The sequence below is a fragment of the Panthera tigris genome, chromosome E2, assembly GCF_018350195.1.
Source record: "Panthera tigris isolate Pti1 chromosome E2, P.tigris_Pti1_mat1.1, whole genome shotgun sequence".
Lineage (NCBI taxonomy): Eukaryota > Metazoa > Chordata > Mammalia > Carnivora > Felidae > Panthera > Panthera tigris.
The window spans coordinates 17455966-17593568 of record NC_056674.1 but is presented as its reverse complement, the minus strand read 5'-3'; the positions used below and the strand labels follow the sequence as shown (position 1 = coordinate 17593568).

Genomic DNA, 137603 nt, shown 5'->3' with positions numbered 1-137603 from the left:
TCCCGGGCTGCTATTGGAAGAACTGCGCACATGGAAGACCTCTCAGGATTGGCTGGGGCTACCCAAGAACACTGGAGATCCCTCTTCCTGGCGTGGAAAAGAGACGGCGGCGATTGGCGGACCCTGCTTGGGGGAGAGCATGGATTGGCTAGGTCGTGAGCAGGGGGAGGGGCTGATATCCCAGAAGCGGCGGCGGCGGCTGCGGAGCCGGTGTGAGGCGACTAACCTGGCTGCGGACCCCGGCAGGAAGCGGCGAGATGGAGGTGACGGGCTTGTCGGCGCCCACAGTGACCGTTTTCATCAGCAGCTCTCTCAACAGCTTCCGTTCTGAGAAGCGGTACAGTCGCAGCCTCACCATAGCTGAGTTCAAGGTGTGGCCGTGGGGGCGGGGCCCGGGGGCGGGGCAAGGAAGAAATGGAGGGGCTTTCCGAACGCGGGGAGGGGCCAGAGATAAACAGAGGTTGGACAGACTGGGGACGGGACCCGGCTGGGTGGGCCCAGAGGGAGTCTGAGTATTCAGAAATTGGGGACGATGCCAGGAAAATCAGAGGTTGCATAGGGCATGACCAAAGATAACCAGGTGTGTCCTAAATTGTGTCTTAGAGGAGCAAGGATGGGGTAATGGTTATTGTCACAACGGGTGGAGCCTCGGGGCTCCTGACTGGTTCAGTTGGTAGAGCCCGCGACTCTTGATCTCGGGTTCGTGAGTTCGAGCCCCGTGTTAGGCTTAGCGTTTACTTAAAAAAAAAAAAATTTAATTTGCAAGTACGTACCTTAAAAAGGGGGGGGGGGTGGAGCCCCAGGGCAGAGGGTGGGATCGCTGACAGCCTTTCACCGACTGCTCTCTGCGCAGTGTAAACTAGAGCTGGTGGTGGGCAGTCCTGCTTCTTGCATGGAACTGGAGCTGTATGGAGCTGATGACAAGTTCTACAGCAAGCTGGATCAGGAGGATGCACTGCTGGGCTCCTACCCCGTAGACGACGGCTGCCGCATCCACGTGAGGCCTCCCCGCCATTTATTTATTTGTTGAACAAATACTTGCTGTACGTTGCCCTGTGTGATAACCAAGATAGGCCCTACTTTCATTGAGCCCCCAGTCCTGCATGGAGAGAGACAGAGCCATCACGGGACAGTGACAGCCAGAGTGGTGTGGGCAAAGCCCAGGGGACTGGGGATGCCCAGCGAGGTGCCTGACTCCTGGAAGTATGAAAAGGGGCTTCTTGAAGGAAGGGACGCCTGAGCTGAGACCTGAAGGATGAGGAAAGGTGACTTAGGGTAAGGGGTGGGAGGGGTATGCCAGGTGGGGGGAACAGTGTACAAAGGTATAGAGTGTGAGGTGGGTCAGGGTGAGTGATGAGACTGGACATGTTGGGAGAAGTTGAGGACCTCTGCATTCATCAACTCACATCATCCTCTCTCCTCCCCTTATTCCTCAGACATCCCAGCATCCCAGGTGGGTTCCACCTCTGGGCCTTTGCAAGTGGTTCTTTTTTTTATGGCTTCACATGGCTCACTCCTCCCTTCCAGTCTTTACTTAAATGTCACCCTCCAAGTGTGAGGCCTTCATTGACCTCAGTATAAAATTTAAATCTCTTCTCTTTTCCATTTTATTTGATTTTTGTCTTTAGCTCCTAGCACCCTGTGACATACTGTGCATTTCCTCCAGCACCTGGAATAATGCCTAGTACTGAGAAGATGCCCAGTGAATCATTGTTGAATACTGAGCTGAGTCCATAAAATAAGACTTGGAAGATGGTGTAATTAACCCCATTTTGCAGAAGACAAAACAGCTTCAGGATGGAATTTACTTTCCTAAGGATGAACTGTAGTTAGAATTTTCACCTCAGTCTGCATGACTCTGCAAGTCAGTGTGCTCAGAGAACTGGTCCATAACTCTGTGTTATGCCAGGGGTATAGCTGTGAGCCAAGTCTGAAGAGGCCTCTGTTTTAGTTCTGTACAGTGTGTGAGGTAGATGTTAGCTAAATATTCATAGGAACAAATATGAAATGTCAGAGACATGAAGGCCATATAGGAAGAGATCACAGAGCTGGGAGAGCCGGTACTGGGAGGACTTCCTGGAGAGGGTGATGCCTGAGCAGAGTCCTGAAGAATAGGAAGAATTAACTGAAAAAGGGAAAAGAGCACTCCAGCAAAAGAGCACACCATGTGCAAACACTGAGGTGGAAGGGAGCACAGTTAGGTACAGGCACTGAGGAGTGGCCTCTCCTTTGGCAGGAGGAAGTGAGAGCCAGGGGAGGGCTTTGAGCCAGGAGGGTCCTGGTCTGACCCAGGTGCTCACAGGCTCCCTTTGACTGTGTGTGGGAAGACAGGAAGAGTAGGGAGACCAGGGAGGAGGCTGCTTCCACAGCCCAGGTGGTGTGGTAGGTACTGGATCATAGTGGGAACTGGTCAGGGTAGTGCTGGGCCCACAGGACTGAGACTTTGGGCTGACGCAGGCAGCCTCAGCCTCCAGATGCTAGTGGGTCAGGCATAGGATGGCATAGGGCTATCCTCAAACAGGAGGTTTTCACACATGGGTTCAGGTGTAGACAGGCCTCTAACTTCTGAGGTCATTTAAGAAAGGTTTCCCAGGGGCGCCTGGGTGGCTCAGCTGGTTGAGCATCCGACTTCGGCTCAGGTCATGATCTTGCAGTTTGTGAGTTCGGGCCCCGCGTTGGGCTCTGTGCTGACAGCTCGGAGCCTGCAGCCTGCAGCCTGCTTAGAATTCTGTGTCTCCCTCTCTGTGCCCCTCCCCTGCTCATACTCTGCCTCTCTCTGTCTCTCAAAAATAAGTAAATGTTTAAAAAAAATTTTTTTTTAAAAGAAAGGTTTCCCACAAGTGGAGCCTCTAGAGAATTTATTTTACACTATTTTCCTCTTTATGAATATTACCTGTATTTGAAATGCCTGGCTGGCTCAGTCGGTAGAGCATATGATTCTTGATTTCAGGGTTGTAAGTTCAAGCCCCACATTGGGCATAAAGTTTACTTAGAAAAAAATTATATGTTTAACATATATGTGTTGTTTAAAATAATAGTAACCTCAAACTTACAAAATCCTTAATACACAAAGTAGAAATTCATAGTGATCCTGACCAGAGATAAGGGCCATTTCTATTTTGCTATGTTAGGCCAATGGCTCAGGCCAAACTACCTTAGAGTCTTTGCTGACCCCTCTGTTTACCTCACACCCACATCCCATCCAACAGCAAATCCTGTGGACTCCACCTACAAAATCTGTCTAGAGTCTACACTCGTCTCCCCCACAACCCCTGCCCTGACCCAGCCTCCATCCTCCCTCTCCTGGACACCACAGCAGCCTGTCCCTGGCCCCGCTCAGTCTGCTACCCACCTGCAGCCAGAGGGAGCCTGTGATGCCCTGAATCAGGTCAGGCCCTCCTGGCCCAGAGCCTCCCCTGGGTAAAATGCCCCATGGCTTTTTCTCATTACTCAAAGCCAGATGCCCCTGGCTTTTACTTATTCTGGGTAAAAGCCAAAGTCTGTAGTGATCTGTTGTGTCTCCACTGTTCCCTGTCTGTCTCCGCTTCAGCCGTGATGGCTTCCATGAAGCCATCCTTCCTGAAAAGGGTTAAGGACATTTCTGCACCCGAGACTTGGTGCCATATGTTCCTTCTTAGCCTTTAGGCCTTGGCTCAGACATCCCCTCCTTTCAGAAGCCTTCTCTGACCACCCTCTCATGCTCCTTAAACCTCTTTGTGGTATTTATCTACATAGGACCTTGTCGTCATCTGGTGTAATGCATGCACGTGTTTGTTTATGGTTGGTGTCCCAGCAGAATGAGCACTCCTTGAGGGCAAGTGTTTATCTGTTTTTGCACTGTGTCCCTAGCACCCAGCACAGAGCCCAGCTGGGTGCTGTGGAAGAGCTTAGCAAGCAATGAGTGCATGAATATTGGGGGTGGTACAGGAAGAGATGCTTCAGAGTCTGGAGGTTGGGGCCAGCTTAGGAGGGTCCCAGAAGCCCAGAGAGGACAGATGTGCTGCCTAAAAGTCTTGTGAGGAAGACCTGAGCTCTGCCCTTCAGTTCCAGTGACTTAGAGATCATCACTGATGGTGGTGGCACCATGTGGGGATTGTCTGGGGGAAGATCCAGCCTCTAAGGAGGGGTGGGGGTGAATAACGGGAGATGGCCAGTGTGGACACTTGTTCTCATCCCTTCTGCTAGGCTCAGGAGAGGGGAGACGGTCTGGGTAAAGGTGAGGGTAAAGGAGTAAAGGAATGTGGTTTTTCCAAGACAGAGAGACTTAAATCTAGGGAATACTCCAATGTACAGCCCCCTGCCCCCAGCATCCCAAGCCTCCCAGTCCAGACCTTATCCCCACTGACCTCCCTCCCCTCACTATAGGTCATTGACCACAGTGGTGCCCGCCTTGGGGAGTATGAGGATGTGTCCAAGGTGGAGAAATACCAGATCTCACAAGAAGCCTATGACCAGAGGCAAGGTACAGGCACATAACGATGGATGAGGGCATACGGGGGTCAGAGGGAGTGTGTGCGGGTGGGCAGAGGTTGGGGGGCAGACAGGGACACTGGGAGATGTTCGGTGGTGTGATCAGTGCAGGCACACAGACCTGGGCGAGTAGAGGGCATGGATAAGGTTGGTGTGTGGACAGATGGGGTTTGGGGAACAGCTGTAGGGACACAAGTGTGGGGTATGAATAGGTGCTGGGAGATGTGAGGGAATGTAGGCAGGCAGACACCCTGAGAGGGAAGTCTGGGAGGGAGGGTTAATGTGGGGGGAGGTAGTGAGTTATCACATGGGGGCATGAGCTGAACAGATCAGAATGTGTAGACACTGGTAAGAATGGTAAGACAAGGAGAGGCTGGGCGGAGGGAATGTAATACTGAAGGGACATGGGAAGAAGGGGTGATACCATGACTGGAAGCAGGCATCTTCCTTTTAGGTTCTGGATTATGGGGAGGCCCCAGGGGTTCTGGGGAGAAGCCAGGGCTATAGTGGGAGATTTGGGGGTCTTGGGCAGTAGCCCTCCAACACTCAGAGCAGAAGAGTTTCTCTCTGAATGTTGGTTCTGTGTGGGTGGAAGGTTATCTCATCAGGCCAGGGGCCACACCAGGAAAACCATGTCTAACCCTGTCCCCCACCCCACTCTCAGACTCCGTCCGCTCCTTCCTGAAGCGCAGCAAGCTAGGCCGGTACAATGAAGAGGAGCGGGCACAGCAAGAGGCGGAGGCCACCCAGCGCCTGAACGAGGAGAAGACCCAGGCCAGTGCCATCTCTGTGGGCAGCCGCTGTGAAGTGCGGGCGCCTGGGCAGCCCCCTCGCCGGGGCACCGTCATGTATGTAGGTACGTGGCCCACTGAGGCCTTCTGCCCTGGCCTGGGATGGACAGTGCTGGGGACCCAGCCCTTGAGGAGATCCCAGTACAGTGGGGGAGACTGACCCAGCAATGACAGTGACAGCCCAGAGTGTTCATGGCAGGGAAGTGGGAAGCAGAGGCAGAACAATGTGGGTTGTGATGGCGGAGGCAGAGGCCAGAGGGATTAGTTCTGAGGTGAAAGCACGGGGCACAGTGTCAGGGCTGAGATGGGGAAGGCACGGGCCAAAGTGATGAGGGCAGGGATGTGGGAAGCTTGGGGGGGCTGTGTGAGCTGAGAGGCAGTACCAGAACCTTCCTCGAGAGTGATCCAGCAGGCTTCCTAGGGGAAGGATTGTCTGAAGGAAAGGGTGAAAGGGGGAAGAGTGTTCCAGCCAGAGGGCATGGTGAGTGCAAAGGGCATTAGCAAGAATAGGCTGGGCCTGTCTGAGGCAGCATGGCTAGTGGGGAGGAAATGAGGTGAGACGTAATAAGTGAGGTCTGGACATGGGCAAGGCCGGACCGTGCAGGGCCTTGAAGACAGTGGAGAGCAGTGTGGGGTTTTTTTTTTTAGAACAGCTTTATTGAGATATAATTCATATACCGTAAAACTTATCCCCTTAAAGTACACAATTCATTGGTTTTAAGTGTGTTCACAGAATTGTTCAGCCATCATCCCAGAAAGAAACTCCATAACCATTATTAGCCACTCCCCATTTCTGAAACTCCGATGCCCCCCCCCCCCCGCCCAGTCCTAGGCAGATCTTGTCTCTATAGATCTGCCTATTTCAGACGTTTCATATAAATGGAATCATATAATATGTGTAATCCATATAAATAGAATCATGTAAACCATGTAATCCATGGTCTTTTGTGACTGGCTTGTTTCACTTAGCATAATGTTCTCAAAATTCATCTGTGTTGTAGCGTGTATCAATGCTTCACTTCTTTTTATAGTCAAATACTACCACATTGATTGGCTATACCACATCTTACATACTTGTTCTTCAGTGGATGGATGTTTGGGTCCTTTCCACTTTTTGTCTATTATGAAAAATACTGCTGTGGACATTCTTGTATAAGTTTTTGTGTGGACACATATTTTCATGTTTCTACACAAAGGAGTGGAATTGTTGGTCCCATGGTAACTCTGTTTAACCTTTTGAGGAACTACCACATTGTTTTCCACAGCAGCTACACCATGTGTATTCCCACCAGCAGTGTGTGAGGGCTCCAGTTTCTCAAATCCTCACCAACACTTATTGTTTGTCTTTTTAATTATAACCATTTTAGTGGCTATGACATGGGACAGCATTATGGGCTTGATTTGCATTTCTTTGATGGCTAATGATATTAACCATATTTCTTTTATTTTGAGAACTGTCCAGATCCTTTGCCCATTTTTTAATTGGGTTGTTTGTTTTTAGTTTTTTTTAATAATATTTATTTAGGGGCGCCTGGGTGGCGCAGTCGGTTAAGCATCCGACTTCAGCCAGGTCACGATCTCGCGGTCCGTGAGTTCGAGCCCCGCGTCAGGCTCTGGGCTGGTGGCTCGGAGCCTGGAGCCTGTTTCCGATTCTGTGTCTCCCTCTCTCTCTGCCCCTCCCCCGTTCATGCTCTGTCTCTCTCTGTCCCAAAAATAAATAAAAAACGTTGAAAAAAAAATTAAAAAAAAAAAAATAATAATATTTATTTATTTTTGAGAGAGAGAGGGAGAGAGAGACAGAATGTGAGTGAGGGAGGAACAGAGAGACAGGGAGACAGAATCCAAAGCAGGTTCCAGGCTCTGAGCTGTCAGCACAGAGCCTGACGCGGGACTCAAACTCATGAACCCTGAGTTCATGACCTGAGCCAAAATCAGACGCTTAACCTACTGAGCCACCCAGGCGCCCCAAGGATTGTTTAGTTTTTGTTGTTAAGTTGGTGTATTAGTTTTCTGGGGCTGCCATAACAAAGTAACCACACACCAGGTGGCTTAAACAACAAAAATTTATGTCTCTCATTTCTGGACGCTGAAGTCCCAATATCAAGGCATTGGCAGGTTGGTTTCTTCCAAGGCCTCTCTGCTTGGCTTGCAGATGGCTGCCTTCTTGCCGTGGCTTCACATAGTCTTCCCTCTGGGTGCAGGCACATCCCTGGTGTCTCTTTGTGTGTCCAAATGTTTCCTCCTCTTACAAAGACACCAATCAGATCAGATTCACTTAATCTTAATTAACTTAATCACCTTTTTAAAGGCCCAGTCTCCAAATACAGTCACATTCTGAGGTACTGAAGGTTAGGGTGCCAACAGTGAATTTTGGCACAGTTCAGCCCATAAGTTCTAAGAGTTCTTTACGTATTCTACATACAATTCCCTTATCAAATACATGATTTGAAAATATTTTCTCGCATTCTGGGAATCTGTTGCCTTTTTACTTTTCTTGATAGTGTCCTTTGAAACATAACATTTTTTAATTTTTTTGAAGCCCAATTTATTTTTTCTTTTGTCGCTTATGCTTTTGGTATTGTATCTAAGAAACCAGTGCCTAATGTAAGGTCACAAAGGTTTATTCCTGTATTTTCTTCTAGGAGTTTTATAGTGTTATGTTTTACATATAGGTCTTAGGCCCATTTTGAGTTAATTGTATGTAATGTGAGATAGGAGTCCAACTTCCTTCTCTTGCGTGTGGATATCTAGTTGTCCCAGAACTACTTGTTGAAAAGCCTATTCTTTCCTCGTTGAATAGTCTTGGCACCCTTGTCAAAAATCATTTGTGGGGCGCCAGAGTGGCTCAGCCAGTTAAGTGTCTGACTTTTGATTTCGGCTCAGGTCACGATCTCATGATTTGTGAGTTTGATCCCCACATCTGGCTCTGTGCTGACAGTCCAGAGCCTCCTTGGGATTCTCTAACTCCCCTCTCTCTCTGTCCCTACCCCTCTTGTTCTCTAAGTTAAATAAATAACTTAAAAAAAAAAAAAAACTTAAAAAAAATAGTTTGTTCATAAGCAGTGTGGATTTTATGCTGAGTGGGATGGGCAGCCTTTGAGGAATTTAGGGCAAGGTAGCAGTGCTGTTTCCTTTAGATTTTTAGAAAGACTCCTCTGACTGGGGGTATTGAGTAAATAGGGGATCCGGGCTAGGAACAGCAAGACCAGTGAAGGGGGCTACTGTATTAGTTTGGGCAGGAGATGGAGATGGTCCTGGGTGGTAGCAAGGAGTGGTTTTTGCCAGGACAGGTTTTATACTCAGTGGGTAGGCATGAATCTGGAGTGATTCAGAGGTTTTGTTGGAATTTCCTCCCTGGGCAGGACTCACAGATTTCAAGCGTGGCTACTGGATTGGCGTCCGCTATGATGAGCCACTAGGGAAAAACGATGGCAGGTAATGAGTGGTCTTGTTCAGCCATCTGTGTGTGTGTCTGTGCCCATGTCTGTACATGCGTATGTGTGCTTCTGTGTCTAAGTGCATATGGTGAGCCTGTCCATCTTAGCATCTGGGGTGGGAGCCGTGTTGGGGCCCCTCTGACAACTGCCTCACTCCTCATGCCCTGCAGCGTGAATGGGAAACGCTACTTCGAATGCCAGGCCAAGTACGGTGCCTTCGTCAAGCCTTCGGTTGTGACAGTGGGGGACTTTCCCGAGGAAGACTACGGGTTGGATGAGATGTGACACCCAAGGAAAGGCATCCCCCTGCTCCAACTAACTCGACTTCTTATTGCCCTTCCCTGTGTGTGCCCATGGCCCTATTTCCTGAGCCCATTTTTATTTTATTCACCTTGTCATTGACTTTTGAGACTCCTGCATTAAATTTGCTGGAAACCGGGAAGTGTTGGAGGACTTAATGATAATAGGAGGGATTGGAGGTGGCTGTCTAGGTGAGGGTGAAATAGGAGGTGGGTAAAGTAGAGGTTGGGCAGGATGAAGCTTTATCCCTTAGCTAGTAGCTGGGGGCCCATGAGACTATTTTTCGTCCTAATAAGTTACTATAATGTTTTGTTGCTATAACAAAGGGGCCCAAAATATAATAGTAGCTTAAACAAGGTAGTTTTGGTTTTTTTTTTTAAAATAGGCTCCACACCCATTGAGGTGCTTTAACTCATGACCCTGAGATTAAGACCTGAGCTGAGATCAAGAGTTGGACACTTAACCAACTGAGCCACCCAGGTACTTCTTATTCAAGGTAGTTTATTTCTCCTGTAAAGTCTCATGTAATCAACCAGCACTGGTATGGTGATCCTTCTGTGTCAGAGGCCAGTCTCCATCTATGTATCTTGTTGCTGTCCCATCTCCTTCTCATGATTCCCACATCATCTGCTACAGGTACCAGGGAGAGGGGAAGGGGAAGGATACCTCTTGCCTTTAAGGACTACGTGTGACTCAGGGTGCCTGGGTGGCTCAGTCGGTTAAGCACCCAATTCTTCATTTCAGCTCAGGTCATGATCTTGTCATTGGTGGGATCGAGCCCCACATTAGGCTTTGTGCTGGTAGTGTAGAGCCTGTTTGGGATTCTCTCTCCCTTTGTCTCTGCCACTCTGCCTGCTTGTGCACATGCACTTGCTCACTCTCTAAATACACATTAAAAAAAAAAAAAAAAAAGGAATATGTGCAACTCAAAACTTGTTTCTATTTCCAGGGCACTTGGGTGGTTCGATTGGTTAAGCATCTGACTCTGATTTCAGCTCAGGTCCTGATCTCACAGTTGTGAGATTGAGCCCCACATCAGGTTCCACACTGAGTGTGGAGTCTGCTTGAGAGTCTCTTTCAAAATAAATAAATAAATAAATCCAAAAAACTAAAAACAAAACAAATAACTTGTTTCTATTTCATTGGCCAGAATTTTGTCTCATGGCCACTTGTAGTTGCAAAGGTGACTGGGAAATGTAGTTTTTATTCTGGGCAGCGTGTTCCTAGCCAAGTATCAGAAGTTCCTATATTACAGAAGATGGGGAGAAGGGATGTTGGGGTCAATAAGTAGTTCTACCACAGTTTCTGTGGGTGGGAGATCCTAATTATTCACTTAATAATACTTTTATTGTACATGCAGAAGCCCCTTGTTAGCTCCTTGAAGTAATTCCTGGTGGGGTGCCTATCTGGGGGATTCTACTTAATTGTTGCAATTACTTAATTATAACTTCTAGAGAAAGAGTTGGCAGCAGCAGGCACAACCACAGTGAGAAGAATGAGGTTGAACTGTTTAATAAGAGTTGAGGGGATCCTCAGGGAAAACTGCTGACATCCACAAACAGCTTGTTATATACATACTTTGATGCCCACCATAATGGACACAGACACTTACATACACAGAACACACACACCTGGACTCACAAACACTGGAGACATACTCAAAACACAGAGACTCACACTCAAACATGAGCGGTTATAGTGCACACAGATTCTCTCACACATGGGGAAGCCACACAGGAAACATTGAGACTCACATCAGACACCCACCAGTTATAGATCTGCACCTATACATACACACACATCACTGAAATTGTCAATGTACAAAAAAAAGAACCAAAAAAACATTAGTTTAGAAAAAGATCCCAAGGCTTAGGCCCCTGTGGTGTCAGGGAATTGTCAGAGTGAGGAGCCTTAGAGGCGGTGTCCCCCAACTTCCCAACCAGTACCTACCAGCTTGAGTTCAGCCAGAGTCCGTGAACCTTGGTTTCATAAGACCTCAGTTCATTGCAAATGAAAGACAGTATATATCCAATATTCTATATTTTTTGAGCCTCCACTGTATGTCAGGCCTGATATGGAGAACATATTCATTAATTGGACACAGTCCTTGCTTGGGAGTTAAAGACAGACAAATAGATAATTACAAAGCATTGTCTCTTTTTTTAAACTGTGATACTTAACAATGAATAAGGTTGAAAAAAATAATAATGAATAAGGTTGCTGGCAGTGGGGGAAGGAGAACAAAATCACTAAATCCCCCAGGTGGTCCTGGTATGAGAGAAAGAATGGGGTAGGGACATTTGAATAGAAATCACCTGAACAAAAAGGGATTGGGCTTTGTAGGCCTGATATAACCCCTTTGGTGATTCATGCCCATCAGGAACCTGATCACTGTGCTCAACACAAACTTAGGCTGAATGCAACCTTTGTCCTGGAGCTGAGCTACATCAGTAACTGAACATGCTTAATGGCCTGCGGGAGTTGATTCATGTACCAGTTACAAATTTGGATTATTCAGTAGGTTAAGAGAGGTGGTATAACCTTACTGAGGAAGAGCACAGGCTCTGAAGCCAGGAAGCCTGGATTCAAACCCCAGCTCTTTCACGCAGCCACTGGGTGACTGAACAGGTATTCCTCTGTGGGTTTGAGCTTCATTCCTATAAAGTGGGTCTGAATACATTACTTCCCCGAAACGATTGGTTGTGAGCATTAAATGAGCTAATATATATTAAGCGCTTAAATCAACTCCAGCCATATAGGTAAATGCTTAGTATTAGCTGTAGATATAATAACTACATGCATCCAACATTAGTAATGCTGACTTTATTTAATCCTCAAAGCGGGACCTGCCACTAATTTCTTCACCTTAATTTCTTACCTCACCCCATCTTTCCACGTCTGGCGTCATCCTCTCTGGAAGGGATTCCCAGAGGTTCCCAGACCCACACTAGCTTCCCAAGTCCCTGCAACCTCAGGCGTCCCTAGCTTCGGCACCATCCCAGACACGGGCAATAACCACTCAGCCGCCACGTGGGGGCAGCAGTGCACCGCTCAGCGAACTTCATTTCCCAGAAAACCATGCGACAACCTTAGCCTCATTTTGCCCCTGTCTGGAAGCGCAAGTCTTGCTCCCTCCCAGCTGCGCGAGGAATTGAGGGGCGAAGGGATTTGGGCTTTTCCATGGAGGACGGTGTTGGCGCAGGCGTGGAGGGCTGCAGAGCCCGTCTGAGTTTAATCGCAGAATGGGAACCGATGTCCCGGTGGGGGCGCCAGAGCTGACTTTCTGGCTTCTTGGAAGAACCGAGAACAGGTCACTTTGTGGCTGGGAGTTGGCTGGGCCATCTTCCCTCCTTCCTGCTTTCCTGCATCTCGACCGGTTGGTCATTCACTCTCCAGGCTTGTGGTCGGCAATCAAGCCAGGTGAAGGCGCTCATATCTTAAATGAAACAATATCCCCTTTACCTTCTTTTCTCTCTCCCAAACAGTTAAATCTTTTTCCCCAACATATTAAGGGATTTTAAATTAGAATAGTTAAGGATTTCTCAAGTACCCATCACCCAGCTGTATGTTTGTCAAACATATGGCCGAGTTTTATTTACTCGGCTTTCTCTTCTCCTCTCCCATTATTTTAAAGCAAATCTCACGCAATATATCATCTCATTTGGAAGTGTTTCTGTATGTATCTCTCTAAAAGATAGTTTCCATTACACCAAAATTATCTAATATAATTATTTAATATTGTGTAATATAAATAATTATTTAATATCTAATATAGGTCAGTATTCAGAAGTCCCTGGTTGTTTCATAAATCTTTTTTTTTTTTTAATGTTTATTTATTTTTGAGAGAGAGAGAGAGAGAGAGAGAGAGAGAGAGACAGGGCATGAGTGGGGGAGGGGCAGAGAGAGGGAGCCACAGAATCCAAAGCAGGCTCCAGGCTCTGAGCTGTCAGTACAGAGACCATCCTGGGGCTAGAACCCATGAAAGGTAAGATTGTGACCTGAGCCAAAGTCCCATGCTTAACCGGCTGAGCCACCTGGTTGCCCCATTCATAAATGTCTTTTTACTGTTGGTTTGTTCAAATCAGAATCCAGACAAGGTTCACACACAGCATTTGATTGACATCTAAGTCTCTTGTTCTATAACATTTCCTCCTCCCTCTCAATCTTCTTGTGGGATTTCTTACAGTCTGATTTGGCTGGTTGTACCTCTTGGTATCCTTCAATATGTTCTTCTATTCCCGTGTGTTCTATAAACTGCTTGGTTCGAAAACTGGGTTAGATGCAGGTTCAATTTTCCAGGTAAATACACTTTCTGGATGTTTCTGGATGTCTGGATGGTGTTTGAGTTCTTCCATCAGGAGGTACCTACGTGCCTCTTGAGTTTGCAACTCCTGTTGTGTTGGTCCTAAAATATGTTTACAGGGGTGTCTGGGTGGCTCAGATGGTTAAGCGTCCTACTCTTGATTGCAGCTCAGGTCACAACCTCATGGTTTGTGAGTTTTGGCCCGGCCTCTGGCTCTGCGCTGACATCACAGAGCCTTCTTGGGATTCGCTCTCTCCCTCTCTGTCTGCCTCTCCCCTGTTCACACTCTCTCTCTCTCAAAATAACTAAAGTTTTTTTAAAAAGTTTTTAAAAATCTTAAAGTAAAATATGTTCATAAGTTCTTTGGCACTTCTCTTTTTTTTAATTTTTTTTTAACATTTTTATTTTTTTGTGAGAGACAGAGAGCAGGAGTGGGGTAGGGGCAAAGAGAGAGAGACACACAGAATCCAAAGCAGGTCCAGGCTCTGAGCTGTCAGCACAGGGCCCCACACGGGGCTCAAACTCACAAACAGATCATGACCTGAGCTGAAGTCGGATGCTCAAACGACTGAGCCACCCAGGCGCCCCTTGACACTTCTCTTTTTTTTTTTTTTTTAATTTTTTTTTTCAACATTTATTTATTTTTGGGACAGAGAGAGACAGAGCATGAACGGGGGAGGGGCAGAGAGAGAGGGAGACATAGAATCGGAAACAGGCTCCAGGCTCCGAGCCATCAGCCCAGAGCCCGACGCGGGGCTCGAACTCACGGACCGCGAGATCGTGACCTGGCTGAAGTCGGACGCCCAACCGACTGCGCCACCAGGCGCCCCGACACTTCTCTTTTTAAGAGCCCTCCCCTTGAGTGTGGATTGGACTTAGTGCCCCACTTCTAAGGAAGAGAGCATGGCAGAAGTAATGGTGTATGACTTTCATGTTTTTTTGGTTTTTGTTTCTTGTTTTTTGAGAGCTAGAGAACAAGCAGGGGAGGGGCAAAGAGAGAGGGAGACAGAGAATCCCAAAAAGGTCCCACGCCTGTCAGCGCAGAGCCTGACACCGGGCTTAAACCCAGCAACCAGGAGATCACAACCTGAGCCAAAATCAAGAGTCAGACGCCTAACCTACTGAGCCACCCAGGCATCCCAGTGCATGACTTCTAAGACCAGGTCATAAAAGCCATTGTATCAGGATCACTTGCTTGGGGAGAAGCCAGCTGCCCATAATTGTGATGACACTCATGCAGCCCTATAGGGAAGTCCATGTGGCAAGGAACCGAGGTCTGTGAAGGGTCTGCGAGGAATTGAGGCCCCGTCTTGGAAGCTGATCCTCCACACTAGTCAAGCCAAGAGGTAACTGCAGTCCTGACCAACAACCCAACTGCATCCCATGAGAGATCCCGAGCCAGAATCACCCAGTTATGCCACTCCTGAATTCGTGACCCAAAGAAAATGAGATCATAGGTTGTTTTAAGCTGTTAAATTTTCAGGGTGCCTGGATGACTCAGTTGGAAGAGCCTGCAGCTCTGGATCTCAGGGTTGTGAGTTCAAGCCCCATATTGGGTGAAGAGATTACATATATACATAAGCTTTAAGCCTTTAAATTTTGGTTTTAATTTGTTAGCAGCAATAGGTACTTAATGCACCTGTGTTCTAATTACCTATTGTTGGATTAAGTATTACCTAAACCTCAGCAACTTAAAACAGACATTATGTTTTTCCTACATTTTTGCAGATGACGAATTTAGGAAGGGGGTGCCTTGGTGGCTCAGGAGGTTAAGCATCTTGCTATCGATTTCAGCTCAGGTCATGATCTCGTGACTGGTAGGATTGACCCCCACATCAGGCCCTGCACTGATAGTGCAGAGCCTGCTTGGGATTCTCTCTCTCACTCTCTCTCTCTCTCTCTCTCTCTCTCTCTCTCTGCCCTTCCCCCATGCACACACGTGCATGCATGCCTGCATGCTCTCTCTCTCAAAATACATAACATCTAAAAATAAAGAATTGGGGCGCCTGGGTGGCTCAGTCGGTTAAACGGCTGACTTCAGCTCAGGTCATGATCTCGCGGTCCGTGAGTTTGAGCCCCGCGTCGGGCTCTGTGCTGACTGCTCAGAGCCTGGAGCCTGTTTCAGATTCTGTGTCTCCCTCTGTCTCTGACCCTCCCCCGTTCATGCTCTGTCTCTCTCTGTCTCAAAAATAAAATTAAAAAAACGTTAAAAAAAATTTTTTTTAAATAAAGAATTTATGAGGCACCTGGGTGGCTCAGTCGGTTAGGCATCCAACTTCGGCTTAGGTCATGATCTCACAGTTTGTGGGTTCAAGCCCCGCTTCAGGCTCTGTGCTGACAGCTCGTAGCCTGGAGCCTGTTTCAGATTCTGTGTCTCCTTCTCTCTCTGCCCCTCCCCCACTTGTGCTCTCTCTCTCACTCTCAAAAATAAATAAACATTAAAAATTAAAAAAAAAAGAATTTAGGAGGGGCTTGACTTAAGATCTCTCATGTGTTTGAGTCAGAAGTTGGCTGGGATTGAAGTCATCTCAAGGCTTGACTAGGCTGGATGTCCAAAGTGACTCAGCAACTTGACCGACAGTGACACTGGCTGTTGGCAGGGAGCTCAGCAGGAACTAAAAACAGAGCACCTCTATACCAAAGCACCTCTACATGGCCTTCCAGCACTGCAGTCTCAGGGTAGCTGGATTTTTACATGGTAGCTGGCTTTCTTCAGAGTGTTCTAAGAGAACCAGGCAAAGCTGCATGGTCTTTTCTGACCTTAGAAGTCACATAGTGTCACTCTGCTGCTATCTCTTGATCTAAGTGAACACAAACCCACCCAGATTCAAGAGGAAGCCACACAGTTTCCAATTCTTGATGCAAGGAATGTGAAGGCTTTGGCGGTCAAGTTTTTAAAACAGTTTCACCTTGCTATACAGAACTTTTTTTTTTTTGGTAATGTCTATACCCAACATGGGGCTGGAACTCACAACCCTGAGATCAAGAGTCACATCCTCTTCTGACTGAGTCAGCCAGGTTCCCCTATAGAAAACATTCTTTAAGGCACTAACTTGGGTCCTTTTCTCTCCTCATTCTACACATTCTTCTCTGATCTATTCTTGTGACTTTGATTGCCATCTACATGCAATTCCCAGGTCTATCTCCAGCCTAGATACTTTCCTGATGTACATAGTGGTTGCCAACAGGACAGCTCCCTGCTCCTGCATTAGATGTTGCTTAGATACCTTAAAGACCAGGCTGTGCCAGTGTAAGTTCCTGAGCCACAGAATCATGAAAAATAACAAAAAAATTATTGTTGCTTTTTTTTTTAATGTCTATTTATTTTTGAGAGAGAGAGAGAGCATGAGCAGGGGAAAGGGAGAGAGAGAGGGAGACACAGAATCTGAAGCAGGCTACAGGCTCTGAGCTGTCAGCACAGAGTCCGATGTGGGGCTTGAACTCACGAACTATGAGGTCATGACCTGAGCTGAATTCAGATGCTCAACTGACTGAACCATCCAGGTGCCCCTAAAATTATTGTTGCTTTAAGCTACTAATTTTGGGTAATTTGTTATGCAGCAAAGGCTAACTGATACACGATTAAGGAAATGTTTCCTGTCTACCTGTGGGTTTTGCAAAAGGGACTATATGTTTTTCACAACATAAACAATCACAATGCCAGCACAGGGCCTGGCATATTGTATTCATTCACCCATCCATCTACTCATTCAATCATGTATTCATTTATTCATTCATTCAACACATATTTATTGAGATCCTGCCATGTTGCAGGAACCTTACTAGGTACTGTTGCTACGGCAGTACCAAAACAGACAAAGTCCCTGTCCTCATGGAGTTCACATAACTTAAAGCATTTATTTGGGGGAAAATAGCAGTTTGGAATCCCATTTTACATGCTATGACAAAATAGATTCCAATTGGATTTGAGCAATATGTGTGTGGGGTAATTGCATGAAAATGTAAAGGTTTTTAACAGCAAATACTTAATGACCTCCGTATGGAGAAAGATGTTCTGAACTTCAACATAGTGGGGGAACAGACCATCAAGGAAAAGACTGATGAATTTGGCTATACAAAGAGCTGAATATTTTATATGTCCAAAAAAGGCATAGGCAAAATTAAAGTAAATATGCATTAGAGAAGTATATTTGCAACAGAAGTGATAGGCAATTGATTAACACCCTTAATGAATGGAGATATTAACAAAGTAATGTGAAATTAACATGAAAAGCCAATAAATGAAAATGGGCATAGAATATGAAAAGACAATTTGTAAAAGAAATATCAATGGCCAAAAAAATCATGAAAGCCATGTTCACCCAAAAATGTTACTTAAAAATACTGGGACACCTCTTTTTTTTAAAGATTTTATTTTTTTAAGTAATCTGTATACCCAATGTGGGGCTCAAACTTAAAACCCCAAGATCAAGAGTCACATGCTCCACTGACTGAGCTAGCCAGGTGCCCTGAAGGACACCTTCTTTTGTCTGACAAATCAGCAAAGATGCTTAAACTATGGTTCCGCAAGGCTGAAGACAATTCAGGGCAATAAGAAATTCCATCCACCAAGGTTGGGATGTGAGTGGCAACAACCTTTCTGGAGAATGACAGAGATGAATCCAAAGCCTGAAAATATGGACATCTATTGATCCATCACTGACATTCCTAGGAATTTAGCCCCTGAAAATAATGACGGAAGTGGGTAAATATTTTACTGAAAGGATTTTCATGGCACCATATATATATATATATATATATATATATATATATTATTATAAAAAAGAAAGAGGGGCGCATGGATGGCTTAGTCAGTTGAGCATCTGACTTTGGTTTGGGTCATGATCTCACAGTTTGGTTCATGAGTTCAAGCCTCACATTGGGCTCTCTGCTGCCAGCACAGAGCCTGCTCTGGATCCTCTGTCTCCCTCTCTCTCTGCCCCTCCCCAGCTCACACGTTTTTGTTTTTTGTTTTCTCTCTCTCAAAAATAAGTAAATATAAAAGAAGGAAGGAAGGAAGGAAAGAAAGGAAGAAAGAAAGAAAGACAGACAGAAAGAAAGAAAGAAAGAAAGAAAGAAAGAAAGAAAGAAAGAAATTCTGTTCAAGCAGAATTTAACAACGTTATAGGAAGTGTTACAAATGCTCAAATATTAAAGGGTTCCTTGATAAAAGAAATGTGGATTTTGCTGGCTTAAACAAAGATGAGCTGCTTTATTATAAGAATTTTCATTAATATGATAGATTCCATGATAATATACAAGAGGAAATATCCTAGGCATTATTTTCTGAATTTATTTGGTCATGGAGCCTGTAACAGTTAGCTACTGCTGTGTAACAAACCACACCCAAATTTCGTGGCTCAAAACAATAACCATTTATTATTCTCACAAGTCTATGCTGAGTGGTTCTGCTGATCTGGGTCTGGCATAGTTGATCTTGGCTGAGCCTTCTTGTCGACCTGTTTTCATGGAGGAGCTAGAATCCAGACAGTGAAAGAGAGGGAAAACATAGGCTTCTTGAGGCCTAGGCTGGGAAGTATTACACTGTTCTTTCACCTCACTCTGTTGGTCAATGACAAGGCCAGTGTAGCTTCAAGGCGTTGGGAAATAGACTTCAGCCCTTGACATGAGAAGCTACAGAGTCAATTTGTACAAGGTAAGGGGGGAGGGGGGGCGGTGAGGAATGGAAAATAAGGCAGTTTTTGCAGTCTACCACAGAGCCCTTTCTTCATGCACTACATTAATTAAATTCAATAAAGCTAGCTGCTGTTAACTGAAGAACCTCCAAAACTCAGTGGCTTAATAAATTAATTTTTTTAATTCACACCATAGTCCAATGCAAGTCAGTGGGGTCACTCTGCTCCACAGAGTCTTTTAGAGACCCAGCCTCTTTCCATCTTTTGTCTTGGCCCCCCTCTAGGTTCTCAGAGTCCTTCCTGTTGAGCCAGTGGGTATTTTTGTTTGTTGTTGTTTTTTTTAATGTTCGCTTATTTTTGAGAGAAAGAGACAGAATGCCAGTGGGTTAGGAGCAGAGAGAGGGAGACACAGAAGCAGAAGCCAGCTCCAGGCTCCGAGCTGTCAGCACAGAGCCTGAAGCAGGGCTCGAACTCACGAGCTGCGAGATCATGACCTGAGCCGAAGTTGGGTGCTCAACCGACTGAGCCACCCAGGCGCCCCTGTTTGTTTGGTTTTTAAGTAGGCTCCACACCCAACATAGGGCTTGAACTCATGACCCTGAGATCAAGGGGCACCTGGGTGGCTCAGTTTGTTGGGTGTCTGACTTCAGCTCAGGTCACAATCTCACAGCTTGTGAGTTTCAGCCCTACATCAGGCTCTGTGCCAACAGCTCAGAGCCTGCATCCTGCTTGGGATTCTTTGGCTCCCTTTCTCTCTGCCCCTCCCCCGCTCACGTTTTGTCTCTCTCCTTCAAAAATAGATAAACATTAAAAAAAATTAAAAAGAAAAAAAGAAGAGTCACATGGTCTAGGTCTCAGCCAGCCGGGAACCACCCCCCACCCCCAATGTGGGAGGTTTTTAAGGTCAGGCCTGGAGATTGAACACCACACATGCCATTGGCTAGAAGTCAGTTATAGGTCCATATAAAATTGCAAGGGACAATAGAAAATATAGTTCAGCTGTGTGTGAAAAAACAAAGGGAAGCAGTTTTGGTGAGCAATTAGCTAACCTCTGCCACACGTTTTGGGACATGCTATATCTGAAAATAAAGATGGGTTATGTTTGTTTCCTTGTTCATTGCCTGTCTCCCTCTATTAGGATATGACCATTACATCCCCATCACTTATCCAGGGGTATGGGCATGGATATAGTAAGCACTCAATGAACATATGTAGAATAAATGAATGAAAAAAATTCTAGTAATTTTCAGATGATGCAATATTTTGGACACACTAAAAATGATATTTTTAGGAACATGGGAATTGCTCAGGGTATAATGGGCACTGTGGATTAGATAGAATTTAATATAAGCCCTCTAACAGAACTCAGTAGGGCAGCAGAGGCTTAAATGAAATTAAGTGTTCTTTCTTTCCCATGGTAGCCTGATGTAAGTAGTCCTGGGCTGATAACAAAACTTAGTATCAGATACCCAGACAGCTTCAATCGATGGCCCTGCCATCCCTAGGGGAGTGCCCTGGCCTGCATGGTCCAAGATGGCTCCCACCACATCCACATTCCAGGCAGTGAGAAAGAGAAAGAGGAAATGAAAACTCACTCTGATGCTTCTTCAGAGCACAACCAAGAAATGAAATCCTAGTTTTAGTGTTTAATTTATTCTGCCTTACGGAGTATGACAGTCATCTCCTTGGTTACTTTTCAGGGCAAAAGCTGTTAGAGCTGATGTCTAACAACGAGGTCGGGTCACGGGTGAGCAATCGAAGGGAACATAGCTGCAAGCTCCAGGTTAATACAAGTTGTTTGCAAGTTGATGAGCAGGATGCAAATTGCATATGCAAATTTTTTACATTATTAGAAATATATAAAAATAATTCCAGGACAAAAAATCAAATGAGAAATATAACTAAATAGAAGTTGTCTTTGAGGGGCATCTGGGTGGCTCAGTCGTTAAGCATCTGACTTCAGCTCAGGTCATGATCTCACAGTTCTTGAGCTTGAGTCCTACATCGGGTTGAGCTTCAGCCCCCCTTTGGGTGAGCCTGCTTCTCTCTCTCTCTCTCTCTCTCCCCCCCTTTCTCCCTCTGCCCCTCCTGGGATTCTCTCTCTCTCTCTCTCTCTCTGCCCCTTGCTCACTTGCAGCCTCCCCTCTCTTAAATAAATAAATAAATAAATAAATAAATAAAACAAAAAAATGTTGTCTTTGAAAAGTGGGTGAATTTTTCCTTTTAATTTTTCTCTTGCTGTATTTTATACATTTTCTACAATGGGCAGGCATGACCAGGTATTTTAAATATTTTTAATTATGAAATATAGCACACCTACAGACAGAGAAAAAATAAGGATGCACAGTGTACAGGATCATTTTAACGTGAACACCCAAGTATCAGAGTGATCAGGCTGGATAGGGGTGGAATGCCGGAGAAAGTACCTGCTTTAGCTGGAGCAGGAGGTAGGAGGGAATTACCAAGGAAAGCTTTAGGGAGGGGAGCCATCTGAACCATGAGGAAGCCTCAAAGATGAGGAAGGTTTGTTGTGCAACCATGAAAGCACCTACTCTATTGACTGGTTTTCATTCTAATGAGGAAGTCTGAATTATATAAATAATCCCCCAAAGGATGATGATGATGATGATGAATAGCTAAGAATTATTGACCATGTGTCCCATGCCTAGCTTTGAGCTGGGTGATGCTGGGGACATAGTGGTCCCTAAGATAGCCCTGCCCTCCATCATAAGGCCTTCAATCCAGTCCAGGAAACAAACATTGATCACTACTGATTTTAATTTGTTATGATGTCTGGGGGAAGAAGTTTGGGGAATCTTAGGAGCATATAACAGGCTAGGGGAGGTCAAGAAAGACTTCTTTGATGAAGTGCAATCACCAAAACAACTCCAAAGCAAAAAGGGTAGGAGAGCAGTCCCTGGGTGGCTCAGTTGGTTAAGCATCCAACTCTTGGTTTTGGCTCAGGTCATGATCTCACGGTTTCATGGGTTCAAGCCCTATGTCGAGCTCTGTGCTGGCATTGTGGAGCTTGCTTGGGATCCTCTCTCTCCCTCTCTCTGCCCCTCCCCCACTCACACTGTCTCTGTCTCTCTCAAATAAACAAACAAACAAACTTAAAAAAAGGGGAGGGGTGGTACGAGAAACGTTCCTGCAGGGACACAGCCTATGCAAGAGCCTGGGAGCAGGGAGTCTGGGAAGAAGAGTGGGGATAGAGTGATGGTTAATTTTTTCTGTCTGGCATACAGAGTTCCTCCATATTTGCTGTGTCTGTGAGGGTGTTTCCAAGCAAGATTATCATCTGAATCAGTAGACTGACTAAAGCAAACTGCCCTCCCCAATGCTTGGAGGCATACTCTAAATCTTTGAGGGTCTGAATAGAACCAGAGACTGCTGAAGGAATAAGTTGCCTGACTGTGGCACTGGAACATTGGTCTTCTGCACTCAGACTGGGATTTATACCATTGGCTCCCCTGGTTTGTGGACCTCCAGACTTGGACCAGGACTTAAACCACTGGCTGTCCTGGGTCTCCAGCTTGTAGACAGCAGACTGTGGGACTTCTCAGCCACCGTAATAGTGTGCCGATTCCTTATAATAAATCTCTTTCTTCTATTTGTTCTATATATTCTGTTTCTCTGGAGAATCTAATAAACCATTAAACAAAGGGCAACGGAGGGACATTAGTCTGGATTAGTCATCACATAACTATTTGGCATCAACCATGCTTGGGTTTAGACTCTGCCATCCCCCCAGGCGGGTGACACCACCTCTCTGAACCTCCACTTCCTCCTGCTCATTCCTTCAGCAGAGTTGTGAGCAGCCCTCCAATACCTGCCTGCACAGCAGTTACCCCAGCTGGGTCATCAAGGCCTCAGGAGGTATTAGCTGGGTTATGGCTATTGTCCGTTTATTCACTGGTGGCATTGTAACACGAACATCGTTAAGGCAGCAAATTGTGAGGATTAAAAGCATGAGCTACAGAGCCAGCCTTCCTGAGTTCAGATCTTTTTTTTTTTTTTTTTTTTTAACGTTTATTTATTTTTGAGACAGAGAGAGACAGAGCATGAATGGGGAAGGGTCAGAGAGAGGGAGACACAGAATCCGAAACAGGCTCCAGGCTCTGAGCTGTCAGCACAGAGCCCGACACAGGGGTCAAACTCACGGACCGCGAGATCATGACCTGAGCCGAAGTCGGCTGCTGAACCGACTGAGCCACCCAGGCGCCCCCCCCTTTTTTTTTTTTAATAGGCTGTATACCCAGGGAGGCTTGAACTCACAACCCCAAGATCAAGAGTCACATGCTCTACCAACTGAGCCAGACAGGCACCCTGCTGAGTTCAAATCTTGACTCTGGCACTCACTAGCTGTGTGATCTTGGGCAAGTAATCCCATCTCTCCCCTCATTGACATGATATAGTAACACTTCTACATGCATCAGTCAGAATAGGCTGGAATATGCTGTGGTAAGAAATGAGCCCTAGACCTTAGTGGACTAACTCCTCAAATTTTATTTCTTGCACATAGAAACAGGCATGTCCTCCATGCCATGGCTTAGTGACCCAGTTAGCTTCCTGAAGGAAGCACCTCTGTGCTTGCCTGACTCCCAGTGTTGCCTAGGCAGGAGATGAGAGCATAGAGCATCCTGTATTGGCTTTTAGATTTATTTATTATATTATATTATTATTATTATTATTATTATCATCATTATTATTATTTTACATCAGACAGGTAATGTGCCAACATTGTAACAAGGTTTAAGGGTGGCTGGCACATGTCACATAACAGCATGAACATCCAATCATCACACCTATGAACTACAAAAGGATCTAAATGCTACATTTAAAAGTGACATTCCTGGGGCACCTGGCTGGCTTTGTCTGTAGAGCATGTGAGTCTGCGCTGTTTGATCTCTGGGCCATGAGTACGAGCCCCACACTGGGTACAGAGATTACTTAAAAAATCAAATAAGGGGTGCCTGGCTGGCTTAGTGGGTGGAGCACGTGACTCTTGATCTCAGGGATGTAAATTTAAGCCCCATGTTGGGTATAGAGATTACTTAAAAATAAAGTCTTTAAATATTAAATAAAGGCACCTGGGTGGCTCAGTTGGTTAAGCATCTGACTCTTGATTTCGGCTCAGGTTGTAATCTCAAGGTCATGAGATTGGACTCTGTGTTCAGCTCCATGCTAACCATGGAGCCTGCTTGGGATTCTCTCTCTTCCACTCTCTCTGCCCTTCTCCCACTTGCATTTTTTCTCTCTCTCTAAAAAATAAATACGCATTTAAAGAAAATAAAATAAATAAAACAAAATTAAAAAATAAGTAAAAGTGACACTCCCAATATTTCCATTCATATTTTATTGGCCAAAACAAGTCACATAACCATGCCTGAGGTCAAAGAAATCTGGAAGATGGTGGAAGACTTTAGTAACGCTTGCTGTACTATCTCATTGATGGTGCTGAAATTCAATGAGAAAACTCACACAAAACATTTCATTCTTCAACAAATATTTACTGAGTACCAAAGACATGCCAGGCACTGTTCTAGGAACCAGGTACACAGCAGTGAGCAAGAGACAGAAATCCTTTGAGGAGCTAATATTCTAGTGGGAGAGAAAGACAAGGAACAGGATAAATAAGTAAACTATACACTATGTTAGCAGATGATAAATGATAAAGGCAGTGGGGGGTGGGACGGGGAGTGTGGGGGGGGGGTGAAATCAGAGATCTGAAAGGACCTTCCTGAGACCACTATGTGTGCAGACTTGAGGCACTGAGAGGTGAGGCACTTAAGGTGCAGCTAGAGAGGGCCTTGGTAATAGGGTAGCAGCCCTCAAGTGCACCAGGAAACAGGCTGTTTGGATATGGCTGCACTCACTTGCCGAGCCTCCCTGTCTGTGTTCAGCTGGGAACATCCAGGGTAAGCTGTCAGTAGGGCTTCTTCTCACTTTCTTAAGAGAGGTAACAGGACAGATCACTAGCATGAGGACTTTGACTTTTACCAGGAGAGAGGTACAGCCAGAGGAGGACTCAGTCAGGAGGGCCCAGTCAGGTCAGGGCCTGACTCAGGGTGTCACAGGCTCCGTCTGGCTCTGGGTGGGATGCCCACTGTGAGGGCAGGCATGGGAGCAGGGAGCCTGGGGAGGGGCTACTGTGGTGACCAGGAAGAGGAGGGTGGAGGCCTAGCCAGGGCAGGGGCAGTGCAGGGGAAGAGAGTTTAGATTCTGTTGGTGGAGTCAACAAGGTTTCCTGACAGGTTGGAGTAGGTGTGAAAGAGAGGTCAGGGATGATCTGGGGGTGTCTAGTCTCAGTCACTGGAAGGACAGGGAAGGTGGGGAGGGAGTATATTTGGGAGGAAGTCAGAAGCTTAGTTTAGGATGTGTGCAGTTTGAGACAATTATAAGACAGCACCCATCCCCCCCCCCCCCCCCCCCCCCCCGCTGAAGGTGAGTAGCATGCAGGTTGTAGGAGCCTGATGTCTGGGTTGAAGACAGAAATTTGGATATTAATAGCCTAGAGATGGAATTTAAACCATGCATGTGGGGCAGATCCTCTATGACATGAGTGGGATCCAGAGGAGCAAGGCCTGAGACTTGGAGTTTGCCAGGATTAAGAGGTCAGGGAGACAGACCTAGGTGACAACAAATGGGATAAGATGGCAGTGTGTGTTACAAGGAAGTATAAGTTACAAGCAGGTGACAGCAAGCCTCACCTAGTCATGGGTGGGGGTGGAGACTGGGAGTGCTTCCTAGAAGAGGTGACTCCTGAGCCGACACCAAAGCCTGAGTACATACATCACCGGGCAAAAAAGGCAGGAGTGTTCCAAATAGAGGTCACAGCCCATGCAAAGGCTGGCAGCAAGTGAGCCGCTGGAGAGGGCAGAGAGCGGAAGCTTTCCAGTCTGGCAGGGAAGGGTGCGGTGAGAAGGGAATCCGGATTAGTCATCATCAAGTTTTGGCATTAGCCAAGCCCAGGTTCACACCTGGTCCTGCCATCCTCTGTGACCCGAGGCAAGTGACCCGGCCTCTATGTTCTCTCCAAGTTCCTGCCTCATAGGCAAGTCTTGTATAGCAATTCTTTGGCTTGGCTGCAACTGCATTTTTGTCTGTTGTGATCTTGTTATCTGAGATATTATCCTATTAATTACATTATTTATTTTATTTTTTTTTAGTAATCTCTACACCCAGTGTGGGGCTCAAACTCATGACCCCGAGATCAAGAGTTACAGGCTCTTCCAACTCAGCCAGCTAGGCGCCCCAATATTAATTATATTACAGAAGAGTCAAATACATTAAGGTAGTGGTTAAGGTTACAGGCTAGGGAGATTATGCTCAGTTTATTTCTTTGTAAAATGGAAATACTGAATTCACCCATTCCATAGGACTGTTATGAAGGCATATGAAGATATACATAAAGTGCTTAGGAGAGTGCTTGGCCTGTATTTTTATCAGTGTTGTCTAAAGATGAGTCAGTCAACCACCTGAGGAATCCAGGTGGGCTACAGGAGGGAACAGCATGGGTACAGACACACAAAATTACTCTTTACTAAGCGTTTAGCCACTTAATTCCGAAGGGAGCTTGGGAACACTTTTACTCATTTTAAAGATTAAAGATTTAAAATCATTAAAGATTTTAAAGATTAAAAAAATCCTTAAAAAAAATAAAATCCTTGCTCAGAGCCCAAAGGATCCGTTAGGAAATGGCAGAGTCAGGATTCAAACTCAAGCTAAGCCAGACTCCAGGGGAGATTCTAAACGCTAGACTTGGGATTAAATTCCATCTGAGTAGCCCTGAAATTTGGAGGTTGGAGCCTGAGAAAGGTCACCAAAGGAGACTTCAGTCGCTATTTTCCCGGCCAGCTTCTGCATTCCCCCCACCTCTCACTCTTAACCCGCTCTTGGGAACATCTAGTCTCAAAAGCCAAGACGTGGCCAGAGGGACTCTTCCTGTGCCCGGGCCCCTCTTTAGAGATGGGAAGAATGAGGCGACACTTGGTGACCGTGACTCGGGATAAGAGGGTGCGGGGTTGGAGGAGGCAGAGGCAGCTTTTGCAGGCGGCAAAGTCCTACCCGCACGACTGACCGCCATCCGGGCTGCTGCAGGGTCCCGGGCGAGCCTTAAGCCCCTACCCCAAATGCGGGCGCTTGTCCCCGGGCTGTGGGCCATACAAAACTCAGGGTCTCCGGATGTTTTGTCGCGACAAGGCTAGGAGCCGAGTGCTAGAGTCCCTTTTCCAGCGGACCGAAAATCGCACCCGTGGCCGCGTGGAGGCTGGCTTTGGGGCGAAAACTCACACTGCAACACTAGGGTGTGATCTCGGGCACGGTGACTGCAATCCCCCCGGATTTCTTCAACAGAGCCGGAGACTAGGGTAAGACCTCAGAGCTGTGAAGCCAGGGCGGGGACGGAACCCACCGTCCTGAAAACCAGCAGGGCGGAGCTGTGGCCGCCGCCTCTCGTTACGTGAGGCGGAACCGGATCACGCACGCGCAGCTTCAATGCCGGCGCTAGGACCGCGCGGATGCATGCTTGGCCACGCCGCAGTGCTTAACCCGGTCCAGGCCGCCTGAGTCACGAGCCCCGCCCTACGGAGCCGGACGCGGCCGGAGGCCCGGGAGCAGCACAGGCGAACGGACCCGCGGACGTGTGAGCTAGGCGGTGAGCGCCCGATTTGGATTATCCCTGTGCTCTGTAATCCCGGCCCTTGCGGCCCCAGATTCCACGAGACCCTTAAATCTCGGCCTCAGGGGTCTCCCAGACCCATGATCTCAAACTTGAAGCCCCAGTCTGTCCGATCCCTATCCCGCCCCGGGGACTTTTCCACCCTCAGTTTTAGGATCTAAAATACGAGCCCTTGGATTTGAGAGGTACCCCACAAATTCTGATCAGGGTGGGATCTCCAGAACCACGATCCTGACTTAGATCCGTGCTCCCAATTCTAATGGGAACCCTGTTATCCCGGGCCCCGGGATTCACATCCACAATTTTGACCCGAGCCCACAGAACCAGCGGTGACACTGTAATCCCTCTCCTGGGAATACCTAAACCCTCAAGCGCACATTCTGGATTTCCTAAACCCTGACCCGGAAGCCTCCGGGTCGGGAATCTCTGATCCGCGCCCCTGACCCGCCCAAGATCCCGAAGTCCAGTTCTGAGGCTCAAGACTCAGATTCGAGTGGCCAGACACGTCAAACTTGTGGCCCTCATCTTGAGAACCCCACCAGAACCGGGACCTCTACCCTTAATGATGCCTATGCATAGACTCAGTCCAGGGTGCTTCAAGCCAGACAGAGATCCTTTAGACCCCGAGGGGATTTCAAGATCCTCCTTCCCTATCCCACTCCTCCGAGAACTACCTTCCTCCGGAAGCCCAGACCCCATCCCAAATGGACCTTCAAGTCCCAGCGGGAGGATAAGTTCCCGCCCGGAGGCCTCATATTACTACCCCAAGTGCAGCTGCCAGAAATGCCTATTTTTATGGGGAGGGAGCGGGCTCAATGGAGATGCGGCCTTTTGACCCCTTTTTTCTCCCTCAGGAATCTAAATTCGCAGCCATGTTCCTGGTTAACTCGTTCTTGAAGGGAGGCGGCGGCGGGGGAGGTGGGGGCCTGGGCGGAGGCCTGGGGAATGTGATCGGAGGCCTGATCAGCGGGGCCGGAGGAGGAGGCGGCGGCGGCGGCGGAGGAGGAGGCGGAGGCGGAGGCGGTGGCGGAACTGCCATGCGCATCCTGGGCGGGGTTATTAGTGCCATCAGGTAAGGGGGGGGCCTGAGGAGGGGAGGGGCCTGGCGGAGGAGCATGTCCCACCGGCCTAGATTGAGGTAGTCTGGGGACTGATCTGCATCCTTAATTAGGCTGGGCGGGGCCTGGGCTGGGGTTAGAGGAGGGCCCCTCCCGAGGGGGCGGGCCTTAGTGAGGCTAATGGCAGTTCAGGAGGCGGGGCTTGGCATGGGCGGAGTCTGACAGTTGAGGGGATACTGTGATGGGACGCGGCTGGGTTTTGGGAGGTGGGGCTTAGTGGGTCTGGGCGAGGCCCGCTTCCCGCTAGCCTGGAAACGAACGTTAAGAGGGTGGAGCCAATGAGGCTGGGAGTGGCTTCATGGGGGCAAGGCTTGTCTTAGGGTTGAGGCAAGGCCGTCGTAGGTGTGTCAGTGAGGAAGTAGACGCAGAAGAGGCCGAGGTCTGATGGGATAGGGGAAATGTTCTTGAAGGGGCCGGGTCCGTCTGGGAACTGGCTGGATTAAAACAGAAATACGTCCTGGTGGAGGTAGAGCAGGTTGTCGTTAGGTACCATTAGGCCCCTAACCTTGGCCACCCCTCGAAGGGGTGGGAACTCGTGGAGCTGGGGTGGGATGTTGGGAAGACACGGGGTTTTAGGAAGCCAGGGGATGGAGTAGGTTCCTAGACAGAAAGGACCTGAGGAGGTTGGCTAACCCGGGAAGCTGGGTTAGCGCTTCTATGAAGCAGCCCTCAAAGGGGCTGGGTCTATTGAGGTATCTGCTATAGGGCAGTGTGCTCTGGCAGGAGCAGGACCTACTGTGGGGGGCGGGCCTGTAGGTTTCCTGCCAGGTGCAACCAGGGTAGCAAAGATAGGGGTAGATGAAGACAAGGACAGATGAGGCAGGCAGAGGGGGCAGGTATGGAGAGTGGTGGTAGGGAGGTTGAAGGGTTGGGGCGTGGGGTCTGGCACTGTCTATGGAGGCCCCGCCCCCTGGTGCTAACTCCCTTACTCCTCTCTCCAGTGAGGCAGCTGCACAATACAACCCAGAGCCTCCGGTAAGCCACCCTCCACAATCAAAGACCTTGCTTCTCACTCCAAGGCCTTTTTCATCACCCATCCTTGTCTCCTTTGTCTTATAAAATTCTTCTCATTTAGCTTCTCCCTTGTTGTGTCCCCGAATTTAGTCATGGGTCTTAGCTATATCCACTCCCTCTTCACTGACCACCTCTTATTCCTTTGATCATCCAGTCACCCAGCCCACTCTGACTTTCCCACCTAGGGCTGTTCTGGCCAGGGCACCCCTCCCCCACTTGCTCTGAGATCTCCTCCCTCTACAGCCTCCACGCACCCATTACTCCAACATTGAGGCCAATGAGAGTGAGGAGGTCCGGCAGTTCCGGAGGCTCTTTGCCCAGCTGGCTGGAGATGTAAGTAACCCTGGGCTCCCATCCTTGTCCTAACTTCCATGCCTTCCTTTGGGCTGCCCTTGCACGCACACTCAACAACTGCAATATCCAAAGAATCCCCATTCTGCCTCATGACACTCTTCCCTTTTAACCATCCCCGGCTTCTCCCTACAGGACATGGAGGTCAGTGCTACAGAACTCATGAACATTCTCAACAAGGTCGTAACCCGACGTGAGTGATTGGGGTCAACACACAGGGCAGGTTTAAAGTCATGGGTGCTGGCTGGGGTAGCTGTGTCCTCTGGCCTCTGACTTTCAACCTGTCTCCCACAGACCCTGATCTGAAAACTGATGGTTTTGGCATTGACACATGTCGCAGCATGGTGGCCGTGATGGATGTATCCTTGGGGCAATCTAGAGGAAGTTTTGGATGAAGAAGGAGTTTTGTGGGAGCACAGTTGGGACAGTCAGGGTGTAGCTTTCATACCCACAATGTGGACATGCATATATATCAGAACACACATCCACTACCACACATCCAGACATGTGGCAATAAATAGTAACATCACCTGTCACAGCTGGCACTTCACAGCCATCCTGTTAAACAGGCAGAATTGTTATAGTCCATTTTATAGATGAAGAAACTGAGACTCAGAGAGAGGCAATCATTTGTCTGAAGTTATAAGTAAAGGGTAAGTGCCAGGATAGGAATTTGGACTCAGGTCTTTTAGGCTTGAGGACCCAAGCTTATTTCTTGCCTTCCTGCCTTCCTTCCTTTTTTCATTTTTATTTATTTTAGACAGAGAGAGAGAGAGCTGAGGAGATGGACAGAGGGAGAGAGAAAATCCCAAGCAGACTCTGCACTCAGTGCATAGCCTGGGATTGTGACCTGAGCCAAAACCAAGAGTCAGACATTCAACTGATTGAGCCACCCAGGCGCCCCTCTTTTTTTTTTTTTTTTTAAAGTAAGCACTATACCCAGTGTGGGGCTTGAACTCATGACTCTGAGATCAAGAGTAGCATGCTCTACCGACTGAGCCAGGCAGGTGTCCCAAGAACCCAAGCTTATAACTGTTATAGTTGTGCCCATATACATGTACATGTATACAAGGGCATACCCGTATACATGAAGATATGTGAAGGCATGGTCACAGGAACACATGCATGTTTACACATGGGCCAGTCATTAGCTGATCTTGGATATGTGCACGCTCAGCACATAGGGAAAATGTAGACACACATATTGTCATGTGATCACATACATGTGTTGCACAGTTACATAATCTTGGCTGTGCCATTTAACAAGGTTACTGAGCCTCTCTGTGCCTCAGTCTGCTTGTCTATAAAATGAGGTAAATGATTATGGTGACACCTGATTTGGAGCGCCACCCAAAGGTTTAGCACACTGCATAGCACTTAGTACTAAATGGTCTGTACACATTAGCTGCTACTGTGATCTTCTGTAGATTTTCATCTCCGAATCTGTTTCTTTCTCTGTGACTGGGGAATAATACTGGTAGGCCAGTGTCTTAAGAATTTAGTGAGAAAAGTAATGTTCCTGAGAAGCTTAGCACTGCCTGGCATGTGTTAGGTAACTTGATAAAGTCTTGGCTGTCATTGTTATTGAGAGTTTATCAAATACTAGCCTCTGAGCTAAGGGCTTTATCTCATTCTGTTTTTATCACAAACCCAGCGGGTGTTTATTATCACCTTTCCTTAGAATTCTAAGACCCTTGTTTTTCACGTCCTGACATTTATGAAATTGAATTGCTATTACGAATTTTATAAATGAGGAGTTAGCAACTATTTTCAGGTAAGGAATTTATAGTTTAGAGAAGTTCAATATAATTCCCCATGGTTATGTTTAAATTAGCAATATAGGGGCACCTGGCTAGATCAGTTAGTGGAGCATGTGACTTTTGATCTTGGGGTTGTAAATTCGAGCCCCATGTTAGGTGTAGAGATTACTTAAAAGTAAAATCTTGAGGCACCTGGGTGGCTCAGTTGGTTAAGTGTCTGACTTGCTCAGATCATGATCTCACAATTTGTGAGTTCGAGCCCCATGTCGGGCTCTGTGCTAACAGCTCAGAGTCTGGAGCCTTCTTCAGATTCTGTGTCTCCCTCCCTCTGCCCCTCCCCCACTCACATTCTGTTTCTGTCTCTCTCTCTCTCAAAAAATAAAAAAAAATAAAAAATAAAATCTTAAAAATTTATGAACTAAACTACGTATGGATAAAAAGAAAAGTAAAACCATATCCAAGGTGACATGACTGGGGTGGGATGGGAGCTAGGGTTTTAGCCCAGGTCCCCCTGCTTGGTCATTATTCCATGGCATACAGTGCATGCCTCTGGGTACAACCATCACACTATTCTTAACACCCTTCTACCAGAGTGACACCACAGGCAAGCTGGGCTTCCAGGAATTCAAGTACTTGTGGAACAACATCAAAAAGTGGCAGGTGCGTGGTAACCTCACACTCCTAGCATAGAGACCCTCAAGCCATGAAGATGCCATGCCCCACAATGTTCAGTTGACTTCTTCTCTCCCTGTCCCCACAGGCCATATATAAACAGTTTGATGTTGACCGTTCAGGTACCATTGGCAGCAGTGAACTCCCAGCAGCCTTTGAGGCAGCAGGTACGGCTGGCAGGGACATGGTTGGACTGGGTGGGGGGATGGGTAAAACAGCCCCTAGTGCGCTGGTCTGAGGGTGAGTCCCAGGGGTGGGAGTGGGTTGGGCCTTGTGGGCCTCACACCTGAGAAATGAAACCATTCTCAGGGTTCCACCTGAATGAACATCTCTACAACATGATCATCCGGCGCTACTCAGATGAAGGAGGGAACATGGATTTTGACAACTTCATCAGCTGCCTGGTCAGGCTGGATGCTATGTTCCGTGAGTGATATACCCCAGCTCTCTTCCTGGGTGGGGATTTGTTCTACCTCCTATGGGCGAGGTCTTCTCTGAGTCTGGCCCTGAGGCAAGCAGCTCCAGTGAGCGAAACACCCCCAGTTCCCACCCTCACGTCACTCACAGTCCACTGGAGGAGAGGCAAATCACCAGACAGTGACAGCTCAGAATGGTTACATTTGGGGTAGGGAAGCTCAGGGCAGAGTGATCGAGCATGAGAGGAGAAGCTCAGGGCCAAGTGGGTTTAGATTTATGAATGGGGAAGCCCAGTGGACTATTTGAACCTAGGAGGTACCCGATGCAGACTAAGGGATCAAGAGAGCTTCCTGGAGAAAGACACATGTGAATTGGGGCCTGAGGAACGAGGAATAACTCTAGGGGTAGAGGGGAGACAAGTGTTGCTCTTGGAATAACTCATGCGAAGGCCAACAAGGGAAGGTGCTTTTGGTGTTTTTTGTTGAATTCCATTCTCAATGCTGGAAAGGGGGTAGGGTGCAGAGACAAAGGCTGGGAGGGGTTAGCAGGGGCTAGATTGTGAGGGCTCTTATGACCATGATTGCATTGAATCCTTAAGACTACCCTGAGAAATGGGAGTTACTGGCCCCATTTTCTGGAGGAGGAACCTGGGGTTCAAGGAGGCAAAACTGCTTGCTCACAGCCACTCAGCTAGGAAGTTGCAAAGCCAGAATTTGAACTTGGATCTGAGAGAACTGAGTGAAAGGAAGTAGAGCAGTGGGCATGGTCAGGCCACGCAGGGCTGTGAGTGTCACGTTCAGGGGGTGTTCAGACATTACTGGGGGGCATTGGAGAGCTGTAACAGGTTCTAGACAGAGGAAGGACAGGGCCAGATTTGGTTTTAGGAAGATCCTCTAGCCTCATGGGAGCCCAGGAAGGGCAAAGCATTAAAACCTTGGGCAGAGAAAAAGGGGCAGGTATGTCAGGGACATGAAGGGGAAGGTGGGAATGGACAATGAGGGCAGATGATTCCAAAAGTCACATATGAGAAGGCTTAAGAAATGGCTATTGGCAATAGTAACTGTAGTGAGTGCAGTGTCTGGGATACTACGTGTGTGGACACCTGAGGGTATCACTGAGTGGTGAATGAGAGAGGGAGCACAGACAGTGTAGGCTCAGGACTGCTTAGGTTTGGCTATGGGTGGGGAACATGAGTCAGGTTTCAGGGCAGGAGTGGGGACCATACCAGACTGTAAGAGCAGGAAGAGGAGGAGAGCTAGGCCCTTAGAGGTTTATGCAAGGCTGGGGCTTGGGCAGAGGTGGGGCACAGGTCATATGGAGGCCATTATTGAGGGGGCTCACCGCCTGGGTTCCAATCCTGATGTTCCTAGGGTGCATTACTTCACATCTCTGGCCCTGTTTGAAAATGACAATCTGGGCGCCTGGGTGGTTCAGTCAGTTGGGCATCTGACTTTGGCTCATCATGATCTCTGGGTTGGTGACTTTGAGCCCCACATCAGGCTCTCTGCTGTCAGCCTGTCAGTGCAGAGCCTGCTTTTGAATCCTCTGTCCTTCCTCCACTCATGCTCTTTCTCTCAAAAACTAAATAAAACATAAAAAAAATGACACCTCACAAAATTTAATTAAATGAATTAATACATGGAAAGCACTTTATGCAGTGCTTGGCACAGAGTAAGAACTCAATAAGTGCTTGCCATTATTTTTTTCATGTGTGTGTGTGTGTGTGTGTGTGTATTATTGAGTAAATGACATCCAGTGTGGGGGCTTGAACTCATGCCCCTGAAATGCTGCAGTCAAGAGTCAAATGCTCCACTAACTGAACCAGCCAGGTGCCCCAAGTGCTAGTATCATCTCATATATTAGTATATTTTTATCCTTTTTTTAAAGATTTTGTTATTTTTCTAATGTTTATTTACTTTTTGAGAGAGAGAGAGAGCAAGAGAGCATGCAAGTGGGGAAGGGGCAGAGAGAGAAGGAGACAGATAATCTGAAGTAGGCTCCGCACTTATCAGCGCAGAGCCTGACTCAGGGCTCCAGCTCACGAGCCGTGAGAGCATGACCCGAGCCAAACACAACTGACTGAGCCACCCAGCCACTCCTAAGATTTTATTTTTTACTTATTTATTTATTTTTTAAATTTTTTTCTTAATGTTTTTATTTATTTTTGAGACAGAGAGAGACAGAGCATGAGCAGGGAAGGGGCAGAGAGAGAGGGAGACACAGAATCGGAAGCAGGCTCCAGGCTCTGAGCCATCAGCACAGAGCTCGATATGGGGCTCGAACTCACAGACTGTGAGATCATGACCTGAGCCGAAGTCGGACGCTCAACTGACTGAGCCACCCAGGCGCCCCACCTAAGATTTTATTTTTAAGTTATCTCCACACCCAACATGGGGCTCAAACTCAGAATGCCAAGATCAAGAGTCGCATGCTCTACTGACCGACCCAGGCTGTATATTTTTATCCTAAAAGCCAAATCCCCATCCCTTTCCTTCTCTAGGTGCCTTCAAATCTCTTGACAAGGATGGCACTGGACAAATTCAAGTGAACATCCAGGAGGTAAGAACCTCCATTCTGGGATGTGGGTGTCTGGCAGGGGACTCCCTCCTCTCAACCCCATGTACCAGCTCTGAGCTTGGACTCCCGCCCTCCTATTTTCCCAACAACCCCAGGGTCAAAGCAGAGAATGTGTCTGCTAGTATTCCGTTCTCTGCTCCTCACTCTGCCTTTCTCTCCCCAGTGGCTGCAGCTGACGATGTATTCCTGAATGAGAACCCCAGACCTGCCCCCTCATTGCCTTGCTATAGGAGTCCCCTTGGATTCTTCCGTCTCTCCCAGGGCTGAGCCAGTCTGCAGTGTCGCCTTCATGGGTCCTACTGGCCCACAGGTCTTTCGGTTCCCCCAGCCCTTGGCACTCGGCTTTTCAGTCAACAGCCAGGGCCCGACATGCCCCGACGTGCCATGCCCTGAGTTACCCCTGGCTCTGAGACACTCTAACACACCCTGCTCCAAGGGTTACCCCACGCCCAGCACACCCATCCCACACCCACTCCATAACCCCTCTCATGTACATGTGCCAAACCCAACAGTTATGTTGCTTCCACACCCCAAGGGCCCTTCCCTCAGTTCTGGGAGGCTCCCTCCAGTCCCTACACACTCTGGCACACCTGTTCACAGTTACTACCCCGGCCGAACTCCAGGCCATAATAGGCCTAGGCGCCCCTGTGCCTTTGTCTCTACTCTGCTCTCAGCCTGCCAGGCCCAGGAGGAAATAAAAGCACCCCAGTTGCTGCTGTCTCTGAGATCTGCCTCCTGTTTTGAGAGTTGAGTGGTGGCTCTGTCTCTATCAGGGGCAGAGGGAAGTCTAGGTCCTAGGAGGCAGGGGTGGTTTTGTCTGTCTCCCATGTCTGTCCCCAGGCCTGGATCTGCATGTTTCCTAGTCCTTTTCTTATCTATGTCTTTTTTCTCATACTGGATTCTAGTTGAGTCGGAGCCTCATTCTTGCTGAGATCTCTCACAGATCCTGTGGAGACTGAGACTGGGACCCATAAGCCTGGGCAATCTCTGCTTCTGCTGCAAGAGCCAGGCTCTTGGGAGGTCTCAGTACCACCCCTGGCTCTGTCCCCCAAGGCCATGTTTGCCCCCTCTCTGCTCTGTCCTGAGTGAGTCTGCCCTCAGTTGCCTCTGCCTCTGTTGTGTCATGGGCCAAACTCAGTATCTTCCTTCCCACCCTCAAGCCTCTGCAGGGAGAGGGACTGCCATCCCAGAGTCCAGAGGCCCTGTCGAACAGGGGACACAACCCCAGACTCCCAGGTCCGGAGAGGCAGCCCAGGGGTGCTGTTTGGGGTCCCCAGCCCCTCAGGAGGGCTGAGAGACAGCGACATCATAGGAGTAGGCTTGTAGTAGCAGTAATCCTCTAGCTGGGACAATGTGCTGTCCATAGTGTAGAGATTCCTTGCTGGTGGGAAAATGGGTATGGGGGGCATACAAACAGAGGCCACGGTTGGGCTGGGTTCCCCAAGAAGCCAGCACATTTATTGATGCTTGTTCAGGTCCTGCAGGCTTCTTGTCTCACTTGTTGTGAGGGAAGGAGGCCCAGCCAAGGCAGTACAGGCTATAGACGGTGCCTAGAGAGGGAGTATGGTGACAAAGAGTGAGATCCTAATTGCTTCCCTGAACCCCATCTCAGGCTTTGAAGGCCCTGTGTAGGCTCCTTATCACCAGCCTGGATCCTATCCCCAGATCAGGCTCCAGCTCCCTTCCTAAACTGCACTTCAGGTACAGAATCCCCTAGCCTTGGTCCAGACCAGGCTTCCAGCTTTCTCCACAATTCCTGCCTTGCCCCCCCCGCCACCCGCTCCTGGGACAGGAGCCCAAGCTCTAGGTGCTACCTTCCTATATGCCAGCGTGGACTCCTGGACAATCCCCAAACCTGGCCAGCCCAGAACCCAATCCCCCTCCCTAAGCCCCTGCCCAGTCACTAGCCCTCTCCCCAGACCTCAGCCCAGAAACCAGCCCGTTTCTCACTCCAGCTCGAGCCCCGCGCCACCCCCCCCCCGCCCCCCATCCCTCCTTGCGCAGTTCAGGCCCACCAGGCCCTGCACTCACCCCCTAGACACAGGCCCATGGTCAGTCGATACAGGATGTTGTCTGTTGCCCCGCCCTTCAAGTGTACTGGGAGGTCATTGTCCGCCTGGGTGGTGGGAGCGAGCAATGAGAAAGGGGTGCACGTTGCTCTGTGGACTGTATTCCCCGTCTGCCCCTACTCGGCTCAAGGACCGAGCTTGGGGGTCAGGGTTCTTCCCTTCGCCCGCCCCCGCTCCGCCTACCTGGAAGACTTTCTGTTTCTCAGCCACTCGGTTCTCAAAGCGGTTCCGGGCGGTTGAGCTGAAAGAGCGAACCAGTGCTTGGGAGACCTGGCAGGGGAGGGAGTGGATGGGTATTGGAAACACCTGAAAGGGCGCCCCGAAGGGGTCCAGCTGTTGGGGGGTGGGGTGAAGAGTCGGGCTTTCAAGAGGCCCGACACTGGGACGGCTCTATTCCTTGCGAGAGTCTCAAAAGCTAGATCCGAACCGCCAGCAAGAGGAAAGGAAGGGGTCCCGTCAAGAAAGCCCAGAAAAAAGGGCTCGCGCCTAGAGGGTCTGACTGAGAGGTTTCCGGATTGTTTAGAGGGTCCTGGAAGAGGGGGGAGAGGGGCAGATGGGAGACTTGTTCTGCGTGTCCAAGTCCGGGGGTGTTTTTGGGGGCGAGGGTTTCCTGGATTAATGGGAGGAGCCCAGGTCCCAGGAATGATCCACTCCTGGATCTGGGTGCCTAGTGGGGATTCCATACTGCCTAAGAAGTGAGGGGGAGGGGAAGCGGTGTTAAGTTCCCAGGGCCTAGGTCCGAGATGTTAAAGGAAGCCTAGATGAAGGAAAGAAGCTCAAACGGGGGCATTGGGCCATGTTGGGGGTTCCCGGTTGTCTCAGAACCCCTTGGATTAGAAGGGGGGGGGGGGGTTGAGGGTCCCAGACTGTTTAGGAGGTAGTCCCAAAATCTGAAGGGGCTCACGTTCCAAGGCCCCAGATTCCGGGATGTTCAGTGAGTCTCGTTATAGGGGCGAGGGCTTCCGGGTTGGGGTCCCCGGCCCAGCTCTTGGGGGCCCTCACCCGCAGGGCCCTCATTTTGCGTCCTCCTCTTCGGCCGGAGTCACCTCCCCTCTCAGCCCAAGGACACACAGGGCCCTCCCCTCCCCGGGAATTGCAGGCCACGCCCTCGGCACGCCGCGGGACAGCTGGTCCCGGGGTCAGAGGTGGCGGGCGGGGTGTGGGAGAAGTCGAACAAATCCGGCAGCCAGATTCGCCTTTGTCCAACAGACGGTCGGAGAAGAGGCTCCAATCCCGCCCCGTACCAAAATGTTTAAAGCATTCTCTGTTCCTTGGAATTTCTACTGGTCCAAGTGGAGAGGAAAACGGAATGTGTTTTTGGTTTGTTTCTTCGGAGATACTCGTCCAGGGCAAGTGCAATTCCTCCCCCAGGGTCTCTCAGATCCATCCTAAGTGGGTGATGGCACCTCAGAGCCTTACTTAGCGTATCTGTAAAATGGGGACTAAGTCTGGATCTTCCTCAAAGGTTTGTCAAGATCATTAAATGAACTCCTAGAACAGCGTAACTGAGCTAACAGTTATAATTGAGGTAATAACTTGCAAAATTATTGCATAACTGGACTAATAACTATTGCACAGAAACAAATAAGACCTTACTCTTACTGTTTTCTAGCGGTAAACTTGTTAAAAAATTTAACCTCGTAAATTTGAAGATCTGAAAGACTTTCATTAAACGATTCATGAATTGGGCAGCATCCTAACAGGTTTATGTATCAAATATTTTTATACTTAGCTAATTTTCATTTTACCATGGAAAATTTCAAACAGAAAAAAGCAGAGAGAAAGGTACAATGAACCTCCATCTTGGACCCATCACCTGCTTCAACAATTACCACCATTATGTTTTTCTTGTATTTGCCCCATTCACCTCCTTTTTTTCCTTTCTTGAAGTATTTTAAAGCAAATTTCAAGATTCAAGATCATATTTCATATTTACATATGCATCTCTAGAGAACAGCTAAGGGCTTGAAAAAAAGGAAAAACCTGACTCCACAATTTATGGGTTGAATGTTGGATTAGGAAAAATCATTTAAATTGTTTTCTTTTTATTTGTGGGACTGTGGGTAAATTTTCAAAAAGGTCTGTGGATTAGACAATAATATTGTGTCAGTGTTAATTTCCTGATTTTGATAATTGTGCAGCAGTTATAGGATGTCCTTGTTTTTAGGAAATACATGCTGAAGTATTTGGGAGTAAAGGGTTTCATATCTAACTTATTACCCTAAGATGGTTAAGAAGCAAATTATATGTCTATATTCATATCTATTTGACCCTGATGTGCTGCCAGAGTTAAGTACAGTTGCCCTAATGGTTTTAGTCATTGATGAAGTTTTGGGGTGATGGTGGGGTGGTCCAGAGCCAACGACCAACAAAGAATTCTTGAAGACATCTTTCCTGCCAAAAAAGGTGATCGTAATAAAGCATGGGGACAGGACCCATAGGTAGGAAGAGCTGAACTGGGGTTGTGACAGGTAAGTCATTATATACCCTCAGGTTGGGAGGGGGTCAGAGATAGAGTAAGTTTCTAAGGAATTTTGGAAGCAAGGTTTCCAGGACCTTGAGGGACTAGCTGTTGCTAGGGAAACACCATTTATTACTGTTTAATAAAACTTCAGTCATGAGACCCTTTAGATGCATGGGGAGGGACATAAGTTTGGAGTATGATTGCCAGCATGTATCTTGGGGCAATTGAGATGAAGGAAGTAGGCTTACAGGATCCTCAAGGTTGGGATAATGTTAAGCCAAGGTTCTCTTTTGCCCCCAGCAAAGTGTCATCCTTGAGGCAGCTGAGCTCCTAGAGGGAGGTCACTCTGCTGGTCTCAAGGACTTGTCAGTGGGCAGTAAAGGAATTTAATTTTTCATTTGCCTTTGTTTCCCACATCACCATGGCAAGCTCTTAAAAACCCTTTCCTTTGTTTTTGGCTAACCAGGGGTGTCTGAGGATTATCGCACGTATTCCACTTGGGGCGTGCACGTGTGCTCTTGTTCCAGCCTATAATTTGCCCTCAGCTTGCCCGGAGCTCCCTCATCAGTCATGATTGTGGTATAGTCTAAAAGGGTTTAACAACCTCTTTTAAAGAACACTTTTACAACAATTAAATTCCCTTAACATTTTCAAACTAGGCTTGTAAATTTAATACGTTAGATGTTTCCATTTAAGAGCCACAGTAGGCTAGTTTACCAGATGAAGCTTTGCTCTATACTTAATATAAGTTTTATGACTTTAGAATTATAAACTTATAAATGTGTTAAATATTATATTCCATTAATCATTCCAATAGTGTATGTAAACAGTAAGGTTTCAACTAAAAGTCAGTCTTAGACATTAACTGGATTCCATATTTTAAGTTGGAATTATAAAGCTGACCTGTTATTTGAATAGGCCAATTTATCTTAGTATTATAAATACTTAAAATATTAAATATTAACAGATTACCTAAAACAAAACAATTTAATACCATGGTTTTGACTGTCTTCAATATTTCTTTTTTTTAAGTGTTTCTTAAAGTAACATTTATTTATTTATTTAAAGTTTATTTATTTTTGAGAGAGAGAGGGAAATAGGGAGAGAGAAGGGGAGGGGCAGAGAGAGCAGGGGAGGGAGAGAGAGAGAGAGAGAGAGAGAGAGAATCCTTAGCAGTCTCCTGACAGTGTGGAGCCTGATGCAGGGCTTGAACTCACGAACCTCGAGATCTTGACCTGAGCTGAAATCAAGAATTGGAGGTTTAACCAACTGAGGCACCAGGTGCCCTAAAAGTAACACTTAAAAAAAAAAAAAAAGGCTGGGGTACCTGGTGGCTCAGTTGGTTAAGTGTCTGACTTTGGCTCAGGTCATGATCTCACAGTTTGTGAGTTTGAGCCCCACATCAAGCTCTGTGCTGACAGCTCAGAGCCTGGAACCTGCTTGAGATTCTGTGTCTCCCTCTCTTTCTCCCTCTCTCTCCCCTGCTCACACTCTGTCTCTCTCTGTCTCCCAATAACAAACATTTAAAAATTTTTTTAAAAAGCATATTTATTTATTGAGGGAAAGAGAGAGCACAGGGGAGGGGCCAAGAGAAAGGGAGAGAGAATCCCAAGAAGGCTCCATGCTGTCAGCACAGAGCCCAATTTGGGGCTTGATTTCCTAAACTGTGTGATCATGACCAGAGCAGAGATCAAGAGTTGGACACTTAACCGACTGAGCTACCCAGGCACTCCATTAAATATTTCTTTACATAATATTTCTATACCTATTTCTTATTAATTCAAAATCTTCCCAAGGTTAGACAATGCTTACCTACATTATGAGATGCTTGATATCACACTATCATGCATCATAAGGGAAATGCAAATTAAAGTTTATTTATTTTGAAAGAGAGAGTGTGAGCAGGGGAGGGGCAGGGAGAGAGAGGATCCTAAGCAGATTCTGTGCTGCTAGCACAGACCCCAACACAGGCTCGAACCTAGGAACCGTGAGATCATGACGTAAGCCAAAGCCAAGAGTCAGACGCTCAACTGACTGAACCACCCAGGTGCCCTGGGAAATGCAAATTAAAACCACAATGGGATACCACCACATACCTACTGGATGGCCAAGATGAAAAAGACTGATCATACCAAATGCTAATGAGGATGTGGAACAATTTTAATTCTCATACGTTGCTGTCCATTCAGGACATTAATTCACTAGGTTAAAAAGGGAAATTTAATATAAAGAATTATTGGGGCGCCTGAGTGGCTCAGTTGAGCATCTGACTTTGGCTCAGGTCATGATCTCATGGTTTGTGAGTTCGAGCCCCACATTGGGCTCTCTGCCCAATGTTCTCTCAGTGAAGAACCCGCTTCAGATCCTCTGTCTCCCTCTTTCTCTGCCCCTCTCTCACTCATGCTCTCTCTCTCAAAAATAAATAAACATTAAAAAAAATTTTTAAAGAAATATTAACTATGATAAAAGAGTATATGATCTAAGGAAACCCTATACGGTACCCTAGAAATGGAGGAAGAGTAACCAAAGAAAGAGAAAGTCAGAAGGAGAAGTCTTGTGGGAGAAGGCATGATTTGGCCATGGGATGGTGGAGAAGTTTGCCAGCTCATATCTAAGGAGTGGTTGGCTGGCTCAGTAGAGCACAAGACTCTTAATCTCAGGGTTGTGAGTTTAAGCCCTGAGGTTAAGGTTGGGCGTGGAACCTACTTAAAATAAAATAACTCATATCTAAAAGTATTTTTAAAGGGGAGGGGGGTGGTGTCTGGGTGGCTCAGTCAGTTTGTCTTAGGTCATGATCCCAGGGTGTGGGATCGAGCCCCACATCTGGCTCCTCACTGAGTGTGGAGCCTACGTAAGATTCTGTCCCTTTCCCTCTGCCCCCTCTCCCTGATCCGATCTCTCTTCCTCTAAAAAAAAATTAAAAGGGAGGGGAGCAGAAGAAGAGAATGGTTAGAATAAAAACCTTCATGTCACATGTGTAGAGGAAATATGCAAAGTTTTCCTTTCTGTAGTTGGTCAGATGATGAGAGTTGATGTCCAAAGCTTTCTTCTTTTATTTTAAATGTTTATTTATTTGTTTTTGAGAGAGAGAGAGAGAGCAGGGAAGGGGCAGAGGGAGAGGGAGAGAGAATCCCATGGGCCTTGAACCCATGAACTGTGAGACTATGACCTGAGCCAAAACCAAGAGTCAGATGCTTAACCAACTGAGCCACCCAGGTGCCCCTCAAAACTTTTTTCTTTACTTATCCTTTCCATCTTTCCCTGGCCCCGAGCAACAACCTCAACTGCTCTGGGTTCTTTAAAAAAATTTTTTTAACCTTTTATTTTATTTTTTCATAGACAGAAAGGGACAGAGCATGAGTAGGGGAGGGGCAGAGAGAGAGGGAGACACAGATTCCAAAGCAGGCTCCAGGCTCTGAGACGTCAGCACAGAGCCCGATGTGGGGCTGGAACCCACTAACTGTGAGTGTTACCTGAGCTGAAGTCAGATGCTCAAATGACTGAGCGACCCAGGCGCCTCAGTCAACTGCTCTGGGTTCTTTACATGGTAGAGCTGAAGTTGACCCAAACTTTCATTCCCAAAGGATTTGAGCATCCTGTGTTTTTTCAGTTGTAATTTTACATTAACCTTTACTATTGGGCATGGAAGTACTAAGAGGCCCCAGAGAATCCCCTGGAATCCAGACATAGTCTTCCTTGCCTCCGTCGTGTACAAGAAGCCCAGTTTCACCTGGGTAATTGGGATCAATCATTCCAGCCAATAGATTAGCCACCTTCCTCTCTTTTGTTTTTGCCCACTGGTTCAGTGGCACAGGGTCCCAAAATGTCCAGGTGGAAGTCTTGTCTTCTAACTCAGTGAATCCACTGCAAGCACAGCATGACTCCCTGTGGGGACTAAGATCTCCAAACTAGCAGAGCTTGAAGTTGTAGAGGAGAGAAGCAAACATTCTTCTCTTCAAGTGAGTTCTTAGTTACTATTGTGAGAGGAGCCTTTCCAGTTCACTTCCTCCACTTGATTCCCAGACCCATAGATTCTGGCTGTGGGACAAACAGCACCATGAGGCGGTCTCTGATTCAAAGCATGCAGTGCTTCCTGTAAGACGGACAGGGTAGTGTTTCCCACTTGGCTCTGTCGCTGAGTCATTAAGTCATTCCACTTTTCTTTTTTGTTTTTAAGTTTATTTATTTTGAGAGAGAGGGAGAGGGAGAGGGAGAGGGAGAGGGAGAGGGAGAGAAGCACACATGACCCGGGAGGGGCAGAGAGAAAGGGAGAAAGAGAATCCCAAGCAAATCCCACAAACTGTGGGATCCTGACCCAAGCTGAAATCAAGAGTCAGATGCTCAATTGACTGAGCCACCCAGGGGCCCCAAATCATTGTACTTTTCAGTTAGGCAAGTTGCAACTGGGAGTAGGGATATATATAAGACCAGTTTATTCCATGGGCATGAGCCTGTTGCTGCATTTCCTTCATTTTTTAAAAAGTTTATTTATTTATTTATTTTGAGAGAGAACCAGTGAGGAAAGGACAGAGAGAGAGGGGGACAGAGGATCCAAAGCAGGCTCGTATTCTGAGAAGTCCATCCACACGCTTCATCCCCAAACTTCCTTGTCCCTAATCTTTCAATCTTGTCCCTTCTAAGTTCTGACCATCCATCCAAACCATTGGTAAATGCCCATAAATTAGTACACATCCATAATCCTGGCCACTTCTCATTCTGGACAATGAACAAGCAAACGTACTCTTTCACGTTTTGCCCTCTGTCCTTCAGGTTCTTCCCTGAGTGAGCCTAGCCTCCTGCAGCTGTCCCCTTTCCGGTGGTACCAGCATATTGTGAAGACAGTAAACCAGGTTCACATTCGTTCCTCAGTTAGCTGGTCACCAGGGACACACCAGAGGACAAGGCTTGGGTTCAGGAAGAGGAGGCAATGCAATAGGAGTTAGTGTTGAAGTAATAGAACAATTTGTACTACATACTGTTGACAACAGAGCGGGGAGAGGGGCACAGGGAGAAAGAGAGAGAATCTTTTTTTAAAATTTTATTTTTAACATTTATTCGTTTTTGAGAGTGAGAGAGACAGACCATGAGCGGGGGAGGGGCAGAGAGAGAGGGAGACACAGAATCCGAAGCAGGCTCCAGGCTCTGAGCTCTCAGCACAGAGCCCAATGCAGTACTTGAGTAGTTGACAACATAGTGCTTTGACAATGCTATACACTGCTTGATGCTCACCTTTTTTTTTTTTTTTCCCCTCAGAGCTGGGGGAGGCATAGAAGGAGAGACAGAGAATGTTGTTGTTGTTGTTGTTTTAATGTTTATTTTATTTTTGAACAAGCACGGGAGAGGCAGCGAGGGAGGCAGAATATGAAGCAGGCTCCACACCTGAGCTGTCAGCACAGAGCCCGACGCGGGGCTCAAATTTACAAACCATGAGATCATGACTTGAGCCCGAAGTCAGGTGCTTAACCGAATGAACCACCCAGGTGCATGCATTTCCACCTCACTGAAGTCCCCACCAGCCCCTTATGCCTATTTCACTTGTTCATATTCCTTGCCCTGTCCTCATAGGTATGTGAATTTGCCCCTCAGGGGATAGGGCTTGGCGTGGCTGCTTCCAACTTTAGGGTTGCTTCCTGCTTCTCCATTCATAATTCCTGAGGAGGAATCCTGGGTCTCCCTTCCATCCACCTCTTTTCCCCAGCACCTTCACCTTGGTCCAGGCCACCATGTCATCTCCCTCCTGGTTCATTGCACCGGTCTCCCGGCATTGATCTGTAGGCACAGAGCTGCCTCCTTCTCATTTTTAAGCAGAGAAAAATTTTTCTTTGTCTCTTGCCCATGGGCTGTCCAGCTGCTCCCATAGGACAACTGACCTGGTTTCATCACATCACCCTAAGAGTAAGGACTAGGGCAAAGGGAGCTGATGTACTTATTTACTTTGAGGTATTTAATAAGAAACCTATCTCTGACCCATCATACTCACATGCACATTCACAATAAAATTAATAAAGATGAATATTAAAAACCCAACAATGTGATTCAGTCACATTCTACATTATCTGCTTCTTTCTGTCCTGAAACCAACAAGGTCTGCTTATTTCTCATTTCTGCTGTCCTCTAATGTTGGCTTGCAATTATCTCTTTAGTGACCCTTGTGGCATGATCTGTTAAGTTTCAGATTATAATAGTCTACTGACCAGCCTTTCCTACAGTTTTTGTTCAAAATGCTGAGAGAGAGGACTTGATTGTTTCAGACCATCTTTCTGTGTGAGGCCTTGTCATTGGTCTCCAGCAGCCTAGGAATGGCTAACTCCAGTCAGCACTGACAGGATGTCTCAACTACAAGGCAGCAGGAAAGGTGGTGGGGTGGGGTGCAAAGCAAGCAATGATTGGCTCCTTTAGCACAGTGGAGTCTCCTTTTACCTGGATTTGTTCACATCAGTGCCTGAGGTGAAAATAGTGTATAGTTAAAACTTCCTTGAAAATATCTAGGGACACCTGGGTGGCTCAGCTGGTTGAGTGTCCAACTCTTGATCTCAGCTCAGGTCATGATCCCAGGGGTTGTGGAATCCAGAGCCCCATCGGGCTCTCCGGTGAGCGTGGAGTCTGCGTAAGATTCTCTCTCTTTTGGGGTGCTGGGTGGCTCATTCAGTTGAGTATCCAACTTTGGCTCAGGTCACGATCTCACAGTTTGTGGATTTAAGTGCCATGTCAGGCTCTGTGCTGACATCTCGGAGCCTGGAGCCTGCTTCTGATTGTGTGTCTCCCTCTCTCTCTGCCCCTCCCCCGTTCATGCTCTGTCTCTCTCTGTCTCAAAAATAAATAAAAACATTAAAAAAAATAATGGAGCCTGGGTGGCTCCGTCGGTTGGGCGTCTGACTTCGGCTTAGGTCATGATCTTGCAGTTTGTGAGTTCGAGCCCCGTATCGGGCTCTGTGCTGACAGACAGCTCGGAGCCTGGAGCCTGCTTCGGATTCTGTGTCTCTCCTCTCAGTCCCTCCCCTGCTCATGCTCTGTGTCTTTCTCTCAATAATGAATAAACATTAAAAAAAATTTTTTTTAATAAAATAAAATAATTTAAGAATAAAATAAAAATTTTTTAAAGAAAGAAAGAAAATACCTTAAGATAACACCACATTGGGGTGCCTGGGTGGCTTAGTCAGTTAAGCGTTCAACTTCGGCTCAGGTCATGATCTCACAGTTCGTGGGTTTGAGGCCCTGCATCGGGCTCTGTGCTGACAGCTCAGAGCCTGGAGCCTGCTTCAGATTCTGTGTCTCCCTCTCTCTCTGCCCCTCCCCCACTTGCACTCTGTCTCTCAAAAATAAATAAACGTTAAAAAAAAAAAAAGAAAAAAATATGATACCATATTGGAAGGTAAGATACCATTTTTATTGTGTCAAGCACAGTCCTTTTTTTATTGTGTCAAGCAACATGGGAGGCCATGGTGAAACAGATTGCTGTGACTTTGGCTAACCATCAGTGTCAGGTTTGGATTTAGGGACCATGTTGTATGAAAAATATACTCAACTCACACTCATCCAGGTGAGATATGGGAACCAAGGAAACAGTAGATTATGTCCATATCTTCTACTCACTCGGGAGTATATGCTGTTCACTCATTGACTGGAATGGAGGTCAGCATAATTTTTCTTGTTTAATTGGGTATTCTTTTTTTTTTTTTTTACATTTATTTTTGAGAAACAGAGTGAGACAAAGCGTGAGTGGTGGAGGGGCAGAGAGAGAAGGAGACACAGAATCTGAAGCCGGCTCTAGGCTCCAAGCTGTCAGCACAGAGCCCGACGTGGGGCTCGAACCCACAAACCGTGAGATCATGACCTGAGCTGAAGTTGGGTGCTCAACCGACTAAGCCACCCAGGCGCCCCTAAACGGGTATTCTTTTATGATTTTTTGGTTTATTGTGAATCCATATTGTTGACCCCACACTAGTCAAACATGCATACAAAATTACTCAGCTTCATAGCAACTGTCTTTGCTGCTTCCTATCTTACCCCCCGTCTTCTATTTATCTATCTGTTGACTTTAGACTCCGTTGCATCCCCAGCATCTGGCACATGGGTGAACTTGGTAAATATTTGTTGAAGGAAATATAATCCAAATGTTCTCTAATTTGATCACTCCCACCCATTCAATAAAGAAGGCCCTCTCTGCCTCTCTTTCAGCTGTCTCCTAGATATTCCTGGGTGTCCCCAGGGAGTGGCCACATTTGTGCCACTCACCCAGCTGTCCACTGTCATCTGCAGCTGTAGTGTCAGTGTTCAGGAAAGAAAATAGAAGTCGATGTAGGGTTGGGGCGCCTGGGTGGCTCAGTTGGTTGTGTGTCTGACTTCAGCTGATGTCATGATCTCTTGATTCTTGAGTTCGAGCCCTGAGTTGGGCTCTGTGCTGACAGCTCAGAGCCTGGAGCCTGCTTCAGATTCTGTGTCTCCCTCTCTCTTTGCCCCTCCGCTGCTCATGCTCTGTCTCTCTCTCTCTCTCAAAAATAAATACATGTTTAAAAAAATTAAAAAAAAAAATTGATGTAGGGGCTGACTACCAGAAAGGTTGGATACACTGAGGAGTGTCTTCTACTCAGGATTCCTGCCTAATTTGTGGAGACTCTGCAAAATGAAAATATGGGACCCTTTGAAACAGCAGGAAGAAATTAAAATACTAATAATATTTTAGTATTAAAATAAAAATATTAAAATACCATTAAAAATACTAATACATAGGGGCGCCTGGGTGGCTCAGTCGGTTGAGTGTCAGACTCTTAATTTTGGCTCAGGTTATAATCTTGTGGTCATGTGGTTGTGGGATTGAGTCCCATGTTGGGCTCTGCGCAGACAGCATGGAGCCTGCTTGGGATTCTGTCTCCCTCTCTCTGCCTCTCCCCTGCTCATTCTCTCTCTCTCTTAAAAATAAACATTTAAAAAATAGTAATATATAAAGCTTTTTTCTTTCTTCCGTGATCTCTGTCAACCTGTGGTGGTCTTTTAAATTTGCTATTTAGGGGCGCCTGGGTGACTCAGTCAGTTGCGCGTCTGACTTTGACTCAGGTCATGATCTTACAGTTCGTGAGTTCACGTCCCGCATCGGGCTCTATGCTGACAGCTTGGAGACTGCTTTGGATTCTGTGTCTTCCTCTCTCTGCCCTACCCCGGCTTGTGCATGCACGTGCTCTTTGTCTCTCTCTCTCAAAAATAAAATAAAATAAAATAAAATAAAATAAAATAAAAATCAACAGGGAAGTAAATAAATAGTAAATAAGTAAGTAAGTAAGTCAATTTGCTACTTAATGCTGTGGTCCATAGGGCAGTGGATACTCCTGGGGTGAGCACAAACACAGGCATCTGGGGCACCTGCCGTGCAGCTTTATGTATGCCTACAAATGTGCCTAATGACAGCATTTGTCATTAACCAGACTGCCCACTGGCTTCTGGCTTCCCTCCTCCCCACCAGCCACTGGACCAGCTCCTTGTGGACTTGGCCAGAGATGAAGTCGAACCAGGCATCTCTCCTTCCCATGGGCTTGCTGTCCAGGGTAATGCAACTTGTGTGCCAAGAAGAGCCAGGGATCAAGGTGAACAAAACATCCTTTCCTGCTGGGTTACCTGCTGAATGTGTGCCATGGCATGCTGACTGCAGAGAGGGGAGCTGTCACCCTGCCCTGCCCTCAAAGGTTATAGACAATGGATGGTATTGGACCTTGATTTTCCCTATGCCCTTGCATGGGCCCTCAGGCCCCCGGGCCCAGGGAGGCAGAACAGGCCAAGAGCCTGACTCAGGGAGAGTGGTGGGAGGAGAGCACGCACAGGAGTCAGGCCCCAGGTCCCCGGTGCAGGCTCTACTGTCCCAGCAGATTTCACTTACAAACATATTTATTTTTTTTTGAACATTTTTTTTTCAACGTTTTTTATTTATTTTTGGGACAGAGAGAGACAGAGCATGACGCGGGAGGGGCAGAGAGAGAGGGAGACACAGAATCGGAAACAGGCTCCAGGCTCCGAGCCATCAGCCCAGAGCCTGACGCGGGGCTCGAACTCACGGACCGCGAGATCGTGACCTGGCTGAAGTCGGACGCTCAACCGACTGCGCCACCCAGGCGCCCCTACAAACATATTTAAAGATGCCATTATTCAGAACTTCAAAACAGCAACTGCAGAGCATTAACCCCCCAAGCACGGAGCCCTTCTGAGTGTGGGGCCCTGCGCAACTGCCCCGAACACGTCTTGTTTCCAGGCTAGCGACCTGGGAATGACTCGACATCTAAAAGCTGACCTTGGAAAGCTGCTGCTGTAAAGTGGCCCCTGCAGGGATGAGGTTGAGAACACACCCCTGTAGCCCTCACCTGGAGTCAGGAAGTCCAGATCAAGAAGCTGTCACTGCTGCCCTTGCTCAGATCGCCTTCAGGAATGGTTTTGTCAACTTGAAGTCCAACTCCTGGTTTTGGCTCAGGTCATGATCTCACAGTTCATGAGTTCAAGCCCCCATTCAGGCTCTGCTGGTGGGGAGCCTGCTTGGGATTCTCTCCTTCTCCCTCTCTGCCCCTCCGCCCACCCTCTTAAATAAGTAAACTTTAAAAAAAAAAGGGGGGGGGGGCTCAAACTCTGGATAAAGAGCCAGCTGGGGATATAAACTATGCTGCCCTGTATTAGCTAGCATGAAGACTTTGTTGCTAAAACAAAAAGGCAACAAAATACTGCGGTTTAAAGAACGCAACTTAATATACCAGCCAAACTCCGTATGTAGACCTTATTTGGATCTTGACATGAACAAACAGTAAAAGAAAATATTGTGACATTTTTGAGACAATTGGAAACTTGAACAATGATTGACTTTTCCCTCAACATTTTTTTACCCAAAATTTCAAAGATACAGAAAGGGTGAGGCATCTTAGAGTGAACACTCATATATTTACCACCTAGATTCTACAACAAACATTTTGCTACATTTGCTTTATCATACAACTAGCCATCTATACCTCTATCAATCCATAGCTTTTTTGATGTATTTCAAAGTAGATTGCAGATATCAGTATTCTTTCCCCAAATACTTCAGCGTGTGTCACCAACTGGACTGCCTGGATATTTCATCATAGAAATAATTTGAAATTTTTATATGTGTTAGGGTTAGTGTGGTTATGTTTTTTAAAAAGTCTGTATTTTAGAAATATATACTTAGGGGTGCCTGGCTGGCTCTGTTAGTGGAGAATGTGAGTCTTGGTCTCCAGGTTGTGAGTTTGAGCCCCACATTGGGTGTAGAGATGACTTAATAAAAATCTTAAAAAAAAATACTGAAATATTTTTTGGTACCCCAAAATGTAGCAGCTTCAAACAACACTTATTATCTTACAGTTTTTATGGATCAGGAATCTGGGGATGGTTTAGCCAAGCCATAGTCAACTGCTCAGGGTAAAGATGGGCCAGGAACCCACCAGGATTTGCCAGTTGTGGGTGGGGAGGGAGACTGACCCACACTTTCCAGGGTCCAGAAATAATCTTTGGTGTCATTCTGCTGCCATCTTGTGGCAGACCTGGAACCATCGCCCCTCCCTTCTAGACCTTCCCACACTAATCCTGTTGGATGCAGTTTTAGGACTTGATTCTTGAAACCTGTAACTTTTAGGTGCGCCTGGCTGGCTCCGTTGGTAGAGCATGTGGCTCTTGATCTTGGGATTGTGAGCTCAAGCCCCCCATTGGGTGTAGAGATTACTTAAAAATAAAATCTTTCAGGGGGCACTTGGGTGGCTCAATCGTTAAACAGCAGACTCTCCGTTTCGGCTCAGGTCATGATCTCAGTTTTGTGAATTCAAGCCCCACATGATGTTCTGCGCTGGCAGCGTGGAGCCTGCTTGGGATTCTCTTTCTCTAACCCTCCCTCACTTGCACTGTCTTTCTCAAAATAAATAAATACACTTAAAAAAATAATATCTTTAGGGGCACCTTGGTGGCTTAGTCAGTTGAGTGTTGGACTCCTGATTTTGGCTCAGGTCATGATCTCGCAGTTAGGAGACTGAGCCCCACGTTGGGCTCTGTGCTGACAGTGTGGAGCCTGCTTGGGATTCTCTCTCTCTCCATCTCTTCTCTGCCCCTCACATAGGCACACTCTCTCCCCAAATAAACTTTAAAAAATCGTTTAAGGGGCACCTGGGGTGTCTTGGTTGTGCGTCTGACTTCGGCTCAGGTCATGATCTCATGGTTTGTGAGTTGGAGCCCCGCATCAGGCTCTGTGCTGACAGCTCAGAGCCTGGAGCCTACTTCAGATTCTGGTCTCCCCCTCTCTGCCTCTCCCCCACTCACTCTCTGTCTATCCCAAAAATAAACAAACATTTATTTTTTATTTTTATCCCCCCCAAAATAAACAAACATTTAAAAAATCTTTTAAAAAATAAAAATAAATCTTTAGAAAAAAACACTTTTAACTTTTATTTACCCAATTGCTGAATAGATCATAAATTCACATGGCTTAAAATTCATAAGGGTGAATAGGGAGAGAAATATTTTTCTCCTGAGAACTCCTGACTTCCTCTCCAGGTGGACAATTCCATGTTATTTGTATCTCGTATCTCCTCCCAGGGAAATTTTATGTGTATATGAAAAACAGAAGCAAAAAAAAAAAAAAAAATCCAGCACCCCCCGAAAACACAATGACACCCCCAAAATATATTCAGCCTTCCCAAGCATAAAAGAATACTTCATTCCTAAAATCAGCAGATTCATTCAACAATATTAGTGCTGATTTGAACAAACATTATGCATGTTTTCAACTAACAAAAAACAGAAAAATACATGTGATCCAATGAGGAAATGTGAACATTGCCTGGATATTTTATTGTATTAACAAATTAATGTTAATCATTTAGGTGCAATAGGGAGTTATCGCTTAAAGATGCAATCTGAAGTACTTATGGATGAAATGGTATGATGTCTTGGTTTGATCTGAAACCCATCATGGGGGAAAAGTGAGTGGGAGTGTAGATGAAGCAAGTTTGCTGAGGCTGGGTAATAGAAATGGGGAAGGGGTGTTCATTATTCTGTTTGCTCTAGGTTTGTGTATGTTTGAAATTTTCCACGATGAAAAATTGAAGTATATTTCCTGAGTGCCTACTGTGTGCTGGGCACTGTTGTAGACATAGCAGTGAAGAAAATAGAAAAAAACCCCATCATTCACGTAGCTTACATTCTGGTGGGATAATGATAGCTAACATTCATTGAGGACTTACCAAATGCTAGACTGTTGTAAACTTGTTGGAGTACCTATCAGTACATAAATACCTTCCTCACTCCTGGTGTTGCTTTACAAGGTGCCTTGTATTCAGTGTATGGATCCTACACAATTCATTTTGCTAAGATTAAGTGGACAGACAGGATTTTAAACAATATTTGCTGTTGTATTTCATTCAAACTACCTTAACATTGTTCTTTTCCATATATTGCAATAAAGCTGGTGATTGCTGTTGTTTTGCTTGTCATAATAATTTCCTTCGGAGTCCTTGACTCTATGGCACATGTTGAAACATATAATTTCCCCTTGTGCTTTCAGTGCAATCCATTAAGAATGCCAAGAGTAGGGGTGCCTGGGTGGCTCAGTCAGTTAAGCCTCCGACTCTTGATTTCGGCTCAGGTCATGACCTCAGGGTTCATGAGTTCCAGCCCCGCATCAGGCTCTCTGCTGTCAGCACAGAGACTGCTTCAGATCCTCTGTCCCTCTCTTTCTCTGCCCGTCCCCTGCTCTCTCTCTTTCTCCCTCTCAAAAATAAATAAACTTAAAAAAAATGCCAAGAGTAACAGTTAAATGTGCCAATTTTGTTTGCCAAACAGCAGCTTTGAAAATATTTGTCAAATGAAATTACTTTAAAAAAATGTTTTTTAACATTTATTCATATTTTGAGAGGCAGAGTATGAGTGGGGGAGGGGCAAAGAGAGAGGGAGACAGAATCCAAAGAAGGCTCCAGGCTCTGAACTGACAGCACAGAGCCCGACGCAGGGCTCGAACTCACAGACTGTGAGATCATGACCTGAGCTGAAGTTGGACTCTTAACCGACTGAGCCACCCAGGGGCCCCATGAAATTACCCTTCAAGTAGGAAAATGTGTAACTCATTACTGAGTTCAGTTCACCTACTTTGTATTGTCCCTCATGACAATTATATTCAGGAGGGTGGTAGCTCCAATCTTTGAACAAAATACATTATTTCAAAAATTCAGCTCTTTGATGAGCTTTATTTGAGCAATTCTTGCTGAATTTTCAAAGCCATTAATGAGATTCAATAGAATCTCTTTGGGTGCCAAAGCCTTGTTATATGAAGAATTGAGACTGCAATTCTTCCAACAATTTAATCCTTCCACTGTGTTTTCTGGTTATGCTTGTAGGTCCGTCCCTTGTAATTCTTTTACAAATTTGCCAGTTTAATGTATACTGATTAACAATGTCTTTTCTAATCCTATTTAAGTATATTCAGTCTTGTGAATATGAGGTTAAATTTAAATACAGTTAAACTTCCATCAAATTTATCTTGCCTGATATGTTACATTAGTGGAAGGTATTGTGAAGTGTGGAGTGTTAGTGCTCTAAGGAGACTCTAAGTGTTCTAAGACTATCAAATCAGACTAAGACTATCAGACTTCATTGCCTAAAAAGAATTGTGTATATTCACAAGAATTGGGATGCTGGCTTATTATCAAATGGTAGCCTAGAGATGATAGATACAGTCATCACTGAGAGGTAGAGTTTTATCAGTTGATTTATCACTGAAAAATTATACACATCATTAAATATACCAAAATCGGGGTGCCCGAGTGGCTCAGTTAGTTAAGCGTACATCTGACTTCGACTCAGGTCGTGATCTCACGGTTTGTGAATTCAAGCCCCACATCGGGCTCTCTGCTGTCGGCACGGAGCCCGCTTCAGATCCTCTGTCCACTTCTCTCTTTGCTCCTCCCCCACTCATGCTCTCACTCTCTCAAAATAAATAAACTTTATTAAGGGCTTTAAAAGTAAATAAATGAATAAACAAACAAACAAGCCAAAATAGAGTATAAATACTGACTGATAATAAATAAATATTGACTGGTATCTTGCCATGCCAAATGCAAATAAATACAATAAAAACAAGACTTTTTTCATTAACAGTCATAACACAATCAAAATATTGAGCTTAGGGGCACCTGGGTGGCTCAGTTGGGTTAAGCATCTGACTCTTCATTTCTGCTCAGGTCATGGTCTCACGGTTTGTGAGTTTGAGCCCCACCCACACCGGGCTCTGTGCTGGCAGTGTGGAGGCTGCTTGGGATTCTCTCTCTCCCCACCTCTCTCTCTCTCTCTCTCAAAATAAATACAGAGCTTTTTAAAAAATTAAAAAATAAAATTTAAAAAAATTGAGCTGAGAACGTTGATCTTTTTCTTCCTCTGAAAATATTATTGGAAAGGCTCATGGTCCACAGAACGCAGACTTTAAGAGGTCTACATTCAGGATGTTTGACAGGTAGTGCCACAGAATCGGCATCTGTTGGGAGAATGAAGGCAACAGAATGGGTGGGGGCAGAAGTCCAGTTGCAATGCAACAGCCACAAGGCCTTAGTAACCCCCCACAAGTCTCCGTGGAACTGGGACGGGATGGCCCTGCAGAGCTGCCCATGGGCAGTAGGGCTGAGCCTTTACATCTGTACCCATGGGATGAGGGCCATTATTGCAGTAAGGGCTAAGTGGAAGTTCCTACAACTTCTATTCCCTTCCAAGACAGTAAATGGCAAGCAATACTGCACCCTTGAGGGAATTATAGAAAGTAATCCTGCAATTAAAGACCTGAGAGAATGGGTCGCCTAGGTGGCTCAGTCGTTGGGCATCTGTTTTCAATTCAGGTCATGATCTCACAGTTGGTGAGTTCCAGCCCCATGTCAGGCTCTGTGCTGACAGCTCAGAGCCTGGAGCCTGCTACAGATTCTGTGTCTCCCTCTCTTTCTGACCCTCCCCCACTCACCCTCTGTGTCTCTCTCTCTCTCTCTCTCTCTCTCAAAAATTAAATAAATGTTAAGAAAATTAAAAAAATCAAAAAGACCTGAGAGAAGCAAGGGTGGTGATACCTATCACATCTTCATTTAATTCACCAGTTTGGCTGCATTGTCAACTTAACCTGATGGTGGCTCCAACGGTAGCTCCTGGCCCACACGCAGTATTTTTACTAGAAAAAAAAAATCAACATATCCCCAGGTACTTGGGCTGCAGCTATTGACCTGGCTAATGCCTTTTTCTCTATACTTATTTGGAAGAACTACCAGAAGCAATTTTCTTTTACCTTTATAATACCTTCACAGCGTTGCCTCAGGGTTATGTCAACTCTCCTGCTCTTTGACATAAAATAGTTTGCAGAACTTGATCATCCTGACATTCCACAAAAGATCATCCAGGTGCCCTCCATAGTAACTTTTTAGTCAGTCAGTATTTATTTATTTATTTATTTATGTCAGTTAGTAATTTTTTAAGTAGACTTCATGCCCAGTGCAGAGTCCAATGCAGGGCTTGAATTCAGGACCCTGAGGTCAAGACTTGAGCTGAGATCAAGAGTTGGATGCTCAACTAACTGAGCCACCCAGGTGCCCCAATGTATAGTAACTTCCAAGTGTGGAATTTTATATCTGTAACTAGCTTAAAAATTGTGGGGGGTTTGGTAAAGTGAAGGTTTCCCACCTGGATATTCCCACAAAAATATTCTATCATTTGCTTAATTTATTAATTCAAATTTTCTACCTATTATTACTTATTATTATTTGTTCAACAAATATCTGACTGCCTCTTAGGAGCAAAGTAGCAGATACAATTCTCAACACATCAATGATTTAGAATTATGGTAAGAGTTGTGCGAATTCAGTCAACTTTTAAAAAACACAAACAGGGGCACCTGGGTGGCTCAGTCGACTTCGGCTTGGGTCATGATCTTGCGGTTTGTGAGTTCGAGCCCTGCTTTGGGCTCTGTGCTGACAGCTCAGAGCCTGGAGCCTGCTTTGGATTCTGTCTTCCTCTCTTTGTCCCTCCCCCATTCACACTGTGTCTGTCTCTCTCTCAAAAATAAACATTAAAAAAAATTTTTTTTTAACTTATAAGCTAAGAGGAAACATGCAAAAATGATAACATTCATGTTTGAGTGAAGGTACTAAAAATGTTTTCTCCTTATAGTTTTCTATACTCTCTGTATTCTTCTATTGAGCATTTTTACTTTTTATAAGGACAAGACAAAAAATTGTTTTAAAGATTCCTATTAAGAAAAAAAAACGATTCTTAAAACCTTTCATACTTTTGTTCCTAGCATTGCCACTTTTTGTGTTAGGACCATGCATTTTACAGATTACCTGAAAAAACACGATTTTTCCTTTTCACAGCCACACATTTGTGAAGTTGTACGTGCACATGAAACTCTGCCCTATCTTGCCCTTGTAATTTAGGATTCTTCATTTATGAGGCCTTGGACAAGCTACTTAATTTCTTTGACTCTCAATTTCTTTATCTTTTAAAGTAGGGGGGGAAAAAAGAAGTGAAGCCAGAGACATAAATGACAATGTATGCAAATAACAAGGCAGGGAACACTTGGTGAATTTCAGGCACTGTGCTAGGAACTTTACACACATTTGTTCATCTCAAAAATAGCTCTTTTAAGTAAGAAGAATATGGCCAGTCCATTATTAAATGAACAAAGGATATGAACATACAATTTATTTATTTAATTAACAAATATTTATTGAGCAGCTACTATGTTTCAGGTACCATGCTAAAAGCAATACTAATGGTCAGTAAATACATGAACAAATGGTCATCTGTCTTAATCATAGTGAAAGGAATACAAGTGAAAACCAAGGTAACTTCCATTTTTCACCCATCAAATGGTCTACACATTTAAAATAAAATGTTTTCTCCAGGATTAGATGAATGTGGTGTTTTGGGATCTCTGCTACTGTGGGCAGATGCATGGAGGCATAATTTTCTTGAAGGCACTTAAGCAATGTGTCTAAACCAGCTGTCTAAAAATGTCCAACCAGAGAATGAAGCACTCCCAGTCATTTGTGGCTTCTGTATATCACTTGGGAATGTACCCAAACAAAAACAAAACAAAACAAAACAAAATAACAACAACAACACAAAAATGACTCCTTGGAAAATGGCTACTTCAAGGTGGGAGGTAGGGTATGAACAAGGTGAGCCTGGAACATTTGTAGCAGACTGCAAGCAAGTGATCAAAGACTACTGCGGTCATACCAAAAGGACAGAGGAGCCAGGGGAAGGCGCTCCCACATTCCAAACATGGAACAATTTGAGTATCAATGAGAGTACAACCTAATTGTATTTAAATATATTAAATATGCTACACACACAGACCTAAACTCATAGGTTATCATGGCAGAATGCTAGGGAACCAACTCATTATTTTGAAACCAGTAAAGAGAAAGAAAGAAGCGTTTATCTCGCCTTTACTTACGGTAATAGGGAAAATCACGTAGCAGTTAAAGGGGAGTTTTTCTTCATAAAAATATCCTGGCTAATAAAAGAAGAAATAGGATACCATCCTGTAATCCTTAGTGGATTAATAGATCAATTGAACAATGGTTGCTAACATCATAAAAAGACACCTCAATGTTGTGTCTCAATACTAACCACCTGTAAATAGTCTTAGCCAAACACCACAGAACACCTCTTCAATCTGATCAAGCCTCTAGATACCAACTACCATAGGCAATACCAATAATAGAGGAGCATGTTAAACTACACCAGGGATTCAGTCAGCAAAAACTAGGCTCTGCGAAAATCTACAAGGCAAATGATCTAGTTTCTTCATAAAATAAATTACCAGGGGGGTAAAAAAGGATAAGAATGCACTGACAGAGACTTAAGAGATGTAACAACTGCAATTTGTAGACATAATTTGGATCTCAATTAACTTAAAAAATTTTTGTTTTTACATTTATTTATTTTCGAGAGACAGAGACAGAACGTGAGCAGGGGAGGGGTAGAGAGAAAAGGAGATGCAGAATCTGAAGCAGGCTCCAGGCTCTGAGCAAGCTGTCAGCACAGAACCTGACGTGGGGCTCAAACCCACGAACTGTGAGATCATGACCTGAGCCGAAGTTGAACACTTGACTGACTGAGCCACCCAGGTGCCCCTCAATTGACTTTAAAAAAAAATTGACATTTGTGAAACAATTAGAAATGGGAACACTGACCATCATCGTATGTGTAATGACAGTATTGCCATTTTTTTTAAGGAGTGAAAATCGTCTCTCAAGTCGTGATATACTGTAGATACGTACTGAAATATTTATAGATTAAATGATGTTGCCGGAATTTACTTCAAAACTAACATGAGGGTGGAGGAGTGGGTGGAGATACAGACACAACAAGATGGGCCATGGGCTAATAATTACTGAAGCTGGTGATGGGGGCACTGGAGGTACATTATAAGATTTTGTGTAAACAGAGAGTTTTAAAAATGTATATACATTTTGATCGAGCACTTCCACTTTCAGGAATGTATCTTAAAGAGGTATCACACATATAGAAAATAATTTATGTGCAAGGATATTTATTATACAATTGTTTGAAAGCAAAAATAATGGAAAAAACTAAATTGACAGGATAAATTATGAAACACATATACTATGCAGCTGTTAAGGAAGAATAAGGCAGCTATATATGTATCAATATGATCCAATTTCAAGGTGTATGGATAAGCAAAAATAACAAGTATAGAAATTTGCTACCATTTATGTAAAAATCTTTTTTATAAAGAGTGTTATATGTATGTCTACACTTAGGCAAACATAAAAATCAGGCAGTACACACAAGAACTTGACAGCAGTGATAGGTACATAGAGTAACAGCAGAGGTGGAGTAGAGATTATATACCAAATTGTAACTTTAAGATATTTATCCTATGAGTGTGCTGTTACTATTCAAAGCGACACTTTTTAATGTCATAGCTTTGAACTCCTCCAAATGTACACTGTAATCGTTAAACCACTTAAAGTAAAATGACATACAGAACACTACTTCCTAATCCTGTGTAGGCAGTGACACACGCAGAAAATACAGGTGCTTTAGTCAACAGTCTGGATGACTGAGAAGATGGATGGCATCGGGACACAACAGGCCCTGTGCCCCAGCCACTGCCTGGACTGAGGGGATGTTTCCTTAAGATTCCCCAGATTCATTCACAGGCTCTGATCCGTATATCACTAGGGTTGGATCAGGGCTCTCTCCCCTACCATTGTCATCTCCTGGAGTTATATCAAAATTCTGAAAACATAATTAATCCACGACAGGTGAAATTCTAGACATTCTATTTAAAATTAGCTTCTAACTTTAGCCCCATGTCAGGCTCTGTGCTGACAGCTCAGATCCTGGAGCCGGCTTCAGATTCTCCCTCCCTCTCTGTCCCTTCTCCACTCGCACTCTTTCTCAAAAATAAACATTAAAAATAATTTTTTTTAATTAGCTTCTAACTTTGAAGAGATTGGATTCAATTAGCAGCAATTTTATTTATATTTATTTTCACAAATGATGATCATCTACAATTTGTTTCTTGGGAGCTATCCTTTTTTTTTTTTTTTTTTTTTAATCATAGTTTTATTTAGCCTTGGAAATGAACCGGCAAGCTTCTCTCAGGGATTATCTATCTGTTTCTTGAAGTTTTAGTAGGCTACACTGTTTTTAAAGGGAAGAGCTTTGATGTCTTTTTATGTCCTTCTACAATCATTCAGGTATTCCATGTCTTCTTAAACCAGTTTTGATACTTTTATAAAAATCCATTCTCTTTAAGTTTCCAAATACATTAAAGCCAGGCATAGTAGCTATTTAAAAGAAATACCCATCCCTTCCTTACTCATAAGGCTAAATGTTTTTCTTCTAGTTCAGAGTTGTCTTCCATCATTGTTAAATAAACAATCTTCAGATTCAGCCTACTGTTGTTTTTTACTTTTTATTTTTAATTATCATTCTTACTATTGATACGGGTTTATGTGGTAATTTCCCTCTAATTTTTAGAGTTGACCATTCATCCATTCAATAGGCTTAGTATGTGACTGGCAATGAGTAAGTGCTGGAGATCTACATTTGGAGAACAAAGCCCTTACCTTCAATCCTGGGGTGACAGGAACATAGCTTTGGCTGTACGGAACTGGTTTTGATGTATAGAATTTTTTGACTGCTCTTGAGTTATACTTGGAAGTGGCTTTAGATTTCTAAGTGGGTCGATTTCTTTTGGCTACTCTTCTGTTAATTTCTAATCTTGTGACTTCCTAGCTTTCAATATCATGAAGACCTTCTTATGCTAATTATACTTTACTACTGTTTTCCAGAATGAATTATTGTTAACAAGTGGTTATGAAGGCTTTTTGTTATTTGGCACATTCATAAGGCCCTTCTCTCACATGAACTCCTTAACGGTAATACTGTTATAAATTACCAACAATAACTAATATTTATTGAACTATATATAGGGTTTATAAAAAATATCTGATAGTCCTCAGGAGAACTCTATCAGGTAAGTATAATGATTACTGCTTAAAAATAAGTAAACTGAGAAACAGGAAGATTGCATAATTTGTTCAATGCTATACAGTCGGTAACTGGTGGAACTGAGATAATACTAAATAATATGTATATCATGGTAAAAGGCACATTCAGAAAATACCTTAATAGGGTCATTTTCTCTTAGGAATTCTCAGAAGTTTAACACATTTTGTGTGGTAACAGAAAGGTTTTCTATAGTCACATTAATATTTTTTTCAGCATAAGTTTTCTGATGCTTAGTAAGCAGTGAGTGTGAGGCAAAAAGAATTCCTGCATTTATTGAATTTTCTTCTGGTAGGAATAATCCCACGTTCCGTAATGGAAATGACAAGTGAGGGTTTTCTGACATTAATCACATTACATTACACATTACCTAATATTGAGTCAGGTGTGAAATCCATGTAAAGGCTTTCCTATACCCTTAACATTCAAGGCTTTCTAACCAGTATGGATCCTGTAGTGTTCGATGAGCTGCGAGCCAAGAATAAAGGCCTGCCCACATTCTCTACATTCATAAGGTTTGATACCAGGATGAATTCTCTGATGTTCAGTAAGTTGTGAACTACGAATAAAGGCCATTCCACATTCCCTACATTGATAGGGTTTCTCACAAGTATGAATTCGTTGATGATGAGTCAGTTGTGAAACACGGATAAAGGCTTTCCCACATTCCTTACATTCATAGGGTTTGTCACCTGTATGAATTCTTTGATGTTGAATAAGGTATGAACTACGACTAAAGGCCTTCCCACAGTCCTTACATTCATAGGGTCTGTCACCAGTATGAACCCTCTGATGTCGTGTAAGCTGTGCATGTTGTCTAAAAGCCTTCCCACATTCCTTACATTCGTAGGGTTTCTCCCCAGAATGAATTCTTTGATGTCGAGTAACTTCTGAGCTATGAATAAAGCCCTTCCCACATTCCTTACACTCATAGGGTTTCTCACCAGTATGAATCCTCTGGTGGACAGTAAGCTGTGAATGCTGTCGGAAGGCTTTCCCACATTCTTTACACTGATAGGGTCTTGCACCCGTATGAATTCTCCGATGAACAGTAAGTTGTGAGCCACGAATAAAAGCCTTCCCACAGTCTTTACACACATAGGGTTTCTCACCCGTGTGAGTTCTTTGATGCAGAATAAGTTGTGAATGCTGTCTAAAGGTCTTTCCACATTCTTTACATTCATAGGGTTTGACACCAGTATGAAGTCTTTGATGTAGAATAAGTTCTGAAGTACGACCAAAGGCCTTCCCACATTCCTTACAATCATAAGGTTTCTCACCTGTATGAATTCTCTGATGTTGAACAAGGTGTGAGGCACGACTAAAGGCCTTCCCACATTCCTTACAGTCAAATGGTTTTTCACCAGTATGAGTTTTCTGATGCTGAATAAGGTGTGAGCCACGGCTAAATGCTTTCCCACACTCATTACATTCGATCAGTTTCTCACCAATCTCATTGTTCTGATGTAAAGTGAGGGATGTATGATGCTCAAAAGTGGGCATGTTTTCATATGTGATTTTTACTTGCTTGAAACAGCATTCCTGAGTTACTCGTTGTCTTTCAAATTGGCCTTTGCATTCCCAGTCATCTCCAAAACTGGAGCCCTCAAAATCACAGCATTTAAGGCTTTCCATGATCTCCCAATTGAATGACTCTACTTCAAAAATATCTTTTTGTGGAAATTTCTCACACCTGGACTCCAGCTCTGAAAAAGAAAAAAAGAAAGAAAAGAAAAGAAAAGAAAAAAAAGAAAAGAAAATACAAGCAAGCTTCATTAAGAGAAACAAAAAATTTTATAGCTGACTAGAGAGACAAAATGAAAATAACCTTAAAAAGTGAATGGCTTATGTAACTCTCAAATATTGCTGTGCAATTTCCAAAGAGTACATGAAAGCACAAATATGATGAGGTGTCAGAAGGGAGCAAAAGAAATTAAGCTGGGTGTTCTTAATTTTTATATAGGTCTCTCTTCCACATCTTGCACCTGCCTTCATAATACTTTTATCAGTTGTAATTAGATTTTCATTTACTTATTCATCTGTTGATCTTTTTGTTTTGTTCCTCCTAAATATCCCCAAAGGTAAAAATACAGCCTTTCTCACTAGCTTTTGTAACCAAACCCTAGTATATAATAAACTTTTAATAATGGGTTGTTTGATGAACAAATACTGCATTCTAGAGACAGATAAGTAGAACACAATAGAAAGCCAGAAAGAGACTGGAGTTTATATGGAAATTGAATTTATTATAAAGGTGGTATTTCAAAGGGGAAAAGGATAATTTTTGTAATAAATAAAGTTGGACAACAGGATACTCATTTGGAAAAAGATAAAAGTGTATCCATCACCAAAAACCATAAAATACCTAAGAATAAACCTAACCAAAGAGGTGAAAAATCTATACACTGAAAACTATAGAAAGCTTATGAAAGAAATTGAAGAAGACACACACAAAAAAAGGAAAAACATTCCATGCTCATGGGTGGGAAGAACAAATATTGTTAAAATGCCAATACAAAGCAAACTACATATCCAATGCAATCCCTATCAAAATAACACCAGCATTCTTCACAGAGCTAGAATAGACATCCTAAAATTTGCATGGAATCAGAAAATACCCCGAATAGCCAAAGCGATCCTGAAAAAGAAAACCAAATCTGGAGGCATCACAATCCCGGACTTCAAGCTGTATTACAAAGCTTGACAAGTACCCTCAAGTACCATCAAGACAGTATGGTACTGGCACAAGAACAGACACATAGACCAATGAAGTACATAGATCTCTACAGAACAGAGAACCCAGAAATGGACCCACAAACATTTGGCCAACTAATCTTTGACAAAGCAGGGAAGAATATCCAATGGAAAAGAGACACTCTCTTCAGCAAATGGTGTTGGGAAAACTGGAGAGCAACATGCAGAAGAATGAACAAGGGCCACTTTCTTACACCATACACAAAAATAAACTCAAAATGGAGGAAAGACCTAAACATAAGACAGGAAGCCATCAAAATCCTAGAGGAGAAAACAGGCAACAACCTGTTTGACCTCAGCCACAGCAACTTCTTATGTGACATGTCTACAGAGACAAGGGAAATGAAAGCAAAAATGAACTGTTGGGGCCTCATCAAGACAAAAAGCTTCTGCACAGTGAAGGAAACAATCAGCAAAACTAAAAGGCAAACAATGGAATGGGAGAAGATATTTGCAAATGACATATCAAATAAAGAGTTATTATCCAAAATCTATAAAGAATTTATCAAACTCAACACCCAAAAAACAAATAATCCAGTAAAGAAATAGGCAAAAGACATGAATAGACACTTTTTCCAAAGAAGACATCCAGAGGGCTAATAGACACATTAAAAGATGCTCAACATCACTCATCATCAGGGAAATAAAAATCAAAACCACAATTAGATATCACCTCACACCTGTCAGAATGGCCAAAATTAACAACTGAGGCAACAACAGATATTGGTGAGGATACAGAGAAAAAGGAACCCTTTTGCACTGCTGGTGGGGATGCAAACTGGTGCAGCCACTTTGGAAAACAGTATGGAGGTTCCTCAAAAAATTAAAAATAGAACTACCCTATGACCCAGCAATTACACTACTAGGTGCTTATCCAAAGGATACAGGAGTGCTGTTCCAAAGGGGCACATGCACCATCGACAATAGCCAAAGTATGGAAAGAACCCAAATGTCCACTGACTGATGAATGGATAAAGAAGATGTGGTGTGTATACACAATGGAATATTACTCGGCAATCAAAAAAAAAAAAAAAAAAAAAAAAAGAAATCTTGCCATTTGCAACAATGTGGATGGAGCTAGAGTGTATTTTAAAAAAACTTTTTTTTTTAACATTTATTTATTATTGAGAAACAGAGAGAGACAGAGCATGAGTATGGGAGGGGCAGAGAGAAGGGGAGACAGAATCTGAAGCAGGCTCCAAGCTCTGAGCTGTCAGCACAGAGCCTGACGCGGAGCTTGAACTCACGAACTGCGAGATCATGACCTGAGCTGAAGTCAGATACTTAACTGACTGAGCCACCCAGGTGCCCTAGAGTATATTATGTTAAGCAAAATAAGTCAGTTAGAGAAAGACAAATATCATATGATTTCACTCATATGTGGAATTTAAGATATAAAACAGATGAACATAAAGGAAGGGAAGCAAAAATAATATAAAAACAGGAGAGAGACAAACCATAAGAGACAAATGCAGAGAACAAACTGAGGGTTGCTAGAGGGGTTTTGGGTGGGGGGATGGGCTAAATGGGCTAAGGAGGATGTTTGTTAGGATGAGAACTGGGTGTTATATGTAAGTGATGAATCACTAAATTCTATTCCTGAAATCATTATTACACTATAAGTTAACTTGGATGTAAATTTAAAAAAATAAAAATAAATAAATTAGATACAAATTTGTCATTTAAAAAAAAATGTATCCATATGTTATGCCACCATATACCAGAACAAACTCCAAGTAGAGTTTTAATGTTAAAAGAAAATGGAAACCATACAAATACTAGGAGGAAACAAAGTAGATACTTTATAACCTAGGTATGGGGAAACCTAACAATGAAACAATGACTCAAAATTCAAAAGGAACCAAAGCAAAGACTAGTAAATTCCATATGTAAAGGTGAAAAACAAAAGAAAACAAAACTTGCACATGAACAAAAAACACCAAAAGTAAAATCAAAAAACAAGTGACAGGAAAATACTTAAAATTTAAAAAAAATTTTTTTAAAATGTTTATTTATTTTTGAGAGATAGAGTGAAGTAGAGGAGGGGCAGAGAGAGAGGGAGACACAGAATCTGAAGCAGGCTCTAGGCTCTGAGCTGTCAGCACAGAGCCCAACATGGGGCTCGAACCCATGAACCATGAGATCATGACCTGAGCCAAAGTCGGACGCTCAACCAACTGAGCTATCCACGTACCCCCTTAAACTTATATGGCAGGTAATGGGATAATCTTTATGATTTATGAAAAGTTCTTTAAAAATTGAGAAAATATTCCCAAAAAAGTTAATCATACAATTATCATCTGATCCAACAATCCCACTCTTAGGTATATACCCAAAAGAAGTGAAAACAGGCACTTAAATACTTGTATATCCATGGTCACAGGAACATTATTCACAATAGCCAAAAGGTGGAAAGAACCCAAGCATCCATCAACAGACAAATGGATAAACAGAATGTGGTATATACACACAATGGAAAACACTCAGCTTTTCTAAAAATTCTGGTAAGTGCTACAACATGGATGAACCTTGAAAACATTATGCTACATGAAATACATGAGATAACCTAGAATGGTCACATTTATAAAGACAGGAAGTAGAACAGAGGTAACTAGGGGCTGGGAGAAAGGGAAAATAGACAGTCATTGTTTCATGGATAGAGTTTTTATTTGGGATAATGAGTAAGTTCTGGGGTAGTGGTGATGGGTGCCCAACACTGGGAATGTAATTAATGCTACTGGATTGTATACTTAAAAATGGCTAGGGAAGCCTGGGTGGCTCAGTTGGTTAAGCATCTGACTCTTTGATTTCGTCTCAGGTCATGATCTCATGGTTTGTGGGTTCAAGCCTCATGCTGGGCTCTGCGCTGTCAGCATGGAGCTTGCTTGGGATTCTCTCTCCCTCTCTCTCTGCCCCTCCCCTGCTTGTGCATGTGCATGCTCTCTCTGTCTCTCTCTCAAAATAAATAAATAAATAGGGGTGCCTGGGTGCCTCAGCTGGTTAAACATCTGACTTCGGCTCAGGTCATGATCTCACGGTTCATGGGTTTGAGCCCTGAATCAGGCTCTGTGCTGACAGCTCAGAGCCTGGAGCCTGCTGTGGATTCTTGGTCTCCCTCTCTCTCTGCTCCCACCAGGTTCTCCCTCTCCTTCCCTCCCTCCCTCCCTCTCTCTCTCTCTCTCTGAAAAATAAAAAATAAAACATTAAAAAAATAATAATAAATTTATGAAATATAAGAACAACAATAGTATCAAACTAGAATTCCAGATCATTAAAACAAAATCAGAATGGGGTGAGGGTGAGGATGAATCTAGGCAAGGGCCAACAAACTTTTTCTGGAAAGGACCAGATAGTAAATGTTTTAGGCCTTGTGGACCACATAAGGTGTCTGTAGCATATGCATGCATGCATGTGTGTGTGTGTCCCTCTGTCTGTCTATCTTTAAGCTCTATCTATCTATCTATCTATCTATCTATCTATCTATCTATCTACCTACCTACCTACCTTTAAGCCCTTTCAAAATGTAGAAACTATTCTTAGTTTGTAGGTGGTACAAGAAGTGGCCACAGGTTGGATCTGACCCACTGATTGTAGTCTGCCAAACCCTGGTAAGGCACAGGGAAGTAAAATATGGTAAAAGTCTTACTTTGCTCAGAAAAGACATTCAAAGATGCTATTTCATACCATTCTCCAATAAAAGAAACCAGGGCTTCTTTGAGGAATGGCTGGGGCAGGAAAAATACAAGATAAACCTGAAACATGCTGTGGTAAAATAAGGAAGTCCTCAAAACAGAATGAGGACATGTCAAGAGAACCCAGGAACAACCTGAAGGTGTTCCCAATGGCCAAAGCTTGAATAATTTGAACAACAAAATAAATAATGTATTTATTTTGTTCAATTGTACTGGGCTACAACCCATAGAATAAATACCCATGAGCCCATATTAATAAAAATAAATCACTGAATAAATAAATGAATGGGAGAGGGAGAAGGGACAGCTTTTTCTTACAGGAGAATTCCAATTAATAAATTTAGAAGGAATAAGGTACAAAGAAAATCAACACGAGGCAACACTACTGTAATGACTGCTACAGAGAAGATCCACCAATGGATGCTAAAATCAGTAGGCAAAATGTATATTCTCAAAGTATCTCCCCCCAAGATAATTACCAATTATAGATGGAAAAATAGTAACTTTATAGGGACAAACACGAGAGACACTACCTTAACCAAGTGATCAAGTTTAACACTACCAGTATTAAATCATGTTAACACCAAGTACTCTCCACAATAGTACTCATCAAAAGTATCAAGGTCACGAAAGACTGAAGAACTATCACAGATTAGAAGATGCTAAGGAGACACAATAACTAAATGTTACAGGGGATCTGGGACTGGATCCTAGGACAGAAAGAGAACATTAGGGGAAAATCTGACAAAATTCTAATAACATCTATATTGGTTAATACTACTGTACCAATGGTAATTTCCTAGTTTTGATAACTGTACTATGGTTATGTAAAATGTTAACATTCGTGGAAGCTGGGGGAAAGGCATATGGGAATTCTAACAATTTTGCTAGTTTTCTATAAGCCTAAAAATTATTCAAAATAAAAAAGTTAAACACTTTACTAAAAAGAAAAAAATTCTATTTCAGTCTTGAGGTAGGTAAAGAAACACAGTTTTAAGTACATTTTAAATTTATTATTATTTATTTATTTATTTAGTGAGCGCTCATACATGCAAGTGGGGCAGGGGCAGAGAGAGAGGGAGAGCAAGAACCCCAAGCAGGCTCTACACACAGCAAGGAGTCCTAAGCAGGGCTCAATCTCACTACTGGGATGTCACGGCCTGAGACAGTATCAAGAGTCAGATGCTTAACCTACGGAACCACCAAGGTACCCCAATTTTTAAAAGTCCTATTAAAGACTATTCTTTCAAAGCAATACGAAGTACAACTTTAAAATCATTTGAGGGTAGAAAGAGGGATAATCAAAGGTGAGCAGAATGGAAATAGCCAGAAATAGAAGTGAAGAACAGAACATATGAAATAAAATGACAGGAATAAGAATAGACACATTAGTCATTACAATAATGAGAATAGATTGAATCCCCTTATTAAAGTGCAAGAACCTTGGATTGATTCAAAGAAGAAACTCTAACAGAATCTTGAGTACATGGACACACTTCAAGTGGCTGTGACTTTTTAAAAAAAGGATACGCAAAGATATGTCATAATTTTTAGACCAAAAAAAGAGGGCATTTGATGGAATATCAGAAAAAATATAATTCAAGTTTTACAAAAATGTAAAATACAATAACATTACATATAATACAAGAAACAGTTCTTAGAACTTCATAGCACAGTACAGAGAAAGTTAAAAGGACATGCAGATTTGAGCGCCTAAGTGGCTCAGTTGGTTAAGTGTCTGACTTCGGCTCAGGTCATTATCTCACAGTTTGTGGGTTCAAGCCCTGCATTAGGCTCTCTGCTGTCAGCACAGAGCCCTCTTTGAATCCTCTTCACCCTCCCTTTGTACCCTTCCCCAGCATAAATAAACATTAAAAAAAAAAAAAAAAAAAGGACATGCAGATTCTAAATCATATAATCAAAACGATGAGAGATAAACAGAGAGGCATTTCCTTTCCAAGTAACACTAGTTTTAAATATATGTAGGGGTGCCTGGGTGGCTCAGTTGGTGAAGCGTCTGACTTTGGCTTAGTTCACGACCTTGCAGCTGGTGAGTTCGAGTCCTGCGTCGGGCTCTGTGCTGACACCTTAGAGCCTGGAGCCTGCTTCCAATTCTGTGTCTCCCTCTCTCACTACCCCTCCCCCACTCTCTTACTCTCTTTCAAAAATAAATAAACATTAAAAATTAAAAAAATAAATAAATATATGTAGAGAACATTTTCCAAAATTGGAACAACTTGACCTAGTGATGACATTGGAAGAGAAAAGTCAGTGGTAGGATTTCTTCTTTGGAAAATTCCTGCTAACACATTAATTCCATTCTCATTTAAAATATCCTACTGGCTGGTTCAGTCAGTATAGCATGGGAATCTTGATCTCAGGGTTGTGATTCCAGCCCTATGTTGAGGGTAGAGATTACTTAAAAATTAAATCTTTAAAATGAAACAAACAAATATATAAAATATCCTATGAGAAAGAAGGTAAAGACCTTTTTGTTTTGTTTTGTTTTGTTTTGAGGGAGAGTATGAACACAAGTGAGGAGGGGCAGAGAGACAGGGAGAGAGAAAAAATCTGTGCTGTCACAACAAAGCCTAATGTGGGGCTTGATCCCACAAACTGTGAGATCATGACCAGAATTGAGATCAAGAGTCAGACACTTAACCCACTGAACCACCCAGTCTCCCCAAAGACATTTTCATATGGTCAAAAACAGAATTTATGGAACAGACCTACACAAAAGGAAATTTTTAGGTGTTCTTTAGATAGAGAAAAAAATAATCCCAATGAAAATAAATAAATAACAACAACAACAGAGGAGTTGGGGGGGTAACTGGTAAGTATTCAAAGATACCAGTATTGCCCAGCAAGTGCCAATTAATAATACTTGATAACTTTTATTTAATGGTCATTACTGCCTGGCATTGTTCTGGGAATTTCACATTATTAACTCCTATAACAACCATAATAATTACACGAAGGGGGCTCTATTTTTATCTCATTTGCAAAGGAGAAAACTGAAGCACAGAGATTTTAAGCAATTTACCTAAACTCACAGATCCAGTAATTGGCAGAGCTAAGATTTGAACTCAATCTGATTCCCAAGTCAGTCCCTTAGCCATTACATGACCTTATCTCTCAAACATTTAGAGAATGAATTGCTGAATTGGGTAAAATGAGCTGTTTTAAGAAAATAAGTATTTTTAAAAATTTTTTAATGTTTCTTTTTGAAAGAAAGAGAATGAGAGTGGGGGAGGGGCAGAGAGGGAGACACAGAATCTGAAGCAGGTTCCAGGCTCTGAGCTGTCAGCACAGATCCCAACCCTGAGCTCAAAACCACAAACTGGGAGATCATGACCTGAGCTGAAGTTGGACGCTTAGCCTACTGAGCCACCCAGGCGCCCCGAAAGTATTTTTTAAGGGATGAAGATGCTTTCAGGAAAAAGAATCCAAAGTACAGGTAAAAGTGGAGCAAAAGGGGAAAAAGGGAGCATGTTCTTTTTGAAGTGGGAGGAAAATATGCAAGAAGAAAGGATAATGGGGGTAAGGGCAAGGTTCCCTTGGGAGCTGAGGCTGACACAATCTCTGCTCTTTGTGTCTTCATGTCTCAGGCTGTTCTACAGTTTTCAGTACACCTTGGAGGGGAGCCTCTCAGTAATGACTTAAGTTACTGCTGTCAGTTGACTCACCTACTGGCTATTATCATTCCCAATGACCTCCCCCACTAGATCACCCCTCACTCACCTGGACACCATGGTCCTGTCATATCATTTGCAATCATCCAGGGTTCTCTCCCTTGCTCCAGTAAGGAAATGAGGTCAGGCTTAGAAATGGAAAGTCCTGTTAATAGGAAAAGAAATGGAGCATAATTGTCCTGTTCCAAAATTCAAACACAGTCCCTTGGTCACCAAGGAAAGAGACAATTATGAAGGAAGGAATGAAGGAAGGTGTAAAGTTTGTCCAAAGGACAGGAAGACAGAGGTGCTAATGGAACTACCCCTTTGCACATCCATAAACCACAAAGAATTCCCTTGGAAACAGAGAGCAGAAATTTAGCCAGAAACCTATAGGTCTCCCTAGAAATTCACTGTGAAGAAACCAGAAATTCCAGAAGGCTAGTCCTGAGTTATTTAGAGTAGATAGCTATGGTGGTCATTCTCCATTTGCCCTCTCCTCCCCACTCAATCCATTCCTTGCTCTGTGCCCCACACAGCTTACCTGGAGGGACTGTACTATCCTGGCTCTGTGGTTTCTCCTTGGGTTTGGCATATGGAAGCATCAGCAGAAGGCCAGTGGGTAGGATGAGAGAGCTCAGGGTATTTATCCTTCTCCCTCTCTCCTCTCACCCAGGAGTTTTGGAGGCAGCTACAGTTGCTGCCAGGCAGGCCCTTCTCCATGACTCTAGCTCTCACCATTGTCCAGGGGCAGTTTCCTCTCTTTACCTTTTCCTGCCAGAGGTGATAACAACCTACCACTGTTACAGTCCCTGGAAGCTTCATTTCCTGTCTGGCCCTAGATTATATAACATCCTTACCTAGTGACACCAAGTTACTGAAGTTCTCCAGAGTCACATCCCTGTACAAGTTTCTCTGGGCAGGTTCCAGGCACTTCCATTCTTCCTGAGAAAACTCTATGGCCACATCCCTGAATGTTACCAACCCCTGAAATAATAAACCCATGCATTACTAGTAAATGAGAGGGCTTTTATTTTTTACATTTATTACAAAATTTTTCAAAAAATATACCAAAGTATACAGAGTAGTATGACCCCCATGAATCCATTGCTCTGCTTCAACAATTAGTAAGACTTTGCAAGACTTTTCAAATCTTGTTTTATTTCCTTTTTTTTTTTTAACCCCTCGTGTATTTTGAGGCAGATCTTACATACCAAATACCAAACATCATAGTATTTTATCCATAAATACTTTAGTACCTAGCAGATTAGCCCTTTTTTTAAAAAAAGTATAACAACCAGAATATCATTATTATGCTTAATAAAATTAACAATAACTTCCTAACAACCAGATCAAGTTTCAAATTGCCCCAATCTTCTCAAAAGTAATTTTTTACAGTTGGTTTGTTCAAATCAAGATTCAAATTAAATCCACACATTGCATTTAGTGAGTAGGTTTCCTTAAGTCTCTAGAATCTATAAGAGCCCCTCGAAACCCTTCAAATATTTTTATTGCTATTTATTTATTAATTAAAGAAACATTTGAATCAGTAGAATCTCCCACATTCTTGGCTGATTGCATCTTCATGGAACAGTTTAAAATGTTGCTTTACTTCCATACTTTCTGTGAAAAGGTAGTTAGATCTGGAGGCCTGATTCACATTGTTTTTTGGAGGGGCAGGAATATGTCAGAGGTGGTGCTGGGTACTTCCTATAGCTTCCATCAGGAGGCACATAATAACTGTACCATTTTTAATGAGGTTAAAATTGATGAGTAGGTTCAGGTATTGACAACCTGACTCATCCAGGAAAACGTCTGTAGGATAGAGAAGATATGGAGAAGGGCACTGTAGGAAGCAGGTGATCAAACAAGCAAGCAATGGAGGAGTGCCTATGCCATGAAGGTAGTATAATAAGCACATTTATTTGGCTAGAGGCCTACATTCATTTCAATATTCCTGTAACTGGAACTAAAACCTCTTTCATACAGTAGGACTCTTCTATAGTCTACAAGGGCCTGGGAACGAACAAAATCTAGCTAAGTGGGATCTTACAAATAAACAAAATAGCATATACAAAATACACAGCAAACAAAAGCCTTGTCAATAATAAAGGCTTTTAAAAATGAATCCTTTACCCTTTCTCCATGGAGAGAGAGAAAAAAAAAAAGATAGGATCCAAAATGTCTTATAAATTCTATCTTAAAATATAGGACTGGGATGCAGATTACTTAAAAAAAAAAAAAAAAAAAAGTAAAAATCCAAACCACAAAATTGGGAGAAAATATTTACAAATCTTATAACTGATAAGGATCCAGTATATATAAAGAAGTCTTACAATTCAACAATAAAAAAAAATTAAAAACTAAGCAAAGAATTTGATTTCTCCAAAGATATACAGATGGCCAATAAGCATATGAAAAGAGATGTTCAATACCACTAATCATTAGGGAAATGAAAATCAAAATAACAATAAGATGCCACTTCATGTCCTTTAGGATGGCTATTACCAAAAAAGACAAAATAACACATGTTGGTGAGGATGTGGAGAAATCAGAACACATTGCTGACAGGTATGTAAAATGCAGCAGCCACTTTGGAAAAGTTTTGGCAGTTTCTCAAAATGTTAAACATAGAATTATGTAGGTATAGAGAAATGAAAATGTTATGTCCACCCCAAAACCCTGGTATACACCAATGTTCACAGCAGCATTATTCATGATAGCCAAAAAGCAGAAATAACCCAAATGTCCATAAACTGATGAACTAAAGAAAAAAGTAAACTAAATAAACTAAAGAATAAAATTTGGTATAAAAATGAATGAAGTACTGATAAATGTTACAACATGGATGAAGCTTGAAAACATACTACATGAAAAAAGCCAGACACAAAAGAGCAAATACTGTAAGATTCTACTCATAGGAAATCTCCCGAATAGGCAAATCCATAGAGATTTGTAGAAAAGTAAATAGAATAGAAAAGAAAATTAAATTAGAAAAGTAGAAAAGTAAATTAGCAGTTGCCAGTGGATGAGGAGGAGTGGTTGAGAGGGACTAATGCAAATGGGATTTCTTTTGGGGGTAATAAAAATGTTCTAAAATGGATTGTGCTGATGGTTGTAGAACTCTATAAATACACTAAACAGCACAGAACTTTACACTTACATGGGTGAATTTCCTTGTACAAAATTATATATACAATAAATAAAACTGTTAGGGGCAGAGAAAGAGGGAGAGAGAGAGAATCCTAAGCAGACTCTGTGCTGACAGCAGGGCTCAAGCCAATGACCTGTGAGATCATGACCTGAGCTGATACCAAGAGTCGGATGTTTAACCGCCTGAGCCACCCAGGGACCCCTCAGAGAACTCTGTTAATGCTGGCTATATTTATCGATAATTACCAGGTTAGAAATTAAAAGTGAGAAATTTAAAAATATTAATTTATTAATTTATTTAAGTAACCAATAATAAACCTGTTACATGTTAACATAACATACAATTTATGAAAAAAATTTATTGTCAAAAAAACTTAATAGCTTTGTTTTACATTTTTGCAATCTCTTTAATGACTGGCTGAATAAAAGACACTTGGATTTTCACATCTACTTCTGCATTCAGTCTGTTGGGATAACATATATCATATAGCTTCTAAGAAACTCCATTGTACAGTAATTGGAGAGTATGAGTCAGAAAGGCAAATAACATGTTGGTATTATCTCTTGAGAGGGTGTCAGAGTCCTCCTGGACCATGCTTGGAGAACTGCTAATCTAGTGCTACACAATTTAACATGAATGATTTGAAAGCACATTGTGTTGAATGAAAAAAATCTGGTCAAAAATATAGAGTAAGATAACTTCACAAAAATTTGAAAACAGAACACTCAACAGTATATTGCTTAGTATGCATTCATATATGGTAAAACTATTATAAAAATCAAAGGACTGGGGGCGCCTGGGTGGCTCGGTCGGTTAACCGTCCGACTTCGGCTCAGGTCATGATCTCGCGGTCCGTGAGTTCGAGCCCCGCGTCGGACTCTGTGCTGACAGCTCAGAGCCTGGAGCCTGCTTCCGATTCTGTGTCTCCCTCTCTCTCTGACCCTCCCCCGTTCATGCTCTGTCTCTCTCTGTCTCAAAAATAAATAAACGTTAAAAAAAATTTTTTAAAAAAAAAGGACTGATAAACACAAAATCGAAGGCAAGCATAACCATTGGTAGGAACAGTAATGCAGTGTGGAAAGGAATATGATCTGGGAAGGGAATATGGGATGCTTAGATAGTACATTAGTCTAAGTAATGAGTACATCAATACTTTTTTATTACTTTTAAAGTTTATCTATTTTGAGAGAGAGAGAGAGTGCATTAGCAAGTGGGGGAGGGACAGAAAGAGGAGGAGAGAGAGAGGATCCCAAGCAGGCTCTGTGCTGACAGGGCTCGAACCCACAAGCTGGGAGATCACAACCTGAGCCAAAGATGGATGCTTAATCAACTGAGCTACCCAGGCACCCCAATACTTTATTATTTTTTATTATTTTTTACACCATATACATGTTATAGATATGTTTTTATATATATTCTTTGGTAGTATGAAATATCTATGATATTTATTTATTTTTACGATTTTTAAAGATGTAAAATTTAAAAATAAAGGAAACCACCTAGACTAATGGAAAAGATCAAAGTTATCTCATCTTTGGTCCCACTCAACCAGGGTTCTGATAAAGGGGGCTCTCACATTTCTTATAAGACAATATATTTCTGCTCCACTGTTGCTCTGGTAAGAGCCATGTGTCCGTATGTCTACACTGTTGGAGAAGAGAGAGCCACTAAGGGAAGTGGAACACCATCACCCATCCCTGGAATGGAGGAACTGGGAACAAGAATGGGGCTCAGTGAGATAGGGAAGTTTCAGGATAAAGAACACAAATCATGTTCACATGATTTGAAAGGAAGAGAGATTATTTCAAGGATAGAGGAAATTTCAGCTTACCTGTGCCATGGCTTTCAGAACTACCTGGGCTGCTCTGATTTCTTTAGATTCTTCTCTTGGACAAGTGCAGAGTCCTGAAAAAGCAGCGTAGGGGGAAAAAAGGGGAAATCTCTCATAAACTGAGCTTGCCTGAGCACTCCTAAATAGACGACCTTAACACAACTGTACTTCCAATGTCCTGCTCTGCTTCCCTTGTCCTCCCCCTTGTCCCACCACCCAACACTAATATCAAGAACTACAGAGTTAACAAAACCCAGCCCCTCTCTAAACTCCAGGGAAACTAAAAAATGGATTCAAAGAAGGTACGCTCCAGCACTCACATAGAATCCAACCACCTCAGCAGGAGGGATTCCAGCCTGAACATTCCCCCATCTTGCTGATGCTAATCTATACCCTACACGGGGACTAGTTGGCTCCCACCTGTTCCAAGCTGATCTTCCTCTACAGCTGCTGCAAAGAGTGTCAAGACTCAGAATTGCTTACTTTATCCTCTAAAGATGAGGACAGTACCCACAGGTTACAAACATAGCATACCTGTGCAGGCCAAACCTTGAGAAAAAGATATCCCTAAAACTAAGTCTTCCCACTTCTCTGAGCTCAACAGGCAAAACCTCTTGGGTACTTCTTTGGCTCTACTTCCTCCTTCTAAGTCTAGAAAGGAACACCACCTACACCAGAGGCCTCATCAAAGACTCCAGCCCTGCCTAGACTCACCAGACAGGAGCAAGAAAATCATAGTAAACAGGTATCTGACAAGCACACCTGCATATCCAGAGTATTGACCTGAATGGGAGCTCAATTTATAGAAGCCTCTTGGGCCAGCACTCCTAATCTTCCATCTAAGCCTTCCCTACTGCTTTCCTGCAGAATATCACCTCTAGTATTTGTTAAGGGTGGAGTTCTATGGAAAATGGCCTGTACCTCAAAGTAATGAGAACTCAGGTGTTTTTTTTTAAGTTTATTTATTTTGAGAGAGAGAGAGAGAGAGAGAGAGCATGCGTGCAAGCGAGCACGGGGGAGGGGCAGAGAGACAGGAAGAGAGAGAGAATCTTAAGCAGGTTCCAAGTTGTTAGTGCAGAGCTGGATATGGGGCTCGATCTCGCAAACTGTGACATCATGACCTGAACTGAGATCGAGTTGGACACTTAACCAACTGAATCTCCCAGGTACCCTGAGAACTCAGGGGTTTTAAGGAGGATAGCAATGCTGGTTCTAATCAGAGGTGCAAGAAGCTTCCCATGGTTTGTGGGTGGGGTGGGTGAGAAGGAAGACTAATTTTCTCAATGCAGTGGGGTCAAGGAAAATGTCCTCTACGTTGTAGAATGTGAATTGGGACTTCAAAATCAGAGAATTTTAATAGGCAGAAGAGGTACAGAAGAGTATTCTGATCTATGAATAAAAGTGACAAAAATAGTGGACCAAAAGTATATGGTGTATTTGGGGAGCAGAGAATAATTTGGAATGACTTGTGTAGTTTGGGGAAAGGTCTAGACTAGTGCTGTCCACCAAATCTTTCTGTGATGATGGAAATCTTCACATCTGTACCCTCAATAATTTGGCATTAGCCACATGCACTAAGTATGTAAAAAGTGTCTAGTAGGACTGAGGAACTGGATTTTTCTCTAAATTTTTAATTATATTTAAATTTAATTAGTTTTAGAATCTAGAGGAAGTTTATGCTGGAGATGACATCAGGGGTTGGAAAATGAAGGCGAATGAGTGAAATAAAATAACAATGAGGACAAAGACCAGGCATCTTCATCACTGTGACTGGCACCTGCCATGCTGTCTGGAGGAGAAGGGTCCAATGACTACTAACTGAATATATAAATGTTTGTTTTTCACCCATTAATGAATGGAAGACCACTGAAGAATTTAAAGAGGGAAATGATAGGGTCAATATGGCCAGAATATTTTATTGGAGAGGAGTAAAACTGGAGACAGAGAGATCAACTGAGAGGTGCTTATACTTTTGCAAGCAAACAAAGGACCTGATGAAGGATAATGGCAGTGAAGATAAAAAGGAAGGTATAATTTCAAGGTGTACAGAAGTAAAATCAACAAGCTCTGGCATCTGATTAGATATGGAGATGGAGAAAGAGGAGTCAAAAATTCTTTCAGATTTACTGAGCTCCTACCTCAATTGGCATGGTTCTAGGTGTGAGGAAGATAATAAATCCAGTCCCTGTCCCAGTGGATCTCACATTCTAATGGAAAGAGACAATAACAAATATTGATATACTGACGTTGATACTCCTATTTATGTCAGGTGGCCCAAATTCTATGTAAAAAAATTAAGAAGCGTTAGAGGATAGGGAGCTTTGGGGAAATGAAAGGTGGCCTGAGAAGGCTTTTCATTGAGAAGGTGATATGTAAGCACCGAGTGAGTGGAGTGATAAATGCAGGTATCTAAGAGTACAGGGAACAGTAACTGCAAAGGCCTCAAGGCAGGAGCAGACTTTCTTTGATTAATAAAGGGGATTAGGGTGGCTGGAATGGAGTGTGCAAGAGAAAGTCAGCAGCTCATTTGGGTGACAGAGGTGTCTGGAAGCTGATCACATGGGGCTTGTGGGCCACTGTAAGAACTTTGCTTTTTATTCTTGAATAAGACAGGAAGCCATTAAAGATTTAAGACAAGGAATGGCATACTCTGATTTACATTTAAAGGGATCATGCAAAGAAAGTGAAGGAAGAAGACAAGGGGAGGGAAGCAGGGGGACCAGTGAGAAGGTAGGTAACTGCAGTAATCCAGGCAAGGGGTGAGGGTGGCTTGCATTAGGGATGGTGGTGGTGGGGGGAGTGATGAGACCTGATCAGATTAGACATTCTCTGAAGGTAGAGCTGATGGGATTTGTTGATTTTAGGTATAAAAGGGGAAAAAAAAAAAAAAAAAAAGGAGGAAGAAGCCATAATGATGCTAAGGTATTTGGCTTGAGGAAATGGAAGTATGAAGTTGTCATTTTTTAACACAAAGAACCCTGAGAGGAGCAGGTCTGAATAAACCAATTATGAGTTCTGTTTCAGACTCTAATACTTGAGATTATTATAACATATCACAGACACAGTGGGCTCTAGCTGTGTAAACTTCCAACAAGGCAATGTGAACAGAAATTAAACTATGTGTGTCCTCTGATGAAGCAATTCCACAGCTGAGACTATCCAAAAGATGTGTGTGGGCTACGTGATGGAGACACTGCTGACACTGGAAACAACTTGGAAAAGAACTTAAAAAGGAGGATTGGTTAAATAAATAAGTTACAGTATATCCACACAGTGGGAACACTGTTGCCATAAAATGAACACATATATTTGTTGGTGTTAAGATGTTAAACAATGCTGGACAAAAAAGGTAGTTAATGAAGTAGTATGTGTAGTGTAATCCTATTTTTATAGGAAAAATATACATATGTTCTATATATGCATGTGTGTGTGCACAGAAGATGGACGGAAAGAATTTTCAATTACGTTCTTACATTTGTCTCTGTGTGTATAATTACAGGGGGAATCTTGGTTTTTTTCTATATTTTCAAGTTTTTCCTTAAGCATATGTATTATAATCGTAAATAATTTATACCTTCCTCTTTGTTCAGGGGGGTGAATTATAAAAGGAAATATGAATGGAATGATTCATGAGTGACAGTGAGGTGTTTTGGGGAACTTATATGCTGAAGGAGATTGATTTTCTCTATAGTTCTACAGCCTTTTAGGGGCTTGTTCTCAAACAATAACTTAAAGCTCCTGACTGCCCACAGAAGTGAGCTTTCATATGAAAGCCTTCCATTTTTGTTAGTCTGCTCACTCACCTGTGCACAGACCTCTTGTCAACCCTCAATCCAGGATATCCTCCTTGCTCCAAAGAGAAATCACATTTAATTTACAGAAGCAACTTCCTACACACACAAAAAGAAATGGGTCTTAGCCAGTGTGGCAGACATTAATTTAATTACTATTATTTCCCCATTATTCAGTTTTCCTCTCCTTCTGGGTACATAGATGACATGTTCCAGACTCTTGCAGTTAGGCAAGGCCAATAACTGGTTTTGGCCAATGGAATCTGAGCTGCGGTGATGTGTGTCACTTCAATCTGAGGCACTGACAGGACTGCATAATTCTCTAGTTTTTCTATTCCCTGATGTGTGGCCAGGGGGACCATGTGTTTCAGATAGTATAGCTATAGATTGGTGGAATCTACTTTGGTCTGGGACTCTGCCTACATGGATGCGTGTGGACATCCATGGGGACGCCTGAGTGGCTCAGTCAGTTAGGTGTCCAACTTTGGCTCAGGTCATGATCTCACAGTTCATAGGTTTGAGCCCCGCATTGGGCTCTGTGCTGACAGCCCAGATCCTGGAGCCTGCTTCAGATTCTGTGTTTCCCCCTCTCTCTGCCCCTCCCTCGCTTATGCTCTGTCTCTCTCTCAAAAGTAAATAAACGTTACAAAAAAAAAAAAAAAAAAAAGTCAGAGGAAACTTCAGAAATAACAGAGCAGAGCTGTTAATTTCCAACTCCATACACCTCAAAGGGATTTTTCACAAACATACAATGTGAAACACAAGGCCCCAAAGAGAGAGATTATGAGTTATAGGCTAAGTTGATCTTGACCTAGCAAAACCATGCTTCTCCAGATCCTACCATCAAATCTTTGTACAATTCTTCTGAGCAAAGTTTAGCCATCCATATACCACTTGGTGAAGCTTGAAGCTACATCCCTGGATTTTCTCTATCTAAATTGATAGACATTCTTATTCTTTAGAGGCCAGAGGTCCCACATCACACAGGGACTGGGAGAAGTTGCCAGGTCATGAGAATTAGACATATAGAGGTATCTCCACCTTAACATTAGTAATCTATTCCTAAAAAGCAATCATTCTGTGCAAGAACTCTAACCAGAGCCTTTTTCCCACTATTTAAAATGTGAAAAATATAATGCATCACATTTTAACACAAAGCACCCAAATAATTTCCTAAAACATAATTGAACACACAAAAAAATCTACATATAATAAAGTATTGTATTAGGGGCGCCTGGGTGGCTCAGTCGGTTAAGCGTCCAACTTCAGCTCAGGTCATGATCTTGGGGTCTGTGAGTTCGAGCCCCACATTAGTCTCTGTGCTGACAGCTCAGAGCCTGGAGCCTGCTTCAGATTCTGTGTCTCCCTGTCTCTCTGCCCTTCCCTGGCTCAACTCTGTCTCTCTCTCTCTCAAAAATAAATAAACATTAAAAAAATTAAAAAAAAATATTGTATTAGATTGTAATTTTCTTAAAACATTACTTCTTGATCACCAATTATTAACAACTAGTTGCTCTGAGCATCATGAACATCAGCATACCCCTTTTGTTAACACACCAATATATGTACCTGTCAAAATATTTGCATGATTGATGTTTTATTAATTGTATTTCTTTTTTTCTTTAATGTTTATTTTATTTTTGAGAGAGAGAGAGAGAGCATGAGTAGGGGAGGGATAGAGAGAGAGAGAGGGACAGAATCCCAAGCAGGCTCCAGGTTCTGAGCTGTTAGCACAGAGTCTGACACAGGGTTCTAACCCACGAACTGCAAGATTGTGACCTGAGCTGAAGTCAAACGTCCAACTGATCGAGCTGCCCAGGCACACCCTTATATGCTATATTTTAAATGATGTATTGAATTTTATTGATGTAAACATACATTTCCCCAGTATAAACATCAACCAAAAATCATGACAATGAGATGTATACATTTTCAGGCAATATTCAGTTTTCTGAGTAAGACAAGAGCAGGGAGTTTAACTAAATGAAAGATTTCTATGAAACAGTAATTCTAAGTACTCACAAATTTAGTAGTAATATAATAGCTAATATCAACATAAAAATGTTGCAGGTATGGTTAAATGGAAAAAAAAAGGTTACAAATGTGCTCATGTGCTCCTATCTGTAAAATACACAGATACATCAATACAGAAAATATAGACAGACAAATTACATGAAAAATGTCTAGGAAGTTTTGTCTTTAAAGATTACTTTGGTTATTTCGGGCTGTGATCTTCAATGTTCTTCATTTTACTAAAGTGTATGTTTTTTCAATAATTATGTATTAGTTTTTAAATTATTTTTAAGTTCTGTTAAATGTAAGCTATCCCTAAGTAGCAGATAAAAAAGAAAATACTTACCTTTTTTTTTAAGTAATCTTCCCTTGAACATAAAATAATAGCTTAGGATATTCTAAAAATAGTTGTATTTTCACAGAATCGCTTTTGTTTTTGCTTTGTCAGCTCCCAGTAGTTGCAAACTTCTTGATTTGGTAACTATATTCATGTATGCTGTAGTCCTGCGTGGAAAAGAATGAAAAGTCATTAGTATATTACATATATATATATATTATGTATAATGGTATATAACAGTGTGTAACAGTGCTTCCTTTCAGCTCTTCTTGCCAGATGAGTCTATTATGCTTCTGTACCTGCCCCACTGTTCTCTAAACAGCTACAAACTTAGCTTGCCCCATTGGTCATACTTTGGATTTCTGATGATTAGAATGATGAAAACTACAAGTCTTGGGGTGCCTGGGTGGCTCAGTTGGTGAAGTGTCTGACTTCGGCTCAGGTCATGATCTCATGGCTTGTGGGTTTGAGCCCTGCATTGGGCTCTGCACCGACAGAATGAAAAGCTTGCTTTGGATCCTCTCTCTCCCTTTCTCTCTGCCCCTCCCCTGCTCACTCATGCTTGTTCTCTCTCTCTCTCTCAAAATAAATATTTAAAAAAATATAAAATTTAAATAAAAAAACTGCACGTCTTGTATAGGACTCAAGAAAACTAATTTACCTCCACAGAGCTCTTACGAGATCAGTTTGACTTAGACATGGTTAATATGACAATGGTCAATAATATGGTCATGGTCATGGTCAATAAGACAATGACTGTTCTGGTCACACAAGTTATCTCCCTCTTATGAATTATCACAGCATTACTATCAGGATAAAATAGTGCTCTTTATCATCCTTTACTTTGAATATCTGTATACTACTTTTGTCTCACCTATTATGTTATTTGCACTTTAAAAGTAAATAAAGACTATAACTTTTATTTTTTCCCTTAAGTAATCTCCACACCCAACATGGTGCTCGAACTCACAGCCCTGAGATCAAGAGTCGAATGCTCCACCAACTAAGCTAGCCAGGCACACAGAGACTATGACTTAAAAAAAAAAAAAAAAATTTTTTTTTAAGTTTATTTATTTTGAGAGAGTGAGAGAGCGAGAGAGAGAGAGAGTGGTGTCTGGGAGAGGCAGAGAGAGAAGCCCAAGTAGGCTTCATGCTGTTGGTGAGGAGCCCAACACAGGATTGCAACTCTCAAACCATGAGAGTATGACCTGAGCCGAAATCAAGAGTCAGATGCTTAACCAACTGAGCCACCCAGGAGCCCCGAGACTATAACTTTTAAAAAGCAATTTGTCTCCCTGAGTTCTAGATTAGGATTTTGCACCTTTGAAAATTCTTAATAAATTTCTAATGTCCCAAAGGAATCCATTATAAAAATATGTGAGTGGTAGGGGCACCTGGGTGGCTCAGTTGGTTGAGCGTCCTACTTGCTCAGGTCATGATCTCGTGGTCCGTGAGTTTGAGCCCCGCATTGGGCTCTGTGCTGACAGCTCAGAGCCTGGGGCCTGCTTCAGAATCTGTGTCTCCCTCTCTCTGCCCCTCCCTCACTCATGCTCTGTCTCTCTCTCTGTGAAAAAGAAATAAACTTGAAAACTATGTGAGTGGCATGCACAAAAACACTTTTGGGAATAGCTCATAACTAAATTATAGAAATACAAATTCTCTTTAGTAGGCAAAAATGAAAAAATTAGGGTTATCTTGATAATGAAATACTAACGTTTATTTACTTTTGAGAGACAGAGCTCAAGCGGGGAGGGGGAGAGAGATGGAGACACAGAATCTGAAGCAGGCTCCAGGTTCTGAGCTGTCAGCACATGGCCCGACGTGGGGCTCAAACTCACAGACTGTGAGATCATGACCTGAGCCGAAGTTGGACACTTAACCGACTGAGCCACCCAGGTTCCCCCATGTAATGAAATACTACATAGTGACTATAAAATACAACATTACCATGTAATACATTATTAAATAATAAAGGCAGGTTACAGAATTTATACACAAGTGATACCCCTCTATAAAATCCCACAGAAAAATATTTGAAGTATATCCACCAAAATATTAAGAATATTTATTTCTGGATGAAGGAATTTTTAGCAAATTTCTATTTTTACATTCACCTTATATTTTTCACAAGAAAAATCATAAAAATATTGTTTCCATTTAAAAATAAATAACCAGGGGCACCTGGGTGGCTCAGCCACTTAAGCTTCAGACACTTGATTTCGGCTCAAGTCATGATCTCACAGTTTTGAGACTGAGCTCTGTGTGGGGCCCCTGCATTGAGCTCTGGCACTGGGTACAGAGCATGTTTAAGATTCTCCTTCACCCTCCGCCCTTCCCCACCGTCTCTCTCTCTCTCTCTCTCTTAAAAAAAAACAAAAAACAAAAAAACCCCACCAAACCAAACCAAAAATAAATAACCATAGTTGTAGATAGTATTTATTTTCCTGGTAGTAGAAAAAATTAGGAAATATTGAGACAACGTTTATGACATGAATGGGATCAAGAAAAGAAATTAGTGTGATTGAAACCAATAACAACTAAAAGTTCTTTAACAGTCCTTTAAATGTTGATTCATATTTCTTGATACATTGGTATAGCTTCATTATCAAAAATATTCTGTGAATGACCAATTTTCAAGAAAGTTCAAATTAAATAAAACAGCATATGTAAAGTAGAAAGAATGGTGCCAGACACACAGCGAGCTTCTCCATTCAATCACTAATTAGAAGATTTTTGGGTAGGATCTTTGCAAAACCTGAGCACTTTGTAATTTATCATTTTGTTTATGACATCCTTTTCATTGTTCTCATTAAAGCTTTGTAAGCACATTGTTTATTAGCTGGATGAATATAATAGATGATGGAACATTCCTCTTCTCTTTCCCTACTGTTGGGTGCAAATTTGAGACATCTCAAAGACTATTATCAGGTATTATTATCCTTGGTTTTAAATTTTCAGGGGTCATGAGTATCTTTGAAAATCTTCTGGAATATGGCACCTAGGTGGTTCAGTTGGTTGGGCGTCCAATTCTTGATTTCGGCTCAGGTCATGATCTCAGGGTTATGGGATTGAGCCCCTCATTGGGTTCCATGCTGAGTGTGGAGCCTGCCTAAGATTTCCCCCTCCCCACCAGAATTGGGTCGTCCACCCCCAATTCATGTGTTGAAGTCCTAACCCCTAATGTCACTGTATTCGAAGACAGGGCCATTGTGGAAGACACACCAGAGCTTGTTTTTTTCCTCTCTCTCTGTGAAGATACAGCAAGATGGTGGACAACTGTAAGCCAAAAAGAGAGCCCAACTAGAAACTATCTATGCTGACATCCTGATCTCAGAATTCCAGCTTCCATAACTGTGAACAGTCTCAGCTGATCAAGATAGATGTCAATATTGGGGCGCCTGGGTGGCTCAGTTGGTTAAGCGTCCGGCTTCAGCTCAGGTCATGATCTCGGGGTCTGTGAGTTCGAGCCCCGCGTTGGGCTCTGGGCTGATGGCTCAGAGCCTGGAGCCTGCTTCTGGTTCTGTGTCTCCCTCTCTCTCTGCCCCTCCCCCGTTCATGCTCTGTCTCTCTCTGTCTCAAAAATAAATAAACGTTAAAAAAAAAAAAACATTAAAAAAAAAAAGATATATGTCAATATTGCCTAACGTGATACACAGAGTCAATGGAATCCTTATCAAAACCCAATGATATTATTTTTTGCAGAAATAGAAAAATTCATCATAAAATACACACAGAATCTGAAGGAGCAGTCTTTTTTGGTTTTGTTTTTGAGAAAGAGTGGGCGCAAATGAACGAGAGGCAGAGAAAGAGGGAGAGAGAGAGAGAGAGAATCCCATGAGGGGCTGAGAGAGAATCCCATGCTGACAGCACAGAGCCTGAAGTGAGGCTCCTTTGAGCTTACCCAAAGTGGGGCTCCTCTGAGCCCACCTGAAGTGGGGCTTGAACTCACGAACTGTGAGATCATGACCTGATCCAAAGTTGGATACTTAATGGACTGAGCCACCTATATGCCCTTGAAGGTACAGTCTTGAAAAACAACAAAGTTGGAGGTCTCTCAATTCCTGATTTCAAAACTTATTACAAAGCTATGGTATTCAAAACAGTGTGGTACTGCCACGAAGTCAGATACCTAGACCAGTGACATAGAATGGAAACCCTCACATATATGGTCAAATAGTTTTCAACAAGAAGACCCAAGACCATTCAATGGGAAAAAGGACAGTCTTTTCAACAAATAGTACTGGGAAAACTGGATATCCGTATGCAAAAGAATGAAGTTGGATCCCTACCTAATACCATATACAAAAACTAACTCAAAATGTATAACAGTTCCAAACATAAGAACTAAAACTATAAAACTCTTTGTGAAGAAACATAAGGAAAAATTTTCACAATATTGGATTTAATTAATTAATTTAATGATTTATTGGGTATGACAAAGAAAGCACAGACAACAAAAGAAAAAATAGATATATTGTGGACTTTATCAAAATTAAAAAACTTCTGTGCATCAAAGGACACTATTAAGAGTAAAAAGGCAATCCATGGACTGGGAACAAATGTCTATAAGTCATGTATCTAAAAAGGGATTGATACTTACAATTGATACTTACTTACAAAACTCCTACAATGTAGCAAGGAAATACAATCTGATTACAATTAAATCTTTTTCCAAAGATATTCAAATGGCCGATAAACACATAAAAAGATCCCCAACATCATCAATTGTTAGGAAAAGGCACATCAAAACCACAGTGAGGGGGGCACCTGGGTGGCTCAGTTGGTTAAGCCTCAGAGTTCCACTCAGGTCATGATCTCACTGTGGAGTTTGAGTGCTGAGTCTGGCTGTGTGCTGACAGCTCCGAGCCTGGAGCTCACTTCTGATTCTCTGTCTCTCTCTCTCAAAAATAAATAAAAATTAAAAAACAAAAAACACTGCAATGATGGGTGGCTGGCTGGCCTAGTCACAGAGCACGGGACTCTTGATCTTAGGATTGTGAGTTTGAGCCCCACACTGGGTGTAGAGACAGTTAAAAAAAAAATAAGTGACTGTAAGCCAACTGAGTGACTGTGTAGATCTTTTGTCTAATTATGGCTTTTAGAACCATGGTAATGTTTCATGCACTCAAAAAATAATTACAATCAACCAGGATGTATGTATGTGTGTAAATCCAAAATAAAATACAAAAAGTAACAAATGGATTTATCTATGTTATGAATGAGTAACATCACCATGCAGAAAGGTGTAGGGAAAGGTGTCCTTTTACCATATACTGTAAGACTAAAAATAAAAAGAGGTATATGAGGTGTGGGAGTGTAGATTAGCAATTTTTTAAAAATGTTTTATATACTTTTGAGTGTGCACGAGAGAGAGAGAGAGAGAGAGAGAGAGAGAGCGCGCACACAAGCAGGCCAGGGGCAGAGAGAGAGGGGAACAGAGGATCCAAAGCAGACTCCATGCTGACAGGAGACAGCCTGACGTGGGGCTCAAACTCATGAACTGTGAAATCATGATCTGAGCTGAAATCAAGAGTAGGATGCTAAACCAACTAAGCCATCCAGGCACCCCTCTAAATATGATTTTCTAATAAAAGGAGCCAGTTTTCTCTGGGAAATGTGCATGTTCCAGAACTGGGGCTGGGACAGTGTAAGCAGAAAGAGTTAGGGGTCCCTGGGGAAAAAAGAGACAGACATAGCTTTTTTGCTATAAGAAAAGTCATTTCAGGCTCCTGGCCATCTTGTGAAAGAAAGAACAGCCACTATCAGGCCAGGAGATAACTTAATCATATCAGGGACAACAAATTGGCTGGTAAAACTAACAGTGCTGATTCAAAAGTGAAGAAAACTAACTTTATGTATACATTCTTGGGTTATATTTTCAGGATTTAAACCCTTTTGAGAACTCAGATACCAGACCAATTGATGATGCCGTCCTTTGCCAGCCCTCACGACTTTGACCTACACTCTTTGTTTTTAATGTTTGTTTATTTTTGAGACAGAGAGAGACATACAGACAGACAGAGTGGGAGCACAGGAGGGCCAGAGAGAGAGGGACACAGAATCCAAAGCAGGCTCTAGGCTCTGAGCTGTCAGCAGAGCCTAACGTAGGGCTCGAACTCACAAACTGGGATTCATGACCTGAGCCAATCAGATGTTCACCCGACCAAACCACCCAGGTGCCCCTGGACTCAGTCATTTTAAGATGACTTTTACCCCAATTCCATGCTATATTCCCCATTGTACAAGGCCCTTAAGATGTATGCACCCTTAGTGTAAAACTTCCCCTGGGGGACACTGCTTTGGGGAAGATCCCTGGTGTTCTCCCTTACTTAGCAGAAGTAAAACTCTTCCCTCTCCTATTTTTTGGCTGGTTGTGTGTTTTGGCTTGACACCCACCAAGAGGTAAACCCAGTTTCGGATAACAAAATAGCCTGCAACATCTTGTGGTACCAGAAAATATGGCAGTACTAAAAAAAACAATAAAGGGAACACACTGAAATGACACACTAAAAAGTCAACTTGAAGGAGCTCCCAGTGGCCAAATCTCGAGTTATTTAAGGAATAAAATAGTGATAGTAATGAAATGCAACCTACAGAATTAAAAAAAAATCCAATCTATACTTACATAAATAATTTAGTAAATAAATGAGTCAGGGAGAAGGAATATCTCCTTCTGACAGTAGTATTCTACTTGGCAAATGTAGAAGGAAGGATGGAAATTTGGGGGGCACCTGGGTGGCTCAGTCGGTTAAGCATCTGACTTTGGCTCAGGTTTGTGGGTTTGAGTACCACAACAGGCTCTGTGCTGACAGCTTAGAGCCTGTCTTGGATTCTGTGTCTCCCTCTCTCTGCCCCACTCCCGCTCATGCTCTCTCTCTCTCTCTCTCTCAAAAATAAACATTAAAAATTTTTTTCTTAATTTTTTTTTGGTGTTTATTTATTTTTGAGACAGAGACAGAGCACAAGCAGGGGAGGGGCAGAGAGAGAGGGAGACATAGAATCTGAAGCAGGCTCCAGGCTGAGCTGTCAGCACAGAGCCCGACGTGGGGCTTGAACTCACAAGCCCACAAGATCATGACGTGACCTGAAGCCAGATGCTTAACTGACTGAGCCACCCAGGCACCCCTAAAAAAATTTTTAAGTCACCATTTGGCAAATAGCCGGTAATGACATTTTCAGGGGAAAATTATCAATGAGTGTTAAGATTTGCAGGTGGAAGTAGGATGAGAAACAGGATATTTATATAGGCTTAAGGTATTTCTCAAGACACATATTAATTATAATGGGGAAAATGGCAACTTTGCAGTGGAGAAATCAGACAGAAACCACTTTAACCAAGTGATTAAAGTTACCACTAGTAATGAGGCAAATTGATCTCTTAGGTCTCCCAAGAGGATGTCTTGAGAACACATCACTTTTGGGGTATGCTTGTCCCAAAAGCATACCCTGAATTTAATTACAAGGAAGCATGTGACAACCTCAAATAGGGGAACATTCTACGTTGCATAATTTATAAAACAAATGGCCAATACCTTTTAAAAGTGTCAAGGTCAAGTGAGACAAAGACTGAGGAACTGTGCCAGAACAAAGAAGACTAAGAAGACTTATCAACTAGCTGCAACATATGATCCTGGATTGGATCCTTGTGCAGAAAAAGGACACTAAGGGACACTGATGAAATTTGAATAAAGTTTGTAGATGAGTTAGTAGTAATGTATCAATGTTAATCTCCTGGTTTTTATCATGTATTGTGATTATGTAAAATGGCAATGATGTAGAGAACAAAGGCAAAAGAAATGTAGATAAAATTAAATTTCCTTATAACTTGCAGCCCATTGACAAATACCTGAGGCGGGTGGGTATAACATTCCTCCAGGAAACTCCTGATCTTAATGTCAATGCCTTGCTGGAGAGAAAAACCACCTTAGTTTGACAATAGTCAGGTCTCCATGATCCTGTAAGTCTTAACATATGAAAATCCTTTCGGAAACTTCCTTTGTCTTTACCTTCCCCAACTCCACAGTGTATAATCCCAGTGCAGCTCTTTCTACCCATGGGTCCTATCTCTGTGCTATAATAAAGCCACCTTTTTGTACTTCATGTTTCAAGAATTCTTTCTCGACCATTCCCTCATGAACCCCCTTCAAATGGAGAAGTAGGTTAAGAGTATGTGGGAATTCTATTTTTGCAACAGTTTTAAGTCTAAAACTAATTCAAAATGAAAAGTTAAAAAAAATGTTTAATGAACATTAGGTGTGCAGGGAATAGGGGGTATATGAACCTTTCAGTTCATTTCGAGGGCTCCCAATAATTTACTCCAATGGCATATACTGGAGACCAGGTCACTTTGCGGGGGAGGGGAAGTTAGGCAAGAAGTTTCAGAACAAAAAAAGAATGTCGTGAAAAACAAGGGTCTCAGGGAAAGAAGAACACCTAATGCACCTTGAACTTCGCTTTTGGATGTTCAATAGCAATTTTTTCCTTTTCCTCTCAACATCTCTCTTGGAGAAGGCTTAGAAAAAAAAGGGGGGGATAATGAGTAAGCAGGACATTTTGACCTCCACACAAGAGACAGAAGTCGGGTAAGACTGGATAACATGTCCAATACCAATGTCACTGGGAGAGGCTGAGGCAATCACTGTCCAGGGCCACAATCTGTTCTAACTTCACAGGTTCTGCAAGGGTCAGAACGCTGGAGTTACAGGCACCTCCTGCCAGCACATTTGGTGCTACACAAATGGTGTCACACAAACACACATCCACTCTTGAAACATACAAGACACAACCACACAATCACAGACATCTCCATGCCCTTATACTCACCCACTAAAAAGACACACACAGTCACACAATCTATTAACCACCATGACACACAAAGTCACTCATATAGTCACAGCTAGCCCACACCATTACTCGCAAACGTCTCACACAATCACATACCCCCTTGGGGGATATGCATAATCACTGGCACTCCGGCCCAACCAACGTCATAATTGAACATTCACTCCGGAGACACAGTCACATTCACACAGGCAAACACACGTTACCCTCAAACACACAGCACCACACACTGCCACCGTTTCACAGACACACTCCATGGGACACAAGAGGGATACACACACGCGTTGTCACCACACAGTCACAGACACACAACTACACAAACTACCACACGTGGCTACAATATCATGCAACCAACACCATACGATCACCTTGGAGACATATAATCATAACCGCACAGACGCCTTCACCTGTCTCAGTCACAACCACACTCACATCCCCCCAAGAACAAGGCGTACAGTCACAAGCAGATATCACCCCCCACAGTCGCAAGGACCCCACACCCCAACACACAGTATCACACATGGCTACACAAACACCAGACTTACACCCTGGAGACAGGCGGCCACAGCCACACACTCACAGTCACCCACCCCTGGTCACGCAGCCCCAAAGACTCATTCTCAATCCGGCATTCTCAACCCGCTCCCGCCAGCGCGCACAGACCAGAGGCTCTGGACACGCCCCGTCCCCGCCCCGGACTCCCAGACCCCTCACCTTCTGCCTCCCCTTGGTCGCGTCCGGGTCCCTGCGGAGCTAACGATCTCGCCACGACGTCAAGGAAAGCGTAACGTCGGCCGCTTTGGACTCTGGGAAACGCAGTCCACAGCCAGACCAGACACATGCAAGATGGTGTCCTCATACCTCAGGGCCTGAGTTTGGCCCGTTTGATACTGCGCTCGCGGAGCTTCAAAGACGGACTCCCTCCTCCAAACCTCCCACCAGGCTTGAACTGATTTTTTTCCAAAGCGGGACGACTCACCCCGCGAACCCCATAATCACAGGAAAAGGCAGCCAAGTTCTTGTGGGACAGAGTGCTGACCAGCAAAGCCTTAAGGGAAATGTAGTTCAAGGCCGGAAAAGCGGCCTTGCTGTTAACAGAAGGTAATCAAATACCAGCCTGGGCCAGGCCGCGGTGACCGTGTGGGCCGCGTCGCGGAGACTTCTGGGAGCTCTTGCTCGCCATCGGAGTGCGCAGGCGCAGCGCGCCGAGTGGACATTTTGGTCTTTGTCCGCGGGTCAGTCCGGCCCCTGGGTCCACGTGGCGCGAAAGTAGGAGGTGGGATGTGGGCGTCTTGGGCCGGTCGGGTCGGGGAGGTTGAAGGGGAGGTTTCTGAATCTATTGGGGCGCGGCGCGGGGACGGGGAGTGGGTTTTAGAGCTTCTGGCCTACATGTGGGGTGGGGGTGGGGGTCTCTGAGGAGGGTTCGAGCGTGTGTGACCCTGAGTTTGTCCGCAAGTTTGACTGGATGTTGGGATTATTGAGAAACTGTGGGTGCAGGATTGTATATGGCTGCATCTGAGGGGGAGATATAGACCAACATTGAGGTAATACTGAGTCGCACTTCCCTTGTCGAAAGTGCTGGTAAATACGGTGCCATCTTCGCGGAGTATGTTTATTTGAATGTTTAAAGGGGGAAAAAAACTAAGTGGTAAATTAAAAGTGAGTTTTTACATAAAAAGGCATTTACTTTTAATAGCAGAATGTAGATCACCGTGATTTCTTATTTTTTAAGCAAACAAGAATATTTCAAAGGCACTTTTTGTTGTGAGGGAGCTGCAGGCGATCTCAAATCCTCTGATCTTCAGGTTATTTTAATAGGGCTACTATTAAGTACTAGACTAAATATCGACGTTACACTTTGAGCAGCAGTGTCGTATGATACAGAAAGCCTAGGATTAGAGTCAAGGGTTTGGAGTTCTAGGCTAGGCACAGTTATCCCCATTCTTTGAGGAAAATTTAGTTGTTGCAATGTTTATCCGTTAGTCTGACCTAGATTCGAAGTGTCCTAACTCCTAAATGAATCGAGGTGTTCCCAGATTGAGTGGATTCTGTAAAGAAATAGACAATTCGATCTGCAAAGATGCTTTTTCTAAAGAATCCCCACGGTCCTCCTTAGCGTAATAATAAATGAGATTTAAAGTTATTGGGCACCAATTTAATATCTACAAATCGATAGTATTCAAATAGACAACAGCCAGTTAGAAGACCTAATAGAAGAAAACTATTTACAATAGCAATAAAAAAATTGAGAAATAATGTGCAAAGCTATTAGAACTCTAAAAAGTGCTAAGAGGCATAACATGAGATGTTATTTAATAGATACGTCGTGTGTTTCAACAGGAAGATGTCCTAAAGAAGCGTGTGTAGATTGAAGTGAATGTATTAATTCAGTGTGATCCTAATAATGGTATCTATGGCTTTTTGGGGGGTGGGGGAGAACTAGATAAGCTGATTCTGTACTTCACATGGAAAAATAAAGTAGAATAGAGAGTAAAACTCTGAAAAAGAAAAGCAGGGTGTGGGGAGGCAGGAGTCCAGTGCTAATGTATTTTTATTTTTAATTCCAGTATAGTTAACATACAGTGTTACATGTTTCAGGTGTACAATATAGTGATTCAGTAATTCTGTGTATTACTCAGTGCTCATCAAGATAAGTGTACTCTTAATCCCTTTCAGTTATTTCACCCATCCCCCACCCACCCACCTCCCCTCTGGTAACTATCTGTTTGTTCTCTATAGTTAAGAATCTGTTTTTTGGTTTGTCTCTTTTTTTCCCCTTTGTTCCTTTGTTTTGTTTCTTAAATTCCACAGATAAGTGAAATCATATGGTATTTGTCTTTCTCTGACTTATTTGGCTTAGCATTATACTCTCAAAATCCATCCATCTAATGGTAATGTATTTTAAGATATAAATCCTCAGAAATTAAAATCGTGTTGGTGTTAGCATGAAGCAGGCCGATGAAGGGAAATTCGGCAACATCTATACTAACTACAAATGTATTTTCTTTTTGACGTGTCTATTTCACATCTGGAAATTAATCCTACAAGTATACATACCTGCATTTGCTTAAAATGATACGGGTACAATCTTGCTCATTGCTGCAGTGTTTGGTATAGGAAAAGATGAGCGAGCCATCACTAAGAGATTGGTTTGAAAAATTAGATCCACCTATACATAGAATAATACACAGGTATACGAAAGAATAAGGAGGAAGTTTTCTGTATACTGACACTGAAGTAACTAAGATGCCTGATGTATGGTATGCTTCATTTGAAGTAAGAAGGGCAGAAATAAGAATATATATTTGTATTTGTTTCCATTAGAAAACTCAAAAGATACACAAGAAACTAATAAATGGCTATCTCTGTTTGGGGTAGTAGTACTGGGATAGGTGGGGCAAGGGCAAATACCCTTTTATGTTTGTTTTCTAAGTATATGAGTTTAGTATTTAAAAGTTAAAGTCTTTCTTTTTTTTTCCTTTAAAGGAGGACATAGGCTGTAGAGCCAGACTGTTAGTTCTTTCCTGTGCCACTTTGCACCTCGGTTTACTTAAGCCTGTGCCTGTTTGTCATTTGATAATATAGAGAAAAATGATAGTATCTGATTCACAGGGTGGTTGGTTGTGCAGATTGAGGAGTTCTGAGTGCCTGGTGTGTAGTAAGCAATGGCTAAGGGTTAAATAGCAGTATTATTACTATCCGCAAAATAATAGTTCCTTAGAAATAGTACAGCCACTTGTACTATTTCTGGTAGGAATTTCTTAAAGATTCAGATATATAGATGTTCTTTTTTTATTTCCATGTTAATTTTATTTAAAATTTTTTTTTTAATGTTTATTCATTTTTGAGAGAGACACACCACTGCAAGTGGGGGAGGGGCAGAGGGAGAAGGAGACATAAAATCGAAGCAGGCTCCAGGCTCTGAGCTGTCAGCATAGAACCCAACATGGGGCCTGAGTCGAACCTGAACCCACGAGGCACGAGCTGAAGTCGGACGCTCAAACGACTGAGGCACCCCAGGGGCCCTTTATTTTTTAAATGTTTATTTTTGAGAGTGAGAGCTCATGCAAAAGAGTGTGGGGGAGGGGCACGGAGAGAGAGGGACAGAGGATCCCCTGTGATCTGTGCTGACGGCAGACAGCTCGATAGGGGCTGGAACTCAAGAACTGTGAGATCATGACCGAAGTTGGATCCTTAACCTACTGAGCCACTCAGGTGCCCCTGTTTTATTTTTTTAATGTTTATTTTTGAGAGAGAGAGAGAGGGAGACAGAATCTGATGCAGGCTCCAGGCTCCCTATCACCTTGGCTGGAACTCACGAATTTAGAGATCATGACCTGAACCAAAGTCGACCGCTTAACTGACTGAGCTACCCGGGAGCCCCTATTTCCGTGTTTAAACTTTTTTTTTTTTTTAACATTTCAATTTATAACTGGAATGAAGAAGTTAGATTTCTGTGTTCAAGTTATATTCATCTGTAGAAAACCATCATTATCTTTTTCATGAGAATGTTCTTTGATTTCTGTGATGGTTACTTTCTCATGGTTCTAATTCAGAACCTCTGATGATATTTATTAAAAATCGCAATTGTGACATTTTTGGCCAGAGTGTATCAGAGATGATCTTCAAATTGCATAACATCAGGAGAGACATAGGATATGACGACTGGTCCATCATTAGTGATTGCATTTTCCCCAAAATGTAATCTGTATGGATTTACTTTGGTACCATACTAATGTTCATTTCCCATCAATTTAGTAGATAGGTTTTACTCTGATAAATAATCCTTGGTTAAATCAGTTTCTTCAGGGGTTGAAAAGTGATGATTTTCTAGTTTTTTTGTTTTTTTTTTTTTTAATTTTTTTTTCAACGTTTTTTATTTATTTTTGGGACAGAGAGAGACAGAGCATGAACGGGGGAGGGGCAGAGAGAGAGGGAGACACAGAATCGGAAACAGGCTCCAGGCTCCGAGCCATCAGCCCAGAGCCTGACGCGGGGCTCGAACTCAAGGCCGCAAGATCGTGACCTGGCTGAAGTCGGACGCTTAACCGACTGCGCCACCCAGGCGCCCCTGATTTTCTAGTTTTTTAAAATTTCTTTTCCATTTATTTGCTGACCTCAAATTGTTTCAAATTTTTCTGACCTTTAAGCATCATTACAAAGTGTTCTAGTAACTGCAACGAATTTTCTTTCTGATACTCCTATTACCACAGTTTTAGCTGATGGGCGGTCCTCCAAGCTCCTGCTGGTTCATTTTGACTTGTTGCTGTTTAACTTTGAAACTTTTATGCACTCCAAGCCCACTTTGTACCTTCCCTGTTACATTTGGAATTGGCCATTTCTCACAAGGAGCTCTGGTTCCCTTTATTAGAGGATGGTATCAGAGATGTTCTCATTTCTGCAGGGGTAATGTTCCAAGGCATTTCAGTGATAGAGCTAGAAAATCCATTTTTAAAAATACAGGTTTGTATAAGTTTCTAATTCAAGTTAAATTGTATGATATTTTTACCTAATAATTAGCTCCTAATTGTATTGTATAATAAAAATTTTGAAACATGTTAACATAATTTCTTATTTTCTTTGTTTTATCTTGCAGTATAAGAAACATGGTTTCAAAATAACATTACTGGTAGTAGTAGTAACCATGAACAACATACTTCATCACATGAAAAATTTCTTTGTAGCTATTTTTGTCCCTAGACTGTATTCCACTAAAGATGTATAGTTACTTTTTTGTTCTAAAGCCTTTTGAAATAAATTCTTTGAGGAACTATTTTACCAAGTTAATGTATAGTTGGGTTCATTTGTTTCAATTTGCCTTCCTGTTCAGGGACTGCTTTTTATTTATTTTTTTAAGTTTAATTTTTTTTTAATGTTTATTCATTTTTGAGAGAGAGAGACAGTGCGAGCAGGGGAGGGGCAGAGAGAGGGAGACACAGAACTTGAAGCAGGCTCCAGGTTCTGCCCTGTCAGCACAGAGCCCAACATGGGGCTCGAACTCAGGAACCGTGAGATTATGACCCGAGCTAAATAAAGTCGGATGTTTAACCCACTGAGCCACCCAGGCACCCCCAGGGACTGCCTTTTAAAAAATGGATTTATTTTAAAAAGTAACTAATGGCTAAAGCCAGTAACTACCTGGCTGGCTCAGTAGAGCATGTGACCCTTGATCTTGGAATTGTGAGTATGAACCCTACTCTGGGTGTAGAGATTACATTTTTTAAAATCTTAAATAAATAAAAACTAAAAATAAAAAGAAACTAATGTGTTTCTGTGATTCAACAAAAAAATAAATCTCACAGAGATACCTCATCTATTCTGCCCTCCCCCATCACATTCTTCTTTGTCTCATTCAAGTATAGTTTCTTGTTTATCCTTTAAGTGGATTTTTTGTTTGTTGAGCCACTAGTTCCCTCCTACCCTCACCCTCCTTTCATAAAAGATAGCATACTATATGCATCTTACTCCTCACTTAACCACATGTCTTGGAGATCTTTCTTAATCACGTGGTTTCTTTGTGTTTTTGTTTTTTCATTTTAACTGCTATATAAATAAGATACCATTTGTGTATTTACCATGGTTAATTCAGTTGTTGGACATCTGTTCAACATTTGGGTTGTTTTCAATCTTTTGCTGTTACTAACTGCAATAATGAATAATTTTGCTGTGTCATTTTGTACTTAATGCAGGAGTATCTCTAAACTAGATTGCTGTTAAGTGGAATACCATATAGCTAGGTATTTACACTGCCACTAGCAATGTACAAGAGCACCTTGTCTGCTAGAACCTTACCATTGGAGTGTAGTGTTGAATACTTTTTGCCAAAGGCCTAACTGAAAATTGGTATCTCAGTATAGGTCTTATTATATCCTTTATGAGGGAGGCTGAATATCTTCCATATGCTTAATAAGGGTTTCATGTATTTTTCTGGGAAGTGTCTGTTCATATCCTTTTCCTCATTTTTCTGTGGGGGTCCCATTTTCTTCTAGTAGCTGTACATTAGATAGGTTAGCCCTATGTTGAATGAGTTGTAATTTTCAAGTTAAATTTGTTTTGACATTGTTCATTTATTTTTTAAAAGATTTTATTTTTTTAATGTTTATTCATTTATTTTTGAGAGAGAGAGCACAAGCGGGGGAGGGACAGAGAGAGAGACACAGAATGTGAAGTAGGCTCCAGGCTCTGAGCTGAGCCAGGAACCATGAGATCATGACCTGAGTGGAAGTCAGACACTGAGCCACCCAGGTGCACTTTAAAGATTTTATTTTTAAGTAATCTCTACACCCAATGTGGGGCTCAAACTCACAACTCTGAAATCAAGAGTTGTGTACTCTACTGACTGATCCCGCCAGGTGCCCCAAGATGTCCATTCTTAATTCTGCTTTCTTTTCATTCCCTCCTTTTGAGTGACCTTTTTGTTACTCAGTGTCTCTTTTAATTGTTATTTTCTTTTTTTAAATTTTTTGTAATTTCAAGATATTATTTAAATTCCAGACTTCACCACTTTAATATATAACATCCAGTGCTCATCACAATAAGTGCCCACCTTAATAGCCATCACCCATTTAACCCATTCCCCCTCTCCCCCCCCCCCCAGCAACCTTCACTTTGTTCTCTATAGTTAAGAGTTGTTTTTGTTTTTTTTTTTAATGTTTATTTTTGAGAGAGAGAAAGTGCACATGGGAGGGGTCGGGGGGGGGGGCACAGAATCCAAAGTGGGCTCTGCGCTGACAGTGGTGAGCCCGATGTGGGATTTGAACTCAAAAACCATGAGATCATGACCTGAGCCGAAGTCGAATGCTTAACCGACCGAACCGCCCAGGCGCCCCAAGAGTCTGTTTTTGTTGTTTTCTTTATATAGCTTTGTTAGCTTATTTTATTTTATTTTATTTTATTTTAGAGAGAGTGTGAGCAGGGGAGAGTGGCAGAGATAGAGAATATTAAGTGGGCTCCATGCTCAGTGTGTAGCCCAACATGGGGCTCAATCCCATGACCCTGGATCATGACCTGAGCCAAAATCAAGAGTCGGACGCCCAACTGACTGAGCCACCCAGGTGGCCCAGCTTTGCTTCCTTTTTAAAGTTTTTGTCTTTTGGAAAAATTCATTTTGTTTTCATTTCTTAATTGCTTTGTGGCAGTTATTTTTCAGGTGAGTTTGCTCAACTGTTGGAAATTGTGCTGTTTGTTTTCCCTCTTTTTGTTATAGTATCCTTATATGGATACAAACAATTATTTTGTTTACTTATGTTTGTGAGAAATTTTCTGAGACCAATACCAGGAAAAAGGAAGCATAGGAGCATTTTATGCTTCAGAGCTCACCTGCCTCTTAGTGTTAAAAACAAAGGAGTTCCTTACCTCCTCTGGCTCAATGACCCTAACCTGGTTGAAGCCAACTTCTGTCTCTATCTGCCTCTTTCCCATAATTCTTCACAGTACTTGCCTTCTAGGATGATATATTCACCTTTAGACGTTGCTAAATCTGGGGATGCCCTACTCCCAAGTATTTTTTAAGCTTACTCCTTTCCCCACAGTCGTTTTCTGTTTAATCTAGGTCTTGCTTTCATCAGTTTCCTTTAGGGTGAGGCCTTACTCATTCAGTAAAGAATTACTAGCTGAAGATTTCTGAGCTTTTTAAGTTCTTGGAATCCCCTGAAGAATTCCCAGTTTTTCCTAGGCTTCTTTGCAACTTCCTATGTAAGCTTCTTTTTTGGTTCTACATGGAATTGCGAGGGGGTTTTTTGGTCCCTGGTTTTGTTGTTCATTGTTAGACTGAGTTGTAACAGTTCTCACTGCCATTCTGAGAATGAGTATTTGCTAATTATTTCTGAGATCTTTTCTCTCAAAGATTTCTTACCATTGTGTAGTCTTTTTTGCTGTACCTACCATGGTGTTGTAGTTCCTGTACCATATTTGTTATTTTGGGTGTTTGGGGCTACACATATATAATTTGGAGTGAAGAGATTCTACTAGTTTTACAGCCCCATTATTCTTGATATATTGTATGGTTTTCAGGAGAAGCACTTGAACGACTCAAAACTAATCAGCTACCATGCTCTTTGAAAACCTTTCCTTGCCTCCTCCATTGTTGGTGTTCATAGGATTCTGTCCTTGACTATCTTTTTCATATACTGTGTATATTCTCTAAGCAGTCACAGTCACATTCTACCTCTGTCTTCAGCAGCACTGGTATTCTGACAGCTGATAAATTGCCATTTCCTTCCTCAGCCTATCTGAGCTCCTTATGTATGTGTGCAGTTGCCTAATGGATATACCTGCCTGCATGTTGCTTAGAAACCTGACACTCTGGATGTCCAGAATATCAAACTTGATCTCCTTTCTCCTGCAAGGTTGTCTTCAGCCAACTCACCTTCTCCTATTTCTCTCTGTGTACATTAATGTTTAAATCACTTTCTTAGCCTTCCATCTCTGCCACAACCCAGCACAAATTGGTGACCAAGCCTTTTCAACATACATAGTAATAGTGTGTATGTGTGTAAGTAGTAACTTACGTTTTTTAGGATTTTGTCTTTTTAAAAAATGTTTATTTATTTTGAGAGAGAGAGCAGGGGAGGGGCAGAGAGAGAGGGGGAGAGAGAATCCTAAGCAAGCTGTGCAGTGTGTGCGCAGAGCCTGACTCGGGGCTTGAATCCATGAACCGTGAGATCATGACCTGAGCTGAAAGCAAGAGTCTGACGCTTAAACTAAGTCACCCAGGTGCCCCTGCCTTTTTTTTTTTTTTTAACTTATTTTGAGAGACAGTGCATGAGTGGGGGGAGAAGAGGAGAGAGAGAGAGAGAGAGAGAGAGAGGGAGAGAGAGAGAGAGAAAGAGAATCCCAAGCGGGCTCCAGGCTCTGTGTGAAGCTCGATGTGGGGCTAGATCCCATAACTGTGAGATCACGACCTGAGCCAACATCAAGAGTTGGCTCCTTATCCAACTGAGCCACCCAGGTGCTTCAGGATTTTGCTTTTTTTTTAATATGATTTCAACTCTATAGAAAAGTTGGATTAGTTCAGAAAGTCCCATATACTCTCCCCAGATTTACCATTCACTTTTCAGTTTTTTGCTTTATTTGTCCTTCTCTCTCAAAATATGTGTGTATAATTTTTTTAACCATTTGAGACTAAATTGCACACGTGCTTCCTTTGTAAGTACTTCAGCAAGAATTTGCTAAGACCAAGGACATTGTTTTTCGTAACCACGGTGTAGTAACCAAAATTAGAAAATTTTAACATAGACACATTGCTATTACTTAATCCAAAGTCCATATTCAAATTTTGCCAGTTGTCTTAATGTTCTTAAAAATGTTTTTTTGAATGAATGGATGAACATCTATAGGACATTTCTAATATATGGTTTTACTCAGATTATAACACAAAGTAACTATTAGGACTCTAGGAAAACTTTCTGCAACTTTATTCTTGAATAGCGTAAGAACAATTTCCTACATATTGTATCCTGATGATTTAGTTCTAATAGGCATTCGCTGCTGTTGTCATAGAGATGAGTATTAAATTCATGCAGGAATAAGGGCCGTGGTTAAAATCCACTCAGGAGCCCATGTGGGAATGTGGTGCAACAGAACAATAGCAACCAGTCATATAAAGTGTGAACAGCTTTTCTTTGTAAGTAAAATTCTGAGAAATAATTCTGTCTTTTGTGTCCCATTTCTGGATGTGTGGAAACTGAAATGGTTTAATGAGTATCGCTTTGAAATTCAGGATTCAAATAGTCTTAGTCCCTTTGCTTATATAATCGTGTGCGCTTTAATCTCTAAGGCAAAAGGTCATTACTTTGTTCTTTTTCACAGGGCCGCTTCCTTGTGCATCCCTGGAGACTTCACCTTTTTCATCATTCAGAAGGCCTGGAGGCCCCAGGGCTGAGTTCTAGGATGGTACTTTGGCCCCCAGCATTAATATTCTAGTGCTGTGTCATTTCCCCAATAGCAGGTTATAAACCAACTACACCGTATGTGATCCTTTGTTGGAACAAGAAGACAAACTCTGGATGGTGGAGAACAAAGTGGAAAGGAAATTTGTTCAGGTGAGTGAATGACAAGGCAGGTCACAGTTGTTCAGGCAGCACTGACACCTCTGAAATACTCTTAAGATGTTTTCTTACAGGCCCTAGACTTTAAGTATTTACTTGGTATGAATTCTTTAGAGACCTGAGTTACATTTACAGTCATCATTTTTTTTTGCTTCAGTACTCTATTTAATTAGATTCTAAAGGGCCAGATGCCCCGCTTATCTCTATTCTGGATGTCAGCACTTCATACTTTATTTGTACTGCGTCTGTGATCTCTCTTTCATTGATACCCTCAGTTTCATACCTCCTAATGTGTATAGACTCCTTTCCTCATGCAGTGTCTTTTATAGGTCCTAAGTCTTTATGTATTGTCTGACATTTAGGTTCCTTTTTCTTATTTCCCATCTTCTTTCATTCTTTCAGTGGTTAAGTGCCTCCAAATTATATTTTACATCTGTAGTCATGCTTCCTATTGTCTTCTTTTCCACTTCCCCCGTTATGTATCAACAAACTCCCGCCTCCCTTTCTTCTGCCCCCATATACCTCTTTCAGAAGTTGTTGCCTTAGAAATCACTTCTTTTCGGCTGTGTGTATGTGTGCATATGAATGTGATGAGTCTGTTTTTAATGTAATACATGAGCTTTCAAAATTTTTGAACATCCGGGTATACAATGGAAAGGTCGTCTCTTACCTTTGACCTTCAGTCTTAAGTTTTTTTTCAAAGATGCAGTTACTTTTAAGAGTTTCACATGTATCCTTCTTGAGGTAATCTATGAATAAACTAGCATGTATTATATATCTGTGCTGTAAATATGAATATATATGTATATAAGCCCTTAGTTTTCCTTTTCATACAAATGGTGGTATGTATTCTATTGTGTCCATAGTTTTGTTTTGTTTTGTTTTGTTTTTTCTGGGAGAGATTCTCTATCAACACATTTATTTAACCTGTCTCCTATTTATGGACATTTAGGTCGTTTCCAGGCTTATGCTTTTGAACACACAAGTGTTCCTGAGGAAGGAAGAGGAAGACAGACTTGTGAGTAAATAAGTAAAAATATATATTCTATTAGATGGTGGTGAGTGCTTGGACAAAATTAAAGTAAGGAAAACCAGCATAGACGAGGCTAGTTGGCTATTATAATTTTAAATCTGTTGGTCAGGGAAAGGTCTCTAAGAGGGTGACATTTGAAAAAAAGATCTGGAGAATGTGCAAAGGGGGCATGCAGTATTTGATGGGAAAGCATTCATCCAGAAAGAATCAAAAGTGTTAAAAGCACTGAGGCTGGAGCTTGCTATTCAAGAAATTGACCAGGGCAGAGTACCTGGCACAGAGTGAGCAAAAGGGAAAAGGAATATGTTTGGTTAAGTAACAGGCTAAGTCTTAGACTTTGGCTTTTATTTTGAGTGATTTGGGAGACCATCAAAGGATCTTGAGCAGAGGAGTAATAAGATCAGAATTATATTTTGGCTGCTGTATAGAGAAAATAAGGTATAGGGGGGCCAAGGCTAGGAGATTAATCAGAGGCTATTGCAGAAATCTAGCTAGGAAAATACTAGTAGTTGAGCTAGTGACAAGTCAGATTCTTGAGATACTTTAAAGAAAGAGCTGACAGGATTGGCTGATAAAGTGTGTTGGTTATAAGAGGAAGAGGAATCACTGATAACTCCCAAGGTTTTATCTAGAAGAGAATGAGTTAACATTTACTGAGATAGGAAGACTTCAGGAATTTTGGCAGATCAAGAGGTTTCTTGTTGATTTTGACGTGTCTTCTAATCATCTAAGTCCATATTCATATAGGCAGTTAGATACACAAGTCAGGAATTTAGGGACATAGAAAGTTGTGACCTGTTTTGCTGTACTAATAAGCTACTTTATTCACTGATGGTATCTCTGTATTGTCCTGCTGAGTCCTACTTTTCCTACCATTTTTTGATGCTGGTGCGTCCACCAAATCTTCTGCATTCAGCCTATGTTCCTGGATTCTGTTAAAAACAAGGTGATGATTTGCCCTTGAGGCTGTTCCTTATGTTTTCAGAGATACATAAGTATCTCTTGTACAAGAGAGCTCTTCCTAAAAACAGCAATGGCAGCTGCCTGCTAACATCCTTTCTCATAAGACATTAGAATTATACCTGTTTCCTACTCTTATCAACAATGCAGTTTCCCCCTTTTTTCCTGTTTTTCTTTATCCTTCACAGATGTCAAAAGTGGGCAGAAATGTTCTTATTTTACCATTTAGAAGAAAGGATCTATTTATGCCATGTTTGAGTCACCCTTGTAGGAATTCTCTCCTACTTCTTGATTGGTACTGTGATGACCTGAGATACTACTTTATCTAAGTGTTTTTCTTGTCTTTGCTTTTTTTTTTTTTCCCTCTTACTGGAGGTGGCTCCTAGAACACAGCATTCTGCTTTTCCTCCTCCTCTCTTTTTTTGTTTTTTAAAGTTTATTTTATTTTTGAGAGAGAGAGCGTGCACCCACGTGCGGGCAGAGAGAGGAAGACAGAGGATCCAAAGTGGGCTCTGCACTGGCAGCAGAGAGTCAATTGTGGGGCTTGAACTCACAAACCGTGAGATCATGACCTGAGCCAGAGTCCGAAGCTTAACCGACTGAGCCATCAGGTGCCCCTAAAGTTTATTTTGAGACAGAGATAGAGCCGGGAAGGGGCAGAGAGAGGGTAAGAGAGAGACACTCAAACAGGCTTCCCACTGTCAGTGCAGAGCCCCATGTGGGTCTCAACCCCATGAACTGTGAGATCACATGACCTGAGCTGAAATCAAGAATTGGACACTTAACCTACTGAGCCACCCAGGCGCCCCTCAGGGCTCCTCCTCTTTATAAATTAAATCCCAGTGAAGACTCATTCTGAAGTTAGAAGTAGCTCTATAGTATCAGTTTTTATTTTGGCACCTCCAGCCTTTTTGTCTTTCCCACCGTAATTTTACCTATTTATCGGATAAACAACTGTCTAACTTGCTTCATTCTTTTTGTGTCAGACAGTGAATTCATTAATATAATACCCAAATTGGAGATTTCAATTCATTATTTTCAGGTCCAAATATTACCTAAAACCAATTTCATAAAATGTCTTGATTGTTTCTTTGCTCATGGTCCTTGAGATAGGGTCAGCCAAGACTTTAAAAAGATACACTTCAATATAATCAAGAGAGGACATATTAACTAACCGTAAATGTAAATGTGAACACATTTTCTCCTCTTTATAAAATGCTTTGAATCTTGGCTTTTGATTATGAAATGTTTTACCTCTTCAGGTCTTACTTATCATTTAAACATGTTCCCCTTTTATTGATCTTCCCTTTGTCCATCCTATCTCACATTTTCATGGAAATTCAAAAGTCCTGAGTAAATTCTTAGATATTTTTATATTTTGATGTCTGGAGTCTGTATTATAAACGTGTCGAGGGGTGCCTGGGTGGCTCAGTCAGTTAAGTGTCCACTTAATCAGGTCATGATCTCGCGGTTCATGAGTTTGAGCCCCATGTCAGGATCTGTGCTGACAGCTTGGTGCCTGGAGCCTGCTTCGGATTCTGTGACTTCTCTCTCTCTGCCCCTCCCTTGCTCACACTCTGTCTCTGTCTCTCAAAAAATAAATAAACGTTAAAAAAAATGTTTTTAAATGTGTTGAAAGGAAGGCCCATGTTCTTTCTGTTTCCAGTTTTGATTAAATATGAGATACTTGTTAAATCTGTGAATTGTGGGAGGGTTGTTACTATTTATCAATTCTTTTTCAGTTTGTCTTAATAAATATTTTCAAATATTAAAAACTTTTAAAGAGGAGTTTATCATTCTCTTATATACTCACTATGTAGATTCAGTAATTATTTTGCCATGTCTGTTGAATATGTGTGTCTATATTCCTATGTATGCATATTTACATATGCTGAAACATATGACCCTTCACCTCTAAAAAATTATGTATTTTCTAAAAAGAATGTTATCTGTCTACATAACCAAAATATCATTACTCCTTAGATGGATTAACCATAATGCCCTAATGTTATATAATAATCCGTCCATATTTAGATTTCCCCAGGATCTCTAAAATACTTTTTGTTTGTTTATTTTTTGAGAGGGAGAGGGAGAGAGAGACAGACAGAATGTGAGCAGGGGAGGGGCAGAAAAAGGAGTCACAGAATCTGAAGCAGGTTCCAGGCTCTGAGCTGTCAGCACAGAGCCCCTTCCACTCTGTGAGATCGTGACCTGAGCTAAAAGTTGGCTGCCAATTGAACCACCCAAGAGCTCCTGAGGCCATTCTATTTAAAATTGAAACTCAGGGCGCCTGGGTGGCTCAGTCAGTTGAGCATCCGACTTCGGCTCAGGTCATGATCTCATGGTCCGTGCATTTGAGTCCCGTGTTGGGCTCTGTGCTGACAGCTCAGAGCCTGAAGCCTGCTTCCGATTCTGTGTCTCCCTCTCTCTCTGACCCTCCCCCGTTCATGCTCTGTCTCTCTGTGTCTCAAAAATAAATAAAACATTAAAAAAAATTTTTTTTTTGTAAATTGAAACTCTACCCTGTTCCCTGATTTTTTTTTTCTCCCTAGCACTTAAAGCTTTTTAACAAACCAACTCCTTTATCTGTCCACTAGAATGTAATCTTGATGAGGATAGCAAATTTTTTCAGTTTTGGTCAGTACTGTTTATCCCTAGAGCTTAGTAATGGGCCAGAAAGAAAAAGGTATTTGTCGAATGAGTAACGAGAAATGTTTGGAGTAGCAGTTCTCAAAATTCCACTTTTTTTAAAATAACAGCTTATTTACATAAAATTCACATAATACAAAATCCATCCTTTTTCAGAGTGTACAATTCAGTGGTTTTAAGTAATATTTGTAAGTTGTACAGTCATCACTACTAATTCCAGAACATTTTCATCCCTACAGAAGGAATCCTGCTACCCATTAGTAGTCACCTTTACACTCTTACAACTTGAGGACCACCTGAATCTTAAAAGTTCTCATAGCAAGAAAAAGATCTATGTATGCGTATGGTGACAGAGGTTAACTAGACTTATTGTGATCATTTTGCAATATATACAAATATCTAATCATGTTGTACATCTGAACCTAATGTTATGTCAATTATACCTCAGTTTTAAAAATAAAAAAAAGGTTAGTAGTAAATTTTATGTCATATGAGTTTTGCCACAATTGGAATAATAAATAGACTTGAGGACCTTATGGTTTATGAAGATTTTAGTGATATTTACCTTATTTAAAAGTAAAATTGGGAGGCAAAGCTGGTTAAGTGCCCAACTTTGGCTCAGGTCATGTTTCCGGGCTCATGAGTTTGAGCCCTGTGTTGGGCTCTGTGCTCACAGCTCAGAGCCTGAAGCCTGCTTCAGATTCTATGTCTCTCTCTCTCTTTCTGCCCCTCCCTCATTCATGCTCTGTCTCTCTCTCTCTCTCAAAAATAAACATTTAAAAAAACAGTAAAATTGAGAAGCTTTAAAAAAATGTATTTATTTAAAAATCTCATTACATATAAACCTAAATTATATTTCTTAATAAAAATAATTTTCCAAAGTGAAAAAAGTTGAGTGAGAAGAGTGACAGATGTTTTTCATATCTGTAAGTATCTTTAATGTCTGGTTTATAGAAGATAGCTAGATTCTCATTTCTGCTCTTATAACATGTTATTTTGGTTAAAGTGTACAACAGGATTGTGGCTTCACACAAATGAAGTTAGAAAGGAAGAAATACTTCAGTAGGCATCTTTTCAAATAATTGTGGATATTCTTTGGTACTATGCCAATATGTGACAAATAATTTTTCAAGATTAGCTACAATATGGAATTTGAAACTGTATATTTTTTTGTTCTCTTAGATAGTCTTTTGGTCTGTGTTAAAATTTGAGTGGATCTCTTACCCTTGCATGACTTCTGTAACATCATGCATTTGTCAATTGAGTTATACAGATCTTTGAAATATTTGATATTATCTTATCGAATATTTGATATATGGTGTCTCACCATATAATATCAAAACATATTTGTTAACATCACCACCAGTTTCATTAGAAAAGTCTTTTAAATATTGGGAAGCTATCGATCTCATGGTGGAGAATACAGGTTTTCCAAAATTCTAATGAAAAAAATGTTTATTTTTGAGAGAGAGAGAGAGAGAGGGTAGGAACAGGGGAGACAGGCAGAGAGGGGAGGACAGAGGATCCAAAGCAGGCTCTGTGCTGACAGCAGAGAGCCCGATGCAGGGCTCGAATTCACAAACAGTAAGATCATGACCCGAGCTGAAATCAGACGTTTAACTGACTGAGCCACCCAGGCTTTACAAATTTCTCATTTTGGTTGAAAATTCAAATTTTGTTGTGCTGTCAGTTGTTTTCCTTGAAATGGTTGTCTCAATTGGTTCTGTCTCAAGAAAGTACCTGCTGAATAATACCCAAGTCTGAATAACCGTAATTTGTAAGGCAGTCATTAATTTATTAAAGTTAATTAATGGTGCTCTATGAAAAAAGTGCCCCGTGAAATAAAGTAAAAATGGTGCTCCATGAAACAAGTGCCTAGTTTACTCATAACTTAAATAACTTTAAGACATCACCTTCAGGGGCGCCTGGGTGGCTCAGTCAATTAAGTGTCTGACTTTGGCTCAGGTCAAGCCCCGTGCTGGGCTCTGTGCTGACAGCTTGGAGCCTGGAGCCTGCTTCATATTCTGTCTACATCTCTCTGCCCCTCCCCTGCCTGTGCACTGTCTCACTCTCTCTCAAATATAAATAAACATTAAAAAAATTTTTTTAAAGACATCATCCTGAGACCACTATCATCCTTTCATGTACAGCAGAAGTATATGTGCACATGTATAGAATGTTATTTATCATTATACTTTGTTTCTTTTCATGGAATTTATATTTGTCATACTTTTGTTTGCTTGGTTTTCTGTACTTAGCACAGACTCTTTTGGAGACCTTAGAATAGTTAAAAAGCCTTCTAAAACCTAGTTTCCACATGGCCAAATGCATGGAGAAATTTCTTTCCATTTTTTTCCCATGGAGATTTACTTGTAGAATTTTTGTCCTCCTTCTCGAGGCTGAACTGGCTGTACTTTGACCTGATAGCTCTTATCTTGTTTTTCGTCACCATTATCAAAGACCTTTTTTCATTGTTTTTCCCGTATTATAACCCCTCTTTTATGGATTCTGTATCTATTGCCTTCTGTGTGTACTTTTAGTGGAGCACATCTAGTAAGATCCTCAGGAAAGGTGCATTGAGGTAAAATTTTTTAACATTTGCATATCTGAAAAAATGCCTTTTCCCCTTTAGATTGGTAGACTAAGCTTAGACTTTTCCTTCAGAATTTTGTCTTGTAGCTTCTTGTGTTTCTGTTGAGATATTTGGTGCCGTTCTATTCGTGTTCCTTTGGGTGATAATATATGTGTGTGTAGTTGGGTGATATGTGTACCTATATATTGTAGTTTGGTTTCTTTTATGTTCCCTTTTTCTTTTGAAAAGTCTTGGTGCTATGTCTAGGTATATGCATCTTTTATTATTCATCATGCAAGATACTACGTGTGTCCTTTATTTTTTATTTACTTAAAAAAAATTTTTTTAATGTTTATTTTCAAGAGAGAGAGTGAGAGAGAGAGAGAGCGAGCGAGGGAGGGGCAGAGAGAGGGAGACACAGAATCTGAAGCAGGCTCCAGGCTCTGAGCTGTATGCACAGAGCCTGACACGGGGCTCGAACCCACAAACTGTGAGATCATGACCTGAGCCAAAGTTGGACGTTTAACCGACTGAGCCACCCAAGCGCCCATAAGTGTGCCCTTTAAGTCTAGAGATTCATGACTTAGAAGAGAGGAAGTTTTTTTGTTGTTTTTTTTAATGTTTCCCTCTAATCAGTTTTCTCCTTTTTTTTTTTTCTGGAACTTACTTCACTCAGCTAATATATTGCCTTGGTTTACGCTCTGAATTTGTCTTTTTAAAAAAAATTTCTTAAAGTGTAATTGGCATACATTATATTAGTTTTAGGTGTATAACGATAATTTGATATTCGTATATACTATGAAATGACCATCAGAGTAAGTTTAAGCCATACAGTAGTTCCCATGCTGTACATTACATTCTCATGACTTATTTTATAACTGAAAATTGTACTTTTGACCTTTTTCACCTATTTTGCCCACCCCATCTCTGGCAACCATCAGTCTGTTCTCTGTCTATGATCTTGTTTTGTTGTTTGTTGGTTTGTTTAAGAATCCACATATAAATGAGATCATACATTATTTGTCTTTCTCTGACTGACTTCTCTCACTTACCATAATGCCCTCAAGTTCCATCCAGGCTGTTGCAAATGGCAAGACTTCATTCTTTTTTTTTTTTTTATGGCTGAATAATACTCCATTGTATATAGGTACCATATTTGTCTATTTGTTCATCTATTGATGGACATTTAGATTGTTTCCATATCTCAGGTATTGTAAATAATGCTGCAGTGAACATGGGAGTGCATATTTTTGTCTTAGTGTTTTCATTTTTGGAGATATTCCCAGAAGTGAAATTGCTGGATCATACGGTTCTGTTTTTAATTTTTTGAGTAACTGGCATTGAGTTTGTCATCTTTTTTTTTTTTTTAAGACATTGAATTTGTCATCTTTTTTTTTTTTTTTTTTTTTTTTTTTTTTTTTTTAAGATTATTTTTAAGTAATCTCTACACACAACGTGGGGCTCGAACTCACAACCCAGAGATCAGGAGTTGCATACCCACTGACTGAACCAGCCAGATGCCCCCAAATTTGTCTTCTTAAAGCTTCTACTAGGAAATATTTACCATTGTGCTTATATTTCATTGGCCAAACAAGGTAGGTGGCCATGCTTGAGTTTACTAGGGTGAAGCAACATAATCCTTCTGCATTAAGATGACCCTGTTATTAGTGAATAATACAATCTACCTTCCCACTCTCCATCTTAAGATAAAAGGAACTTTTTGTTTCTTGCTTACAGAACCTTGTTATTGTTTCACTGATAAAATATCTTCTATCTGATTGGCTTTGGGTTTTGTTGCTGTGTGCTGTGCCTTGCCTTATTTCCTCAAACTTTCTTTATTTTTCTTCTTTTTTTAATGTTTTAAGTTTACTTATATTTGAGAGAGAAAGAAAAAATGTGAGTGGGGAGAGGGAGAGAGAGAATCCCAAGTGGGGTCTGTAGTGTCAGCATAGAGCCTGACGTGGGGCTTGATCCCACAAACCATGAGATCATGACTTGAGCCGAGACCAAGAGTCAGATGCTAAACCAACTGAGCCACCCAGGCGCCCTTCTTTTTCTTTTGATGTTGATCTGTCTTATTAGTAGGGGTTCCTCAAATGTGTGGAATATTGGCTGTACAGTCATATTTTTTTTTTTTTAATTTTTTTTTTTTTTAATGTTTTTATTTATTTTTGAGACAGAGAGAGACAGAGAATGAACGGGGGAGGGTCAGAGAGAGGGAGACACAGAATCTGAAACAGGCTCCAGGCTCTGAGCTGTCAGCACAGAGCCCGACGCGGGGCTCGAACTCACGGACCGCGAGATCATGACCTGAGCCGAAGTCGGCCGCTTAACCGACTGAGCCACCCAGGCGCCCCTGTACAGTCATATTTAAGACTGATTCATTAAGATTATCATAAGCTCTTTAATGCCTGGGTGCTTTTAGTCATCTGGTAGGTTTCAGTGAAACAAAAGTAAAATGCAACTGTTCCTTAAGCAGCCTGAGGTGATCTCCAAAAATGGTTTGTTATTCACTTGACCCAGAAGACCCTACAAAATCATGCAAATCAAGAGGTTCAAACCTTTGTGTTCACTTTAAGAACACCTGTGAAACTGCTGAGGCCATCAAGGGTATGCATATCAGAAAAGCCACCAAGTGTCTGAAAGAGGTCACTTTGCAGAAGCAATGTGTGTCATTCTGTCGCTACAATGGTAGAGTTGGTAGGTGTGCCCAGGCCAAGCAGTGGGGCTGACACAGGGTCAGTGGCCCAAAAAGAGTGCTGAATTTTTACCACATAAGCTTAAAAATGCAGAGAACAATATTGAACTTAAAGGTTTAGATGTAGATTCTCTGGTCATTTAGCACATCTAGGTGAACAAAGCCCCAAGATGCAACATAGAACTTACAGGGCTCATGGTTGGATTAACCTGTGTATGAGCTCTCCCTGCCATATTGAGATGATCCCTACTGAAAAAGAGCAGATTGTTCCTAATCCAGAAGAGGAGGTTGCACAGAAGGAAAAGATATCCTAGGGGTGTCTAGGTGGCTCAGTTGAGCATCCAGCTCTTGATCTACTCAGATCGTGATCCCATGGTTCGTGAGATTGAGGCTCACATTGACATTGCTTGGGATTCTCTCTCTGCCCTTCACCTGCTCATTCTCTCTTTCTCAAAATAAATAAACTTAAAAAAAAAAAAAAAAAGTAAGTAAGTAAAAGATACCCCAGAAGAAACTGAAGAAACAAAAACTTAATGGCTGGGGAGTAAATTCTGCATAAAATAATGCAAATAAAAGTTAAAAAAAAAAAAATGTTGGGCTTCTGGATGGCTCAGTCGGTTAAGCATCCGACTTTGGCTCAGATCATGATCTCATGGCTTGTGAGTTTAAGCCCCATGTCGGGCTCTGTGCTGACAGCTCAGAGCCTGGAGCCTGCTTTGGATTCTGTCTCCCTCTCTCCCTGCCCTCCCCTGCTCTCTGTCTCTCAAAATAAATGTTTAAAAAAAAATTCAGAATTCACTACTCTATATAAAAGAAAAAAAATAAAATGCCACAAGGTGCCTGGCTGGCTTTGTTGATGGGCGTGCGACTCTTGATCTTAGGGTTGTGACTTTGAGCTTCATATTCGGTGTAGAGATTACTTAAAAATAAAATCTTAAAAAAAAAAAAAAAAAGTAAAATGCCTTATGGACCCAGGATCCCTGAATGATTATACTGCTTTACACAAACCCTGCTGGCCAGGTCATTTGTTTTAGCTTAAACAAACAAAAAAATGACTACAAATGACAACCATCTTGGAAGGGTATCCTACTGAGGTTTTTCATGTGCCTTTCAGGTTCTCCTGGTATATTTACCTGGTTGACAGCATTTTTTGGCATTAGCTGCAGAATATCTTGGGACGTTCCACTATATTATGTATAGATTTAATCCCATTGATTTCTGTGTAGCACCTTTCCCTTGTCCTCTCATTTGCTGGGTGTCCTGGGTTCTGGAGCTTCTCTGAATAAATTTCTGCATCGAATAATTTCCATTCATACAAAGGAGTGGTCCTTTGTCTTCCTGACAGGAAAAGTAGTGCTCCAATGGCAACTTACATGATCTTTTTTTCAGCTACCATCCTTTATTCCTTCTTTTGAGGTACTTGATTCCCTCCATTTCCTGAGTCTTTCTGATATTTTGTGGCATAAATTGGCTTACTTGACATCGGCATCTTCTTCTGCAGCACCTTTACATACTTGAACTTCCTCAGCTCTGCTGCGTTGAAAATTTTCTGTGTGCTTTTGTTATTGGAAAATTTGTTGATGTCTGTGTATACTGATGTCTCTGATCATACCTTTTTTTCTTGTGAGCTTGTACCCTTGTCTGTTTAATGAGATTTTGGAAGGAAGCAGTTATTGGTTAATTCCTTCCCTTTTCTTAGGTATCCTGGGAGACTTTCTCAATTTTATGTCATCTTTTTATCCTACTTGTTAATTCTTCATTGTTTGTGACATTCAATTTGCTGAGCTAATTAATGGGAAAGATTATTTTTCAAGAGTAATCCTTAAGCTTTGTGTGTTACTTTGAACGTTAATTTTCTATGAAGATACCTCCACAAAGGTTTTCTTCTCAAAAGTTACTTGGTGACATTGGTCATGAGGCTTTTTTCTTACTGTGAGATGGGCTTCCAAAGTTCATCCCACAGCACAATCCATAATTTTATTACTAGTAATGGGAAAATTTATAAATAATGATAACGTAAAGCTAACATTATTGAGTGCTTATCATTTGCAGCCACAGGACTAAGCATTTTATACATTAACTCCATTGAATGATGATTCTTTGTACTCCGTTTTAGAAGAAGCCTGAGAAGATGATGAGCAGATAGAGAGGCAACAAGATTTGGGAGGCAAGTTGCATCCATCTCCAGTAAAGTACAGACTGAGGAAAAAAAGCAGTGAACTAAGAAAATTGGAAGGATACTTCTTCTGATCGCAGACCTTATATCTTTAAGGAAACACCTTTTTCAACTTACCTGGAAAGAGTGTGAAACAAAATTTAGACTTAATTGTGAGGGAAGTTGTGTAGGGGAGAATCATTAATTTAACTAGGAAATCCTGCCTCTGCTTGCTCCTTATGCTAATAACCCCCTTTAAATGTAAATCAGTGTGGAAATGTCTTCAGTTAAAACCATTTGAACTCCATAGAAAAACCCTATGAAATTACTGAATGTGGCAAAACTTTCACTCACATGTCACACCTCATTAAATGTAGAAGTCAGGCTTAAGGGAAACCCTGTTCTAAGGAATACTGAAGAGCCTTTAGCTAGATGATAGATCTCTGAGCAGAAGAAAATTTTTTACTGGAGAGAAACCAGTGAATATAACAAAACTTCGTTGATCATTAGAAAATTTGGACAGAAAGCTTTTAAATGTACTGAGTATGATATAGTCTTCTCTCAAACTTTATCCCTTCCTCTATATTTGAAAGGTCATACACAGAGAATCCTTACAAATGTAAGAAATATGGAAATTCCTTCAGCCAAAAGTAAACCCTAATTCATCAAAAAAATTCATACTGGAGAGAAACCTTGTGAATGTGGGAAAGCTTCCATTCAGATGTCACACCTCAGTCAGCAGAAAATTTGTAGTGGGGAAAACCCCTTTGCCTGTAAGGTATGTGGGAAAGTCTTCAGCCACAAATCAAATCTTACTGAGCATGAACATTTTCATAATAGAGAGAAACCTTTTGAATGTAACGAATGTGGAAAAGCCTTTAGCCAGAAGCAATATGTTATTAAACATCAGAACACCCATACCGGAGAGAAGCTTTTTGAATGTAATGAGTGTGGAAAATCCTTCAGCCAGAAAGAAAACCTTCTCACCCATCAGAAAATTCACACTGGAGAGAAACCTTTTGAGTGTAAGGATTGTGGGAAAGCTTTCATTCAGAAGTCAAACCTCATCAGACACCAGAGAACTCACACAGGAGAGAAGCCTTTTGTATGTAAGGAATGTGGAAAAACCTTCAGTGGCAAATCTAACCTTACCGAGCATGAGAAAATTCATATTGGGGAGAAACCCTTTAAATGTAATGAGTGTGGAACAGCTTTTGGCCAGAAGAAGTACCTCATAAAACATCAAAACATTCACACTGGAGAGAAACCCTATGAATGTAATGAATGTGGAAAAGCCTTCTCTCAAAGAACATCACTTATCGTACATGTGAGAATTCATTCAGGTGATAAACCTTACGAATGCAATGTATGTGGAAAAGCCTTCTCTCAAAGTTCATCTCTTACTGTGCATGTGAGAAGCCATACAGGTGAGAAACCCTATGGTTGTAATGAATGTGGGAAAGCTTTCTCTCAATTCTCAACCCTTGCCCTGCATCTGAGAATACACACAGGTAAGAAGCCTTATCAATGTAGTGAATGTGGGAAAGCTTTTAGCCAGAAGTCACACCATATTAGACACCAGAAAATTCATACTCATTAAAAAACCCTGTAAATATCATAAAAATTGGAAAGTGTTCATCAGGAATTTAAACCTCATAGCACATCAGAAATGATCATACTGAAAGAATATATATCACAAATGAGGAAAACAAAAGCTAAAAAGTTACTGGACACCATGGAATTTATACTGAAGAGAAAGACATTTATATGATAAAAATCCTGGGCCCCCAGAAAAGCTGATGGCCTAGGTAATGCTGAAACTTTAGACGCATTTCCACCAAACATGCTTCTTATTGCTGTCTGCATTTATCTGGAGATCTTCACCAATGTAATCAAAATATAAGTTTTAAGTATTGGCAAGGAAGAGACTTTTGTGGTATTGATTTAGTAGAACAGAAGAGATTCTGGAAACACCTATGCATCTATTAAAATTTAGAATATGGTAGAAATGGCAATAGGAGGTGAGAAGATAATGGGACTATGTAAAAAGTGATTTGGAGGTAATTTGTTCTCCAAGGAAAAAACAGACCATGAACTATAAACAGAGGTAAGAACCAAGAGGATAAGAACAAGAATATAAGCTGTATACCGAAATGGTTATGACCTTGGGAGTAGGGAGACATTCCTTATAATAAGCTCAAAAATTCTCTGAATTTCTATGCTTAGGAAATATGTACCAGTCTGCTTACTGTGGCATGATTTGTAGTTAGCCATAAGTTGGAAACACCTTAAATGCCCATGGGGAGTAAAACGGAAAATACTTATGATGGAATACTGTATATCTGTAAAATTTAGCAAATGAGATCTATATTACAGAAAAAGATCTCAAAAATCATGTTGAAGGGGGAAAATGAAGTTGCAGAATAACATATATTACAATGCATTTTGTAAATTTTAACTAAAACTTTACTCACAAAATTCAGTACTATGTATTGGTAATGGATAAATATATGTATGTATGTTTTTAAAATGTTTTTGAAATGGATTGGAAGGATACAGACCAAACTCTTGATAGTGGTTGCTTGTGAAGAGTGGAGCAGGGAAGGGGATGAGTGTGGGAGGGATGGGATGGGGACTGTTTAAAGGGGGGGTTTCATTTTTATATATAAATATCCATTTCTCTTAAAAACTAAAGACTGCAAGTAAATATATCAAAATACTGGATAATTCTGATTGTGGTATATGGATATCTTGTCTTATTTTTTGTACTTTTCTGTATTTTTAAATTTTCTCAAAATTAATAAGAATGGGGGTGAGGATGGGAACACTGTACCTATAGAAATCATGTTCTAATGGATTCATTCCCAATCAAGTACTAAACTTTTTATAGAAAATATTTCTAAAATTTTATCAATGATGAGTGGATGGACTTGCTCTCTATGTAATATGAAATTATCTATTTTATTAAAATTAAAAATGATCACATAATCCAAATCTGCTTTGTTTTTACATGTAATGGCGTACATGTTAATGGTTGTATGGTCTGTCTGTACATTTCTAACATTTTACAACATCATTTGAGCTTAGAAATGTTTAAGAACTTTTAGTTAAGGGTACATGCACATACTTTTTATAACATGTCTTTTTCAGGTAAGCTGATCTTAGAATATCAGTTTTCCTGTCCTGTACATTTCCAGAAGAACAGCATATGCATCAAAATTTAAGGTTTTGGGGATGCCTGAGTGGTTCAGTCGGTTAAGTGTCCGACTCTTGATTTCGACTCCAGTCATGATCTCACTGTTCCTGAGATCAAGGCCCAGATCAGGCTCTGCACTGACTGTGGAGCCTGCTTGGGATTCATTCTCTCTCTCTCTCTCTCTCTCTCTCTCTCTCTCTCTCTCTCTCTCTCTCTCTCTCTCAAAATGAATAAATGTAAAAATATATGTAAAGTTTTTTGGGGCACCTGGCTGGCTCAGTCAGTAGGTCATGCAACTCTTGATCTCAGGATTGTGAGTTTAAGCCCCATGTAGGGTGTAGGGCTTACTTTAAAAAATAATTTAAAAAATTGTTTTTGATTGTTCCATTTTTTTATGTTTATTTTTTTAAGAGAGAAAACATGAGTGGGGGAGGGGCAGAGAGAGAGAGAGATAGAGCATCAGAAGCAGGCTCTGTGCCGTCAGTGCAGAGCCCCTGCTGCAGGGCTCAAAGTCCCAAACCAGAAGACCATGACCTGAGCTGAAGTCAGACACTTAACCAGCTAAACCATGTAGGTGTCCCTGATTGTTCTATTTTTAAAAAAACCATTCAACTTCCCGAACTTTCACTTGGGGTATGTTAGATTTGAAAAGCTTGCTTGACACCACTAAGGGGAAATCAGAGGTGACAACTCACTTTGGAACCCTAAGCCTTCAGATAGTATTAATGATAGTGTAGGATAAGATTACTCGGGGAAAGCATATGTTTAGAGAAAACAAGCTTAGTTTGCAGATTTGGCACTCCAACGTTTAGAAGGCATGGAGAGGAATGAAAAGTAGCCAATCTGCTATACTGATGAGAAAGGCAAATATCAGGATGCCTGGGTGGCTCAGTTGGTTAAGCGTCCGACTTGGTTTCAGCTCAGGTCATGATCTGATTCATGGGTTCTAGCCCCGCATCAGGCTCCATGCTGGCAGTGTGGAGCCTGCTTGTGATTTTCTCTGTTTGTCCCTCCCCCCACTCATGCTCTCTATGCCTCTATCAAAATAAATATTTTAATTTTTTTTTAACGTTTATTTATTTTTGAGACAGAGAGAGAGCATGAACGGGGGAGGGTCAGAGAGAGGGAGACACAGAATCTGAAACAGGCTCCAGGCTCTGAGCTGTCAGCCCAGAGCCTGACGCGGGGCTCAAACTCACGGACCGCGAGATCGTGACCTGGCTGAAGTCGGACGCTTAACCGACTGAGCCACCCAGGCGCCCCCAAACACTGTTTTGAAAACTTACAATGTGTCAAGTCTATGAAGTGTAGTCACTCATTTCGTTTTACAGATGAGGAAATAGAAATTTGCATAGCTAGCAATTAATTACTAGTTCTTAAACCATTATTATAATAGAGCATATTTAGAGATGAAAAGGAAGCTCAAGACTCTTCCAACCCCTTTTATTTTATTTTATTTTATTTTATTTTATTTTATTTTATTTTATTTTATTTTATTTTATTTTATTTTTCCAACCCCTTTATTTTATAAGGGAACAAACTGAAGCCAATAAAATGAAGCAATCTGACTGAAGAACTAAAATTAGCATAATGGGTAGGCAGAGTAACAAATCAGTCAATCTTAACAGCTTGATAAGTTATCACAGGACCAAGAAAAATGACAGCTTGAAATAATGAAAGGGGGAAATATAAAAACATCTAGAGGGGCGCCTGGGTGGCTCAGTCAGTTAAGTGTCTAACATTAAAAATATTAAAAACTAACATTAAAAAATAAATAAAAATAGATCTGGAATATCCTCTATATGCACAATAGACATTTAAATTAAAAAATGTTTTTAATGTTTATTTATTTTTGAAAGAGAGAGAGACAGAGTGTGAGCAGGGGAAGGGAAGAGAGAGAGGGAGACACAGAATCCGAAGCAGGCTCCAGGCTCCAAGCTGTCAGCACAGAGCCTGATGTGGGGCTCGAACTCAAGAACCCTGAGATCATGACCCTAGCCGAAGTCGGACGCTTAACCAACCCAGGCACCCCTACAACAGACATTTAAAAGGGCAAGAAGAAGACAGATGTACAAGGTGAAAGTAATATTTTTTTTTAAATGGAGGATTTCCTGCCTCAGGATTGAGTAGAGGTACTTTCTCCCCTATTTCTCCTACTAATTACAAATAAAAACCCTGGATGTTTATAGAAAACAAACATAAGATTTTGAAAGTGGAAAGAAGGCGGCAGGCAGGGTTGAGACCATGGGTCCAGTGGAATAAGACAGTGGTGATATCCTTGGGTTTTTTTGTTTGTTTGTTTTGGTTTGGGTTTTGGGTTTTTTATTATTTTTTTTTTTTTATTTTTTTGCCCTACATATCCCTCATTTGGAGCTGAAGAAGCTGGCAACCCTGAAATACCAACTGGTGTTGACAAGAGCGGGGAAAAGCCCAGCAAAAGCCTGCTCTGTAACCAAAGAACAGGGAAACAGGCAGCTTAGTAAGACAGGAAACTTTTACACAGTAACTGTTCTACTCCAGGCAAACACCACAGAAAAAAAAAAAAAATGGTTTTGCCCAGACCCGCAAGGACTGCATGGGGAGCCTAGATTTCCACAATTGCCAGGCGCTCCAACTTTACCTGCGCTTCATAGAGGTATGGTCAGAAAAGAATACCACCCACTGGGTGTGAGACAGTACCCCTCCCTTCCATGGTGTCAATGTAAACCGTTTAGGGAGGTGAGATTTCTACCCCCACTCAGCAGTAATGAGGTACCCATACCCTTCAGAGAGGGGCCTCGTGTGAGACAGGCCTACAGGGAAGTCAGGAGTTTCACCACTGCCCAGTGTTAATGAGGTCACACACACTCCTATATTGTCAGAATAGACCACCTGGGAAACAGTAATAATACATTCCAATTTGTCCCTGCCAGGGAGGTTACCAGTGGATGCCTAATGAATGGAGAGCTGGAACTTTTATCCCTGTTCGGCAATAACTAGGAGGCTTTGTCCTTCTCAGGTATCAAAGAATCCTGAGTAGGGAACCTAGACTTCTACCCACATTTGGCAGAGACAAGGTGGTATCTCTGATCTCTCAGCCATAACAATGTCAGAGGAAGCCAGCTAAAACTGCAGGTTTATAATTTTTTTTTAAAGCTGGGGGCTGAGGAGCAGAGAGAGAAGGGGAGAGAGAGAATCACAAGCAGGCTGTCTGCCATCAGCGCAGAGCCCGATGCAGGTCTCAGTCTCACGAACTGTGAGATCGTGACTTACGCCGAAACCAAGAGTCAGACATTCAACCAACTGAGCCACCTGGGAAAGAACATGAGCTAAGGAGAGGGGCAGAGAGAGAGAGAAAGAGAGACAGAGAGAATCTCGAGCAGGCTCCACACTCAGTGTGGGGCTCGATCCCACAACCCTAGGATCATAACCTTAGCCGAAATCAAGAGTTGAATACTCAACTGACTAAGCCACCCAGGTGCCCCAAAACTGAAGGTTTAAATAAGATCTAATACCCTAAATGTCCACATTTATTTTAAAAATAAAATATCAAAACCAGGAAAATCTCAACTTGAATAAAAAATCAATAGATATTTTGTCATGAGCCTAGAACTGCTCTAAAAAATAGTCTATTAAAAAGATAAATAAAAAGATAAATAGATGCCAACACCAGATGACAGAGATCTTAGAATTATCTGACAAATATTTAAAGCAACCATCATAAATATGCTTTAATTAGCAATTACAAAAACATTTGAAACAAATGAAAAGTACAAAGCAAGTTTCAGCAAGAAATAGAAGACAGAAAGAGAACTAAATTGAAATTTTGGAATAGAAATATACAGTAACTGAAATGGAAAAAAAAGAAAAGAAAACTCAGTGGATGGGCTGAACAGCAATATGGAAGGTACAGAGGAAAGATTCATTAAATTTGAAGAGAAACAATAGAAATTATTGTCTGACAGCAGAGAGAAACTAGACTGAAAGCAAAAACAGAGCCTCAGGTAAACAAACCAACCAACCAACCAAACAGAGCCTTAGAGACCTGTGAAATTAAAAGAAAAAAAATATATTTGTGACACAGGAGTCCCACAGGAGGGGAAAAGGAGGGCAGGGCTAAATAAGTAGTTGAGGAAATAATGGCTGAAAATGTCCCAAATATGGCAAAAGAAATACACCTACAACCTACAGATTTAAGAAGCTGAGCCAACAGGGTGAAAAACCAAAGAAATCCAAGCCAACACACATTATAATCAAATTTCTGAGAACTATAAAGAAAAAAATCCTGAAGGCAGTGACAGAAATGAAACCTCTCTTTCTTTTTTTAATGTTTACTTATTTGAGAGAGAGAGAGAGAGAGAGAGAGAGAGAGAGAGAGAGAGAGACTGTGAGTGGGGGAGGGGCAGAGAGAGAGGGAGACACAGAATCTGAAGCAGGCTCCAAGCTGTCAGCACAGAGCTAGATGCGGGGCTCAAACTCACGAACCGGGAGGTCATGACCTGAGCCAAAGTCGGACGCTTACCAACTGAGCCACCCAGGCGCCTCAAAATGACACCTTTCTTAAAGAAGGAAAACAATTTGAAAGACAGCAGATTTCTCATCAGACGTCATGGAGTCATGGAGGCACAACAGTTTTCAAATTAAAGAAAATTGTTCAACCCAGCATTTCCCCATCTAGGTAGATTTTAGCAGCAGTGAGCCACAGATCCCAGTTGGCCACACAATCATGAGGGTAAACAACCAATACACTTAGAACCATTCTGTTTTTCATTTTCAGTACAGTAATCAACAAAATATGAGACATTCAGCACTTTGTTATAAAATGGCTTGTTAGATGATTTTGCCCAACTGGAGGCTAATGTGAGTGTTCTGAGCATGTTTAAGGTAGGCTGGGCTGAGCTATGATGTTTAGTCGTTTAAGTGTATGAAATGCATTTTTGGCTTATGATGTTTTCATAAGTTTCAAAGTTTGGATGACTCCCCCTCCCCCAAGCTGTCACACAACTCTTTTGTGGCGAAATGTCAGAAGTAGAGAAAAAAATATATAGAGACTCCCTTTGGATCCTATGGGCCTCTCTTCTTGGCTCTGTTGACACTACTGTAGTGGCAATGCAGCCTCATGACCGGTACTGGTGTTGGGGCAAAGTCAGTAGAGAAAAAAGGAGATAAGGGGGGAAGGAAGAAGGGAAATTTCACACCCCCTCCCATTCAGGAGCCTCTTTTTCTAGCTCTCTGGCTAGAAATAAGTGATTTCTTTCATAGCTTTTGTGGTTTGCACCAATTGCACAGTGCTGGGACATGCCCTCCTTCCAGTCATAGCCGAGAGATAACGAGAAATAACCCAGTAAACATACCTCTGTATTGTTCACTCTTAAGTTATATTAAATGCAATTGATTATTTTTTTTAAGTTTTATTTTTATTTTTTAATTTGAGAGAGAGAGAGAGAGAGCATATGCAGGGGAGGGGCAGAGAGGGAGAGAGAGAGAGAGAGAAAGAGAGAGAGAGAGAGAGAGAGAGAGCGAGAGAGAGAATCTTAAGCAAGCTCCACACTCAGCACAGAGCCTGAGGCAGGGCTCAATCCCACCACTCTGGGATCATGACCTGAGCTGAAATCAAGAGTCAGATGCTCAACAGACTGAGCCACCCAGGTGATTCTCTCTCTCTCTCTCTCTCTCTCTCTCTTTTTAAAAATAAGCCCTCCTTCCAAGGTGGGGCTTGAACTCAGAACCCTGTGATCAAGAGTCACATGTGCTACCACCAAGCCAGCAGGGAAGCTTCATCTTGTTCATTCTTCCATGTTTTTATCTGCCCCACTTCCACTTGCTTACATTTCTGAGTTCTTGGGTAGTTGCTTTTCGTATCTGGTCCAGAGTGTTAAATTGTTATTAGTGGGAGATAATGGTTTTACTCCATGTTGGCTAGTAGAAGTCCGCCATCCCTGATACTTTGATACTGTCTTATTACATGCCTTAGAATGGATCTTTTTCATTCACCCATGCTTGGTACTTCATGTACTTTCATCTTATTGACTCGTGTCTGTCAATTATTTTCTTGTAGTGATATTTTTCACTATTTTATTTCCTCTGTTCTCTCTTTTCAAATTCCCGTTATCCTGTTCAGTGGCTAGAAAACTTCTGAAATTCGACTTCTCTTATCTGAAGTCCTGGTTTATTTCTTTTTAAAAATTAAGATATTATTTTTAAGTAATCTCTAAACCCAACGTGGGGCTTGAGCTCATATCCTCTATTTAGGTCAAGAGTCTAACGCTACACTGAGCCAGCCAGGCGCCCCCGTTTTCTCTCTTTTTGAGTTTCTGACTCACAGTCTGCTATGGAGCCTTCCTCGTCGCCCCTTACAGGCGTAATGTATCAGTATTTACACAGACTCCCGGGGTCTGTCGCTAAGGATCCCATACTCCCCTTTGAATCCCTCCGGCCGCTGACTCCCTCCACTCTTCCTGCCGGTTTAGAGCCGCACGGGTTTCCCCCTCCCCTGGGACTACCACACAGCCCAGCTGCGCCCTGATTCTGGCCTAGGGGGCGTGAAGCGATCCCAGCCTACGCAAGAGGCCCAGTTCTGGGCGGAGGGGCCCGCTCTGCGCCTGGACAGCCACGGCAAGGTGGCAAGTCGTGGGGAGAGGAGCTCTGGCCAGGCGGGCGAGGCTGGCGCTAGTCGCGACATTTCACGCGGTTCACCGCGCCTCTAGGTGACATCTAGCCCCACATTTCCTGGGACCTTCTCCTCCCTGAGGCCACCACCTGCCCCAGTTCGTGCTTTGGTTAAAATCGCTGGTGCCCAGGGTGAGTGAAACTCAGGGTCTCCTCAGGCCCCGCAGTTCAGGGCGCCTCGAGTCGCCGGGATGAATCTCCGCCCACCTTGGCGCGGTAAGAGGCTTGCGAGGCTCTGGGCTGCATTATCTAGAAGCCTCTGTGCCCAAGGGTGCTCTCCGTCCCGGTTCCTTCGCCTAGGAGCCGGGCTGTGGGCCTGGCGGCTGCGGTGGTCCAACGTCAGCGGGGTGCGGGGGAGCTTCGCTCGTGCAATTTGAAGCGGGCTAAACCAACCGCCGAGAGGCGGTGGGTGAGGAAGCCGGGAGCCCGGGGCCAGAATCTCAAGGCTGCGGGTGCCCAAGCCCGCGAAGGGGAGGCGCGCGCGCGCGTGGTTGTGTGCGCGCGCCGAGGAGCCGGGGCGGGGAGGAGGATACTGGCTGGCTGTGTGACTCTTGCCTGATCGTGACCGCGTGTGGCAGTGTGAACCGCGTTTACGTGGCTGTGTGTGTCTCTTGTCTGTGTTATTGACTGCGTTTTGGAGGTCGTCGGGATATCTGTATTGTCCAGCTAATGAGAGTGTAGTGGTAGGGCTGTGTGAATGTGATTATGTCACTGCGTGTGCCCGTTTATGTTATTTTTTCTGGTGAGAGTTTGGCGGTGAAGGGAGGTGGAGATGGCATAAGCATATCTCCATACCTGGTTGTTTTTGTTTTTGTTTTAAGATTTTATTTTTAAATAATCTCTATACCCTAAGGAAGGCTGGAACTCACAATCCGGAAACCAAAAGTCACATGCTCTACCAACTGAGCCAGCCCAGCACCCTTTTTAAAAAAAAATAAGATCTAGAGTCACCTCCCCCCCCCCCCCTTTTTTTTTGAGAGAGAGAGACAGTATGAGTGGGGGAGGAGCAGAGAGAGAGGGAAAGTGAGAATCCCAAGCAGGCTCTGTGCTCTCAGCACAGAGCCCAATGTGGGGCTCAATCCCACCAACTGTAAGATCATGACCTGAGCTGAGATCAAGAGTCCCTTGCTTAACCAACTGATACACCCGGGTGCCCCCCTCCCCATTAGAAAAAAAAAAAAAAAAGATATTATTCTTATATATCTCCATACTCTGTCTCTGGGATTTATATGATAGTGTGATAGTGCTTTTGTGGATCTTGAGAATGTGTGCACCATTTTTGAGGCTCTGGGTTTCGGCTCAGGTCATGATCTCACAGTTTCGTGGGTTTGAGCCCCGAGTTGGGCTCTGCGCTGATGGTGCGGAGCCTGCTTGGGATTCTCTCTCTCTCTCTCTCTCTCTCTCTCTCTCTCTCTCTCTGCCCTTCCCCTGCTCACTCTGTCTCTATCTCTCTCAAAATAAATAAGTAAACTTAGAGAAAAAAAAAAAGACATTTACAGCTTAAAACAGAACATAGCCATAACTAATTTTTGCGAAGTAGATGTTTACAGAAGATATAATGAGATAGTTGAAAGTTGAAGCTAAGGATGTAGATATGGGAGAGTGCTAGGAGAAGATGTTTTGTGTCTGCTCCGAGGAGGTAGAGGTGGCACAGGGTCTGAGGATACGTGGAGGGCAGTGTCATGTGAGAGAAGACCTGGATGTCCACGTAAAAGTGGTCAATATAAATGACTCGCATGGAATGGACGGATGCAGAATTGAAGCAGTGTATGCTGAAGAACTTTTTTCGTTTTAAAAATGAGGGAAAGATAGAATGTTTCATCTACTTAAAAAAAATTTTAGGGGCGCCTGGCTGGCTCAGTTGGTAGAGTATGCAACCCTTGATCTTGGGGTCATGAGTTTGAGCCCCAAGTTGGGTGTGGAGACTACTTTAAAACAATCTTAAAGAAGAAATGGCCATATTTTAAAATTGTTCTAGGGGCACCTGGGTGGCGGAGTCAGGTAAACGTCCAACTTTGTCTCAGGTCATATCTCACGGTTTGTGGGTTTGAGCCCGGCACCAGGCTCTGTGCTGACAGCTCGGGGCCTGGAGCCTGCTTCAGATTCTGTGTCTCCCTCTCTCTCTGCCCCTCCCCTGCTCATGCTCTGTCTCTCAAAAATGAATAAACGTTAAAAAAATTTATAAAAGTTGTTCTAATCACAGGGTATATTCAATTTTATATTTTTTCCATAGAACACTTAATGCTTTTTGGTAAAGTGTTTTTTCCTTATTTCTAATTGAGGCAGAGTTCACATTACATACAATTAGCTATTTACCATTTTAAAGTATACAATTTAATGGCACTTAGTGCTGTCACGGTGTTGTGAACCATCACCTCTTTCTAGTTTCAAAACTTTTTCATCACTTCAGAACACTCCATACCCATTATGTCACCCACCATTCTCCATTCCTTCCTTCCTCCATTCCCTGGCACCCACCAATCTGGTCTCTATCTGTATATATTTGCCTATTCTGGACATTTCATATAAATGGAATTGTACGATATGTGGCTTTTTGTGTCTGGTTTCTTTCACTCGGCTTCACGTTTTCAAGGTATATCCAAGTTGCACCATGTATCAGTACCTCATTCCTTTCTCTGGCTAAATAATATTCCATTGTATGTATATACCACAGTTTATCTGTAGTTGGATGTTTAGGTTGTTTCTACTTTTTGACTATTAAGAATAATGCTGCTGTAGACATTTGTGTACAAGTTAATTTTTTTAATTCTTTAAAAAATTTTTTTTAATGTTTATTTATTTTTGAGACAGAGAGAGACATAGCACGAACGGGGGAGGGCCAGAGAGAGAAGGAGACACAGAATTGGAAGCAGGCTGCAGGCTCTGAGCTGTCAGCACAGAGCCCGACGCGGGGCTCGAACTCACGGACTGCGAGATCATGACCTGAGCCAAAGTCGGCTGCTCAACTGACTGAGCCACCCAGGCGGCCCTTTAATTATTTTTTTAATATCTATTTTCGAGAGAGAGAGAAAGAGAGAGAGAGAGAGAGAGAGAGAGAGGGAAAGAGACAAAGTGCGAACGGGGGAGAGGCAGAGAGAGGGAGACAGAATCTGAAGCAGGCTCCAGGCTCCGAGCTGTCAGCACAGAACCCTATGCGGGGCTCAAACTCACCAACCACAAGATCATGATCTGAGCTGAAGTCGGACACTTAACTGACTCAGCCACCCAGGCGCCTCTGTGGACAAGTTTCTATGTGGACAAGTTTTTATGTGTTTTCATCTCTCTGGGATATGTAATTAGGAATGAAGTTGCTGGGTCATATGGTAATTTTATGTTTAACTTCTTTTTTTTCTTAATGTTTATTTCTTTTGAGAGAGAGAGAGAGTGCGGTGCACAAAGCAGGGGAGGGGCAGAAAGAGAGGGAGAGAGAATTCCAAGCAGGCTTCATGCTGTCAGCACCATGAACCATGAGATCATTGCCTGAGCCAAAATCAAGAGTCAGAGGCTTAACCGACTGAGCCACTCAGACACCCTTGTCTTTAACTTTGTGAGGAACCACTAAATGTCTTCTAGAGCAGTTACCCCATTTAACACTCCCACAAACAATGTATAAGGGTTCCCGTTTCTTTACATCCTCACCAGCGCTTGTTCTTTCCTAGGTTTGACTTTTATTTTAGCCATCCTAGTGGATTTGAAGTGGCATCCCATTGTGCTTTTGATTTCCATTTCCCTAATGACTAATAACGTTGGACATCTTTTTATGTGCTTGTTAGCCATTTGTGTGCCTTCTTTGGAGAAACGTCTACTTTAGTCCTTTGCCCATTTTTAACTTGGTTGTCTTTTTGTTGTTGAGTATCTTGATATAATTCTGAATATATGTACCACTGTACATTATAAAGTTGCTTTCCATTTTGTTATTTTCAAAATTATCACTCTGAAACATGTGGCTTATTGATATCGATCTTTACTGTTGATTACAGATGTGGGCTTTCTGGGCCAAAAGATTTAAAGTTAGTTAAAGCTGATAATATATTGTCCCTAACAATGTATGATAATTGTCATCAGTAGTTGGGCCTCATTGGAAGATCCTACAGAAAGACTCGTATTAAGTTTATTTGGGGGGTGCCTGGGCGGTTCAGTCGGTTAAGCATCCAGCTCTTGATTTCAACTCAGGTCATGACCTCACAATTCGTGAGTTGAAGCCACACATCAGAGGCTCTGAGCTGAGCAGAGCCTGCTTAGGATCCTCTCTCTCTCTCTCTTTTTCTCTCTCTCTCTCAAAAAATAATAAACTTAAAAAAAAAAAAACCTCTTATTTTGACTTGCAGCATGTAATTGTACATTCACTCGTTCATTTATTGATATAGGGCTAAGGCCTTTGAGATGGATCTATTGACTGGAGTTAAAGGGAGAACATAAACAATTCAAAGTTTTTTTAAAAAATTAATTAATTAATTAATCTATGTATTTAGAGAGCAAGGAGAGGGGCAGAGAGAGGGAAAGAGAGAGAATTCCAGGAAGGCTCCACGCTGCCAGCACAGAGCCTGATGCGGGGCTCAGTACCACAAACTGTGTGATCATGACTTGAGCTGACAGCAAGAGCCGGAGGCTCAACCAACTGAGCCACCCAGATGCATCAGCAATTCTAAAATGTTTTATTTATTTTTGAGACACAGAGAGACAGAGCATGAGCAGGGGAGGGGCAGAGAGAGAGGGAGACACAGAATGGGAAGCAGGCTCCAGGCTCTGAGCTGTCAGCACAGAGCCCAATGCGGGGCTCGAACTCATGGACGGTGAGATCATGACCTGAGCCGAAGTCGGACGCCCAACCGACTGAGCCACCCAGGCGCCCCTAAAAGATTTTCTTATTCTAGTTTATTATATGAGGTTGTAGGAACTCAGGAAGTTTAGGTAGATTGTTCTAGAGCTAATAATGAGTAACTCTTAGATTAGAAACTGTAGTCTTCCCAATTTTAGTTTCTGTCATCTTCATACCATAACATTCCTATTTTGGAACCAAACCACCTTTCTATTCAGTGAGTTACTGCTAGAGAACTTGTTTAGTAAGGATGACCTTTTTTTTTTTTTTATTAAGTTTATTTATTTATTTTGAGAGAGAGAGTGCATGTACAAGCAGGGGAGTGGCAAAGAAAGAGGGAGAAAGTGAGAATCCCAAGCAGGGCTCAATCCCTCGAACCGTGAGATCATGACCTAAGCCCATACCAAGAGCCAAATGCTTGACGGACTGAGCCACGCAGGCACCCCTCTTTTCAGTATTTTAAAAGCACTGCTATTGAGCAATGATTCAATTCAAAGATGCATCAATGTCTGTAAGTACTGAAGAGAAGCTAATTAATCAATTAAAGGGAACGAATTTTCTATTCAGATAGGTGAAATCAGTTACTAACAATAAAACTCTTCTTTTTTTTTTATTTTTAAAAAAAATTTTTTTTCAACGTTTTTATTTATTTTTGGGACAGAGAGAGACAGAGCATGAACGGGGGAGGGGCAGAGAGAGAGGGAGACACAGAATCGGAAGCAGGCTCCAGGCTCCGAGCCATCAGCCCAGAGCCCGACGCGGGGCTCGAACTCACGGACCGCGAGATCGTGACCTGGCTGAAGTCGGACGCTTAACCGACTGCACCACCCAGGCGCCCCACAATAAAACTCTTCTAATGTCACATATTTGTTATTTCAATGAGAAGTGCAAATTGCAAGAAGAGATGTTGTTTTAAACATTTCTAGAAGCTGACTCTACTGGAATATTTATCTTTGCTGCTGTAAAAGCTTTGGCTTGATGAGAAGCAAGTTCCAGTAAAGAATTTGCTGTTCTGTGCAACTGATGGTGCTACTTCCAAGGTCACAAGACTTACATGTTGGACAGTATGCTCTTCAGTTCTTGCAGCACGTTGTGTTGTGCACTGCCATCAACTGGTTGAAAAAAATGTTAGTTCAGTTCTTTATCAATCTCTTAGTAATTAAAACCATCAATAAAATAATGTCACAGAGCGGGGCACTTGGGTGGCTCAGTTGGCTGAGCATCTAACTCTCACTTCAGGTTAGGTCACGATTTCGCAGTTGGTGAGTTCAAGCCCTATGTTTGGTCTCTGTGTTGATGATGCAGAGCCTGCTAGGGTTTCTCTCCCTCTCCCTCTGTCTCTGCCCCTCCCTGCTGAAAATAAATAAATAAACTTGAAAAGTAAAATAATGTCACATTGCAAGTATGATACCGGTTCAGAAAATTTTGTGTTGAAATGCAGAATAATACGTGAGGCCTGAGAGATCAGCAAACACAAAAACAGCATATGCTATGTGGCTTGGATTTTTTTTTTTTTTTTGAAACTCAATGAAGTACAACTTCAATTTCAAGAGATTTTAATTATGATGATAGGCTGAAAACACATATTAACACACCTATTTTTGTCCATTCAGGCTGTTATAACAAAATACCATAGAATGGGTGGCCTATAAACAGCAGAAATGTATTGCTCACAGTTCTGGAGACTGGAAATTCAAGATCAGAGGCCAGCATGGGTTCTGATGAAAGCCTTCTGGGTTACAGACTGCTGTCATGGCAGACCGAGTATGACAGAAGGGGCAAGCCAACATTCTGGGGTCTTTTTTATAAAAGCACTAATCTCAATCATGATGACTCCACTCTAGTGACCTAATCACTTCCCAAAGGCCTCGCCTCCTAATAACATCCCCTTGGGGGGTAGGATTTCGACATATGAATTTTGGAGGGACACAGACATTCAGACCATACCAACATCCATCACTGTAAAACTGGAAATATTTAAAAGCAGTTTAATGAGAAAATTTCATAGTATTTGAGAAGTAGGTAAAGTCAATGAATTACTGAGAATGATCTTTCAAATTACTCAAATCATTTGTGTTCTTTAAAAGGTGAAATGAAAACTCAATTTTTGATTTATTTTCTTTTGAAGTGAAGTCATGGGTGTTGGCTCCAATTAGATGTAATGCTGAGTCTGCTAGTGGAGAAATTCAAGGACTCACAGGGCGCCTGGGTGGCCCAGTCGGTTGAGTATCTGACTCGATTTCGGCTCTAGTCATGATCCCAGGGTTGTTGGATGGACCCCCACATCAGGCTGTGTGCTGAGTGTGGAGCCTGCTTAAGATTTTCCCTCTCTCTCTCTCTCCCCCTCTACCCCCTCCTCCACTCACACATTCTCTCTCTCTATAAAATTTAAAAAGAACAAGAAAAAAATTTAAAAAAAGAAATTCAAGAACTCAGTGAATTTAAATGTAAGAGAGAATCCAAATATATGACTGGAAGTGTGGAATGGCTGAGTTGTGAGGGTCAAAAACAAATAAATTTCATTAATCCAACAAATGTGGTCTGAAATGGCAAAAATATCTGTTATGTCTAAAATCATATATAACTAATCTGCTTTTCATCTCAGCTTACTAAAAAGAGATCTCAAATTTAATGTATCCCAAACAATGATTGATTCCATAGGTCTCCCCATGCTCCTGTGTGACATGACCAACTTCTCTTGTAACGCAAGCTACAAACCTAGGAGTCATCTTTGAGAACTCCTTCACCTACATCAGTAAGTCCTATTTTTACACCCCAAATAGATCTCAAACTGCCCATTTCTCTTCATTCCTCCCCTAACATTTCTAAAGCCACTGTTATCCCTACTTTGGATTGCTGCAGTAGCAATCCAATTTCCCCAATTTCACTGGGGCTTCACCCCAGTCCATTTTCTACAAACTGAAATCTTTTCAAAATGTAATTCATGGTTAAGATCCTTCAGTGAACCACTTTCTCCCTTACTTACTAAGCTTCCCCCACACCAGGCTCCTTTCTGTTCTTGGAACATTCCAAGCTCTGTCTCATTTCAAAGTCTTTAGAATAACTAACACTCTGCTTACAATACTCTTCCACACTGCTGGTTTCTTACCATGTAAGCTCTAATGTTATTATCTCTAGGACACTTTTCATAACAATTGTACCCAAAGTATCTCCTAAGTAACTATTACCTATTTATTAATTTCACAGTATTTATCACAATATGAAACTATCTCATTTCCACCCCCATTTACTTAGAAAAAAATTTGTTTTTTCTCCCCCATTGGAATGTAAACCTAGTAGGTAGGCAGCAGCCATGTTTGCCTACTTGTTCACAGGTACTTTTATTTTATTTTTTTAAATTAATTATTTTTTTTTTATTTTAGAGAGAGAGCACACGGGGGAAGGTACAGAGGGAGAGGGGGAGAATCTTAAGCACACTCTGTGCTCAGCTCGGAGCCTGCTGCAGGGCTCGATCCCATGACCCTGGGATCATTACCAGAGCTGAAATCAAGAGTTGGACTTTCAACTGACTGAGCCACCCAGGCGCACACAGGTACCTTTAAATAGGAGCAAATAGACAGTATGCTTCAGATAACACCCAGCTGTTAGTATCTGCATCTCTGTGCCTCAGAGCTGTGAAATCTTTATTGCTCTGCCCATGGGTGAGCAGCAGGTTACAGGAAAGGGGAATCATCCCATGGGAGCTGGTATATAAATATCCCAGCTCCACTGCTGGAAGGGATGGTAATAATTCTAAGGCACGTGTTCTTTCAGAAAATCTTATCAAGTCAGAACTGTTCCAGAAAAAAAAAAGGTATGCAAGATAAGACTGAAGCTAACATGTATGGGTTGGCATTTTACTCCATGGCTTAATAGAAGACCTAGAAAGTACAATGATTTTCATTTAAAACGTTGTAATAAAACATTACATTTCTAAACCTTTACTATTCAAATTAACGAGAACGAATCATGAAATGAATACCCCAAAGTCAGTTCCTTTGAAAAACTGAATTCTCACAAAAAATTCCACAAATTAACTGCATGTATTATTATTTAATGACAGGATAATTACAGATGTGTAAGTCCAACAAATCTGCTGCAAAACAATGCAAGAAATGATGAGAAAAAGACCGCATAATATATCATGACACACTAAAACAGTAAATTAAATTTTTATTTATTATACTGCCCCTCTGATTTCAATTTTAATAAATTAATTTATTTTATACAGTAAGCAGAAGTTTTCAGAAATACTTTCTATTAGGAAAACAAATTTTTTCTCCCCCACTAAAAAACAAAGCTGCATATAATTGAATCAAACAATGTTGAGTACCAAAACTTCACAACTATAAGAAGCATTGGTAAGAGCTAAAACATAATTTAAAAAATTGACAGCTCAAAAAAATCATATCATTGATGTCAAAGACAAAGTTCTCCCAGGATTCAGAAGAAAGGGACAAAAGAAAAACCATGAATACAAAATTTAAAAGATAGGCTTGATAAATGCAAATATAATCAGGTAAATCTTAGAATTTTTTAGAGAACAAAACAAGGAAGAAATGGGTTTTGTTTTGAGAAGCAAATATATTTATTTCCTCTTGCTGTACATTTTCCCTCGAATATCAGTGAATAATATAAGTATCTTTAACTTAGTATCGGTGAATATAAAAACAGTTGTTATCATTAGTGACCATATACACTTGGGAGTTTTCTGGGAAACAAATACATAGTTTTTATAGGTGATCCCTAAGACAAAAACAAAACTAACTATGCTACTGGAGTTACTAAGATTGTAGGAATTGATAAAGTTGAATACTGCATCAAGGACAACAATGAATTGATACAAATTGTCAGATTCCCTGGGCACATTATATACATGCCCATATAACACTAGAAAAATAAACACATACTTAGCACTTAGGCTAATTATATATTTTTTTAAATATGAAATTTATTGTCAAACTGGTTTCCATACAACACCCAGTGCTCATCCCAACAGGTGCCCTCCTCAATACCCATCACCCACTTTCCCCTCCCTCCCAACCCCCAGGAAGAAATGGTTTGATGCAAAAATTGTGAATCAAAACATGATACCTTAATTAGTTTAGAGCATTTCATGGTCATTAAATGCAAATGATAATATATTTTGAAATCTTTGGGGTCACTAAACGAATACATGGTATGAATCTTCTCCCACCCCAACTAACATCACCATGTCTACCTCTGTGTTAGACCAGTTTTGGAAAATCAGAATTCTGTCAGCCACAGCTCATGTGAACCCTAATCCATCCGTCTGTCCCTCTGCTCCTCTTTGACATATATAACTAGTTAAAAAATGAACGTGTGGAATGGTCCTTGAGGGGCGGAGGCAGGCTCCCAGGGTTTCTTGAACAGAGCCCTCTGCCATTGTCACTGCATCTCTACAACGCTTGGCTGAGTTCCTCCTGTGGCCACGAGAGGGCGCGGCAGTACATGGTGGTAAATTCCTCCTCCCACAACTGAGCGAGGAGCGAAGGAAGTGGTGCCTTGAGTGTAGACGTTGCGGGAGAGCGGGAAAACCGTCGTGTGGAGGCGGTGGCGGGAGAGGTCAGCTTTCTTTCTGTGACAGAGCGGGAAGCTGCGTGTGTTTCAAGGCCAACGCGCAGGTGGAAGCCAGGAGCTCCTAATAAGGACTGGTATTTACTTTTACCTGACTGCCTATCTGGATGGGCCCGGCCACCGTCTGCTGCAATGCTTCTAACATTCATCACCCTTGTGGGAGACATACTGTAGTAATTTCCTGCTGAGATGTCCCAGGGAAAGGGGACTAGGGACTCCAGGAGGACTGGCTCCTGCAGGAGGAAAAATTCTAGCGTAATGAATCACTCTTAATTCTTAGTCGCTCAGCATGTGCTTATTTGAGCGCCTTTGAAATACATATTAATCCATCCACCAGGGAACAAAAAGAGACCTTAAAATAGGAAAGCTTCTCAATTTTTCTGTAGTGCTTGTTCTTTTGTTCGTTCGTTCATTCATTCATTCATTCATTCCTACCTAGAGATTCCTATATAGTACCTCTGTGAGGTACTATATACCACACAGAGGTGAACAAGATCCAGTCCTTTCCTCATGGACTTTATAACAGACCCTAGTAAATAAAACCATGCAAGTACAGAATGCTATGGACTTTACAACAAAGGAGAAATCCCCTTTTGTGTGTCCTCAAGGGAGATAACACCCCTCTGGCTACCTCCTAGATCTAAAAGTAGAAAATTACAATACAAGTGGGGCGCCTGGGTGGCGCAGTCGGTTAAGCGTCCGACTTCAGCCAGGTCACGATCTCGCGGTCTGTGAGTTCGAGCCCCGCGTCAGGCTCTGGGCTGACGGCTCAGAGCCTGGAGCCTGTTTCCGATTCTGTGTCTCCCTCTCTCTGCCCCTCCCCCGTTCATGCTCTGTCTCTCTCTGTCCCAAAAATAAATAAAAAAAAAAAACGTTGAAAATTACAATACAAGAAAGTTCCTACTCAAGCAATAAATCTCTCCCGGCTTGGGAGATCACATGGTGTAATGCTGGAGAGTTCAACTTTTCTCCCCTCCGGATTTACCTTTCTAAATATTTAGTTTTACCCTCCACCTTTACTTTTAGGCCAACATTTTTTTTTTTTTTTTTTTTTTTTTTTTTTTTTTACCATTTAATTATTTCATCATGTTAAGTTACTATTTTAATTGGCATTGGCCACCACAATAAAATAATAATAAATACCATTAACTGGTATAGACACTTCGCTAGTACATTTCACCACCTCATGCTATTTTTAGAAGCACCCAGGAAACATAGATTATGCAGCTTTTGGACATCTAAGACCTTTGCTAACATTTTTACAATCATTAGCAGTGTCTGCCATCTTGCTGTAAGATAGCTAATTTTTCCTTCTTACAATAACTGTCTTTGATCCCAGTAAGCTTCATATATATTCCTGCCTTACTTTAATGGAATTATACTTTTCTTTCCATCATATTACTGAAATCTACAAAGTACAAGATTCTTTTTTTTTTAATGTTTGTTTTTGAGAGAGAGAGAGAGAGAGAGGGCATGACAGCATGAGCAGGGGAAGGGCAGAGAGAAAGGGAGAGACAGAATCGAAGTAGGCTCTAGGCTCTGAGCTGTTAGCACAGAGCCCGATGCGGGGCTTGAACTCACAAACTGTGAGATCATGACCTGAGCCACAGTTGGATGCTTAACCAACTGAGGCACCCAGGTGCCCCTTTTTTAGTACAAGATTCTTGACCAGCACATCACCACTTAGTACATTTCTAAGAAGTTTAGTAAATACAGATCTTTGATGTAGGAAAAGAGCAAATTGTTTTTTTAAGACTTTCTAGTCCTATATTCTATACATTACTCTGTTATGTTTCCAAAATTCTTTCAAAGCTTATGGTTTGTAGCATTCAGTAAACCTAGCAGCTTAAAAAACTTAAAAGAAAATACAGCTTTAGTATCTGATTGGAAATGGAGATCACTGTTACATTATTTCTATTAGTAATATAAATCCACCTTTTTTAACAATTAAAAACTTTACAAACACAAAAAATAGTAAGATAAACGTGTATTACCACCGTATAGAAGTAAAATCTTTCATGTTTCTTTGTAGCTTTAAAGTAACATATACAGGGGCGCCTCAGTGGCTCAGTCAGTTGAGCGGCTGACTTCAGCTCAGGTCATGATCTCACAGTTTGTGAGTTCGAGCCCCGCATCGGGCTCTGTGCTGCCAGCTCAGAGCCGGGAGCCTGCTTTGGATCCTGTGGCTCCCCCTCTCTCTGCCCCTCCCCTGCTCATGCTCTGTCTCTCTCTGTCTCAAAAATAAATAAAAAAAACATTAAAAAAAAAGTAACATATACATATTTAGATGTGGAGCCAAAATCTGTTATTTTTTTAATTTTAATTTTTTTTCAAAACCTGTTAACCATCACCTGTATCCCTTCCTTCTCCTTCCTTCCTTGTCCCCAAAGGCAGTCACCATCATGAACTCAGCATACAATCAATCCTTTTTTTTATACCTTTACGTACATATCAATACCCATAACCAATATACAATACTAATGTTCTTTTATCCCAATTGGAGGTAATTATATTATGTGCCTCATCTGT

At 42.3% G+C, this 137603-nt stretch overlaps 6 protein-coding genes, 1 non-coding gene and 1 pseudogene across 17 annotated transcripts in view; 4 read left to right on the top strand and 4 right to left on the bottom strand.

Moving 5' to 3' along the window:
- POLR2I (RNA polymerase II subunit I) overlaps positions 1-65 on the bottom strand; it is a 1699-nt gene extending 1634 nt beyond the window's left edge. The window contains exon 1 of one of the 2 annotated variants that reach the window (XM_007096816.3): positions 1-65. This exon is cut by the window's left edge and continues 393 nt beyond it. The gene's annotated coding sequence lies outside the window, so the exon portion shown is untranslated. The other variant, XM_007096815.3, reaches the window with a different exon arrangement.
- A 98-nt stretch (positions 66-163) lies between these two features.
- TBCB (tubulin folding cofactor B) lies at positions 164-9140 on the top strand. 2 transcript variants are annotated; one of them, XM_007096814.3, is made up of 6 exons: positions 164-371; positions 854-997; positions 4366-4462; positions 5135-5326; positions 8624-8696; positions 8869-9140. In XM_007096814.3, exons 1-6 carry the CDS (start codon positions 258-260, stop codon positions 8981-8983), a joined length of 735 nt encoding a protein of 244 aa, XP_007096876.1. In that variant the 5' UTR covers positions 164-257; the 3' UTR covers positions 8984-9140. The 2 variants fall into 2 exon arrangements, with proteins under 2 accessions (XP_007096876.1, XP_042825017.1); XM_042969083.1 differs by lacking the exon at positions 164-371 and adding an exon at positions 474-580.
- Positions 9141-23653: 14513 nt separating this feature from the next.
- LOC122234420 lies at positions 23654-23761 on the bottom strand. Its single transcript, XR_006212215.1, has one exon. It is a non-coding gene; the product is annotated as a small nucleolar RNA U13 (small nucleolar RNA).
- A 3732-nt stretch (positions 23762-27493) lies between these two features.
- CAPNS1 (calpain small subunit 1) lies at positions 27494-36251 on the top strand. 2 transcript variants are annotated; one of them, XM_007096818.3, is made up of 11 exons: positions 27494-27593; positions 28472-28689; positions 29677-29710; positions 29993-30082; positions 30236-30293; positions 30395-30459; positions 32452-32520; positions 32621-32699; positions 32842-32958; positions 35450-35508; positions 35690-36251. In XM_007096818.3, exons 2-11 carry the CDS (start codon positions 28490-28492, stop codon positions 35714-35716), a joined length of 798 nt encoding a protein of 265 aa, XP_007096880.2. In that variant the 5' UTR covers positions 27494-27593; positions 28472-28489; the 3' UTR covers positions 35717-36251. The 2 variants fall into 2 exon arrangements, with proteins under 2 accessions (XP_007096880.2, XP_042825015.1); XM_042969081.1 differs by lacking the exons at positions 27494-27593; positions 28472-28689 and adding an exon at positions 28861-29114.
- Positions 36252-36962: 711 nt separating this feature from the next.
- On the bottom strand, positions 36963-38696 carry LOC102969642 (cytochrome c oxidase subunit 7A1, mitochondrial). Its single transcript, XM_007096817.3, has 4 exons — positions 38598-38696; positions 37779-37865; positions 37558-37642; positions 36963-37076 (listed from the first exon to the last, which is right to left on the bottom strand). The coding sequence occupies exons 1-4, from the start codon at positions 38610-38612 to the stop codon at positions 37021-37023; spliced, it is 243 nt and encodes an 80-aa protein (XP_007096879.1). The 5' UTR covers positions 38613-38696; the 3' UTR covers positions 36963-37020.
- Positions 38697-61862: 23166 nt separating this feature from the next.
- On the bottom strand, positions 61863-92501 carry ZNF565 (zinc finger protein 565). 4 transcript variants are annotated; one of them, XM_007096820.3, is made up of 8 exons: positions 92413-92501; positions 82867-83024; positions 80520-80606; positions 78855-78923; positions 76717-76790; positions 72592-72718; positions 71802-71897; positions 61863-63320 (listed from the first exon to the last, which is right to left on the bottom strand). In XM_007096820.3, exons 5-8 carry the CDS (start codon positions 76723-76725, stop codon positions 62050-62052), a joined length of 1503 nt encoding a protein of 500 aa, XP_007096882.1. In that variant the 5' UTR covers positions 76726-76790; positions 78855-78923; positions 80520-80606; positions 82867-83024; positions 92413-92501; the 3' UTR covers positions 61863-62049. The 4 variants fall into 4 exon arrangements, with proteins under 4 accessions (XP_007096882.1, XP_042824944.1, XP_042824943.1 ...); XM_042969010.1 differs by lacking the exon at positions 78855-78923; XM_042969009.1 differs by lacking the exons at positions 78855-78923; positions 80520-80606 and adding an exon at positions 90704-90763 and having other exon boundaries at positions 92413-92439.
- A 211-nt stretch (positions 92502-92712) lies between these two features.
- ZNF146 (zinc finger protein 146) lies at positions 92713-117801 on the top strand. 5 transcript variants are annotated; one of them, XM_015544147.2, is made up of 4 exons: positions 92713-92799; positions 102508-102740; positions 103699-103764; positions 114775-117801. In XM_015544147.2, exon 4 carries the CDS (start codon positions 115535-115537, stop codon positions 116411-116413), a length of 879 nt encoding a protein of 292 aa, XP_015399633.1. In that variant the 5' UTR covers positions 92713-92799; positions 102508-102740; positions 103699-103764; positions 114775-115534; the 3' UTR covers positions 116414-117801. The 5 variants fall into 5 exon arrangements, with proteins under 5 accessions (XP_015399633.1, XP_007096884.1, XP_042825013.1 ...); XM_007096822.3 differs by lacking the exon at positions 92713-92799 and adding an exon at positions 92889-92974; XM_015544146.2 differs by lacking the exon at positions 92713-92799 and adding an exon at positions 92895-92967.
- LOC107181047 lies at positions 112277-113026 on the top strand (annotated as a pseudogene).
- Positions 117802-137603: the final 19802 nt, after the last annotated feature.

What these genes read in the sequence shown, in the direction of transcription:
- TBCB (XM_007096814.3), top strand. Translation starts at nt 258, where the DNA reads ATGGAGGTGACGGGCTTGTCGGCGCCCACAGTGACCGTTTTCATCAGC. An exon ending in GGGCACCGTCATGTATGTAG is followed by an intron (nt 5,327 to 8,623) that starts GTACGTGGCCCA and finishes CTCCCTGGGCAG; the next exon opens with GACTCACAGATTTCAAGCGT. An exon ending in CTAGGGAAAAACGATGGCAG is followed by an intron (nt 8,697 to 8,868) that starts GTAATGAGTGGT and finishes CATGCCCTGCAG; the next exon opens with CGTGAATGGGAAACGCTACT.
- CAPNS1 (XM_007096818.3), top strand. Translation starts at nt 28,490, where the DNA reads ATGTTCCTGGTTAACTCGTTCTTGAAGGGAGGCGGCGGCGGGGGAGGT. An exon ending in GCATGGTGGCCGTGATGGAT is followed by an intron (nt 30,460 to 32,451) that starts GTATCCTTGGGG and finishes CCCTTCTACCAG; the next exon opens with AGTGACACCACAGGCAAGCT. An exon ending in CAGGCTGGATGCTATGTTCC is followed by an intron (nt 32,959 to 35,449) that starts GTGAGTGATATA and finishes TTCCTTCTCTAG; the next exon opens with GTGCCTTCAAATCTCTTGAC.
- LOC102969642 (XM_007096817.3), bottom strand. An exon ending in AGAAACAGAAAGTCTTCCAG is followed by an intron (nt 37,643 to 37,778) that starts GTAGGCGGAGCG and finishes CCCACCACCCAG; the next exon opens with GCGGACAATGACCTCCCAGT. An exon ending in CATGGGCCTGTGTCTAGGGG is followed by an intron (nt 37,077 to 37,557) that starts GTGAGTGCAGGG and finishes CTCCCTCTCTAG; the next exon opens with GCACCGTCTATAGCCTGTAC.
- ZNF565 (XM_042969008.1), bottom strand. Translation starts at nt 82,897, where the DNA reads ATGTTCAAGGGAAGATTACTTAAAAAAAAAG. An exon ending in TTCTGAAAGCCATGGCACAG is followed by an intron (nt 72,719 to 76,716) that starts GTAAGCTGAAAT and finishes TTATTATTTCAG; the next exon opens with GGGTTGGTAACATTCAGGGA. An exon ending in CAGTAACTTGGTGTCACTAG is followed by an intron (nt 71,898 to 72,591) that starts GTAAGGATGTTA and finishes TCCTATTAACAG; the next exon opens with GACTTTCCATTTCTAAGCCT.
- ZNF146 (XM_015544147.2), top strand. Translation starts at nt 115,535, where the DNA reads ATGTCACACCTCAGTCAGCAGAAAATTTGTAGTGGGGAAAACCCCTTT.